This window comes from Cervus canadensis, chromosome 17, assembly GCF_019320065.1.
Source record: "Cervus canadensis isolate Bull #8, Minnesota chromosome 17, ASM1932006v1, whole genome shotgun sequence".
In the NCBI taxonomy this organism is placed as follows: Eukaryota; Metazoa; Chordata; class Mammalia; order Artiodactyla; family Cervidae; genus Cervus; species Cervus canadensis.
This window is the reverse complement of record NC_057402.1, coordinates 45,758,705-45,892,865: the sequence shown is the minus strand read 5'-3', so window position 1 is coordinate 45,892,865 and position 134,161 is coordinate 45,758,705. Positions and strand designations below refer to the sequence as shown.

The 134,161-nt window shown below is 41.4% G+C and overlaps 1 protein-coding gene across 1 annotated transcript; it reads right to left on the bottom strand.

The window, feature by feature from the left end:
* Positions 1 to 23,700: 23,700 nt before the first annotated feature.
* On the bottom strand, positions 23,701 to 124,341 carry IQGAP1 (IQ motif containing GTPase activating protein 1). Its single transcript, XM_043434659.1, has 38 exons — positions 124,183 to 124,341; positions 122,102 to 122,201; positions 88,928 to 89,084; positions 87,111 to 87,188; positions 82,638 to 82,714; positions 77,031 to 77,098; positions 75,848 to 75,961; positions 74,883 to 75,061; positions 73,784 to 73,868; positions 69,430 to 69,593; positions 68,309 to 68,393; positions 67,385 to 67,548; positions 67,019 to 67,179; positions 65,525 to 65,649; positions 62,641 to 62,804; positions 52,923 to 53,013; positions 52,458 to 52,625; positions 51,545 to 51,687; positions 48,619 to 48,789; positions 47,838 to 47,921; positions 47,661 to 47,732; positions 47,495 to 47,564; positions 46,894 to 47,102; positions 45,660 to 45,815; positions 45,260 to 45,423; positions 43,928 to 44,152; positions 41,543 to 41,683; positions 41,367 to 41,451; positions 39,801 to 40,033; positions 38,855 to 38,987; positions 37,753 to 37,855; positions 36,946 to 37,081; positions 36,465 to 36,552; positions 34,223 to 34,435; positions 33,317 to 33,483; positions 31,054 to 31,176; positions 28,368 to 28,476; positions 23,701 to 25,981 (listed from the first exon to the last, which is right to left on the bottom strand). The coding sequence occupies exons 1-38, from the start codon at positions 124,235 to 124,237 to the stop codon at positions 25,868 to 25,870; spliced, it is 4,974 nt and encodes a 1,657-aa protein (XP_043290594.1). The 5' UTR covers positions 124,238 to 124,341; the 3' UTR covers positions 23,701 to 25,867.
* Positions 124,342 to 134,161: the final 9,820 nt, after the last annotated feature.

Sequence of the window (134,161 nt, the reverse complement as noted above, 5' to 3'; positions counted from 1 at the left end):
CAGTTACCAAATCTGGGTCTCAGTTTCTAAAACCACCTCCCGAGTTTGCACGAACTTGAGACACCATCCCCCCCGCCCGGGGGTCCCCCTCTTCGCTCCTCAGCCCCGGCCCCTTTTCGAGGCTCTTTATGAGCATCCGTGGCCTCTTTCGGACTCCAGCTCCAGCCTAGTTTGTCAGCCTCATTGGTTTTCTCCCTCTCCTGCAGCCCCCGAAGTTCTGATGTGTGTAAAGATGTCCTGGACGCCTCTGAGAGTGTGTCTCTGCCTTTCGTAAGCTAGTAACTATCAGGGACACGCAGAAGATTGAAGAAAAGGATGTTAGCGCCACCCACGCCCTCCCCATATCAAGGTTAAATGTATCAAAACAGTTTGTTTCATTTACTTGGTATTTATTAAAGAAATAGAAAATCAGGCAGAACTAAAACCTCACCCTTATTCTTTCTTCCTCCTCCCTAGAGGTGGTCACTGGGCTCAAGCTGGTACGTGTCATTCACATTAATATTTTTACACTTTTATTACATATGACATATGGATCCACCAACTGCATATGAAATACCAAATTTTATTTTTTTAATTTTACAGGAAACTACATCATGCTAAATAAACTTTGGCAGCTTTTTTCATTTACCATTGCTTTTGAAATTCGTTTGTGTTGATTCATTTGTTTTAATTCCTGTGTAGTATTTCACTCTACTTTTCATGTGTCTCATAGATTGTTTTTTTAGAAAATTTAATAAGAATATATCTATTAGCTAGAGGTTAGTTTGTTTCACTCATTATAATTGGATTTATTTCTTCTGTCTTATTTTGTACTGTTTATCATGCTTTTTCTTTATATTTTCTGCTTTCTTGTTACATTGTCTGGTTTCATTTTCAAAGAACAGAATTCATCCTAGGTAAAGTACAGAAGGATTTACTATAGGGTATAAAATGGCTTAAGGACTTGTGTGGAGGGCTGAGGAAGCAGACTCTGGGTTGAAAGGTTCAGAAGTGACCTGGAGACACATGTTGCAGAACCCCGCCAACAAAAGAGCCATTGCTTCTTCTAAAGTCTGGAAGCCACCTACTGAATTGGAGGACTGTCACTACACTGGCCACCTCCTGGACCCTGAAGCCACCATAGAAAAATACAACAGTACTCACCAACAGAAACAGCACATACAAAGGCTCAGCTTCACTTCCACCGTACAAATCAAATAAGAAACAAAATTGGACTGGAAGTGCCAAAACTGCATCCGGAATCCTAGCTGCAATAACATCTAGGAAATGTAGTTATAGCTTTTCAGCTTCTGAAATATAGGAAAGTGCAGTAGGACACTGGAATGGATGTTGAGCTAAATCCTGTTTTCATCCACCAATTCACCAATGCAGGGATCTATCATATCTGGGTTCTGTTGCACTAAATGACTGTTGTTGTTGTTGTTGTTGATTTTATTTTTTTTCTCTCTCTTTTTTTTTAGTGGTTTTTGTCATACATTGACATGAATCAGCCATGGATTTACATGTATTCCCCATCCCGATCCCCCCTCCCACCTCCCTCTCCGCCCGATTCCTCTGGGTCTTCCCAGTGCACCAAGGCCCAAGCACTTGTCTCATGCCTCCAGCCTGGGCTGGTGATCTGTTTCACCCTAGGTAATATACATGTTTCGATGCTGTTCTCTCGAAACATCCCACCCTTGCCTTCTCCCACAGAGTCCAAAATTCTGTTCTGTACATCTGTGTCTCTTTTTCTGTTTTGCATATAGGGTTATCGTTACCATCTTTCTAAATTCCATATATATGCGTTAGTATACTGTATCGGTCTTTATCTTTCTGACTTACTTCACTCTGTATAATGGGCTCGAGTTTCATCCATCTCATTAGAACTGATTCAAATGAATTCTTTTTAATGGCTGAGTAATATTCCATGGTGTATATGTACCACAGCTTCCTTATCCATTCATCTGCTGATGGGCATCTAGGTTGCTTCCATGTCCTGGCTATTATAAACAGTGCTGCGATGAACATTGGGGTGCACGTGTCTCTTTCAGATCTGGTTTCCTCAGTGTGTATGCCCAGAAGTGGGATTGCTGGGTCATATGGCAGTTCTATTTCCAGTTTTTTAAGAAATCTCCACACTGTTCTCCATAGCGGCTGTACTAGTTTGCATTCCCGCCAACAGTGTAAGAGGGTTCCCTTTTCTCCACACCCTCTCCAGCATTTATTGCTTGTAGACTTTTGGATAGCAGCCATCCTGACTGGCGTGTAATGGTACCTCATTGTGGTTTTGATTTGCATTTCTCTGATAATGAGTGATGTTGAGCATCTTTTCATGTGTTTGTTAGCCATCTTTATGTCTTCTTTGGAGAAATGTCTGTTTAGTTCTTTGGCCCATTTTTTGATTGGGTCATTTATTTTTCTGGAATTGAGCTGCAGGAGTTGCTTGTATATTTTTGAGATTAATCCTTTGTCTGTTGCTTCATTTGCTATTATTTTCTCCCAATCTGAGGGCTGTCTTTTCACCTTGCTTATAGTTTCCTTTGTTGTGCAAAAGCTTTTAAGTTTCATTAGGTCCCATTTGTTTATTTTTGCTTTTATTTCCAATATTCTGGGAGGTGGGTCATAGAGGATCCTGCTGTGATTTATGTCAGAGAGTGTTTTGCCTATGTTCTCCTCTAGGAGTTTTATAGTTTCTGTTCTTACATTTAGATCTTTAATCCATTTTGAGTTTATTTTTGTGTATGGTGTTAGAAAGTGTTCTAGTTTCATTCTTTTACAAGTGGTTGACCAGCTTTCCCAGCACCACTTGTTAAAGAGGTTGTCTTTTTTCCATTGTATATCCTTGCCTCCTTTGTCAAAGATAAGGTGTCCATAGGTCGTGGATTTATCTCTGGGCTTTCTATTCTGTTCCATTGATCTATATTTCTGTCTTTGTGCCAGTACCATACTGTCTTGATGACTGTGGCTTTGTAGTAGAGTCTGAAGTCAGGCAGGTTGATTCCTCCAGTTCCATTCTTCTTTCTCAAGATTACTTTGGCTATTTGAGTTTTTTTGTATTTCCATACAAATTGTGAAATTATTTGTTCTAGTTCTGTGAAAAATACCGTTGGTAGCTTGATAGGGATTGCATTGAATCTATAGATTGCTTGGGTAGTATAGCCATTTGACAATATTGATTTCAATCCATGAACACGGTATGTTTCTCCATCTGTTTGTGTCCTCTTTGATTTCTTTCATCAGTGTTTTATAGTTTTCTATGTATAGGTCTTTTGTTTCTTTAAGTAGATATACTCCTAAGTATTTTATTGTTTTTGTTGCAAATGGTGAATGGTATTGTTTCCTTAATTTCTCTTTCTGTTTTCTCATTGTTAGTGTATAGGAATGCAAGGGATTTCTGTGTGTTAATTTTATATCCTGCAACTTTACTATATTTGTTGATTAGCTCTAGTAATTTTCTGGTAGAGTCTTTAGGGTTTTCTGTGTAGAGGATCATGTCATCTGCAAACAGCAAGAGTTTCACTTCTTCTTTTCCTATCTGGATTCCTTTTACTTCTTTTTCTGCTCTGATTGCTGTGGCCAAAACTTCCAAAACTATGTTGAATAGTAGTGATGAGAGTGGGCACCCTTGTTTTGTTCCTGATTTCAGGGGAAATGCTTTCAATTTTTCACCATTGAGGGTAATGCTTGCTGTGGGTTTGTCATATATAGCTTTTATTATGTTGAGGTATGTTCCTTCTATTCCTGCTTTCTGAAGAGTTTTAATCATAAATGGATGTTGAATTTTGTCAAAGGCTTTTTCTGCATCTATTGGGATAATCATATGGTTTTTATCTTTCAATTTGTTAATGTGGTGTATTACATTGATTGATTTGCAGATATTAAAGAATCCTTGCATTCCTGGGATAAAGCCCACTTGGTCATGATGTATGATTTTTTTAATATGTTGTTGGATTCTGTTTGCTAGAATTTTGTTAAGGATTTTTGCATCTATGTTCATCAGTGATATCGGCCTGTAGTTTTCTTTTTTTGTGGCATCTTTGTCTGGTTTTGGAATTAGGGTGATAGTGGCCTCATAGAATGAGTTTGGAAGTTTACCTTCTTCTGCAATTTTCTGGAAGAGTTTGAGTACGATAGGTGTTAGTTCTTCTCTAAATTTTTGGTAGAATTCAGCTGTGAAGCCATCCGGTCCTGGGCTTTTGTTTCCTGGAAGATTTCTGATTACAGTTTCCATTTCCTTGTTTGTGATGGGTCCGTTAAGATCTTCTATTTCTTTCTGGTTCAGTTTTGGAAAGTTATACTTTTCTAAGAATTTGTCCATTTCTTCCAAGTTGTCCATTTTATTGGCATAGAGCTGCTGGTAGTAGTCTCTTATGATCCTTTGTATTTCAGTGTTGTCTGTCGTGATCTCTCCATTTTCATTTCTAATTTTGTTAATTTGGTTCTTCTCCCTTTGTTTCTTAATGAGTCTTGCTAACGGTTTGTCAATTTTGTTTATTTTTTCAAAAAACCAGCTTTTAGCTTTGTTGATTTTTGCTATGGTCTCTTTAGTTTCTTTTGCATTTATTTCTGCCCTAATTTTTAAGATTTCTTTCCTTCTACTAACCCTGGGGTTCTTCATTTCTTCCTTCTCTAGTTGCTTTAGGTGTAGAGTTAGGTTATTTATTTGACTTTTTTCTTGTTTCTTGAGGTAAGCCTGTAATGCTATGAACCTTCCCCTTAACACTGCTTTTACAGTGTCCCATAGATTTTGGGTTGTTGTGCTTTCATTTTCATTCATTTCTATGCATATTTTGATTTCTTTTTTGATTTCTTCTATGATTTGTTGGTTATTCAGAAGCATGTTATTTAGCCTCCATATGTTTGAATTTTTAATAATTTTTTCCTGTAATTGGGATCTAATCTTACTGCACTGTGGTCAGAAAAGATGACTGGAATGATTTCAATTTTTTTGAATTTACCAAGGCTAGATTTATGGCCCAGGATGTGATCTATTCTGGAGAAGGTTCCGTGTGCACTTGAGAAAAAGGTGAAGTTGATTGTTTTGGGTGAAAATGTCCTTATAGATATCAATTAGGTCTAGCTGGGTCCATTGTGTCATTTAAAGTTTGTGTTTCCTTGTTAATTTTCTGTTTAGTTGATCTATCCATAGGTGTGAGTGGGAGTATTAAAGTCTCCCACTATTATTGTGTTACTGTTAATTTCCCCTTTCATACTCGTTAGCATTTGCCTTACATATTGCGGTGCTCCTATGTTGGGTGCATATATATTTATAATTGTTATATCTTCTTCTTGGATTGATCCTTTGATCATTATGTAGTGTCCTTCTTTGTCTCTTTTCACAGCCTTTATTTTAAAGTCTATTTTATCTGATATGAGTATTGCGACTCCTGCTTTCTTTTGGTCTTCGTTTGAGTGAAATATTTTTTTCCAGTCCTTCACTTTTAGTCTGTATGTGTCCCTTGTTTTGAGGTGGGTCTCTTGTATACAGCATATATAAGGGTCTTGTTTTTGTATCCATTCAGCCCGTCTTTGTCTTTTGGTTGGGGCATTCAACCCATTTACATTTAAGGTAATTATTGATAGGTATGGTCCCATTGCCATTTACTTTGTTGTTTTGGGTTCACGTTTATACAACCTTTCTGTGTTTCCTGTCTAGAGAAGATCCTTTAGCATTTGTTGAAGAGCTGGTTTGGTGCATTTGTTGAAGAGCTGGTTTGGTGCTGAATTCTCTCAGCTTTTGCTTGTCTGTAAAGCTTTTGAATTCTCCTTCATATCTGAATGAGATCCTTGCTGGGTACAGTAATCTAGGTTGTAGGTTATTCTCTTTCATTACTTTAAGTATGTCCTGCCATTCCCTGCTGGCCTGAAGGGTTTCTATTGATAGATCAGCTGTTATCCTTATGGGAATCCCTTTGTGTGTTATTTGTTGTTTCTCCCTTGCTGCTTTTAATATTTGTTCTTTGTGTTTGATCTTTGTTAATTTGATTAATATGTGTCTTGGGGTGTTTCGCCTTGGGTTTATCCTGTTTGGGACTGTCTGGGTTTCTTGGACTTGGGTGGCTATTTCCTTCCCCATTTTAGGGAAGTTTTCAGCTATTATCTCCTCGAGTATTTTCTCATGGCCCTTCTTTTTGTCTTCTTCTTCTGGGACTCCTATGATTCGAATGTTTTGGCGTTTCACATTGTCCCAGAGGTCCCTGAGGTTGTCCTTATTTCTTTTGATTCTTTTTTCTTTTTTCCTCTCTGCTTCATTTATTTCCACCATTTTATCTTCTACCTCACTTATCCTATCTTCTGTCTCCATTATTCTACTGTTGGTTCCATCCAGAGTGTTTTTTATCTCATTTATTGCATTATTCATTTTTAATTGACTCTTTTTTATTTCTTCTAGTTCCTTATTAAACATTTCTTGCATCTTCTCAATCCTTGTCTCCAGGCTATTTATCTGTAACTCCATTTTGTTTTCAAGATTTTCGATCATTTTTATTATCATTATTCTAAATTCTTTTTCAGGTAGATTCCCTATCTCCTCCTCTTTTGTTTGACTTGGTGGGCATTTTTCATGTTCCTTTACCTGTTGGGTATTTCACTGCCTTTTCATCTTGTTTAGATTGCTGTGTCTGGAGTGGGCTTTCTGTATTCTGGTGGTCTGTGGTTCCTTTTTAATGTGGAGGTTTCACCCCGTGGGTGGGGTTGGATGATTGGCTTGTCAAGGTTGTTGTTGTTGTTTTAACGTATGTATTTATTCATGGTCTTTGTTGCTGTGTGCGGGCTTCTCATGACACTGGCTTTTCTTGTTGTGGAACTTGGCCTCTAGGCATGGGAGCCCAGTAGTTGCCCCGAGGCCTGTGAAATGTTCCCAGATCAGGGATCTAACCAGTGTTCCCTGAATTGACATGTGAATTCATAACCACTGGATCACCAGGGAAGCCCTGAGTGGCTCTTTTTTATTTCCATTTTGCCCTAATCTAATTTGGAAAATAGTCATTCTACTTCTGTTCTTATTATGGTTAATCCAATCACTTTCCATTTAATTTTTTAATCAAATAAATACATATGAATTTTTTAACAATAGCTTTACAAGGCACACAATTTTCCCAAGTAAGTCCCAGTTCCCACGGTAAATAAGTTTTTCCTGCTGTTTTGTGATTATTTTTTCAGTTTTAGATGTTAACTATTCATTTTCTACTCTGGGGAAGAATGCTTTGGCTCTTTTGTGCCCCCAACACAAATATGATTTTCCCTGCTCCCATTCTTTCAGTGTAGTTATTAACATATGATAATTTTTGGTAAGTCAATATTAAGTGTTTACACAACACACAATAGTTCCATTTTTACACTTTTTTTTTTTTTTTAGTTAAAAACTGCCTTCACTTTTTATTTGCTTAGATTTCTCTCAACTCATTAGAAATCCTTTCCCAAACTCTGATTTATAGTATTTGGATTTTAGCTCTGTCTCTCCCCTCTTCTGGCCCCTCTGGTCTTCTTTCTAAAGTTCCCTGAACTGTGAAAGACATTACTGAACCTACAACTGGTCAGCTTGGGAGGGAACTTCTCTCTCAGATCGCTTTGCCTACCTGCTCCATCCTGGACTCTTGCTTTCCTCACCCGCTATCTGCTGGCTCTCGTCCCATCACCCTGAGAGTTCCCTTCATCTCCCATCTTCTGACCTCATCTCAGGTTGTCCTCCTGCTCCGTGTTCTAACACGGAGGACATTCTCCAATAGTTTCCTGGGAAAAAATACATAAAAGATAAAATCCTTCAGGCTTTGTGTGTATGCAGATGTTTTTATTTTTCCCTCAGAGTTGATTGATATTTGGACTAAGAATAGTCTTCTTCATCAGAACTCCTTCGCATTTGCTTCTTTGGATACATTGCATCACTGTTTTCTCACTTCCAGCGTTGCCATTGGGAAGTCCACTCACATTCTGTCTCCCTTTCCTTTGTAGGTGACCTGCTTTTTGAGAGCTATTATTATTTATTTATTTTCACACACCCCCGCATACTCTGAAGGCTTAGTATTCTGATATTTTATGATAATGTACCTTGGTGGGAGGCTTTATTTTTGTTCACCACATTGGCATTAGACATGTATGTGGAAACTGAGTACTCATATTCTTTAGTTCTGGGAAATTGTCTTATCTTTTCAACAATATTCTTTTTTCTTTCTTTCATGGAGATTCTACTTGGTCAGTTAATGGATCTCCTACATTGCTCTTCTAATTTTCTCATCTTTTCTCTCCTATATTCCTTTTTTTTGTCTTTTGCTGTTGTTATTCTATTTCTTAATAAATTTTTTCAGCTCTTTCAATTTTGTCTTTCCTTTCTGTTGAACTTTTATTTCTGTGATTGTATTTTTAATTTCTAAGTGCTCTTTCCTGATTTCTGAGTGCTTCTTTTTAAAATAGCATCCTATACTCACTTCAAGGGTGTGCTATTAATTAGAGGCTATTTCTGTTTTTCTATTTTCTTTTACTCCTTGTATGGTCTGTCTCTGTTTTGTCTGAGTTCAATTTTTAGTTTGTTCATTTTGGTCTCCATCTAGAGGCTTCCCTCAAGCCTCTGGTAATCCTTGACTCCATAATTAAGACAGAAACACTAAATATGTATAGATACCTTGTTTCTGGAAATTAAAATGATTTAAATTAATATTTTTATATATTCTGTAGCAGAAATTGCTAGCTGTTCTCTCCACATTCATTCTCCTCTTCTTCCTTTATTAAAAGAAATTCTGAACTTTAACTGGGTGCTTCATTGCCCAGCTAAAATCAACTTAAGACTACATTTCCCATTCTCCCTTCTGAATAGATCTGGTCATGTTTCATCCCACAGATGTTAGCAGAAGAAATACAGGCAACTTTGGGATCATGCCCTTAAATGAAAAGGAGAAAGATCTTTTCCCTGTTCTTCTTACTGGCTGAAATATGGATGTGCTAGCTAGATACAGCAGCTGTCATAGACCATTAGATAAAAACTGTGTTGAGAATGACAGAACAATAGTTGCAATGGCCCCTGGGTTCCCAGCCCTGGGGAACCACAATATTAGCTCTAAACTGCTCCTAGGCTATAATGTGTCTGAGAGAGAAGCATCGATTTTGTTTCAAGCCCACCTGTTTTGGCCTTGTTACAGGAATCAAGCCAGGACCTATTACATTTAAATAGAAAAAAACTTGTAAGTATATCAAGATATGGTTAATAACATTTGTCTTTGAGGAGTAGGGACTACTGGGAAAATTATATTCCACTTTACACAATTCTAAATTATATACAGATTTAGAGATAAGTATGTATTACTAGTAAAATCAGGAAAAAATAAGGAAGTACAAAGATCAGTTATTTTTAAAGAACTGACTGTGCACCTGTGAGGTTCCTTGACTAGAGAGCTCACTGGAACAGAGATCCAGAATTTTCAATGCCTGTCCTCCAAGTGACAATATCCCTAGGTTTTTATTGGAATATAATTGCTTTACAATGTTGCGTTGGTTTCTGCTGTACCATGGAGTGACTCTGCCATGTGTATATATATATCCCCTCCCTCTTAGACCTCTCTCCCGCACCCCCACATCTCACCCCCCTAGGTCATCACAGAGCACTGAGCTGAGCTCCTTGCGCCTTATAGCAAGTTCCTACCAGCAGCTGTTTACACAGGTGGTATATATATGTCAATTCTAATCTCCCAGTTCGTCCCACCTTCTGTTTCCCCACCTGTGTCCACATGTGTGTTTTCTACATCTTCATCTCTGTTCCTGCCCTTGAAATAGGGTCATCTGTACCACTGGAGAGACTTTAAAATTTGTTTTTTCTCTTGAGAATGTCAATTTCTCCTGCCTAAAGAATCTTCCAGTTGACTATCCAGAGGTATAAATAAGCTGCTGGCACTCCGAGAGTCACGTGGAGGAAACAAGTGCTAAGAGTCTCACTATTTGATGTGTTGCCTTGCGCTTAATTTCTCTGTTTTCAGACAACACCTCAGTGGAAACTTTGTCTTTGCCTCACCCTAAGTCCAAAACATTTCGGCCTCTGTTTCCCCAGTTAATCTCCTGTCTACAGCCACAGTGGAAAGGCATCATCACCTCACTTTAAGAGGCTGGGAATGGGATCTGGGTGTCTAACTGCACCTTGTACACATTTTTGACCAATATTTGTATTTTTAACTCTATCCCTTCCCTCTTCAGGTGCCTCAGCCCTCTTTCTGAACTTCTTTGATGTAAACCATCTTGCTTCTCATTAGATTTTCCCCTTTCCCCTGCTTCTCAGGCACTTCAGTTTCAGCTTTTTATGTTCTGCTGTGCTGATTACCATTGCTCTACGGGGTGGAAGTCATGGCTAGGCCGGCTACCGGAAAGCCCCTAACTGGACAAAAATTAAAAGTTATATGTTGAAGTGCTGGGAGGGTTAAAAAAATGTTAAAAGTAAAGGCACAGGCAAGGAGAAATTGTATATGTTGGACACGCTAAGAATTTCAGGATGGTGAACCCAGAATCAGGACCTAGGTGACCTAACTTGCAGAATGGCAAAATTATTTTCTTATGTGCTAACATCACCTAAGTTGTTTCCAAGAACTGATATGGCTGCTCTTGCAGGAGTAAATTTAAAACTGGGACTTTTTTTTAAATTATTTTTAAATTTATTTGTGACTGCACTGGGTCTCTGTTGCTGCACGGCCTTTCTCTAGTTGCGGTTGCAAGCGGGGGCTACTCACTAGTTGTGGTGCACAGGTGTCTCCTTGCAGTGGCTTCTCTTGTGGAGCACAGGCTCTTGAGGGAAGGCTTCAGGAGTTGTGGCGCACAGGCTTAGTTGCCCCTAGACATGTGGAATCTTCCCAGACCAGGGATCGAACCTATGTCCCCTGCATTAACAGGCAGATTTTTAACCACTGGACTACCAGGGAGCTTTATTTTGAAGCTCCTCACGGAGCTTTATTTTGAAGCTCCTCAGGTCTGTTGACCATTGCTACCATCACTCGAGCATCCATCTAAGAGGAATAGAAGAGAAACTCTGGGAACCCACACTCACTGAGATGTATCATTTGTCTAAGTCAGGGGTTGGTAAACTTTTTGCTGTAAGGAGTTTTGCAGATCATCTGTTCTTGTCTCCTCATAACTACTCACCTCTGCCAGGGTATCATGAAAGCAGCCATGGACAACACGTAAAGAAATGGACATGATTGTATTCTAATAAAACTTTATTTACAACAGCATTCTTTTGGGGCAGATTTGACCCATTGGCTATAGTTTGTGACCCCTGATCACATAAAACAGACTGCTGAGCACATTCTGGGGCTCAAAGAGCTCAGAAACTCTGAGTTGCTGCTTCCGTATGTCTTGGATGGTGGGGAGAATTTGCATTTTTAACAAATTCTCAGTGATGCTGATGCTGCCTGTTCTCTGGGATCTCGCTTTGAGGACCATTACTTTTAGGTGACAGGGAACAACTGGAAGACTCTGCTATATGTCTTCCAAATGTTCTAGAAAATTTTTCTAAAATCTCTTTAAACGCTGCTTCTTCCTATTTGTTCTTTCCCTGTAGAAGATTAATTAGATGCATATTAAGCATTTCCATTCTATTGTTCATGTCTTTTTACCTCCCTTTTGTGTTTTTCTACTCCTAATTTTTGTGTTACCATCTAGGTAATTTCATCAGCTCTGTCTTCCAGTTTACTAACTTCTCTTTTCAGCCATGTCTAATCTGTCTTTTAACCTATCCACTGAGTTTTTTTCTTCCTTAAGAACTGTTTTCCCATCTACAAACTCCATTAAGTTCTTTTTCAAATACGCCTACTCTTTACTAAGGCTTCCCTGGTGGCTCAGCGGTGAAAAATCTGCCTGCAGTACAGGAGATTCAGGAGACATGGGTTCTATTCCTGGGCTGGGAAGACTCCCTGGAGAAGGAAATGAGAACCCACTCCAGTGTTCTTGCCAGTATAATCCCATAAAGAGCCTGGCAGGACATAGTCTGTGGGGTCACAAAGAGTCAGGCACCACTGAGCACGCACAACTACTCTTCACTGAGTTCTATTCTTTTCTTATCTTTTTATTCCTTCTTTTACGCCTTTAGTTATACTAATTTTATATTCTCTTTCAGCAAGTAGTTCTGTTATTTCAAGTTTGGGGAGCTCTAACCCTGTTTGTTGTGTCTGCAGGCTCTTGTTTATGATGGATTATTTCCTAATGTTTTTAACTATGCTTTCAACTTTAGGAGGGCTCAATTTATACCCCATGGGAACCCTGGGTAGTGGGACTATGACTCAAATGTTGCTGTTGTGTTTTTTTTGTTCCATGAGGTGCATGGGAATCAACTACCAGACATGAAAATTTTATTACATAGAGACCATACATTCAGACCCTAAACTCGTGTATGGGCCAAGTTTTTGGCTTCTCAAGGGGCTTCCCCTCCCCTCCTCCCAAAAGCCAGGCAGAGAGAGTCAAACTTCCTCTGCTTCCACAGTCAGCTTTGCCTGTGGTAGAGTTTACTCTTTCAGGCTGGGATTTTACCCTGCTTACAGACTTGTATATCAACCTGTTACTATTGAATGGTTGCTGGCAGGAGGCACAATATTCCCGGGTCAGAGACAGCAAGCATCATGAGCATCATTTATGTGTCAGTTTACCTTGCTCACCAGGTCCCACAGGGATGATGCAGAAGAGCCCAGATGGGGCTTCCCTGGTGGCTCAGTGGTGAAGAATCACCTGCCAATGCAGGAGACATGGGTTCCATCTCTGGTCCAGGAAGATTCCATCTGCTGTGAAACTATTGACTCTATGCCTTAGAGAAGCCCTATGCTCAGGGCCAATAGATCAAAATCATAGAAGGTGATTTTGATGTTGGTCATTTATGGGTCAAACCTTAAGAAATGCTGCCATTAAGAATGAAATCACAGGGACTTCCCTGGTGATCCAGTGGCTAAGACTCTGTGCTCCCAGTGCAGGGGAGCCTGGGTTGGATCCCTGGTCAGGGAGCTAGATCCCACATGCTGCAACTAAGAGGTCACATGCCTCAACTAAGAGTTTGCATGCAGTAACAAAGGCCTGGCACAGCCAAGTAAATAAATATATATTTTTTAAAAGAATGAAATAGCTTTTAAAAGATTGAAATACATAAATATAAAAAGGATGAACCCAAGAATTAATATGGGCTATAGTTTTCAAATGAAAAGCAATCACTCCTTAGCAAAACTCCCTCCACTCTTCTTTTGCAGAGCCCAGAAAGGCAAGATGCCACTTCCCAGGCTCTCTCACAGATGGGCCTGGCCACATGACCAGTTTGATTATTGAGACTTAAGGGAAAGTCAGACAGGAAGCTGTTTGAAAAACTTTGGTTTTCAGATCAAAGGAACATATTCAACGGCAGCCAGCCCCTATCCCCTTTGTACTTGGAATACAGACGTGATGCCTGGAGCTATGGAAGCCATCTTGCAGTCACAGAAAGAGAAAGCATTTAAAAATTCCAAATTCAGAAAGACAGAAAACAACCTGATCAGGGCTAGCACTGTGAGTAACTAAACCAATACTAGCAAGTGTTTTCTTCTAGACGTCTGTGAAACAAAGGTAGCTCTCTATGTTTAAATCACTGAGAGTCTGTTTTCCATTTTTTGCAGCCAAAATCATTCCTGATGCACTTCGGTAAAGATCTATATTTCTTTTTTTCTTCTTTTTTTCCTTTAACTTTTAATGATTTCATAATTTTAGATTCACATAAAAGTTGCCATTTTGTAAAGAATTCCCATATACTCTTTACCCAGATTCCCAAATATTAAGATTTTATTGCACTTGCATTATTATTTCTTTCTCTGTATATATGTTCATTTTTTCTAAGCCATTTGAGAGTAAGTTGATATGATGTCACTCTATCCGTAAAAACTTCAGTGTTTATTTCATAAAAACAAGAGTAAAAAAAAAAAAAAAAAAACAAGAGTAGTCTCTTATGTAAACATAATTATCAAAATCAGGAAATTAATTTTGATATATTATATAATCTCCAGGTATTATTTAAAAATTTTGAAAATTATCCCAATACATTATTATGGCAAAAGAAAATCTAGGATTGCTCTCAATATTTGATTGACATGTCTCTGTAGTATCCCTTTTTTTATTAAGGCTTTTTTTTTTAACTCTTATTATTCTTTCTTAAAATATGTTTATTTTTATTTATTTATTTGACTGTACCAGGTCTTAGTTTCGGCATGCAAGATCTTCCATCTTCCCTGGGCATGTGGAAACTTTAGTTGCAGTATGTGGGATATAGTTCTCCAACCACTGCATTGGGAATGTAGAGTCTTAGGCACTGGACCACCAGGGAAGTCCTCTTTAGTATCCTTTAATTTGGAACAGTTCAGTTTTTGTCTTTGACTTTGAAAATTTTTGAAGTGTGTCCGACTCTTTGCAACCCATGGACTCTACAGTCCATGGAATTTTCCAGGCCAGAATACTGGAGAGGGGAGCTGTTCCCTTCTCCAGGGGATCTTCCCAACCCAGGGATCGAACCCAGGTCTCCCCCATTGCGGATGTATTCTTTACCAGCTGAGCCACTAGGGAAGCCCTTTGAAGTGACAGGCCAGTTATTTTATGGAATGTCCCTTCATTAGGGTTTGTGTAGTATGCCCTCCTGATTAATTTCAGATTATTCATTTAGGTAAGAGTAGCCCAGGAGCAATGTTGCATTCTCAGTTTATCCATCAGGAGGCACGTGATGTCAACTTGTCCCATTACTGACATTAAGTTTGGATCATTTAGCTAAGATGCTGTCTGCCAGGTTTCTTCACTGTAAAGTTTCTATTTTTTCCATTAATAGTAGAACTCTTGAAGGGAAACAGTCTGAGACTGTATTTTTTTTACTTAGTAAACTTGCAACAAACTAGTTTTAGCACTCATTAATGATTCTTGCCTTTTCCCTATTTATTCTTTTATATTAGAATGGGCTCATGAATCCTTATTTTATTCAATAGGTTATAACCCATTACTATTATTACATTTAAGTTATCCCAGCTTTAACCTTTAATCTGGCTTCTGTGTCCTTCTAATATGTCCCTATCCATTTTTTAGGTTTTTTTTTTTTTTCTTTTTGGACACAACAAGATATCCTGACCATCTTGTACTTTTCCTTTCCAGTCCCAGAACCAGTCACTTCTCCAAGCAGTCCTGATTTTTTTTTCATGGAAAAGGGCGTTTGGGCACTGGTTCTTTGATTTTTGGAAGCTAGTCTTCCTGAGTTGGCTTTTTGTGAGAGGACTTACTCTTTAGCTTCTATTACGTCACCCTTTCAGTTCTGTGCCTTTTCAACCCCTGTTGCTGTTGTTTAGATGCTAAGTCGTCTCCCACTCTTTGTGACCCCATGGACTATAGCCTGCCAGGCTCCTCTGTCCATGGGATTCTCTAGGCAAGAATCCTGGAGTGCATTGCCATTTCCTTCTCCAGGGGATCTTCCTGACCCAGGGATTGAACCTGTGTCTGCTACATTGGCAGACAGGTTCTTTACCACTGAGCCACCAGGGAAGCCCTACCTCCGGATTTTTCTCCACTTTGCAGACTTGGCGCCTCTATACTTATAAGAGCTGGAAATGTGTTTCTCCAAAGGTCAGTGACTCTGAGAAAGTATAGTGAGCTTATCAAGTATACGTTTTTACAGAATCATATCAAATTTAGGGGTAAATGTCAGATTTGCAATTTAAGCCCAAAGTATTTCACAAATAACTTCACCCAACTCAAGTTTTTTAATGGAATCCAAAATTCTTTAGCAAAAGTGACTTACAAATACCCATTTTTTATTTTTTTGTTTCCTAAGTAATGTTTAACAGTTATTGAGAGCTTTAAGCCAGATACTATTGTAGCCTCCTCTTTCTCCAGCATCTCATAGCGTGTGTTTCATGGAACATGAGTCTCATAGATGGCTAAGAGGGGCTCCCTGAAAAGTAGGAGGGGTGAGCTGGTCTCTTGACTGTAGGATTTCTCAAAGCTTTTTATTGTTTTTTAAAATATTTACTTATTTATTTATTTTTGGCTGCATCAGGTCTTATTTGTAGCATGTGAGATCTTTCTTCGTGGCATACAGGCTCATGGTTGCCGTGCATGGGCTTAGTTGTACAGGGGCATGTGAGATCTTAGTTCCCTGACCAGGGATCAAAACTCATCCTCTTCATTGGAAGGTGGATTCTTTTTTTTGATTAAGAAAGTATAACACATTTATAGGAGACTTGGAAAATACAGAACAAAATTACATACATAGTTCCATTATATCTTACAATTACTTTTTTAAGTAGATAAATTAAGATTTTTAGTTGGACTTTCAATATCATGCTCTCAATAATTAATAGAATGGATAGACAAAAAAGTAGAAGGATACAGTAGACTTGAAAAGCACTATGAACCAATTCAACATAATTAAGATTTATACAATTTTCACACAACAGCAGGATACAAATTCTATTCAAGTTCCCATAGACTATAAACAAGGAAACACTTTGTATTTCCTTGTTTATAGTCTATGGGAACTCGAATTTCAGGAAAGCAAAACAAGGTGCAAAAATTTCATGGTCTAAAGGTATTGAGATCATACAGAGTCTGTTCTCTTATCACTGTGGAATTATGTTAGAAATCAATATTAAAAGATATTTGAAAATAATCCACACATATTTGGAAGGTGGATTCTTAACCACTGCACCACTAGGGAAGTCCCTCAGAGGTTTTTAATATGTTTATGTGTGTTGTGACTTCCAAGGAGAACGATGGAATACAACACTTCCCAAATTTCTTTTTTTTCTTAATATATGTACTTTACTGAAATATAGTTGACTCACAATGTTTCAAGTGCACAGCAAGTTGATTCAGTTATACATAAACACATATATCATTTTTGAAATTATTTTCCATTATTGGTTACTACAAGCTATTGACCATAGTTCCCTGTGCTATATATAGTAAACCTTTGTTGCTTGTTGCATATTTTTTTAATTAGAAATTTAGCATTCTATTCATACTAAGTCAAACAAGTAGAATCAAAATGTTGTAAATGTTTTAGTTAGGCAAAAATTAATACATTTTCTAAAATCGTACCTCTCAATCTTAGAATGTCTCTTGTAGAGCATCTGCTGACCCAGCTTCCACTCTTCCAACACCCAGTAAACCAACTCTGCTTCCTAAACATCTCTAGAATTTACCCACCCGTTTTCATCCTAGCAACCACTATCCAGTTCAAGCAGCAAAGTCTCTCACTAACTTGAGACCTTAATTGGTCCACTTGTGTATCAGTCAGGGTCTCGGCAGGAAACAGATGGCTGCTGAAACTGGAGATGGGAAGAAAAGTTAGAAAGAAACAGGGCAAGGTTTACTGATAATGCAGGAGCCCATGGGGCTAGTTACAGCAGGAATCGTTAGCACTCAGGGCCAGAGGGGACCTGGGGAAGGATTGCTTACCGCAATAGGGAGAAGGTAGTTATCTGTAGAGAGGAACCCAAGAGGAACTCTGGCCTTTGGTAGGGAGAGAAGTTAACTCACAGTGACCTGGAAGAATAAGTCTTAACCTCATCTTATTCTGGGCTTCCCTGGTGGCTCAGATGGTAAAGAGTCTGCCTGCATTGCAGGAGACCTGGGTTTGATCCCTGGGTCAGGAAGATCTCCTGGAGAAGGGAATGGCAACCTACTCCAGTATTCTTGCCTGGAGAATTCCACGGACAGAGGAGCCTGGCGGGCTATAGTCCATGGGGTCACAAAGCATCAGTCACGACTGAGCGACTAACACTTTCATTTCACTTTTTTTCACCTTATTTTAGACCTCTGCTCTCCTGGGGTGCCTGTCATTAGCCAAACCCAAGCAGAAGCTGGAGGGAGACAATGATGTAGTCTACGCAGCCAGCTTCCCAGGGCACAGGGGAGAGTAGAAGGTGGAGAGTGGATCTGAGGGACGAACAGGAAGTAGCATAGCCTGGAGTCTTGCCTCCGTATCCCCATCCATCCTCCACATTTCCAAGACCCAGATCTCATCATTTCTTGCTCTTCTTAAAATCCATCCATTGCTCCCTATTACTGTTGGAATAAAATCAGTAGTTTAGCAGCAACTCATGAAAGCCAACGGATAGCATTTTTTCCCAACTCTAGGGACTTCCCTGGAGGTCCAGTAGTTAAGACTCTGTGCGTCTGCTGGACGGGGCGAGGGTTCAATGCCTGGTTGGGGAACTTAAGATTCTGCCTGCCATGTGGTGTGGCCAAACAAGACAAAACAAAACACTCCTACCCCCAACTCTGTTCAATGACCAATGGCATCAAGCTTGAAATCAGCTACAGGGAGGTGTTCACACTACGGAATTGGCAAATGCTACTAACCATTATTTTTTTCTTTTATAGAACTGCGTATGTTAAGACAAAAGCATTTTATTAGAAGAAAAGAATGAGCTCAGAAAATGTTCTTTAAAAACTCTTTTTATTGAAAACAGAGACAATGCCCAACCTAATAGCCATGAGGGCTCCTAGCACCCAGACTATATTCTCCAAGTACCCTTTCCCACTAAAAGTAACCAGGGCTCCTTGGAGAAAGAGCTTATTTGAAGTCTGGGGTGAGTAAAGTAGCAAGATGTGGCTGGAACATCTTAAGCCAGAAAGCAAGGAAGCTATCAAAGTCTACTGGGGTCATGACAAAAGGACGGTCACCACTGAAGGACTTCTACTGGCCCAAGAGAGGAAAATTTGAGCATATAAAAACATAAAAAAATTTTTTTAACATTTAAATTTAAAATTTAACATTAAAATTTTAGACATTTTTTAATATATGTATATCTACAGTGGATTAAAAGACATTGAATATTAATACATTAAAAAAACTAGGAGTCACAGGATTGAAAAAACAAAACCTCACTGGTCACGTTTAGAAGATGTTAGGAGCCCACCAGGCTCCTCTGTCCATGGGATTTCTCAGGCAAGAATACTGAAGTGGGTTGCCGTTTCCTTCTCCAGGGGATCTTTCCCAACCCAGGGATAGAACCTTCATCTCCTGCTTGGCAGGTGGAATCATGGAAGCCACCCAGGAGGATGAAGATGTTAGGGAACAAGCTTTTCCTGAAAGCTGGCAAATAAAGAGAGAGAGACAGCATTCCATCTTTTCCTGTATCAAATAGTCTTCAAGGTAACCAAATAGTTAGAATAGGACATTCTTTTTAGAAAAATTCTGATAAATGAAGAATGGCTGATTATCATCATTTTGCAACCCTCAATGAAGTAAGAAATCAAGTCAGTCGTGTCAGTGGCTGCTGAATCCATGTGGTATGTGATGAAGAGCAGATAGGAAAATTTATAACAAACGAATCAAGCTGGGAATATTTGAACTTTGTGATCAGGATTTACATCACAAAAAGATACAGCCCTGAGATCACCCTTTAGATCAGGATGTAATAAGAAACCCCAGAGTACAGAAATTCTATAGCATCAACACCAAATATTGTGTTGGCCAAAAAGTTCATTTGCATTTTTCTGTAACATCTTGTGAAAAATCCTGATAGAAATTTTTAGCCAACCCAATATGTTGCAAGATTTGAAAAAACAGAAAGAGGTTTCCCTGCTGGCCAGTGGTTAAGAATCTGCCTTGCAATGCAAGGGACACTGGTTCAATCCTTGGTCCAGGAAGATGCCCCAGGGCAACTAAGCCCATGCACAACTCCTGAGCCTACGTGCCCTAGGTCGTGTGCTCTGCAATGAGAAGCCACCACAGTGAGCAGGCTGCACGCCACAACTAGAGCAGCTCCTGCTCTCTGCCTCTGGATAAAGTCCCCACAGAGCAACTAAGAACCAGAGGACTCAAAAATATTAACATTTTTGAAAAAGAGAATTCATAGATTAAGGGATTTAAGAAACCCATCAGCTCAATGTAATGTGGGAATCTTGTTTGGCAGCTGATTCAAATATATGAAATGTTTAAGCCAACTATCATATGTCTGGGGAAATGTAAACACTGACTGCCTATTCAGTATTTCAAATTTATTTTTTAGGTGTGATAATGGCTTGGAGTTTTGTTGTTGTTTTTTTTCTTCCAACGTTAAGAGTGAGATTTCTCACCCTGGGTTCTACCGACATTTTGGACTAGCTCATTTTCTGTCCAGGGGCCTGTTCTCTGCATTGTTAAGACTGCATGAGCAGCAACCCTCGCCTCCACCCACTAGATGCCAGCCTCAATGTCTTAATAAAGACAGCAAAAAGCATCTCCAAATATTGTCAAGTGTTTCATGGAGGGACAGTTGCTCCCTGTTGAGAAACACTGTGGTGGAGACACTTACCCAAGTATTTGTGGTTGAAATGATACTGTAGCTGGGATTTGTAAAAATAACCCAAGGGGATGTGGGTGAAGGTAGAGATGAAAGTGTTGGTAATTGCTTAGGCTAGACAATGGACACATGGGAGTTCATTATACCATTCCTTCTGTTTAGATGTTAGACATTTTTTTCCATAATAAAATTTTGTTAAAAAATTGTCGTACCAAAGGAGTATTAAAATATTTCTACTTTTCCAAAGCATCACTAGCATATTAGGTTTAGTAAGTTATCTCTAAGTCAAAAGAAGAAGGGGGCAGAAGAGGATGAGATGGTTAGATAATATCACTGACTCAATGGACATGAATGTGAGCAAACTCCAGGAGACAGTGAAGGAGAGGAGCCTGGCATGCTGCAGTCCATGGAGTCGCAACGAGTCAGACACGACTTAGCAACTGAACAATGACAGGTCAAAGGTTATCAGTGTAATTCATAGTCATTTAACAAGCCTTAGTAAAGTCCCTCACCTACTTCCCAAGTCTTGACACAGTGTATGATCTAAAGACTGGATAATAAGCTCTTTTCCAAACTAAGTAACTTTTTTTCTTTTTTGCTTTCAGCAAAATTAGAGGAGCTAATTATATTTAATTTTTTAATTATAATTTCATTGAGATTTGGGAGATATAATTAGAGTCCTAAAAAATGGGTGACATCATTATCACAAAACACTTTCCATTCCATCTATTAGTACTTATTATGGACTTCCTGGTGGCTCAGATGGTGAAGTATCTGTCTATAATTCGTGAGACCCGGATTCAATCCCTGGGTTGGGAAGGTCTCCTGGAGAAGGAAATAGCAACCCACTCCAGTATTCTTGCCTGGAAAATCCCATGGAAAGAGGAATCTGGTAGGCTACAGTCCATGGGGTCCCAAAGGGTAGGACACGACTGAGCGACTTTTTTATTATTTATGGCAGCAAAGGTTCTCAGAGCTCACATTTATAAAAGTGAAAATAGGAAGAGAATTGATCAACAGTTCTCTTTCATTATGTCCAGTAGTAATATTTATCCACAAATTTGGGAGGAGTGGTATTCCCAGGTGGCGCTAGTGGTGAAGAACCTGCCTGTCAATGCAGGACAGGAAAGAGACAAGGGTTTGATCCCTGGGTGGGAAAAGATTCCCTGGAGGAGGGCATGGTGACCCACTTGAGTATTCTTGCCTGGAGAATCCCAAGGACAGAGGAGCCTGGTGGGCTACAGTCCATAGGGCCGCAAAGTGTTGGACACAACTGAAGTGACTTAACATGCACGCACATAAGTTTTTTATTATTTAATCTACTCATTTTTTATGTGGCTCATTTTAAAGTCTTTATTGAATTTGTCACAAGATTACTTCTGTTTCACGTTTTGTCTTTTTTGGCTGCTAGGTATGTGGGATGTGAGCTCCCCACCAGAGATTGAAACTGCATCCCCTGCACTAGAAGCCAGTCTTCACCACTGACTGCCAGGGAAGTCCCTAGCCATAAGCTTTTACACCTGCACTTTAAGAACTTTCATTTATTTCATTAAGAGGTGCATTTCAAATATCTCTTACAATTTTTTGTCAAGACAATACATTAGGTGATTTTGATTAAAGATGCACTAACAATAATTATAATGCAAAGTATTTTTCTGGATCGTTAAGAGCCTTATGGTCACAGGCAATAAAATAATTTTTTTCACAAATAACAATGACAGGATGGTCAAAAGTAAGACTTATGCTTTAAAAGATAACATTAGAATAAAATTCTAAGGGAAGTGGAGTAGAAACACGAGTTTAAAGAGGAAAAAAAGATGTCAACTTTCCAATCGACAAAGGGCTTTGTCCATGTGCCTTTAATTTTTATTGGATTAGAGTTGCTTTATAATGCAGTCAGTTTCCACTGTACACAAAGTGAATCAGCCACACGTACACACACACCCCCTCTTTTTTGGACTCCTTCCCGTCTAGGTCTCCACGGAGCACCGAGTAGTTCCCTGCGCTGACAGCAGGTTCTCATTAGTTACCTAATTTACACATAGTAGTGTAGATACACAGTCCCAATCTCCCCATTCATCCTACCCCGCTTCGTGAGCCTTTAAAAACAGGCAGTCCCATTGCTTCCTGCAATTAATAATAATAAAGTAAAGTATTAAAAAATAAAATAGAATTAGGGGTTTCCATTGGGTCCCTTTAAGAGTGAGGTTATTTTTAACTGGAAATTCACAATATGTTGGCAAGTATACACTTTACAGGGCTTCCCTGGTGGTTCAGAGGTTAAAGCATCTGCCTGCAATGCAGGAGACTGGGGTTCGATCCCTGAGTCAGGAAGATCCCCTGGAGAAGGAAATGGCAACCCACTCCAGTATTCTTGCCTGGAGGGTCCCATGGACAGAGGAGCCTGGTAGGCTACAGTCCACGGGGTCGCAAAGAGTTGGACACGACTGAGCAACTTCACTTTCATACACTTTACAACCTTTTTAAAAAATTGTATTTATTTTTGGCTGTGCTGGGTCTTCATTGCTGGGTAGGCTTTTCTCCAGTTGCAGCAAGCGGGGGCGACTCTCTAGGCAGGGGCTTCTCACTGCGGTGCCTTCTCTGGTGGAGCACAAGCTCTGGAGCATAAACTCAGTAGTTGTGGCACACGGGCTTAGATGCCCCACGGCAAGTGGGATCTTCCCAGACCAGCGATTGAACCTTAGTCTCCTGCATTGGCACATGGATTCTTTACTACTGAGCCACCAGGGAATACCCTATATTTGTATTTTTAAGTACGGCTGCCCCCTGGGGTCTTATTTAAAAGGCAGCCATTTCCCTCCCTTTTGCTGCTGTTTACTTTTTCCATGTCCAATGTCCCGTAGTCTTTTCTGGTGATTTGTACATAATGGAGAAGTCCCCTGAGGGACATACTGTGACCTAGAGTGCTACTGTCATAAAACATTTAATGCTACTGTAATTGGAAACTTCCAGCCACTTGCTGATCAGAACTGACATTGAAATGTCCACCAATAATGATTAAAGAAAAACTCGATGATTTTTAAAAAAATATTTGTTTAGGCTATGTTGGGTCTTAGTTGCATTCATGGACCCTTAGTTGTGGCGCGTGGGAGCTGACCAGGGGTCTGAACCGGTGCCCCCTGCATTGGGAGAGCAGAGTCTTAACCACTGGACCACCAGGGAGCTCCCTGGATGGTTTTTTCACTTTAAAAAAGAACTAACTGACATTATGCTGGTTCTCCACCTTGCCACACCCCCAGTTCTTTTTATGCTAAGGCTACTTAAAGCATTTTATATTTAAAAAGGCTAAACTCACAAGTTAAAAAAATCTCTTTGAGATAGCTGATTTGTGTTTGTTCCTTTAAAAAGACTATGAAGGGGTTGTTTTCTGTTGTGGCTTTCAATGATTAAACTTCACTCTAATTAACACGGTTTTGCAGGAACTGCTAACAATGAGACTGAGGAAAATCAACACAAAAACAAATGAATGACCTTTTATTTCACACAGAGATACAGAGGCAATTGTGTGGGGCAATGATCTGACAGGCAGTCCAAATTCTGGGAGGAGGAAATACATGGTCAATGTCATGATGGCTGGTTGAAGAGAAGGTCAAAGAAGGAAAAAAGTTGAGACAGAGACTGCTATGGCTAATAAATTAAAATTAAAAAGAGTTACTAAGTGTCAATGCCATGACTTGAATTTGTCTGGGCATCCTCAATGCTGTGAACACCATAATTATGCATGGTTACCATCAAAATTACCATTTCGAGGTGTAGTTTGTGGCAATCATTGAAACATCATATTTCATTAAAGAGTTGTGAACTTTACTTATTGTCTGTCATGGACGTGGCCTTTGGAGCCCAACATGAATTTGGGTTGGATATTATCTTTTAAGGTAAAACGGTTGACATTTTGGTTGGTCCCAGTTTCTGAGGCGATGCCACATAGAGTGGCATCTTCTTTTAATCTGAGGGAAATATTTACTAAAAAAATTGTCTTGAGAAACACAAGAAATGAGGTCAAGGTGGTGGAGACTCTTTCCCTAACACTCCACACCTCACCTCTTCACCTGTCTGTGGGCTGCCTGGAGTGTGCAGACCCGTATGGCTGCACCCGTGGACCTGACTCAGTAAACAGTCTATCATGAAAAACACACTTCCAGCACTTTACATCTGTAACCGGGATGCGTCACATGATTTGTTATCAATGAAAACAGTTTATTGGCTTTAAATATACATCAGTAAATTTTTAACTGTTAGTTTTATGATAAAAGAACACTGAACCAAAACATCAGAGGAAAGGAGGCTCAGTAGCGTGATTTCAATATATTTTCCTGGATAAAAAGACTGTTTTTAAAAAGTACATGACTTTTAATCTAAGAATGAAAGCTCCATGAGCTCAATGCTTAGCAGTGAATTGTTTGTGACTAAATTTAAAAAACAGAGTTCATAAAATAAAGGCATAGTGTGGGCAGCAAGAAAAAAGACAAAAAAAAGGCGGGGTGGGGAACCAGATTTTAATATCACGTGTAACATCGCTTGGCTGCTTTTGTTTGGTTTTGTTTCAGTCTGTTTAAGGCAGGATAATCTCTCTGCAACCCTGCAGATAAACCCTAGTGTTTTAGCTATTAAAAAGTTTTAAGAGTTCAGATATACAGATAAGCCAATTAAAAAAAAAAAACCCCAAACCCTTTTCTTACAGTATTCTAAAGACTTTGAAGCATTATATAAATCTTTAAAATTCCTATCACCCCCATTTTAAGAAATAAATCTACACTTTCATAAGGCACTCTTAAGATACAAAACAGTTTTGGAAACAGTTACATTCTACGCTAGGGATAACCCATTCCTTTGCCATAGGGATGGAGTGGATCGTTTGCCTGAAACTAGTCAATCTTTGCACCAACAGAAACAAGCAAGTGTTCAGACCATTCTGAATTTACCTAAATAGCTTAATTTTAACAGTGGGACTCTCCCATCCACTGACGAGAACTGCCCAAATTTAATGGTGAAATTTAAAAACAACATCCTTCTCTTTCTAGAAAATGCTTCCTTTGAACACAGAACAGTGACTTCTATTAGCTTCCGCCCATAAGGGAAGACAGAATGGAAGACAACCAAAGCCTCCCCATATCCTTCAATTTTACTGATGGAACAGAAATATAAAGGAACTTCACTTTTAAGTGACAACCAATAACTATGGATAACCTAACATTTTAACTGTGTGTCTTCTAAGTATGCACGTTATTGGGCTAATGGCTTCCACTTCTAAACAGCAAGTATTCAAATCCCACCGTCCCTATCGCTAATAGAAACAAACACCAAAGCTTACAATATAGTAATGCAACCTCTAAGACTGTAACAACATGAGAGATTTCAGGAGAATTCCCACTCTTCCTTAACAGAAGAGAACAAAGGAACAAGATGGGTCAGACTGGGCCTGAAATACAATTTCACTATGAAGAAAGGACGACCAATGTCCCTGTTGAGTGGGAGGAGTTAAACTTGTGGAGTTGGGGGCGATATTAGACTGAGGCAATGGTATGGGCTGGGTCTTTGTTTTGGAGAAATAAAGAAGGACCTCCAGAAAGGCGGCCACTGGGCACTTCTTTCTTTATCCTTCTGAGCTGGAAGCAAATGCTCTGTTACTTCTCGTAGAACTTCTTGTTGAGAAGGAAGATGAGGAGGTTGACGTTGACTTTAGCTCTGTCAAATAATTTCATGACGGCGACTCCTTCATATTGTAGCTGCAGCAGGTCCTGTTCAAAAAAACATTCTGATGGTTAATCAAGTCCGTGGGACAAGAGAAGGAGAGACACGAGTAGGGAGGAATCTGGAAGGGATGTGGCGTGCCTTGTGCGCCAGATGTGAGCTGGAGTGAGACACAAGTGCCCAGCTATGGACCTGCCTGCTGCGGCCCAGTTCGTCTAAGTGATGTATCGCCTGGAGAAGGTGACAGCGTTTCAATCCATGATGAGACATAATAACCACTGAACACAAGATAAGGCCAGTAATGTCATCTCAACACCATCTACTAGAGTCTTCATTTCCTTTTCAAATGACAGATCTTTCCTATCCTGAACACGACGGGGAAGAGAGGACTAAATGTTTTTTACATTTACTATATGTTCCTCAATGTAGAAGCGTGTTATACGATGTCTGTTTAAGTCCTGTCAGAAATCCTACCAGGGGTGATTATTTCAGATTTAAAGATGAGGCTACTGAGGCTGGGGGATGTTAAATGACCCGCCTGACAGGACAGAGCTGGACATGGTGAATCTGGATCTGACAGCTAAGCCCCGTTTCCATACTACCCTCCACTGTCCGAAACAAACTGAGGAAATCAGAGTGGTCCCACACCCAAACTTTAGAAGAGCGGTGGTGAAAAAGCAAGAATCAAAGGGCCTAAAGGCAGGACTTCTCAGTGGTCCAGTGGTTAAAACTTCACCTTCCAAAGCAGGGGGTGTGGGTTCGATCCCTGGGTGGGGTAGGGTGGGGTGGGGGGGGACTAAGAACCCACATGCCACAGGGCCAAAAAAAAAAAAAAAAACATAAAAACAATACTGTAACAAATTCAATAAAGATTGCAAGAAAAAAATCTTTAAAAAAGACAGGGGCTTGAAGGGATTCCAAAAGTTCAACCAATTCATCTTTTGGAAAAATCTTAGCGGCTCCAGGTGTACAAGGACCCTGGTGCATCACCTGAACTGTAACATCTTGCACCTGGCGGTCATTCCATATAATGGCTCTGTGCATGGAGTGATACACTGAGGCAGAATGGGCAGCCTACACAAATTTGGTGAAACTGAGGGAATAAGAGGCTCTTTTTTGTGCAAGGACTTGAGTTAGCTACATGCATCATAAAATCATTTCACATCTGTACAGTTAACATGTTTTGAGGGTCTACTGGTCATTGAGAAGGAGACAGAGAAATACTACCTGTCCTTAAGGAGTCTGCAGTTTGGAAGTCGAGAGGAAAGTAAAGTTGATTCCTGTAGTGAACAGGGGCTGGCTCTATAGGCTACGGAGGTGAAGTAGGAACTGACTGTGGTGTGGCTGGTGGGGCAAGTTTTAGGTGTGGTAACGACATGAAAGTCCTCAATAAATGACAGAGGAAGAAAGTGGGGGAAAACTCCCAATGAAGGGAGAGCGACATGTGTAAGAGCTCGAATTTCCTTTCAGGGAAAGGGCCCTGCCCAGCCTAACGGGGTGCAGCCATCTGAGAAATATAAGCTGGGTACCAACCACAAAGCACTGTGTTCACAGAACTAATGGAAGCTGGACATTACCTAGGAGTCCTCTCAACACCCTTATATTTTTTAATGTAAAAAAAAAAGAGAGAGATGTTTCAAAATAAAAGTTAGGGACAGTTATGTTACAATATGATTCACTGCAGAATTCTTCTTGACTTTAAAAGGGGATTCAGAGGGGAATTCCCTGGTGTTCCAGTAGTTAGGACTTGGTGCTTTATTGCCCAGGGCCTGGGTTCAATTCCTGGTGGGGTAACTAAGATCCCAAAGCCGTGTGGTATGGCCAAAAAAAGTCATATTGCATAACAGCTTCAGACTGGAAACCCAGGCCTGTCATTTACTCTTTTCATTCTGATGTAACTCACGCTGTTTGTCTGCTCTTTGTTCTGTGATCCCTATTTATTAACTTAGATTCAATAAAAAGTTGCTTTCTCTCAAAAAAAAAAAGTTCCCAAAATATAAACAAAGTGAGATTCAGTGTACAAAGATGCAACTTGCACATATCTTGTCAGCAGTATACCTTTAAACCTCCTATATCAAATCAAAATGAGAGGGGGAAAAAAAAAGATTTCAAGCTACTGAAAAAGTTCATGATTTTGTACTGTCGAGATCTGTACCTAAACATTTTATTCACAACCAAGGTGTCAGTTCAATTTAGTGGCAACCCTAAGTGGAAGCTTCAGGTATGCTTGCTGAAGACTTATACGTCTGCAAAAGCTCACTAGCCCAAACAGTCTGCAAAAGCTTGCTAGCCCACACAGACCAAATCTGACACTCAGAACTCAGCTCACTGCCAAGTGTGGGCTGCTTTCCTCACCTGGGTCTGCTTTCTCCCCTGACAAGAACACAACTGTCTCACACCCAGAGCCATCAGTTTTACCTGGTGCAGACCTACCTGATAATGTAACATAAATGTCTCCATCTGAACTCCCATGAACTTGGCCTTTACTTCAAAGTCTCCAACTTCTTCTGTTGGACTGATTTCAAAGATGACATTTTTAAACCTGTTTGAAACAAAACATCACAAGGATTTGATTTTTGTGTTCTCATATAAAAATATTCTGTGAAGTCTGGAAAGGAGATGAGCTCAATGTTCAGCAGTGAAAAGTGTGAGAAAATAAAGGTGCGAAGTACTATCGCAGGTGGGGATGTGTGTGATACTGATGCTGTAATTTCCATCTGCTTTGGGATCTGGAGAGAGTGGCAACCTCTCCTGCGAGAACGTGGCTCCTACTGAGAGGAACCGCTGAGGAAGGACACAGTGACCTATGAAGGGATGACATCAGGACTCCTCCTGGCCTTCCGTGTGGCCACTTCTGAAGCGTGATAGTGGAAGGAGAATGAAGAGGAAATGGGGCCAGGAGGAGGAGGAGAAGACAGATGTCTGAATACAAGCATGTCTGAGGACTGGAAATGATACATAAACAAAGCAGGGGTCAGGACCAAAAGAACCAAGACAGGAGGTGTTCTGGAAGGAGTAGGTGCTATGGATATAAATGGAGTGAGTATTACCAAAGATAAACTGTTATTACTGAAAATATTTAAGGTACCACTCAGTCTCAACATGTTACATGTCCAGGAGTTTATGCATCAGAAAGTGGGAGCAAGCTGTTCTCTAGGTGATCAAAGTGTGTCACCCCAGATTTCCAAAACTCAACTATGAAGCAAACTGATCTATTATAAGCAGAGCTGAGAACCATGGAGGATGCAAAAGAGATCACCGAGAAGCTAGATGAGAGGTTACAGAGTCCACAGTCTAAAACACATGCATTTTACTCAACAGGAGACTCTCACAGGTTTTATAAAGATATTATTTTACGTAATAAATAATTTTATTTTAACTGGATTGGTTTGTCATCTGGTTTCTAAGTCGGCGGTAGCAAATTATTAAATAATGATAGGCACCTGAACAATAACAGGAAATAACGACAAAAAAAGAAGGGAATAAATAATAAATTATAAAAAAGGGTTGAAAAATGCATAAAGTGCTAATCTAAAAAAAAAATAAACCCAAAATACCAAGGTGCTCAAATGAAAAAATAATCAAAGAAAACATAGAGAATAAGCCATGTTTAAATACATACACACACACACCCCCCAAAAACCTCAACTAGAATTCTACAAAATGCAAAATTTAAAAGTGCTACCTTTTTTATCTATTAAGTCAAAAATATAAAAAACTGCTTTGTTATTCAATGACGGTAAAGAATTATTGAGGTAAGAAAGCACTTTGAAACACATTTCAGACATGGTTAGAAAATATTTTGTAATATTAATACACGAGTTAAAAAATCTGTTTCCACTACTATGGAAAATAGTATGACAGTTCCTAAAAAAATTAAAAATAGACTTTTTCACATGACCCAGTAATTTCACTTACAGGTACACAGAAAGCAGGGTCTCAAGAGATATTTGTACTCCCATGTTTACTGCAACATCATTCACAACAGCAAAAAGATGGAAGCAACCCAATGTCCATCAATGGACGAACGGATAAGCAAAATGTGGCTCACATATACAGTGAAAAGCCTAAAAAGGACTCAGGCCTAAAAAGGAAGAAAACCTGTCACAGGTTACAACCTGCATGAACCCTGAGGACATCATGCTAACTGAAGAAAGTCAGACACAAAAAACAAGTATTATATTATTCTGCTGTATGAGGCAACTAGGAGTCAGATTCATAGAATCAGAGAGGAGACTGGCTGGTTTCCCAGGGCTGGGGGAAATGGGAAACGGGAGTTGTTGTTTAATGGGTACAGTTTCAGTTTTGTAAGATGAAAAGGTTCTGGAGATGGGCTGCACAACAATGTGAACGTACCTAACACTACTGAACTGTACACTTAAAAGTAGTTAAGAGGGACCTCCCTGGTGGTCCAGTGGCTAAGACTCCAACTTCCAATGCACAGAGCGTGAATTCGATCCCTGGTTGGGGAACTAAGATCGCACATGCCTCACAGTGTGGCCAAAAAACTAACTACTTAAAAAAAATAGTTAAGATGGTAAATTTTATGTTTTGTGTTTTTCACAATAAAAAAAATTATACACTGATCAGAAATTGCAATTTTAGGCATCTATCATAAAATAAATAATCAAAGGTAGAATCAAAGATTACATTATAAAGGTATTATTACATGTGGAATATTGTAAAAAGTAAAATCAATTTAAAATATTCTACAATATGTAAATGGTTAAATTAAAACTAGTTATTAAAAATTATATGGTCATTCAAACTATGTGAAAAATGCTCACAACATGTAATAAGGAAAAAGCTGGATACATGACTATAAACAGTATCATTCCAATTTAAGTTAAAAAAAAGAGTAGTAAAGTGAGTGAATAATCTTTATGTGAATAGAGGCATATAGGGAAAAGATACAAATACATTCCCTTCTATGAAAGACAAATTAACTCTGGGTATTAGGCCAAATCCTGCATATAACTGATTAATTAATCAATTACAAACACATGTAAAATATAATAATGATTATCCAGATAAGAGAAAGTCAATAAGATAAAGCTATGACAAACACAGAAACAAAAATAATCAATATATAAAATAAAGTTAAACAGTAAATACTCACTGATTCACTTGCAGGTCCTCAATTTCCAAAAGAACTCCTTTTTCATGTAGTCTTGCTGCCGTGTATTTTAGAGAGATCTTTTTGCTTTTCTTCCCTTTCATTTCCCTAGGCTTTTTGGAGACCCTGTAAAGACCACATTATGTCACTTTCTATAAGTTACTATCTACTACGAATCTCTGTTGGTCACTCAAGGATATGAGGTTGGAAAACAAACTTCCCATATGCAAGCATAAGTAACAAACCAATTCTAAAATGGCAAATGAATGCTAGGATTTCTACTTCAGGGAACTATACTGAAGGGAACCCCACAGGAGTCACTCTTAGCCTCCTGGCTGTGCAGAGAAAAAATAAAAATACCTTAGAATGTGTAATTTTTAAAAGAGTTTAAGTCAGCATAGCAACACAGAGAAATGGGAACAAGGTAAAAGAAACATATGTTAGCAGGCCACTGGGATAATCAAGGCACGAAGCGGTAAGAAAAGTAAGCTAGGGAGGAACTGAGATGAATGAGAACTGGATCTGGGACTCTCAAGGGAGGGCTCTCAAGAAATGGGGCAGAAAAGCTGGTAGTTGGATAAAAGGTAATAACCCCTGCAGCTGGCAACTGAAGTACCTACCAAAATCACAACTGCATAAAATTTTAAAGCTGGCAATTATATTTCTAGAAATTTATCTTAAAAAAATATGCCTACATCTGCAAAATGACATATGTACAAGAGGCTCTTTGTTGCAGAATTTTTTATAATAAGTAACGAGACAATGTCAATGTCTATCGATGGAGAACTGACTCAGCAGTTACTTTATCTCTACAACAGCATTAAAAAGGAAATGAGGACCTAGCCCCGTCTGCCTAGAAGGCCTGAAACAATAATGGCTCTGGCAATGAGCACATCTAGTCCCTAGATTTTGGTTTCTAAATACCATCCTTCATTACAAGGAACGAGGGATGTTTGGAGAAATAGCTGATTCCAAGCCTGGGGAGGGGAGAATACAAACTGAACCAGAAACATCTTGTGTCACAGAAAGTCAAGAGGTGCTCAGAGAATGATGGGGACATTTCAAAGGACAAAGGCACCAACTACGTGAGCTCGGTTATGCGAACCTGATTTTCACCCCTTCATGTCGGCCCTGCCTCGCTTTGGGAAGTCTTCAGGGAGGGAGAGAAAAGGCATAGAGAGGGAGAGCAGGCTAGGGAGAGGGGAAGCTGATGGGCTACACACAGTGAATCTATTAATAGCCGAAAGGTATATGGGTGCTTGTGGTTCTGTTCATGGGATTTTTCTGGGGTTTGAAGAATCTCAAAACGAAAAGTTGGGAGTAAATAATAAACAGCCTTCTAGTAAGTAGAACCTGTGCTTAATCACTTCACCTTTCTGGATTTTCAATTTCCCTCCCTGAAAAATGGGCAGATTGATGGTTTGTAGCCAGCACCAAGGAGGCTGCATCAGTTCTTCCTTGGAAGCTGGGGAAAAATCATGGTCTGGGAGCCTGTGCTCAGGAAGTACTGAGGCCAGGGAATTGAACTGCTTATATTAATATTGTTCCTTAAGTGAGTTTTGAGGTGCATCCTGGTTTGGGGGCCACTAAAAGACCCTTTTACAAGGTTCTTTAATTTCCAGGGCCGAGAAGATATTTTGGAACACAGGATGTTTAGAAATAAGCATCCTTGAAACCCTCCACACATTATTTATTTACACCATACCATAACAAATGGAGGGCTTCCCAGGTGGCTCAGTGGTAAAGAATCTGCCTGCCAAAGCAGGAGATATGAGAGACTTGGGTTCAATCCCTGGGTCGGGAAAATCCCCTGGTGAAGGAAATGGCAACCCACTCCAGTATTCTTGCCTGGGAAATCCCATGCAAAGAGGAACCTGGTAGGCTACAGCCCATGGGGTCACAAAAGTCAGACACAACTGAAGTGACTTAGCACGCACGCACACATAACAAATGGAACTAGGAAATTACAAACGATTAGAAGCCAAACAAAGGACTAATGCAATAAACAGATCCAGTGTGTTGTCAGTAAAAATCTCCAATGTCACTCACTTCAGTTGCCTCTACTTCTTTTTCCCCTGACATTGATTCTTTATAAGAATACTCACTTGCGTGCTCGGGCCTGGTGCACTGGGAAGACCCAGAGGAATCGGGTGGAGAGGGAGGTGGGAGGGGGGATCGAGATGGGGAATACGTGTAAATCTATCAATGTATGACAAAACCCACTGAAAATAAATAAATAAAGGAAAAAAAAAAAAAGAATACTCACTTGCCCTTGCTGGCTAAGTTATCCAGGCAGGTCTTGATGTAGCTTTTATAGTAATCCACCTGCTCTCCATAAAAGGTGGCCTTAGAGTTCAGGGCAGCGTAGGTCTGCTGCAGCTTCACCAGCTCAGCCTTCCTCCTCTGTCGGTATCTCCGCTGATTCCGAATATCCTGAGACATAATTATTAAAATCACAAAAATAATGATGTCATGTGCTTCTGGAACCATTAACACTAGAAGCTGGCAGTGTTTAACTCGGCCTTGCTTGTTCTTCATAGGCAGCAGTTTTATGCTCAAAAATTAACAAAGAAATTCAGATCTCATCATTTTCCCCATTTCTATTTTCTAGAGGCAGGGAAAATGGGTTACTTTCACAGACCTCCAACAGTCTCAGAATCAACTGGCAAAGCGTGTTTAAACATCTTAAATATATTGTCAGGAGAGGGAGGAAAAAAATCATTTTAATATAACAAGTGCCAAGCTGCGAGGTGTGTGTGGTGTGCTTTAGTGCAACAGCAGAGGACGCATAAACTCCTTGGCCTGCACCACAGCCCCTTACTTGAGAAGACTCACACAAATCTAGGATGTGATGATCAATCTGAAGCGAATTTCTATTGCACAGTTATCACTGAAAAGAGCCAGAGGAATTCTTTAAGGCCAAAAGACAAACTGAGACACAGGAAACACTAATCAGGATGTTCTTCCTACTAATTTAGGCCATGGAATAAGCCATGGAAGGGCAGGCTAGGACCGCACGCTGGAAGGGTCAGAAGCGATTCCCGGGAGGAGAGGACCTGAATCAGCCCATGAACTAAAGGTGTGTTGTCACTGGAACAGCTCCCGTGTCCCCACAAGCCTCTGAGACGGCTTTCAACATGGCCAGGCCACTGTTGCCCCCTAAATGCCATACCCTGGCGATGTCATTGATCAGTTCCTGGTATCTGTTCTTTGGGTCCACGGTGCCAAGCTCTGTGAGCTTCTTCAAGCCTGACTGGATCTTCTCCTTCTTCTCCTGAAGACTGAGGTTGCTGTCTTCCTTTATGGTTTTGGACTTCTTCATCTTGTCTGGAGTTTTGGCATCACGGATGGCGCGTCTCTGCATGGCCCTCTGATGCTCTGCCTCCTATAGCAAGGAAGAGGATTTCATGAAAGGACCCACCCTCACCCACACCTGAGCCTGTACAGCCCACACACTCCATTCTAGAAACAGAGGGCAACAAGTTTATGCCCCCCGACCCACCCCAACAAACGCATGAAGCAGAGGCTGCCCTCCTTTCATCTGGAAGAGAAACATCTATGAAGCTAGAGGTTGGCGTCTTTTTTTTTCCTAATGTTGACCATTTAAAAAATCTTTACTGAATCTGTCACAATATCACTTTGGTTTTTTGACTGTGAGGCATGCGGGATCTTAGCTCCCTGACCAGGGATTGAACCTGCACCCTCTGTATTGGAAGGCAAGGTCTTAACAACTAGACTGTTAGAGAAGTCCCAAGATGCTGGCTTCTTTCCTGGACTCCAAGGTTTAATCAGGAGATTGAACTCTACTGCATACAAAATCCCTCACTTTTTCCCTATCACATGTGGGACATGGAAACCATTTACTTTTATTTGAAACCTGGCGTGATGAATGTTACAATCACACCAATGCAATGCCAGTGGCGGGTGAATGTTTTTTTTCCCCCACCTCATCACAGCTGGATCACCTTCAGGCCTGCCCTCTGCTTTCAAACGTGCTGCAAACGCCAGTGAAGAGACCCTTCTTATGTCTGGTATCTCTCCTAATCACCAACCAATGTCTGTCTGTTGTGTTCCCATCCAAGAAATGATCCACACCTGCTTTCCCCTTCTTTCAGCACTTTCCTCAACGTCTGGCTATCATCACCAGTTCTCATTACCATTCCTCTCACCCCAAATCCAGTGTCTTGTCGTAGCTATTGCCGTATTCATCTTCCCTGCACATCTTCCTTGCCTTAGCAAGGGCTGGTGCCGCCAAAGGACCCATGGTCCATCCTTTATGACTGTTCTCTCCCAAAACCTCAATGATCACCTCTATGCTGATAGATCCTAGCATATGGCTAAGGTTCTGGGACCCTATTTTGAACTGTTTATACTGGGGATATTTATACTCAGAAAGGTCATAATTTTTCCCAACCTGGAGCAATTCCTTTCCTAATATTCCCTTTCATTCTAATGTCAAAACTACTGCTTATCATGTGATATAAAGAGCATGAACTGGAGTCAGACAGAACCAGATCCAAGTTTGGCTCTGCTACTGTAAGTGAATGACTGTGGGCAAGTTATTTAACCTCAAGGCGGTCTCAGTTTTGTCATCTGTGAAATGGGGAACCTTGGTTCAAGCCCCATACCTTCCTGATGCTTTGCTCCTCACTGGCCCCTTTCTTAATTTCTATTATTTTTGAGTCAAGATCATGGTGAATTTTCAGTGGTTTTCTAATTGTTTCAGTTTATATGTCACATGTATCCAACTGTATCATGAGTTCACATAACTCAGGAGCCATATTCTACTCTTCTCTCCTACCTACCAAGGCATTGAACAGAATTCTAACTATAGGACTTCCTTGGTGGTCCAGTGGTTAAGAATCCACCTGCCAATGCAGAAGACATGAGTTCGATCCCTGGTCTGGGAAGATCCCACGTGCCTCCGGACAACTAGGCCCATGCTCCAGAACCACCGAAGCCCTCATGTCCTACAGCCTGTGCTCTGCAACAAGAGACACCACTGCAATGAGAAGCCCATGCTCACTGCAAACAGAGAAAGCCCTCATACAGCGACGAAGACCCAGCACAGCCAAAAAATAAAATAATAAAATTTTAAAAAATTTTAGAAATACAATATTCAATAGATTGCTGGGCAGACTCACTGACTCCGTCTCAGGTTAAATTAAAGCACACACACAGACTGTATGCCAGTGCCAGTGAGCTCTGTGCCCTAGAAACATCGACCTCTGGATTTAGGGACCAACAGCTTTCTCAGGAAGCCCTGAGTGCTACCATCTGCCAGTCACACCCAGGCCCACCTCCCAGTGACCGCCTCTTACCATCTGTGTCCCCCCTTCTCAGCCCTGTCACACGCCCACCACAGGAGCGTCTATCCATCTAATTATGGTACACAATAAACCCCCAAACTTTACCTGTTCACTGGTGGCTGGTGTTTCTAGGATTTCAGTCAAGGTCTCTCCTGGCTGGAACCGGATGACATCCACAATTAAGCGTTTTGTGCTGAAAGGAGATTCGGGAGGCATCCAAACATTAGCACCTGCCCCACTTCCTCTTGAAGGGACCTCAGCAGGAGCAGAACAAATACCGCCTCCCAGAGTCCCACTGGGCAGCCCCCACACAGGTACGCGAAGCCCCAGGATTACTCATGCAGCTATGACAGAGTGGGTACTAAGGTCAGGATCTCAGAGATGCAAATTTGTTTCAGCATCTCATTAGCAAATAAGGCAGGTAAGTTCTGTGCCAAGTATAGTACGGGAGATGACCAGAACTGTATTGGGCTTAAATGGACAAGGTCATTTTAGGTATGAACAAGTGGACTCATTCAGCAAGACCAAGGGACAGGCGTGATCACTGGGTTAAAGTCACTCCACTCCTCCTCCTTTCAATCCTCACTTCAGTAAGATGGTCCGAGCATCCATTTCTGCATTCTCATCTCCAGGCACATCGAACTTATTGGTCAGTGTGAGAGACACTTCTGTCTTAGCCAGTGCCTCCTTATTTGGGTCATTCAAATTGCCAGCACCTTCTCCTAAAGTTTTGGAAGGGTAGGGAAAAAAAATCAATATAATAAAGAGAAAAGACATTGGAGAGTAGATGATAATTCAAATAAAAGAGAATGCAAGTTTAAGAAGATAGTTGAATCAGCCAATATGTACCTTGTGGCAAGGATACCCTTCAGTGAGAAAAAATATATTATGTCAAATGATTAAGACAAAGGATCCCTAATAAAATAATAAATGTTTGACAAATCATTTCAACACTGTAATATTTCTCTCTCAAAATACCCTGTTCATTTCCTTTATAGGACTTATCATTTCTAGTTATATGATTATATGTATTGTTCTTGCTGTTCAGTTGCTAAGTTGTGTCTGACTCGTTGTGACTCCATGGACTACAGCAGGCCAGGCCTCCCTGTCCCTCAACATCTCCCAGAGTTTGTCTAAGTTCATGTCCAATGAATTGGTGATGCCACCCAACCATCTCATCCTCAGATATGTATTACATCTGAGCATTTATAATATGCACTACATTTGAGTCCATTATCCACTGGACTTTAGTTCCTAACAGATGGGGACTGCACCTCACTTCTTCCCTGATGTGGATTTGGAGCACAAACAGCGTGGAGACAGAGGAGACAATCACAGCACTCCTGCCGTGCTCCCCATCTCCAGCTGCCAGGCAGTTAAGTCAGAGCCTCACCTATCAGGGACTCGATGGTGGGCACCTCGCCGAGGTCGTCCAGCAGCTCATGGATCGGATCGTTGTGCTCTGGGGCAATGGCATCCTGGTGGTCTAACAGGAGCTGCATCCACACATCCAGGGGTCAATTCCATTCACACACTCAACCCACCAGCCCCCAGCCCCACCCACAACACCTAACAGCACAAAAGAGGTTAGATAACAAAACTCCTGTGTTTTCAAGAACTGACGAGCTAATCCTCAACAGACTGACCCAAATAAACAACATGACACATAGAGCAACATGCTGGCCTGTGATGTATGAAGACGAAATACTGGTACTCTCTCAGTACCAGCTATAGAGGATTTAAATGCACCCTACAGAAGAAAGAACATGGGAGCTCACAGACTTCAATACCCAAGTCATCAATGTACTCTACAACCAGTTCAAATGACTCACACTCATGCTTTCGTTTAAAGCTTCAGGTATATAATATCTTTTAATTCAGAGAAAAGTGCATTAGATCAACATTATTATTAATTCAGGGCCATTCGCCAAATCCTACTTGGTGATGTCATCAAAAATGACAATCACTGAAATTTCATTTTACTTTCTCATTTCTTGTTCTATATGCCCCCAAAGGGGAAAAGGAATGAATTATAAAAATCTGAGGTGGGGAAAAAAAGAGCACCCAAAGGAAAGTCACTCGAAGGTAACACAGAGGAAAAAGCTGGTATCTTAGATCATGTTAGAAAAGTAACACAGAGGGCCAGCGTAAAAAGAAGGAGCAGTAAAAACAGTATTTTATCCAGTCACTATATCAGGGGTCACAACAGAAATTCTGAAGCCCACCCACGGGGCTTCTGATTCAGCTGGCCTGAGGTGGGGTTCTAGAAATTTCGTTTTTAATAACCAGCCCAGATGATATTGACGCAGGTGGCCTGGGGATCACTTCAAGAAAGTTAAGAAAAATAAGCAAAGGAAGATAAGAAACAAGGCAGATGTGATGTCAGTAAGATCAAAGGATGGGGAGGTATCTGGCATCCAGAGACAATGGACAGCAGCCAGAGAAGGCAATTAAGACAGAGCAATGGAATTATGTCATTGAAGAAGAATACTTACCGTGTGGGTGTTGATGATCTCGCCAATGGAGATGTAGATCACTGGCTTGGTAAGGGTCACTAAGTCGGAATACTCGTCCACATTAAATTTGTCCTGAAGCTCTGGGACATCACAAGCAGTTTGGAAAAACCGTCTGAAAATAAACACAGCAGTCAGGCCCCCACAAGTGCCATGCGTGTAAGAAGCTGACAAAGGAAGGACACCCCACAAACCCTTGGAGCGGTGAGTTCAAACAGAAGCCAGGCAAGATGGCTGACTTGAGAGAAACCGCAGCATGTCCATTGTGCTTGACAGCCCTGGGACATTGGTGCTCTTTCCACTTTATTTTGGTTCTGCCCACAAGAACCGCTCAACCATAATTTAAGACGGTTCTCAAACACCCATTGTTGTTAGTGGACCCAGCTCTCGAAGACAACGCCCTGAACTCACGACTGAATGACTAACTTATAAATACTGAAAGTGCGCGCCAATTCTTCTCTGATTACAAAGTAACATGTGCATGATGTAGATGTTATGTTTATGTTAAGTACTGTCTATTTCATAGGAACACATTTTACTTCTTAAAAATATTTTTTAAATATTATTTTTCATTTCTATTTTGGCTCTGTTGGGTCTTTGCTGCTGCTCATAGGCTTTCTCTCACTGCGGGGACATGGGCTTAGTTGCTCCACGGCATGTGAAATCTTTCTGGACTAGGGATCCAACCCATGTCCCCTGTGTTGGCAGGCGGATTCTCAATCACTGGACCACCAGGGAAGTCCAGGACACATTTTGATAGCTCGCACATGCTCCTCATCATCATCTGGAGCTCAGAGTGCATCAGGCGTGTATCCTATGATACTGCGGTCCAGGGAATGCTGGGTGTGGTATTTAATCTCGTTTTTACCCTTAAGAGTTAGAAACATGCCCACAGAGTCTTTTAAGCACCTCATCCCTTTCCCCTTACCTGAATTTCTGGTAGGACTGGGAGAGGTATTCATTAATGATGCTCAAGTGAGCGTTATCTCCCAGGAACATCTTATTGGAAGCTGCATGCTGGAGCATCTTGGCAATGGACCCGAGATTGCGGCGTTGGTCTGTGGTGAGCTGGCCTCCTGCCGACAGGTCAATGATGTCAAAGGCATCGGGAGCAACAATGGCTGGATTCATGTATCGGTAGTAAAGCAAGTTGCCAATAATCTGGGAAAAGAGGAAAAAGAAATGGGTGTTAAAAGCCACTCCAACAAGTAAGCCACAAATGACTTTGCTAACAAAACCAGAAAATGTGGCCCTGTGAGGAAAAAAAAACAAACACTCTACACACTCATACACACCTTTTCTCAAGGCCTGAAACTAAAATGACCAAACATCCCTCGACTGGATGCAGAAAAAAAAGAAAATGAGAACAGAATTGAAAATCACTACAATGAAAGAACAGATTCAGAAGGTAAAAATGATAGACATAAAGTCTGTTATTGAGCATTTTAGGACATTCTTTGTCCACATATCACGGCAACAAATAAAGCCATGTCAGCCACATGTACTTTTCATTACCGTGCAGGGGGGCACTCATTCTAAGCAGCTAAAACAAATCCTTGAACACGACCTAGCGTCATCTGTCTAACCCCCACCATTCTCATGCTGCAGATGTCAAAGGCAGACAAGTTAATGCCTCTGAAATCAAAGCCACTCAACACATATCTCTTCTACGGAATTCAAGGACAGTCAAAGCATTTCCCTTAGAGTTTCATTCAGAAAAAAAGAAAATGAATTCACCTGAACAGAAAGTCTAGAATCGAGGCCTCACTGTAGGAAAGCAGAGAGCTAGGAGAGAAGAAAAAAGCGTTCAGATTAAGGAAAAAAAAAAAGAGGGAGCATAGCTGAGTAAGAGAGTTATCAGCAACAGCCTTAGCGGAAACAACTGTGCTTGCTACCATTCACCTGGCCACCAGCAGAGGGAGCAATTCTTCAGCGAAAAGACAGGACTCAAAGAAATGTTAACTCAAGACAGAAAAATCCATCTTCTCTACTTGGTTGATAGCCATGTGCCATTCAAACAACATAGGAACTATACAGGATCTAAGAGAGGTATCATTTACTGTTTACAATCACTTTCAAAACCTCATGCTCAATGGCGAGCTACTGACAAAATCTATGTTAAGGTCCTTACTGCTAAAGGTCTAAGGAAGGGAATAGCTACCCACTCCAGTATTCTGGCCTAGAGAATTCCATGGACTGTATAATTCATGGGGTCGCAAAGAGTTGGACACGACTGAGAGACTTCCACCTTTCCTTTTCACTTTCAAGGTCAGGCTTAGTCCTGCAGAAGGAAATGGCAACCCGCTCCAGTATTCTTGCCTGGAGAATCCCAAGGACAGAGACCAGCAGGCCAGTCCATGGGTTCTCAAAGAGGCAGACACAACCAAGCGACTAAAACAAACAAAACGAAGGTCTAAGGCCAGGTGTGGTCTGGGCACTTTTCCTCCAAGGGCTAGTATCGGGAGGGAAAGAACGTGCCAGCTTTTGGTCTTACCTTCAGCAGCTCATCCTCACCAGCATCGGGGAACTTCTCATGTAAGGAGTCCTTCAGTACTTTGGCAATGAAGCGCATCCCGTAGCTGTGGGGTAGACAAAACTTGGTGAGAAGGACCGGGAGCTGGAGGCCACTGGTGCTGGGCTCTACCAGGGGCCACAGCGGGCGACACTCACGGGATTTTGTCCACGGAGCTGATGATGGCTGCCAGGAACTTGTCAGTCACGGCACGCATGTTCCGGATGGAGTTGTCTAGCCGCGTCCTGACTTCCTCGTGAGACAGGGCCTGCTCTGGGGTCACGTCATAGGGCAGTTTGCTGGGAAAGCAGAAATTACCCCCATGTATGTTAGACCATCACTTCATGGCAAATAGAAGGGGAAAAAGTAGAAGCAGTGACAGATTTTCCTTTCTTGGAGAAAGGTCCATCTAGTCAACGCTACAGTTCTTCCAGTAGTCATGTACGGATGTGAGAGTTGGACCCTAAAGAAGGCTGAGTGCCAAAAAACTGATGCTTTCTAACTGTGGTGTTGGAGCATATACTTGAAGAGTCCCTTGGACAGCAAGGAGATCCAACCAGTCCATCCTAAAGGAAATCAACCCTGAATATTCATTAGAAGGACTGATGCTGAAGCTCCAATACTTCAGCCATCTGATGCAAAGAGCCAACTCATTGGAAAAGACCGTGATGCTGGGAAAGATTGAGGGTAAGAGAAGAAGGGGGCAACAGAGGATGAGATAGTTGGATAGCATCACCGACTCAATGGACATGAGTTTAAGCAAACTCAGGGAGATAGTGGAGGACAGGAAAGCCTGGCATGCTGCAGTCCACGGGGTTGCAAAGAGTCAAACACAACTTAGCAAATGAATGACAACATGTTAGACCAACAGCCTGAGGCCAGGCTGTGTCTTTCATATGCAGAATGACCCAGAGAGACCAGGTAATTTTGTTATGTTCACAGAGCTGGTGAACGGTGGGGCCGGAACTGGGGCTCAGGTTTTCAGCTGTGAATTTGGAGCCTAGATCTATGTGCCAGGCACTGTGATGGGCATTTGGGATCAAAGCGTTAGAGACATGATAGCTTCTCGAGTTCTTCACGGTTTGTACGTGTGGGAGAGACACACACGTAACTATCTGTAAACACATCGTGCAACAATAAGAAGCTGACCAGAAGTCTTACAATGCCACAGAGAAGAGGCTTCTACTCAGATTGGAGGAATCAAGAAGACTTCCACGAGGAAGGAACGTATGAACTCAGAAAAATGGGAGAAAAAAAAGTCTTCTAGGAAAGAAGATCAAACACAAGGAGGGAAGAGGGAGGAGAAATGAGAACATTAAAATAAATAGAGGCCAGGTCATGGAGGGCCCTGTGTGTATTGCTAAGTCTGGACTTTCCCAGAAGCCAGGGAGAGCCATTTAAGGGACAGGAGATCTGAATTTTGAAGATTACCCCTGAGAACCTCACGCGTGATCTAACCCTACTCTACACCAAATGAGAAACCCACTGCAGACTACTCTGCTCACATCTCTAGCCCTCACCCAAGCTGGATAAAATCAGAAACATTTTGGCTCTCTGAGTTGTATTTCCCCAGCATTTTCCATATTCTGGTGACACATTCCTGCTCTGGATGTATTCACATAGATGGTAAACTATGGCCCAGGCACAGAAGTCTCCTGGATTACGGTAATTTAGTTGGCCCAACTTGCAGTGATCCAGGGCAGCTCATCATTGGCCCACAGCATCTCCTGTTCCCTCTCACAGAACACAGAGATCTCACTCAGATCCAGGTGTCTCTTCCCACCTAACCCCATTTCCGCGATGCCCATGTCCTTCCAGTCCCAGACTCTCAGAGCTCCTTTCACCTGCCGGCATTTGGACAGGAAGACTCTGCACTCGGCAGGGCCAATCGCATCCTCCAGCCTCCGCCATGTGATGGTTCACCCGCTCAGAAAGGCTCTCTCCAACCACTCTAAGTTAGCTCCCACTTGTATGCTTCATCACAGCTCCCTACAAAACTACAGAACTCCCCTCAGCTTGCAACTTCGTTTCTATGTACCTGTCTCATCTCTCCAAACTATGAACAGAAGGCAGGGAGTGTGTTGGTTTCAATCATTATTGTATGTCTCATCTGTTATTGTATTTTTTTTTTGTTTGTTTAATATAGACCATTTTTTAAAGTCTTCATTGAATTTGTTTCAATATTGTTTCTGTTCTATGTTTTGTTCTGGCTGAGAAGCAGGTGGGATCTCAGCTCCCGGACAAGAGATTATCCGCACCCCACCCCACTTAGAAAGTGAAGTCTTAACCACTGAATCGCCAGGGAAGTCCCCAATATCATATTACTATATGTGCATTTAACCCACTGTCTGGCACTTAGGAAGTACTCTATAAATATCTGCTAAATAAGTGAAGAAATTACCAACTCAACTGCTTAAAGAAGAGGTTTCTATGGGAAAACTTTTGAACAACTACTAACTTTCAAATCAAAGAAATATTAACCACTTAAAAAGAGAGAGAAAATACTAAAAACATGAAAGAAAAAGGGGTTGTGATGATCATACCTCGCCTCTCCTGTCTGGGACTCCATCTGGTTAACCCAAGACTTGTAAATATCCACGGGGTCAGTTTTGATGTTGAGGGTCTTGTCATCCATGATCTCCTTCACCACTGGAGCCAAGATCTGTCTGAGCGCATTCTGGCCCCGGGCGCCACGGTTGAAACTCACAACCATCTTAATAACTGTCGGATTTCCTGTCACAATCTCTTGAATCTGATCTACTTTCGACCTGTAAAACACAAGAAACAAGTTCAATTCAAACTAGTCACGAATCTACCAACTTTCAGATCCTTCCTACTTAAAGACCCCATCTCCTTAAAAACAGAAGTAGCTGGAAAGAGGTGGGTACATGCTCTTTCTCTAGAAACTTTCCCGACTCTCATCTGAATATGGGACCTGCCTGCAGCTGCAAACTCTTATCATGGAAACATGATCAGGTCTCTTATTAGCTAAAGATGGGAAAGTTTCTTGTTTGGATAAGTTTTTTAAAAATTCTGTCTTAATACAGAATGTTTCTAAAACTACTGGCAAATCTCTTATTCTATCATCTCCCAGAAACAGCAACATTTTATATTAGTGTTTATATTAGTTCATAATTAGCATATTAGTTTACATTATATATATATAATTAGTTTATATTGGTGTGTAGTATATATAGTATGAAAAACTGAAATTGAAACTGTTAATCGCTCAGTCATGTCTAACTCTTGTGATCCCATGGTCTGTAGCCCACCAGGCTCCTCTGTCCATGGGATTTCTCAGGTCAGAATACTGGAGTGGGTTGCTGTTCCTTTCTCCAGAGGATCTTCCCGACCCAGGGATCAAACCCAGGTCTCCCGCAATGCAGGCAGATTCTTTACCATCTGAGCCACCAGGGAAGGCCAATTAATTACATATATATGGCATGTATGTAATTAATTTGTACTTTTAGTATAATTAGCTTGCATTAGTGTATAATATATGTTGCTGTTGTGGTTTAGTCCCTAAGTCATGTCCGACTCTGCGACCCTATCAACTGTAGCCCACCAGGCTCCTCCATCCATGGGATTTCCCAGGCAAGACTACTGGAGCTGATTGCCATTTTCTTCTGCAGGGGATCTTTCTGACCCACGGATGGAACCCACACTCCTGCACTGGCAGGTGAGTTCTTTATTGGTGAGCCACCATCGAAGTCCTATACTATATATTATTGTTATAAAAAATAGATGCTTCTTTAGAGTAAGTATTTCACACATATCACAGTGTGGAAAAAAGGCACAGACAGGCCTGAATCTCTAACTGGCAGCATCTGTGATGGAGGGGAGGGGTTCCTGGCCCTGCAGAAATCTGTCCCTACTTGATCTCCTCCTGCAGGGCTGTCTTGAAGAGCCGCAGGAGCAAGTACTCCTCTCGCTGGTTGGAGGCATAGTTGTAGAGAGTGAAGATCACAGAGTCCATGAACTTGGTGGACTTGTTCTGGGGCATCTGAAAGATCAGCTTCGCCAGGTAGGTGGGGTTGGTCTGAAACATAAATCAAGGGATAAGTGATTTCCATGTAACTTGAAGGCTGGCACAAATATTCAAGACTTTTCAGTTTGAAGGATCAGGATGTACCTGAATCATAAAAGAAAAATAAGACAAGCCCTTTGCTCACCCCTCAGTGGAAATCAGAAAGACTTCCACAGAGATCCATGCATAAGGCTTTCTTGAGAAAAAGTTAACTACATTTTACAGTACTGATTCCAGGAGCCACTCACCTGCAGTAAATAAAACAAGTGCTGATACGCTTCCAATTTCTCTCTCTTCTCCTTGCTCAAAGCCTTCAGACCTCCCTTCTGTTTATTTAGCATCATCATATCAGACAACTGTTCCTTATTTTTTTTGGTAAGTTTTTTACTGTGGGAAACCACATCCTGTAAACAAGCACATGTATACATAAATCAAAACACTTTCAAAGATGCAACTCCAGGCATTATGGAAAGGTTTTTAGCACCTAAAACCTTTCGTGAAGGTCTACTGCACTGGCGGATCCCATTACATACTTTAGAATTACTATCATCTGCTGCTGCTGTTTTAATCACTCAGTCGTGTGGGACTTTGGGACCCCACGGACTGTAGCCCACCCGGCTCCTCTGTCCATGGGATTCTCCAGGAAAGAATACTGGACTGAGTTGACACTCCCTCCTCCAGGGGATCTTCCCGACCCAGGGGTCGAACTTGCATCTCCTGCTTGGCAGGCTGATTCTTTACCACTGAGAAACCTGGGGAGCCCCTGGAATCACTACATTGAATCCCATTTTCAGTATGTCAATCAAATCTATTCCTACTCAAATCTACTTATGAAGAACCTAATCCTAAAAATGTCCATTGATTCAGGAAACCAGCTTCTAGGAGTCTATCTTACAAAGTCTTGTATACAATAAAGCTACATGTACAGTGAAACATTAACTGCAGTATTATTCTGTAATAAAAAAAGTTGAAAATGCCAAATAGTCTGGAAAAAGACGTGACTCAGACTACTTCCTGATCAATTATTACACTGCCATTAAAAATAGTATTTGTGATGATATCATATAAAATGTATCTTATCCTCTATATTAAATAAAAATGTAGGATACAAAATTATTCTTAGAGTGGTGTAATAATGGGATGATTTTTATCTATACTTTTCTATTTTTAAAAAATATTTATTTGGTTGCCCCAGGTCTTAGCTGTGGCAAGCAGACTCTTAGTTGTGTCATGTGGGATCTACTTCCCTGACCAGGGATGGAACCCAGGCCCCCTGCACTGGAAGCATAGTCTTAGCCACTGGATGGCTAAGACTTCTCTACTCAAAACTATGTGATCAAATAATTTCATTTCTTATTTAACATAAAAGAAAACATACAGCATTCACGGAGAAGAAAGCCAGCCCTGCAAGGCATAAAGGTAGGGAGGCAGAGGTATCAAGCAGGACAGTGCCCCAAGGCCCTGGCTGGTACTGGACCATACCTGCAGTGTAATTTTATTTTTCACCAGCAGTCCGATTTTGATATCCATGAGATTGAGGTCATTCTCCAGCTGCTGGTTAGAACGGATAAGGGTAATAACCTCTTCCCGCATCTTCATAAGATCAAGCTCCTCCTGAAAATCCTGGTCACTTTGGTCGAGCAGGTGGACGAATTTCCGGACCACGATCATAGGCGGGTCCTCGGCACTGACTGACAGGGAGAAAGCATGTGTCAGACGAGGAATGGCATTCCCAGAAGAAGTTCTGTGTCTTGGAAAGCATCAGCATTGTCTTATATTTAAAAAAGAAAACAAAGCAGCTCTATTCACACGTAAGATATTCGTTTATTTTTGAGATGTGCAGAGACAACCACCAAGTGCAATCTTCCTGGTCATGCTGTTGCTATGTTGTTAGGCAGAAGGCAGATACAGCAAGCAGCAAGACACCAAGCCATGGGTTAGCAAAGGGGCTTCAGTCACAAGCAGCACCCTGCCCCCCAAGCCTTGCCTGCAGGACAAGAAAAGAGATCCGTGGAGAATACCCAGAACCCGATGGCTCTCAGCCACTGCCTCAACTCTTCTCTGCTGAGCCACAGTTACTCACTGAGAGTCTTGTAGTCATCACGAGCTTTGTTTGCCCGGATAAAAGCCTGGATTTTGATAATGTCATTTATCTAAGGGACACAAAAGAAGAAATTCCTCAGTTCATCTGTCCACTGCAAACACAGCAAAACTGATTCTACCGGTGCTTCTCACCCAGGGGTACTCACATGATCTCGGAAATACTGCAGGCGTTCTCTATAGCGCTTTCTAGCTTGGTGCATCCTTGCCAGGGACTGGATCTGTGGAGAAGGAGAGGGGGTCCCAGAAATGAGAAGAGCCCTTCATCTCCGCACATGTCACGCTCACACGCCATGCTGATGAGAAACCCTGCCTGGGCTACATACCTTTATAACTTCATCTTTGTGGGAGCGCAGGTAAGCCAAGCGGTCTTGGTACGCCTTCTTCTGCTTGTATCCTCTCCACTGAGACTGAAACCCAAATGTTACAGAAGAGGCGTCATTTCCCAAGGGTCAGAGGAAGTTTAAAAACTTTCCCCCAAGAGCAATTTGTGATACACCCTTAAAAAGGATGACATCCACCTGTGATGGGGGAAGGAGAGACGGGACTCTCCTTCACCAGGAGAGCACCTGGCTAACTTCCACCTCCCGGAAGTGAGCACAGCGTTGCACGCTTTTCAAAGGGCATCCACACAGATGCTCTCACTGGCTCCTCACAACCAGTTGGGGAGGAAGGTAAGATAAACACTAGCATCTGCATTTACAGAGGAGGACACAAACTCAGAGAAGGGGCTCGCCACATCCTGACAGTGCTGGAGTCGTAACTCCTAACCCAGAATTCTTTCTGAGCTTCCCTAGCACTGAAGCAAAATCACAATTGCTTCTCTCCATATTCAAATCTCACATAAAGGAATAGTCTTAGGAGACAGTGAGGTGGCGAGAAGAGCCGCCACTGAGCCGGACAACTTACCGCTGAACACCATGAAGCACACGCTGATCACGTGGCAGGAGAGAAGGGGATGGTCAGAAGGCAAAAACCCCACTCAGTCACTCAACCACAGGCCCTGACTGTTTATCACACTCAGACACTCAACTGCAGGTGCTGACTGTTCGTCAGTCCTGCTCTGGAAGCCCCCTTGCTGTCTGCACATAGGCGGCTCTGAAATACCTGAATGCAGGTGATGGCCGGGATCTGTTTCTTTAGGAAATTCATCCTGGATCGGAACTCCTGCCGGACCAAGTACCCCCGGCAGCAAGCCTGCAGCTTGGTGATCAAGCCTTCGTTGGCCAGCCAAAGCTGTTCCCGGTTATACGCAGCCGTTACCCCAGAGATGGAACTCTGAAAACACAGCAGTCACGTGAGAAGACATACACGTACAGAGTTTTAACACAGTGCCATCGCCAGTGCACGCACTAATGCTCACAGCTTGCCAAGGCTACACTAGATTTTTAAAAAATACGGTGTGATTAGCTTTTTTCTTTAGTGTTTTGGCTGTACTAGGTCTTCCTTGCTGCACACAGGCTTTCTCCAGTCGAGGTGCACTGGTTTCTCACTGCAATGGCCTCTCTTGAGTTCTCTAGAGTTCGGGGTTTGGTAGTTGCAGTGCACGGGCTTAGTGACCTCATGGCATGTGGGATCTGCCTGGACCAGGGATCAAAACCATGCCTCCCACATTGGCAGGTGGGTTCTTTACCACTGAGCCACCAGGGAAGCCGCTCTACTAGATCTTTAGCCAAGAAACAGCAATGAAGACTTCAGGTCTATTTTTCAAGGCCAAGCTGCCCTCACATCCCCCAGCAAGGAGTAAAAAACGTGACCTTCTTTGACCTCATGTTATTTCCTTTACTCACTCACCCACCTAACGCTGACCATCCCAGGAACTGTGCTTGCTGATCTGGGGTCATACTGACAAGAAGACAGAGAGACAGGTGCTACCAAGGCCTGGAGCCCCTGGAACGCCACAGAGGAGGGCCCTGTGGGGGAGTGGATAGACCACAGATGGTCTGGAGAAACAGCTTAGCGTGTCTGGACTATTACTACCAGCCCCAGAGAACCAGCAAACTTTCAAAGAGGAATAAAACTATTAGATGCGTTTTTAGAAAAGCAGCATAGTTAGCTGAGTAGCTGGCAGATCAGCGTGAGCAGGTGAATTAGAATCCTGGGGTGTATGATCCAAGTGAGAGCAGCCCTGACCACCCTGGGTGAGGGCAGGAGTGCTGAGAATGGTTACTGAGAACACCTGCAAACCCACCTGATAGCCATGGCCCCTTCTTGTCTTTGATGTCAGAGCTATTTCCGCCCCCCACCCCCCGCCCCAGACAATGTGTACAGTTAAAAGACTACATGAGGACCTCCCTGGCAGTCCAATGGTTAAGATTCTGTGCTTTCACTGCAGGGGGGATGGGTTTGGTCCCTGGTCAGGGAATTAAGATCCCACATGACGCGAGCTGCAGCCAAAAAAAAACCCCAAATAAACAGAAACAAAAAGACTATATGACCTAGGGACAGTCCATGGGATGCAAGCAGAAGCAGCTTGGTAAGATCTTTGGGAAGGAAAGCTCTTTAAGAGAGACAGACAGCTGGTATCAGGCCTGTCTGTTCTCCTCCCCGTCTTCCTACTTCCTGCCTGCCTTCCTTCTGGATGACAAGGTGACCTTGAGAATGGCAGACGGAAGAACGCTGGGACAGACCAGATCGTGGAGCCACCACACCTTCCCTGGATGCTCAACTTCAGAATTACTTTATGTGAAGAAAAAAAAATACACCTTTATGTACTAGTCCAGCCCTGATTTTCCCATCAAACTGTGCTGAGGTGTCCACTGGACTTCTAGACTGAAGATGGAAAGGCAAATCTGGTGGTGAGGAGAAGGACTAAGGCGGCGGGCGGTGAGTCTGAAGGAACAAGATTTAGGTTTGCAAGCACACAGGTGAAAACTGGGGCTACTGGCTTGAATGAGATGACTGAGGAAGACTATACAGAGGAAGAGAAGGGGGCTGATGGAACCCAGATATAACGCAAGTGGAGTCAGAGGAAACAAAAGGAGACAGAGATTAAGAAGGGACACTCGGAAGTAGACCCAGGAGAGAACAGCACTGGAGAAGCCGAAAGAGTCGAGGGTTTAAGGAAGCGGACACACTGAGAGGTCACCTATGACGAGAGCACACCTCCTTGCTGAACTTGGCAATTAAAAGGCCACTGATACAGTCTAAAGCAGGAGTTTTACTAAAATAAGAGCTGGATAGCCATGAGCTAAGATGTGAATGATAATGGAGAATGAATTCATGAAGGACAGACTGACTTAAAGGCATTTAGTAAGAACAGAGTATGAACTTATAGGCAAGACTGAATCAGGAGAGTTCTACAGGATTAAAATTTTTGTCTTTTTTGTTTTCAAAGACAAGGGAGACATGATTATGTATGTAGGTGGTATTAAAAGTATATCCTTGAACCAGCAGCACCAGTATCACCTGGGAGCTGGTCAGAAATGTAGAATTTCAGGCCTCATGTCAGACCCACAGAGTCAGTCTTCACGTCACCAGGATCCCCAGATGACTCACACACACGTTTGTTTTTTTTTCCACATGCACATGTTAAGTTCTGGAGAGCACTGATCTACGTTACACAGAGGAGGTGACACTTGAGATGGGTGTGCCTGGACAGCCAGAATTTTGACAGATGTAGATGGCAGGGGAGGGACATCTCACATTAGCAGGCACTTTGTTTTGTTTATGATTACACCTCTGATGCACAGAAGAATATCTGGTACATGTAGGAGGACAGGAGGTGTTCAGAAAGTGTCAAATGAATGAAGAAATCCTAAAAAGAATGAAGAGCATCAGCAAAGACATAGGGGATGGGAAAGACGTGCTTTGAAAGCTGCGATAAAAAAATGCTAACTTTATGTGAAAGTGCAGGCTATATTCAAATACAGTAAAGTTTGGAGTTTGTGGGATAGTCAGAAAAGAGATTAAGTATGTAAACTGGGAAAGATTAAGAGTAGTTGTATTTACCCTTGTTCTTCCTAAGTAGTATAACCTCTAAACTACAGGTACTGTCTCTCAGCTCCTTCTTTTGTGAAGAAATGTGACCTACCTGGATCTCCTCCCGAGAAAGCTGCATGGAATTCTGCACAAAGTCTGAGGGTTCATCCCATCCTCCTTCCTGGGTCTCCAGATTGTGGTAATAATAATATCCACCTTTCACCCAGTGCTTCACCCACTTGCTGTTGTTATCTCCTGACATAAAATAAAGGAAAGATCCAAGAAACTCAGAGACACACTCCCCACAGCCACATGTCTAATCCTATAGGATCACCCTGATCAGGCTGAACAACCTAAATGAATACCATTCCCAAAGCCTACCCCTTGGGTCTGTGAGAGTAAAGAGGGATCCTAAGTTCCTCTTAAATTATGACTCTGTAACATCTCATTTAGTTCATTCATGTCCACACTATAAAAAGAAAATACCTATGAAGTCCACATGTGGAAACTGACCTTGACTACCTCTGTTCCTTTCAAAGCCTACACTGAAGTAAGACCACGTGTGTCAGAAAACTATTTTCATAAAAGACTTGCAACCATTCAGTCTTTCTAGTTAATTTTCAAAAAAAGGGGCGGGGCATAAAATGGGATAAAATATCTTTATTCCCCCCTTTCTGCAGATGAACTACTTTTAAGTATCTTATAGGCTTAGGTAATCAGAACTATACCCTATGAAAGAAACATTTTCAGAAAATTGACCTTAAGTTAGCCATGACCATGGTAACTTAAGTGGTAACTTAAGTGACCACCTTGAGTTAGCCGTACTCAAGGTGAAGAAAAAGAGTTATTTTTAAACATAGGAATATTATCTCCTTGAGTCTTTACAGTAAGCCCCCTACTGTACTTCTTCAGGGCCTTTCCCTATAGCTTGTCCCCTTCCCCTTCAGTTCCATGGTATTTCTAAGTTTCCGTGGTATTTCTAAGCTCTTACTTTCAGGACACATATTGATTTACCCATAACTCACCTGCTGCCAGTTTTTTCTTCTTGACTTCAGCAAGGTCACTCTGGTAAGTCTCACCACATTCGGGGATGACGCCATACAAGCCGACGTCGGGGGAACGAAGGGCGCTGAGTGTTTTGCTAACTTCGCCTTTCTCCACTGCTTCATTGATGGCAAAGATTCCTAAGGCAACTATCCCAGGAGAGAACTGTTACTGGAATAGTTTAGAAAGCATCTAGATTTGCTTACTAGCACACCGTCCCCCCTGTAACTATCTTTTTTTTTTTAATTTTGGCCACACCACCTGGCAGGTAGCATGGTTCCCCATTCAGGGATAGAGCCTGGGCCTCTGCGGTGAAAGTGCCAAATCGTAACCACTAGGCAATCAGAGAATCCCCAGCCCTATATCTTGGTCAAGCTGAGTACTGAGCTATGGAACACCTTGCCACCCCCCACTTTCCATCAGAACAGAAATAAACTGATACATACACCTTTGTGCTTCTTGGGTGTCTTTGTTGGACTGCCAGATTCCACCTTGAATTTCATCCAACCATAACACAGCTGACTCATCCTGGGTTTCCTACAAACCATTAAGAGCAAAATGATCTTAGAGTCATGAAATCAGGGTATATGCCATGATGGTGGCTTCTGAGACTCAATGAGAGACAGAGGAAGAGGTTTCAAACATACAAGACAAGACATGTGGAATAGTCAACTGGAAGAAGCCAACATAAAAAACTGGTAAAAGGGTTACACGAGAAATACCTCAAATATAAGCGACGGGTATAGGAAGGTGAATTCCAGTCATTCAGGAGGACAGGAGCAGCTAGAAGGAGCAAAAGGTCCACACTGGGAAGAGACCCAGGGACTTAAACACTGGCAAGGACCACAGCATGCATATGAATATGCAATACTTTTTTTAAAAAAGCCTTCTTTGCCAGCAATATTCAGAGGGAGTAAATATTCTCTATGTATTTTGGGGGGCTTCCCTGGTGGCTCAGCGGTAAAGAATATGCCTGCCAATTCAGGAAACACAGGTTCGATCCCTGATCTGGGAAGATCCCCTGGAGAAAGAAATGGCACCCCACTCCAGTATTCTTGCCTGGGAAATACCATGGACAGAGGAGCCTGGCAGGCTACAGTCCATGTGGTCACAAAGAGTCAGACATGACTTACCAACTAAACAACAATAACAATATATTCTCTGTGACCACTATTTTTAAGACTATCAAGACTTTATCGCATGTAAAGCTAGGAGTCACTATGGGGAACTTAAGCTTATCATCGGCTTATATTCTAAAACTTGAAAGTTAAAACAGTTGTTGGAAACTTAGAGACACATCTTCACACAGAAACATAATAAACGGTGATTAGTTTACTCAGTGTGGCCAACAAGAGTTTCTCCAGCCCAGTGAAGTTTGAGTTGAATACTAGGAACAAGGGTGAGACAGAAATGGAGTCTTTTTCTCCTTCTAGGCAAGGCACCTCGGGTTTCAAAGTGACCAGGCTGGGAGAATTGTGTTTGAGACAACCTTGGCAGACCCGGCAAGAGTTAACTACTCCTGAGGCTTGAGCTAATAGCAGTTGGGATAAATAGTAGCTCAAAAATCCTTCAAGACTACTTGATATAAACATAATTTGCCAAGGCACCCAGGAGACAGCTGGGGTCAGTCACTCTGTGTTGTCAGCTGAGGCAGGGTCTTGGCTTTGGGGGAAAATGGAAAATTTCACTGGCTTCAGCACACCCAGCAGCTGAAAAAACTACAAAATCTCAGAGGAGGCTTGGCTTTCCTCCTGTGTTATTGGGAAAAGACACAATATTTCATTCAGCCAAGCCAAGAAGTCACAAATCCCAGCAGTTTACAAAGTGCCTTGGTGACAGGGTGAGGCCAAAAGAAGGCACCTGAAATCCAAAGTAATGATTTCACTCAAATGCAGAGTTTTAGAAAGAAAGACCACTTTAAATTATGTTTAAGTACTGGGCTTACAATCATAGGCACTGTTCCAATGTAAGAAGTTCATAGTCTCGGTAAAGGATAAAAGGACCCCAATAAACAGAACACAAGAACAAGTCACCTAATAGCTTCAGAACTTAGCCGTTTTCTACCAATGGTCAGTTTCTGTTACTCAAAATAGAAAATGGCCACACACAACTCTCAAAAGTCCTATGAATAAATACTGGCAATGCTAAGCAATAGTTTCAATATGAGATAATATACTGAGTCAGTGATAACTTAAACTGAGAAGTCATGAGCTAGACAGCTGAAGCTGTATTCTCTGAGAGAATTGGCGTAAACATCCTTGCACCCTAAAAATGGGTACTTCCACAGAATCAGGTCATTTGGAGGTTTACTTTTAGGCTAATCATACATGAGCTTTCTCTGCACAGAATCTCCTGTAAGCAAAGCCAGGAGATTTGGCTCAGCCTTCCTTGTATCTGGAGAAAGGTGCAGCTTATCAAGAATTCTGACCATCCAGGGGACTTCCCTGCTGGTCCAGGGGCTAAGATTCCATGCTCCCAATGCAGGGAACCCAGGTTCAATCAGTTCCTGGTCAGGGAACTAGATCTTACATGCTGCAACTAAGATGAAAGACAAAGATCGAAGATTCCCTGTGCCACAACAAAGACATGGTGCAGCTGAATATATAAATATTAAGAAAAAAAATTCTGACCATCCAGAGTTCTGTCATCTCTGTCCCATGCAGACTAAAGCAGGAGGATTAAACATTTCATACATTCCTAAGAAACAAGTGACAGAGCTGTGGTGTGAAAGGAAAAAAAAAAAAACCACTGGATCCGTGTCTTAGGTGGGTCAGGGGAAAATGAGATAGAAACATCCTTCCTCTGACTGAAAGAGGCAAGACAGATGACATACACCATCATCCCAGTGTAAGGAAAGAAGAGGACCTCACTGCTCCAATTAGATCAAATCAGATGACAAAATCCAACATCCTCCTGTGAGAGTCTGTTCTAAGGATTAACTCAAACCACTCGACAGAGTTAAAAACCTGAATAAGATATTGTGGAGGATATTAAGATGAAACAGATTTAATGTGAAAATGCCATATAAAATATACCGAAATAACATCCCCTGACATCTCTGAGTACACTTTGAAGCACACTGATTGCATTTTAGAAGAGGTAAAGAGCCAGGGACCAGAAATAAGAATCCAAGGAGTGGGCAGTGACTGGAGGTAAAAGAGGTGGAGAAGCCACAAGATACAGGGAAAGGAAAGGGCAGACAGACAAAAGAAGAGCAGTTACCATCTGTATGTACGTATACAAAAGCTCAGACATTTGCAAAGGGTACTGTGAAAGTGAAAAGCCGCTCAGGTGTGTCCGACTCTGCGACACCATGGACTGCAGCCTGCCAGGCTTCTCTGTCCATGGAATTCTCCAGGCAAAAATACTGGAGTGGGTAGATTCCCTTCTCCAGGGAATCTTTCCAACCCAGGGATTGAACCCAGGTCTCCCACATTGCAGGTGAATTCTTTACTGTCTGAGCCTCCAGGGAGGCCAGAGAATACTGGAGTGGGTAGCCTATCCCTTCTCCAGCAGATCTTCCTGACCCGGATTCTTTACCAGTTGAGCTACCAGGGAAGCCCACAAAGGGCACGTCTCACCCCTAAAACCTCCTTAAAAGTCTCTCTTGTTTTATGTGGCATGGATGCACGTGTCATGATTCCTAAAATATTCATAAATGTGTAGACACATATATGTGTAATATAAATTAATATCTTAGCACTCATCACGTATATTAACCGTGCTATACATACATATAGATATACCTTAAAGCATCATACATACCATATATGCATGAAACACACATACATGAATCTATAAAACATTTATTAACACAAGTGCTGACCATTCGAAGTGAAGCCTTGATGGTTTAGGTATCGATCCTCTAGCTGCTCACAGTAAACGCTCAGGGAGAGAGCTAGAACTGGGGGTGCCACAGTGGGAGGTTTGGGACAGGAACAGTGCACCAAACAAACGTATTCAATATTCTAGCAACTGGTCCAGCTGTGTCAGTGCACACCTGCTGGTTTCTAGCTACATGCATGTACGCATGCCTGTGTACACACAGACTGTGGGGTGGGTGAGGAGAAGCAAGACTTAAACAGTATTCATATTTACAATTATGAGTTCCTTGAGAACCCCTAATGATACTGAGGCAGGGCCCTGTGGGGTTCCTGGGCACAAGGTCTTTCTGTCTCCCATTTCTTTGATTATAGGAAAAAGCTTTCATTCAGCCTCTGGGACCTTCCCTGAGTTTGGTATTCTGCCCACAAGCATGTAGACCCCAGACCAGTTGGACCTGAAGGTTGATGACGCTGACTCTTCCTTACCTCGCTACCCATCCATCAGTCTATAAAACTTCTCACTGTCTTCACCAAGTGGGGACATGTAGCTTTTCAAGGCAGGAGTTTGCTGTGTCCCCCTTTGCCTAGCAAAGTAATAAAGCTATTCTTTTCTACTCCACTCAAAACTCTGTCTTTGAGATTCAATTTGGCACTGCTGTACATAGAAGCTGAGCTTTAGGCATCACTAATACCATGCCTTGGCATTCAAACAATACTAACCCAATGACCAGTAATCTACTTTTAGCAAGTATTCCCAAGGCACTAAATTTAAATGGAGAGAGAAGTGACTTGGTGAAAACAGTGGAGGCAGGACCTCCAAATATCCCTTCTACATAAAAGCAACAAAAACACTGGCAAAAATCATCAGAATCAACTTTTTCAAAAATCCAGAAATTAACCAAAGGCTTCCAGCAGTCAGAGAGAGCCTATTCAAGAACAGTTGACTCTCTGTAAGAAGAGTGAGGTCTGTGGTGCTTTAAATGGCTTTATTCCCTTTTTATGCTCTGCCCACCCCCTCCGCTCCCACCCCATACACACCTTCCTGCTTCAGATCTATCTATTCCCAGAGAACTGTCATTAGTTGACACATTAGGGAGTTCCATGGAAGACCACAGCTAGGTTCTCTTTATTTGACCTGACTCAGAGCGTGCCCAGTGCAAACAGCCTTTCTGGAGTATCTGTCCGAAACAGTAAGAGGTAACTGCTTCACATCAGAGATGTCTGGGGCAGCGGATAAACACTTAGGCAAAAATAGGCTAACCGAAGAGCTTAAAAGGACGGACTTCCCCGACGGTCCATGCTCTCACTGCCAAGGGAGAGTTCAGTTCCTGGAGTTCAACCCTTGGTTGGGGAACTAAGATCCCACAAGCTGCAGAACACAGAAAAAAAAAAAAAAACACACAAAACTTCAAAAGAAAAGCTAGAGAACGAGACGTCCACAGACAGCTTTGAAAAGCTCTGACAAACTCCTGGGATGGGGATCGAGAAGATGACAGCACATGTGTAGGTTCTGCACATGCTCAAAAAAGATCTGATAAGACTGTAAACTCTGACCGCTGGCTGACCCTGAGGCTCTGGGCAAGCATGAAGTGAACGTTAAAGCAAAATTGTGAACTGCCTAGCTGAGTGTGGAAGGCAGGCCCCAACACATACAAAGCCCCTCAGCAAAGGCTGGAAGCTTTGCTGGTTCTAGGCATTCAAGGAAATTTCTAATCATTAGCTGACCACTAGCTAACCAAGCAGAGACTTCAGTGGACACACATGACTAAGAATACAGACTTAAAAGAACTGAAAATCACTAAGAAAACAACAACAGAAATGAACTGGCACAGTAATAAACCCCAAGGAGGGGTGGAATCTGATTTCCAAACCTTCTCTATTATATTATTAAAATGTCTAACTTTCAACCAAAAATTACAAGATATGTAAAAAAAACAAGAAAGCATGGTCCAAAGAGGAAAAAAAAACAAAGCAGACAACATAGTAGACAAAAACGTAAGTCAGCAACCTAAAGTATGTTCAAATAACTAAAGGAAATGAGAATAATGCCTCACCAAATAGAGAATATCACACACACAAACATATCTATTAAAGAAACATTAAATTATGGAGTTGAAAAATACAATAACTGAAATATTCACTAGAGGGATTCAGCAGATTTGAGTAGAGGGAAGATATATGCATAACAGAATTCCCTAAAGGCAAAGTGAAAGAAAAAGAGGCATTTTACTTGAAGAAAATCTGAACAGACCTATACCAAATATAGAGATAAAAATCAATTAAAAAAAAATCAAAACACATCCTACAAAAATAAAACCAAACCAAAAATTCAGGACCATATGACTTCACTGGTGAATTCTACCAAATGTTTAAAGAACTAACATTGATCCTTTACAAACTTGTCTAAAACATAAAAGAGGATGGAACACTACTCAATTCATTCTATCAGGCCTTTATTACTCTGATACCAAAACCAGACACAGAGATAATACAAGAAAAACAGACCAAATTTAAATTAACCTCTTTCGCTTGCTAAATTTGGAACTCAGATGGCTATTTTTAAAACTACTCCCAAGAGGAACTTAAAAGCTGAGCTGAAGCTTAAAAAAAAGACAACTATACCTAAACTATAGTGTACCCGACTGAACCTGGCAGTGTAAGTAAACTTTCCTCTCATTCGCCCTATTCTTATTCCACAGCAAAAGGAAATGCTTTAAACTCTAGTCACATCCTCTAAAAGTTTAACTCCCAGGACCCAAACAAAAGGAGCAGTGAGGCCGTCACATGATGAAAGCAGGTACAACTTATATCCTCAAACTTCTTTCCTTTTTTAGACATGGACCCAGACTCAGTTCATTCTTTCAGAGTCCACTCCTCCTGGACTAATAAGGCGGCGAAAGACAACATGACCACCACTGGCCTGGGCAGAGCCACAGCAGCCAGGCCCCACACTAGAGATTCTGGGTTAGCAGAAACAGAGTTAAAGCTCAGGAATCTGTATTTTAAAAATGACCTTTCAAGGTTTCTAGTGATCAGTCAAGTTTGGGAAGCTCTGATCCAACAAACTGGTATCACAGACAGACCTCCATTTATGGCTTCCTATGACTAAAAAGCCTCTTGATGAAAGTGGAAGAGGAGAGTGAACAAGTTGGCTTAAAGTTTAACATTCAGAAAACTAAGATCATGGCATCTGGTCCCATCACTTCATAGGAAATAGATGGGGAGACAGTGGAAACAGTGTCAGACTTTATTTTTTGGGGCTCCAAAATCACTGTGGATGGTGACTGCAGCCATGAAATTAAAAGACACTTACTCCTTGGAAGGAAAGTTATGACCAACCTAGATAGCATATTAAAAAGCAGAGACATTACTTTGCCAACAAAGGTCTGTCTGGTCAAGGCTATGGTTTTTCCAGTGGTCATGTATAGATGTGAGAGTTGGACTGTGAAGAAAGCTGAGCGCCGAAAAATTGATGCTTTTAAACTGTGGTGTTGGAGAAGACTCTTGAGAGTCTCTTGGACTGCAAGGAGATCCAACCAGTCCATCCTAAAGGAGATCAGTCCTGGGTGTTCATTGGAAGGACTGATGCTGAAGCTGAAACTCCAATACTCTGGCCACCTCATGCGAAGAGTTGACTCATTGGAAAAGACCCTGATGCTGGGACAGATTGAGGGCAGGAGGAGAAGGGGAGGACAGAGGATGAGATGGCTGGATGGCATCACCGACTCGATGGGCATGAGTTTGAGTAAACTCTGGGAGTTGGTGATGGACAGGAAGGCCTGGTGTGCTGCGATTCATGGGGTCGCAAAGAGTTGGACACAACTGAGCGACTGAATTGAACTGATGGCCAACTGTTTCTCACTAGAGTAAGTAAACCAGTTAATGTCTCTGTCTCAATTTCCTGGCTACAAAATTTCCTGGGAGTTGTGATTCAACCCAGAGCACAGGATCAACTGACATGCATAATAATGATCTTCTTAAAAGGAACCTGGTACTTGCTACATGTATACATTTAGGACACATTAATGTCAAGTACTCTCATGACAACAGAATCAAAGGAGATCTATCCACACTATATTATGGGGCTTCCCTGGTGGTCCAGTGGTTGAGAATCTGCCTGCCAATGCAGGGACACCAGTTCAATTCCTGGTCCAGGAAGATCCCACATGCCAAGGGGCACCAAATGCCTATGTGCACAACTATTGAAGCCCACACACCCTAAAGCCCATGCTCCACAAGAAGAGAAGCTACTGCAATAAGAAGACCTCGCACTGCAACTAGAGACTAGCCCCTACTCTCTACAACTAGAGAAAGCCTGTGCACAGAAACAAAGACCAACGCAGCCTAAATACATACATAAATTTAAAAAATAAAATCTAGGCACTGGACTAATACCACAGTTGATTTTTGCCTCTTAAAAAAAAATTTGTATTATCTACAACTCCTGCCCCACAGCCCAAACTTACAGAACCCACAAGGGTGTCAGTGTACAAAACCTCCAATTATACAAAAGCCCTGGTCTGTTTTACTACTTTTGACTTTCCAGAAAGAATCTGACCTCCTGAATAAAGAAATTCTTTTAGCTCTTCTGCCTGCTGCAAGAACCTCATGGTAGGGATCTTCAAGGTTGTGGGCCTCAGCACAACTGTTGAGGAGGTCCTTATCCAACTGTTGTTAGTTAGAAGAATTTAAAAGGAGATGAACCACAATTCAGACAAACAGATGGTCATTACGCTTTAATCACAGAACAAACAACTGAGGGCCTGCCAAACACATGGCGACTTCCTATTCATCAAGAGAACTAAAAAAGGTGTAAATCTCATCCATTTCCTCAACAAACTGGCTGAGAGGCAAGACAAACTTTTTAAAACTGTCTGTGTGACATTTACTTTGGAAAACATATTCATAGCAGCATTATCCCTAACAGTCACAAAGTGGAAACATGATCATCAACTCACGAATAGATAATTAAATGTGGTGCAGCCACACAACGGAATATTGTTCAACAATAAAAAGAAAATACTAATGCATGCTACGGTTTGAATAAACCAAGCTAAGTGAAAGAAGCCGGTCACAAAGGACCACACCTTGTACTGATGATTTCATTTACATGGAACGTCCAGAACTGACGGATCCACACACAGAAAGTAGACTGACGGGTACCAGAGCTGAAGAGACGGGAGGGTAACGACTCGGTACTGGCGGGTACCGATTTTCTTTCTTTTCAAAAAAAAATATTTATTTATTTGGCTTTGCTGGGTCTTAGTTGCAGCACACAGGATCTTTTAGTCATAGCATGTGGAATCTAGTTCTCTGAACAGGGATTGAACCTGGGCCCCCCGCACTGGGAGCTTGGAGTTTCAGTCACTGGATCACAAGGGAAGTCCCCCAGGTTTCTTTTTGGGGTGATGAAAATGCTGCAAAATTGATTTTAGTTATGCTGTAAAATTGATTGCCTATGAAAGACGAAAAACCACTGATCTGTACATTTTAAAGTAGTGAGCTATATGTGAATGTGAACTGTATCTCAATAAAGCCATTATTAAAAAAAAACTTAATGGCATTATTTACTAAAGCTTAACATATGCATTCCCTATGACCCACAAATTCCACTGCTAAATGTATACTTGATGGAAATGCATATGTACATTTACCAAAAGACATGTACTAAAATATTCACAGAAGCACTAATTGCAATAGCAAGTGAGAAACAACCAAAAATTCACTAATAACAGAATATGTAACCACAAAACAAAATAGTATATAACAATAAGAATGAACCAACTACTGCTACATGCAACCACATGGATGAATTTCAATAACATTATGTGGGACAAAAGAAGCCAGACACAAGAGTAAATAATGTATGATCTCATTTAAATAGAGTTCAAAACCAGACAAAAATCAACTGTGGTGTCAGAAATTAGGACGCTGGTTACCAGCATGCTGTAGGGAGTGAATAAGGATATAAGGGGGTTTCTGTTATTGCTTTTTATAATCCAAGCACCAGTTACATAGGTATGCTCACTTGAACATTTATACAACCATATACTTAAATAACTGACACATTTTCCTGGATCTTATGTTTCAACAGAGAATTTATGTAAAGAGACATAAGGTGTGTCTACAACCATAACAACAAACACCAACAAACAAACCAAATGCGTAAAATAGCACTTCTGGAAGGCGGAGTCTATGACTCTCACACCATGTGTATCCCACTGCTCTGAATCTAAGGGTGCCAAGGGAAGAGAGTCACTGAGTGAACGCCCCTCCCTCTGTCTCAGCCCTAGGATGGATGGCATTCTCTGAACAGAAAGAACAATTCAGGGCCACTCACCTGGGCCTTCTCTCTCTTTGCTCGGATCAGTGTGTCCTGATAATGCTGGGCCACGTCTGCGAGGACCCCCTCGAGTTTAGCTGCAGGAATCTGCAAGGCCTGCAGGGTCTTCTGGGCATCACCTTCATCCAGGGCTTCGTTAATCAAACCAATGGCTAAAATCCCTACACAGGGGTGGACAGAAAGTCATTTTTTTAAATTGAGAAACTGTATAAATAAATCAGTCTTTAAACAAGCTAAGTGACCATCAGTCCTCTACCCAAGTGCTATCATGAGTTAAACTACAATTTGCCATCCAAAATGTTAAACAGCATTTAAATTTTTTCCTTTAAATGTAGTGGGCTTTTTTCATCTAAGTAAACTCCCTTATATCTATTTTCCTATTGAAATCTCAAGTCTTTTTGTTTTATTTTTAATTGGTCTAACTGAAGAGTGATGAGGACTGTGACAAAACTAGCTTTACAGGATAGCTTTCGAGTATACTCCAATGTGTGATCAAAGCTATTCTTGACTCACAAAAAGTCTAGGGCTCAAGGGAATCTTTTTTTTTAACTTTTTACTTTGGATTAGGGCATAGCTGATTAACAATGCTGTGACAGTTTTAGGTAAACAGTGAAGAGACTCTGCCATACATATACACGTGTCCATTCTTCCCCAAACTCCCCTCTAATCCAGGCTGCCCTATAACATCGAGCAGAGTTCCCTGTGCTATACAGTAGGTCCTTGTTGGTTATCCATTTTCAATATAGCAGTCTGCACATGTCAATCCCAAACTCAAGCATTCAAGGGAATCTTAAAAATCACCTAGTTCAACATTTTTATAGAAAAAAATACAAGGATGAAGTTTAGGTATCTCTTCAAGATCACACAGCAAACAAGTGGCAGGTGGAAAATCAAAGCTCAGGGCATCCTCCTCCAAAGCAATGCTCTTCCCACTAAATCACTGATAATTTCTCACAGGAAACACTAAATAAAACTAGGAATGTTCACTCCTTGCATATCTCAGCCAGCTGGACTACTCTTTAATTTTTATTTTTTGGTAAACCACATGGCATGTGGGATCTTCATTCCCCAACCAGGGATCGAATCCACACCCCCAACAGTGGAAGTGCACAGTCTTAACCACTGGACCACCAGAGAAGTCCCTGCACTGCTTCCGTAATGACTCCACTGTATAATAAATGCTGGTCTTTGTCTCTGGTTTCTGGAAAGTGAATGTTGCTCAGTTGGGTCTTGACTCCATGCGACCCCCTGGGCTGTGGCCCACCAGGCTCCTCTGTCCATGGGGTTTTTCTGGCAAGAATACTGGAGTGGGAAGCCATTCCCTTCTCTGGGGCATCTTTCTGACCCAGGGACCAAACCCGGGTCTCCTGCACTGCAGGCAGATTCTTTATCATATTTCCCAAGTGATAGGAGTATCTTTGTTGCTCATGGTGGGCCCCTAGTGAGTTTATGCCGAACAGATGATTCCTGTTCGGCCCCTAGAAACTTCTGGGGTAGGGGCTGGTCATGCTGGAAAGACCAACCATGTGATCAGAAGGTTGGGGTTTTGAGTCTTATGATCTCTGAACATCTACTTGGCTATTCCAGACACAAAAAGCAGACTGGAAATTGAATTCAATTACTTGGCAACTACTCTGCCAAGTAATTCAATCAATCAGAAGTAATGAAGCCCCAGTAAAGCCTCTGGATAGCCAAAGCTCAGGTGACCTTCCCAGGCTATGACACACATCGATGGGCTGGAAAGGGCAACATATCCTGAGGACACAGAAGCTTTGAATTTGGGGCCCTTCCATACATCACCCCATTGGTTTCTTTTGACTGGTCCTGATTTGTACTCTTTACATAAAACTCTTTTTGTACTCTTGTACAATAAAATTCAATTTGTACTCTTAAGAATACTTTGGCCTGGAGAAGGCAATGGCAACCCCACTCCAGTACGCTTGCCTGGAGAATCCCATGGACGGAGGAGCCTGGTAGGCTGCAGTCCATGGAGTCGCTAGGAGTCGGACACGACTGTGACTTCACTTTCACTTTTCACTTTCATGCACTGGAGAAGGAAATGGCAACCCATTCCAGTGTTCTTGCCTGGAGAATCCCACGAACAGGGGAGCCTGGTGGGCTGCTGTCTATGGGGTCGAACAGAGTCGGACACGACTGAAGTGACTTAGCAGCAGCAATATTTGATGTAACAAGCTGACTCATTAGAAAAGACCCTGATGCTGGCAAAGACTGAAGTCAGGAGGAAAAGGGGACGACAGAGGACAAGATGGTTGGATGGCATCGCTGACTCAATGGACATGAGTTTGAGCAAACCTCAGGAGATAGTGAAGGACAGGGAAGCCTGGCATGCTGCAATCCATGAGGTTGCAGAGTCGGACACAACTGAGTGACTGAACAACGATAAAACTATAACCACAAGTACAGTGCCTTCCTGAGTTCAGTAAGTCAGTCTAATCAATTACTGAAACTGAGGGGGTGGAGGGGACCCCGGAATATATTTTCAGAAGTGCGGTGACCTGGGAACACCAGATTCAAAGCTGGTGTCTGAAGTGAGAGACCTCTTAGGGAGGACAATTTGTGCAATATGATCTAGCTCCAGGCAGTGTCAGAACCTGTTATAACAGCATTTGAAAGTAACAGATCACATTCAATTCACCTCCTGAAAAACCTTAGTTCTCTTTACATACTTCTCCAATCATAGCAGTGGCCTGGTGTTTTTAAAACAATAGACAACCATAGCTTTTTGAGATAGTTAAATGGACAGGCTTTTTTGTTTTTTTTTAATTTCCAAAAATCCCCTAGGGGCAGTGCTCCCGGGAGGGTGGAATCACACTGTGTGTGACGGTGACATGATCTGGGGGAGCGGAGGCAGACCACTCACTCTCATGTTCCTCCTGCACCACCAGGTTCACATGGTCCACAGAAGCTTGGATGTCATTCCACGTAATGAATTCATTGTTCTCTGCACGGGCCTGAGCTTTCAGCTTCATCAGCTCATCCAGATACCTGCCCCATTCCCCCAACAAAAGAGGGAAGAAGTGCAGCATTAGAAAAGGGACCTGCAGGGTTATTTCTGTGGACAGGAATAAGAAGACATGAGGGCACAGGACCCAAGAGATGGCCGAGGAACCCCAACAGTTTGATGTATTCTAGAGGCCAGCTTTGGGACCCAGGCGTTAACCTGAACAAAGGGTAAAAATACAAAGATATACTAATTCTTAATATCTATATGAAAAATATCTATATTACTTGTTATAAATTTCAGGTAAGACTAACTCTGGAATCAGAGGCAGCAGCTCAAACAATCCCTCTGAGGATCAGAAAACAAGGTCATGCGCCAGCTAATAAACATAGAAGGAATGACAGACCAACAAATTACCATTCAGCAACTCTCACCCAAAGTCTGGATTTACACAAGGATTATCATCGGGGTTAAAAACATTAGGTGAATGGAATGGGAAACTGGACATTGTGATGGTGTAAAAGGTACAAAACAAAAGATTACGTTCTGGAGATAAGGGAGAAAAATATACAATGAAGGGACTAGCAGACTCCCTAATCGAAGGATCAATCTCAGTATCTCTGATGGTGGGGAGAAGCAGGTACTACATGCCTCTTAAAATGAGAAAATATGAAACACAAGTCACCAAAAATACTTCACTGAATCTTGACAAGCCTTTAGACCTGATTTCCAATTTACAGGAATAAAACAAATATTAGGAAGCAACCAAAACTGAAGATGGGACATTTTAGAGGACAATTGGCTCCAACTCTTTAACAAGTCAGCATTATAAAGAAAGGGACAATGCTAGATTAAAAAATATCAAAGTGGGGGTTGTGAGGTGGAAGGAGGTTCAAGAGGAAGGGGACATGTGTATACCTATGACTGATTCATGTTGATGTATACAAAAAACCACCACAATAAAGCAATTATCCTTTAATTAAAAATAAATAAATTTTTAAATAAAATAAATAAAAGATAACAAAGGGACACAGTATAGATTGCATCCTGGTTTGAATAACCAGCTGAAAAGAACAAACAGTTTGGGAACAAGAGAAGAAGTATGAAAACAGACTAGGTTTAGAAAATATTCAAGAAGTAGTATTGACTTGACAAGGTATAAGTGTTATTTTGACTACATGACAAATATCCTCATTGTTTTAAATAAGCATATTTATAATAAATTTAGGAGTGGAATGCTACAGTATCTGTAATTTACTACAAATCCTTCAGCATAATAAAACAAACTGAAATACGGGGTGGAGTGGGGAGGGGAGAGGAACTAAAAGATGATCACAAGGAAGTCACGATTCCTGCAGAGAAAATAAGAGTGCTGGTTCACGGAAGACAGAGGTTAGGGTCAGGGGCACCCACCTCTGGCAGTTTTCCTCTTCAATGTTGGTAAGACCTGTCACTGAACTGCTCAGCTGTTTCCACACTGTGTTCATGTCTCCAGATTCCAGTGCCCTGTTGATTAGGGCCACTGATGACAGCATCTCCACCGCAACAGAGAGCTCAGGGTGGGTGAGGCTATGCTGTACAGAGGGAGAGGTGGGGAGAGAGTAAGGAAGGGCATTCTGGAAGACCCAGGGAGAGCAGACATTTAATAAAACCACATGGAGTCTAACTTTCTGGTTTAAAAAAAAAAAAAAGGTTCTGCCTAACTACACCCAGAAGTGGGTATTTAATTCATGTTCACTCTTGTTTTGCTCACAAACAGCACGGGTTTGGTGAACTCACCTCGGGACTCTGCTGCTGCAGGGTGGCCAGCTCCTTCTGATAAAGCTCGGCAGCAAACGGGTACACCTGCGGCAGCTGGGCTTCGGGGTTCATCAGTTCCAGGACAGTCTTCTCAGCCACACCCTTCTGGATTGCGGCGTTGATCGCTGCCACTGCCGCCAACCCTGGGTGGAGAACACGAGGTCAAAAAGGCCACTGGCTCCCAGAGCCCCAAGCGGGCGCAGACGCCAGTTTTCACAGGAGAAAATCATATTCTGCAGCTAAACTATTAGTCGTGACGTTTGAAGTGGAACTTCCACCTTCAGACAGTGGTCTTCTTAGTCTGAGGATGAACTCAACGGTATGTGAGCTGCATCTCAGTAAATCTGTTTTCTTTCCTCTTCTCCTCACCCCTCCTGCTCCTGCCTGCCACCACTACACTCTACCTAAAACACCCCTCCCCTACATCAAGGAGAGCCTGGTAAAGGTGGTGGTGTTGTCGTCATTCAGACACTAAGCTGTTTCTAACTCTTTGCGACCCTGTGGGCTGAAGCCCACCAGGCTCCTCTGTCCACAGGATTCTTCAGGCAAGAATGCTGGAGTGTGTTGCCATTTCTTTCTCCAGGAGATCTTCCTGACCCAGGGATCAAATCCACATCTCTTACATTGACAGGCAGATTCTTTACCACTGAGCCACCAGGGAAGTCCCAACCAACCACGTATGCACGTGCTTAGAGCCAAAGTGAGCCTGCACGGACTCTGGTTCTACTTTTAAAACTGGAGGACTCCTACTGCCACCAAAGGTACCTGGTAGTTGACTGTGGCTAATAGGCTTGGGGTGGGTTGAGGAGTGACAGAATCTACTCTCAGGCCCCTCCATGACACAACGTCACTCTCCTCCCCTACTCAGTATTTCAGGGGACACACAGTTGAGGGGACTCTTACTTCTCTGATATTGCTGGGCAGCAGTGTTCGCGGCATCCACTCCAGACTGTAGCTCCTCCTTCTGCAGGGGCTCAGCCTGACCACCCTGAGAAAAACAGAGAACATTCAGGTAAAGATGACTCTTGCCTGCATGTTCAGGCCTCACAGTTCTCATATCTCAACAACAGGGACACTGAGCCATAGACCTAAGAGACAGCTTCAGGCTACAAGCAGCTGAAGCAGCAGCCCGAACTAGAGTCAAAAACCCTTGTCAAATCTGGGGGAGAAGGACTTTCCAGATACCAACACACTTAAAAGAATATTTTGTAAAGAGCACTGAAATGTTCCAAGATAAAATCTTTATAGAAGCATTAGCACATTAATGTTGCTTTCTCTGGCCAATAGTGAGAATTTATAAAATGTACACTAGTCCTTATTTAGCAAAAAAAAAAAAAAAGCCCCTTGGATTTGTTCTAAAAAATAGAAACCCATAAAGTACAACCCCACACAGTCTACTCTTACTGCAATATTAAATGCTTTCCCAGTGTTAGCCAGAGGAAACTTGTGAGGTATGGTTTTTTTTTAAAGTGGAAATTCCTGAAGTAAGAATACAAAATTTCAGGTTCTCCCCAATGGCTTTTGTCGTTGTTCAGTCACTGAGTCGTGTCTGACTCTTTTGCAACCCCATGGACTATAGCCCACTAAGCTCCTCTGGTCCATGGGATTTCCCAGACAAGAATATTGGAGTGGGTTGCCATTTCCTTCTCCAGGGGATCTTCCCAACCCAGGGAATGAACCTGCATCTCCTGAATTGGCAGGTAGATACTTGACCACTGAGCCACCTGGGAAGTCCTCTGCCCAGCAGTTTTAAGTTGGGGATTTAGGGGACTTCAAGTGAAGGGATGGTGGGATTCAGAGGGTGGACGAAGCTATTTAAGAGGGGATTTACAACTCTACAAGCAAAAGAGAGCTGAAGATAATCTGCACTTTACCTGAGGATATTAAACAGCTTAATTCACATGCAGGAGAAAGTTATATTAGCAGGCAGGAAAAAAACGGCCCCACTGATATCTTTACACAACAGCATGAGATTGAAATGGATGGATGTCAAACCTTACAGGTGCCACTCAAGATGCTGTTACCTGTCTCTTCTGCTCTCTGTCACTCAGGAGCTGCTTGAGGTACCAGTCACTATTCTGCTGCTGCAGCCCTCGCAGGCCCAGTGCGGGTGACTGCAGCATCTTGAACAAGGCTGGTGCAGATCCCTGCTCCAAAGCCAGGTCTATGTTTGTTAACGCAGCAAGCACTGAGGAGGGAAAAAAAGGCAAACGCTCAAGACAAAACTATGTTAACATCATAGCCGGGAATATTTTTCCTTCCCCAAAACCAGTCTCAGTTCAGACTGGGGAAATATAATTAGATAGCCTTTCCTGTGGAGCATCACAGAAGCATTAGGCTTTGAGGGTGGAAGAGAACCTTAAAGTCTCCAAGTTCAGAGGTTCCCAGGATGTTCAGAATTAACGGATTCCTAGACCACACCCTAAGCCTACTTACAAACTTCTAGATGCAGACAGGTTGGCACCAATAAGGGCAGCAATTTAAGAGGCATCAATAATACATGCCTGCATTCCCGCTAAAATGCCAAGTCTTTATCCAGACTAAACTACTACACAGGAGAAAGTGTCTCCCACTGCAATTTACTACATCTCTGGATGATTCTGTTTAAAAAAAAAATTGTTAAAGCTCACACACTAGAGTTGACACTTGAGTACCTCCAACCCCTCTTCCCTGTGACAGTCTACTCCCAACTTAAGAGCCTTAGTTCCTTCAAATATTTCTTATATAGCATCATTCTGAATCCCTCCATCATCCTGGCATCTCCTGAAGGTACTCTGCCCCTAAGCAGTGCCGAGACATGGAGGCTGGTCGAACCGTGTGGAGCAGAAGGGGCTCTCCACACTGCCTCAACATTCTTTACTTCTAGCCACAGAACCTGATATCACACAAGGTCATTAACACATTATCAACAGTAAAAATGCAGATTTCCCTTCATTTGAAAATGATAATAAAGGTACATTCCTCCTAAGATTCCTCATGAGATTAAATGAAATCATACACGTGAAAGTACTTTGCATATTATAAAATAAATAAGGTATTAAGTTGAAAGTCAAAATAATACACTTTCTGATTTCAGAAATGACAGCCCCTGGAAAATCGTAATTATTATTTTCAGCTTCCCTATTTTTAGAAGAAAAAATAGGGTTCTCCTTCCCTTGCCCCACCCAGGAATGAACATCTAATCTTATCACTGAAGTAGCAAAACAAATCAAAAATAAAATACTAAAAATCAAAATATTGGGGGCATAGCAGTAGTTATCAGTTTAAACTGTTTTCATTTGTAAAAAAAAAAAAAAGAAAGAAAGAAAATTAATGTCAGGTGTTATAAAGAAAACAGTCCAAGAGAAAACAAAGTCTCAAACCAGAACTAATATGTGACACCAAGAGGTAAAAGGACGAAAGGCTAGATTCCTAAGAGACTATTCCCTTCTTCCCAACCTTCTCCCCTGTGGTTTGGCTCACTGATCACCACACCGAGGAGGCGAGCAGCTCTCTGAATCACGGCTGCAGGTCTACGTGGCCGTCAGCCAACCAACCAAGCACTTTCCCACCACAAGGACCTGCATCTGCTGCAAACAAAGCCAGGAACAAAACAAACAGGTTGTCTCCATCCTCAGGGAGCTTCTGCAGTAGTGGGGGACAGAAAATAAAAGCAACACAGGCTGGTAACAACCAGGCTTCCTCTAGGGATGTAACACAAGAGTCTCAGATGATCATCTGCAAAGGCATCTAGTCATTTATGCTTTTACTGGAAATATAAACTTACTATGTACATAAATATGTAAATATTTAAGTGGATATTTATTAATACTTATACTCTAAAGTTTAGAACAGGGGTTCCCAACCTCCAGGATCTAATGCCTGATGATCTGACGTGAAGCTGATGTAATAACAATAGAAATAAAGTGCACAAGGAATATAAAGCGCTTGAATTATCCTGAAGCCATTCCCCACCCCACCCCCATCACCCTGGTCCGTGGAAAAATTACCTTCCATAAAACTGTCCTTGGTGCCAAAAAAGTTGGGGACCACTGGTTTGGAACATTATTCACATACTTTCTCCCACTATGCTTTAATTATCTAATTTTCCTTATCCTACTTAACAAAAAAATAAGAACTTTTTCTCATTTTTAACTCTTTGGCCTGCAGCTTTCTTCTGGGGCAGCATAATGGCTTCACTGCTCGCTCTCAAGCCCTAGGGAAAGAATCTTATCTATAATTACACTAAAATAATTCTTGGGACCTAAAGTCCCTCTGTCTTCCAACTTTCCCTTGTCTCTGACTTTCCCTACTGTTAGGATAAGACTGTCCCTCTATTGAGAATTCTGCCTTATCCTCACCTCCTTACCTACCCTAAGAACCCCAGTGAAGGGTCATGTACAAACCTTGAGGAAAAGTCATCATTCTTTTCTTTATTCTATGACTGTATTTCACACATCTCTGGTTGCCTTGAAATTACTCACTGAATTGTTCTAGCCAAGTTGCCCTGAAATTATGCATTTGCCTACCTTCCTCACTGAAACATATCTGAGGGAATTTTTACTATTTTGCTCCTCTGACCACATAAGAACAATATGCATGGAACACTTTCAAAATACACATATACGTTTCTTTCCTTATGAGTTTATAATTAACTCTAACATAATCCGCCAGGTATAGCAATAAAGGCCCCAAACAACATAGTAGAGAAAAGTCCCTTAGTAAATAAGAGTATTTTATGCAGTGTATGCAGCAGGAAATGTGCTGGACTTTCTTCTACAGAGAGAACTAAGTGCAAGGACATTCTGGTTTATGCTCGCTGACTAAAGCAGTATTCATACAGATACAGCACAACCAATCACCCATACGTGAATGGAACCACAGCTCTATTCAGAAAGCTATTATCCCAAATGAACCAGAACGGAACAGAATACACAGACTCCTGGTCAGGATTTAGAACTCTCTACCATAAGGAGTTGATAAAAATCTGTAAATTCTCACCAGTTATTCAGAGCATTAGTACAAGTGAGAAATTAGGATCTCCAAAGAACAGAGAGGACCCTGATGACTATTACTAGTATTATTTATTATCTTGATCAAAATAAGATCAAGGTCAAGTCTGGTTGAATTAAACAAGGTTTTTTAGTTCTTTCGGTGACTCTAACCATATGCTAGGAATTATGAGGATTTAAAAAGAAGCAGAATTCATAAGTAAACTCAAGTTTAAGTCTATATAGATGTAAAAAACAAAAAACAAGCACTTAAGACAATAGAGAATTAAATACAAAATCACGTGGTTAAGCATACAGATGCTGTAGGAGATGTGAAAGGCAAGTATATTGTGAGCTAGGATACGCACTGAGGTGAGAACTGAGCTGAATCTTGAATGATGGGTATAATTTGGATGAAGTAAGAGATGAGGCATGTGGGCATTACAGTGGGGCAGTTACATGATTAACAACAGTAATGATAATGTTATTGAGTGCTTACTAAATACGAGCCAATTTACATATATTATCTCATCACGCGTATAATGACTCTGTGCCACAGGTGCCCAGTTCCCACAGTGATTAATACAAGGGCAAGAGATCAAACCCCAGGTCTGCACAACTCCAGAGCCACTCTTCATGAGTCATAAAATGAACACAATGAACGTGGGAGATGATTAGGCACATGAGTTTCTACAGAGAGTTGCATGCATCAAACAGTGCATAAACAGCTCCACGAGGCCAGGGAACAGCGTTTTGTCTGGCAAGTAATAAGAAACTGATGCAGGTTCTTTTGCAGAAGAGAGACTAAATTAATTCAAGAAATTAATTTTTCAGAAAAAAAAATTAATTTCTCAAAAGTGTGTAACACATACACAAAAATCAAGATGAACAGGACAGCCTCATTTCTGTTTAAATATATGTTCTGAAGGATAAGTTAAAAATACCAAGCACGGAAAAAAAAAAAAAAAATACCAAGCATGGTTATTCTTAGGAGTCTAATTTTTTATTTGTGGCTCATTTCTGGATAACTTGTAGTGCTCTTTATTTTTTTTTTTTTTTTTGTATTGCTCTTTAAAAGAAAAACAAAACTATTATTACTTTAAAAATAGGACAATAAAATCTCTCTTCAGATTTAAGTGTCTAACACAGGGTGAAAAGAGTGAAACTGCAGCCAAAAACTCCAGTCTGTGAGTTACAACAGAAGAGCAGGGGGGCGGGGGGCGGGGGGCATGCTGCCTGAGGACAATGGTAGTCCAAAGAGAAGACACTTGAACACGAAAGACAGTAAATGTGCAATAGTTCCTAAGCAAACTCACAAATGTCTGATATAAACTTAAACCATGAACAGATCCACAGGCACATTATTCAGTGACATTCCTTTAGGGGCCTGACAGGGGCACATACTTACAGTTGACTTTATTTATATTGCCTTGAATTTCAGCTTGAGTGAGCAGTTCCTCATAAACGTCCCTTTCTCTCTCAGAGCTTTCTGTCTGAAGATGAATAAAAGGTGTAGTTAAATTAGCTGAAGTCTCTAGGAAGACCAAAGAAATACATGTGTGTTCCTCCCCCACCATGACAGAGTCAAGAGCAAGAAAGGGTGTAGCTTAAAATTCTTAATAAAGAACAAAGCTACAGGATTGTGACCAAAAACATAAAAAGGAGATCCAATCATAAATAACAAGCTCAAGGGGTTCTTCCAGAATCAGGCAGAAGGAGACCCTGGTGAACCCTGCCCTGCTCATCTGGGAGCCTGAATCCTTGTCTCAGACTAGATCTCAGAGCCTCTCACAGGTTTGCACACAATTCAAGAAGAAAGTAGATGTCAAAATATAATCTAATACTGAAAGACTACATATTGGTAACTCCATTTCATTTATATAAAATTCCAAAAAAGATAAGCTAAAGTGATAGAAAATAGACCTGGAGTTGCCGGGGTCAGGGGTGGACAGAGGGAGGCAGTAGAGGTTGACTCTGAAAGGGAGATATGAGAACTTTGCAGGTGGTGGTCACATATCTGTATACACTGGTCAAAACTCATCAAACTGTACACTTTACATGGTTGGGTTTTATTATACATCGATTACTATCTCAATAAAACTGATCTTGAAAATGGAGTCATATTAAATAATGAAAGACTGTAAATCAGTTGTGAAAAGTGAAAGTTGCTCAGTTGTGTTTGACTCTTTGTGACCCCCACGGACTATACAGTCCATGGAATTCTCCAGGCCAGAATACGGGAGTGGGTAGCCCTTCCCTTCTCCAGGGAATCTTCCCAACCCAGCAATCAAACCCAGGTCTCCCACATTGCAGGCAGATTCTTTACCAGCTGGGCGACCAGGGAAGCCTGAGAATACTGGAGTGGGTAGCCTATCCCTTCTCCAGCAGATCTTCCCAATGCAGGAATTGAACCGGGGTCTCCTGCATTGCAGGCAGATTCTTTACCAGCTGAGCTACCACGGAAGCCCCTATAAATCAATTTAAAAGAGCAAATGTTCCATTTTTACCCTGTTTTTAGCATTTGCCATTTTGTCCTGTTTGGCCTGGTAAAGTACATCCTGGTAGGTAGAGGCCAAACATTCTTCAAGATTCACAAGCATGGCATTGGGATTTTTCAAAGCTGTGAAGGTGTCAGCTGGAATTCTGTGGTCAATAGCTTCGTTAATGGCAATAACAGCTGCATGTACTGAAAAAAAGAATTCAAAACACAGAACACTGAGGTTATATAAAGTAAAGGATGTACATTACACATTCAAACACAGCAATCCCCCAGCACAGACAGAGGCTGTTTTTCATAGACAGAGGGGTTAGAGGAATCCCCAGATCTTGTGAGCCCTGTCTTTTCCCTAACACACAAAGTCACAGCTCTGCCTATCATCCATGTCTGAAATGCTCAATCTGGAATCTTATGGGGAAAACATTTGTAAGGGACTTTGCAGGGAGCATCTGAGCATTTGTTCTGGTAATGTTCACCCTTAATTATCATGTAAACACCATTAGAAGATAAGAAACTAAAAAAGGCATTGAAACGTAGAATTTGCTTTCTAGTGCTTTTATTTTAATCAAAACTATTTGATTTTTTCTCACTTATTTCCAAATAACAGCATAAACAACTGTATAGCAGTGTTTGAAACTGTATCTACTGACCTAAAGAAAGAAGTAAATGTTAGTCGCTCAGTCATGTCTGACTCTTTGCAACCCCATGGACGGTAGCCCACCAGGCTCTTCTGTCCATGGGGATTCTCCAAGCAAGAATACTGAAGTGGGTTGCCATTCCCTTCTCCAGGGGATCTTCCCGACCCAGGGATCGAACTGGGATCTCCTGCATTGCAAGCAGACTCTGTCTTTACTGTCTGAGCCACTAGACACTTGCTGGCAAAATTCCTCATGTCCAAGACCACCATTATAGTATTAATCATTGAAAGCAGTAGCAACAACTCCACTTGAACCCACGAAATCACTCTCTTCTTACATGCGGCTTCATCCACTGACAGCTCATTAGCCAGAATACCCCCGATCTTGCTAAAGGCAGGCATCTGAATCCCATACTTCTCCAGTTCAATCTTCATGTTGTTGATTTCTTCTTCTACAGGAAAGAATTAAGACCCAAAGGTAAACACCTTTTCAGAACTTAGAAGGAAACAGATTCCTTAAACACAAAATGTACTGGATAAAATGACTTCTAACTCTTAGGATTGTTATAAGGATTTAAATAAGATAATATTAATACATGGAAAGCACTTAACCTAATATCTGGTATATAACATGCATTCAATAGACACACAACTATTATCAGTACTATCACAAGCATCAGAAATAACCATAACATGAGACTGGCTCTATAGAGAATAGTTTTCCCAAACTGCTACTAATGGCATTTCCTCTAATGAACTTATGAATAGAGCAACTTTAAAGGAACCTCAAACAAGAAGTGAATCCAAGTCACTAGCTACTATTAAACAATTTTGTGTCTAAGGCCAGAAGCCAAATGATACAGAAAACAACATGTTAAGGTTTGGCCCTTGCCCCAAGTCTGGGGAACAACTTCTCTGGAAGAAAAAATATCATAGATAATAGCTGTATTACCAATTTTTAAAGCTCCAAAGCCTATAAAATAATCACCAGTTCAAAAAGATTTGAGTCTATTTTACCCTTCACCAATATTCTCCCTGTTCTTTTTCTCCCCAAGCCCCCATCTCTTCAAGGATTTGACTATAGCAAATATACACAGAAACACCCACCCAAATAAACTAAAGTTTTAAAATTAGTAAATTGCCATCTTTGTATCATCTCACCCCTTCCCCCCACCTTCATTTGCCTGCAAATGATGCTCACTGGAAGGGAAAGGGAAAGACTGTCATAAAGTTTTTCTCACTGTATGTGAACATTTAATATTAGATGTTAATATTCTAATTTACATATAAGAAAATGGAGACTTCTCAACCACACCCATGTCATAACTGAGAGAACAGAGCGTGAAATCCCGTTTCGTGTTCCTTCCACCATACCGGGAGAAGCAGGTTCCTTGTGTTTTTTTTTTAATCACTGCTGGCACAGTGTTTTTAAAGCTCCACATCTTTAAGATTGGTACAGTTGACTCTCCAGGCTATTTCCACATAAATCAAGCACTTCCTGCCAGGTCTGGAACTTCTTACCTGTGAAGTCAACCTTTCCATACAGGTCTTGAATCTGAGGAGCCAGGCCTAGTTTGAACAGGTACAAACTAGAAGACAAAATACGCAAAAGAGTCAGGACTCCCAGCTGGATGTTCTGTTGCTCTAAAATCAAAGGGGAAAACCAGCATAAAGAACAGAAGCATTCTGAACACGGAGACTCCCAGGACTCTGCCATATTACACTCAGCAGCTATGATACTTTATCTCAGAGCCTTCTTTTAGTTTTATGTAACAAGGAGGTCCTTAAAAGTCACATAATGTAATGCAAAAAGCACTGGGCTGGGAATCAGGAGACACAAGTTTAAGTCCTAGCTCCAGGACAAATCCAATAAGCAATCAGACGTTAATACAAATGTTAATATAACAAAGGTAAGTGAAGTCTCTTCATTTCTGTTTAACTTCCTGTGATCAGTAAGTTTTTTTAATTTTTTTGTGATCAGTAAGTTTTAAGTAAAAAGACATTTTAGAAAAGTCTCATGAAAATGACTCAGATAGCAAATCTTACTTAAGCTGAATTCATATTACTGACGGAAAAGTTTAATTCAGGTATTTTAAGAGTTTTACATAAAGTATATATCATAAATCTTTATTCTTTAAATAAAAATCTCCTAGACTCTAAGCCCCATGAAGTCAGGGTCAATAAAAGTCTTATTTACCAGTGCCTACCCAGAGCCTGACATATATTAATAAATAATAATTAATATTTCACAGATGGATGTATGTCTATAAACATGAATCAGATTAACCACAGACTAAGGCTCTACCAGCTCAGAATAAATTAGAAGAGATCAGAAAACCACTCCACAGGGATTAACATGAGCAAGACATTGACAGCCTAGTAATAAAAGAGGAAATAAAAAATATTGAAGAAACAAACCACAGAAACTCAACAGAGTAGCCTATAGCATTTGCAGATAATCTCTACATCTCAATGCTATCTACATACAAATATGTATCATGTACACTGCATTCACAAAACTGATCACCATCCAAACTGTATAAGATAAACCCAAATGCATAATCTTTAAAAAATCAAGTATTCTGAAAACACATTAGTATATGCACATCCACAGTAACCAATCATTTTCTCAGGTAAGTACAAATACAAATCATATGTCTACAATTATGGGCTTTTCTTTAGAATAAAATGCTCAAGATGGAAATAAAGTTCCTCTCTCCAAAGATTTTACATTATTCAATACAGTTTCCAAAGCCAAAGAGCTAATGACTTTCTGGACAAGTAATATGCTTCTTCATATACTTTTCCTGCACAGGATGTTCCATCTGCATTCTAAAATAGTAAAAATATTTTTCTCCAGAAGCTTCTTTCTCTTTTATTTCTACTGTAGAGCAAGAAAGTGGTTGCCACACTTCAACAAAAGCTTGAGCATGTTATTTTCACAGCCCCAACAAGAGTGAGTTCCTAAGGTCTTCAATGATAATCAAAGGCGTCACAATGCTATCACCAGTTGCTGTAAAAAGCAGAGAAGGGAAGCCGAAAGCAGATGGGCATTATCTTGCCTTTATCTCATTTTAATTATTAGGAATATTTTAAGGACATGATGGAGCTATAAATGGAATCCTAATGGCCACTTGGGTCCTCTTATCCAGCCTCGAAAGCACTTAACCTCACAGCTAAAACTTAAAATTCCTAATAATAAACATCACTTTCAGTTTTTGTTCCTGGCCTCCTGTGCTTGCTTTCACAAATAAGCTATCAGCTACCTATCACAATCAGCCTGTAATTGAGTTCAGATTTCTTTTCATTTTTTTTCCTATTTAAGTTATACTCTACAGCAATGAGGAGAAGAAGCTGTGTCAGCCCATCTGGATGCTGATTATCATCAATGACTGTGAAAGTGAAGTTGCTCAACTGTGTCCACTCTTTGCGACCCCTATGGACTGTAGCCCACCAGGCTCCTCCATCCATGGCATTTTCTAGGCAAGAGTACTGGAGTGGTTTGCCATTTCCTTCTCCAGGGGATCTTCCCAACCCAGGGATCAAACCCGGGTCTCCCACATTGCAGGTAGACGCTTTACCGTCTGAGCCACCAGGGAATACAAATCAATGATTGTAGAGTAACCTATGAAAGAAGTCATTATGCTAATCTCAAAGATCACTAACAAATGCTCTTAAACACAGCAGCTGATGAGGAAACACAACCTAGTACAGATCCACATCCCTTACCTAAATTCCCTGGGCCAAATATTAATTTAGGATTTCTCAGAAAAGTTGTAGAGTGTATGCAGCAAAATAAAACACCCCCAACAAGTCTTGGGGAAGCACCGCTAACCAAATACATTACCTTTTCTGCAGAGAAACATCTGAATAATCACATTAAGTAGATATACATTCTAAGTAATCTCAATTAATACTGATCAGATCTTGCCAACAAATGAGTTTGAACTGAACCAAAACTCAGAGTTTTTAGCATTTTTTTTTTTTAATTTAAGATAAACAATTATGGGCCAATTTAACCCCAAACTGAATTCTTAAAAAGATAAAGCATGCGGGTGGGGAATGGAAAGGAAGTATACAAATACACCTGGAATAATGGAGGAGTAGGGTCTCATCTGAGAGTGGAGTGTAAACTACAAGTGTAACTTAGTCTGACTGAAGTACAGTAACTATCTCAGGAATAATGCCAGTCAAGACTTGGGGGGGAAAAATACAGATGGCAGGAAGGGGGGAAAACAAGGAGATAATGCTTCTTTATCACTGTTGATCCAAAAGGGAAACAGTGCCTCACCCAAAACAGGTAGGTGAAGTGAGGGAGCTGCCTTGAACACTGTCCTGTGAGGGTAAACAAGAGCCTCAAGCACTTAGAAACACTTCCTACATATTATCAAGAGTGGCCAACCCACCCCTCAGGAAAAACACTGTAAGGGAGGAAAGAAATTGTAAATCACCAACCAGGACACACTGCTGTGTATATACTTTCTAAGCACGAACTGCCTATTGAAGAGAAATGGAGAACAATAGCAGGCTTCCTCCCTTTCTCATTCTGATTCCATCATGAGAAAGGCACAGTTAGTTCTTCAGTCTCTCTTCAGGGGATGTGACAGCCTGCGACCCAGGTTACATGGCAGAGAGCAGTAGCTACAGAACTAGCAGAGAGGAACTCTGCCAGCTTAGCTTCTCTGCCTGCCAACTTCAGATATCCACGGTGGGTACCGCCTTCACAAGACTATCAACATTGACAGACCTCATGGAACACTGAGCCAACCACAACACTTAGAATCAATCTGATTTTAGCTCAGACATATACATCTGAAATGGCTACATTCTGAAAACTCTCTGATTTGTCACCTATTCCTAAACAATGTTTTTAAATTCTCATTTTACCATTGTTAGTCCAACATTATGCTATGTACCTTTGAGAGAAAAAAAAAGTAAGGCATGATTTCTGTCCCTAAGATGCTAATAAATATAATAGGGAGAAAAGATATGAAAGAAGGAATATATAACTAAACACACACACAAAACAAAAAAATCCAGAGGCTTAGAAAAAGGTAAAAAGCTGTCATTATTGGAGAAACTTCACCAAGAAAATGAGAACTGAACTGAAACTTGACTGGATAAGTAGAGACAAACATGAAGAGCCCTTCCATAAAGACAAACTGCCATTTCCTTTTTCACTGACAGGTACAAATTATCCCCTTGGGCTGAAGAAAGGAAGGGAGATTTGTTATAATGTATAATTTGGACACACACGTTTATTGTGGTTATATACTAGGTATCTAAATACTAACAACACAAGGATAAAGAACAAAGGAAATACTTTTGCCCCTAAGGAGTCCACAAGATAGCCAAGCACAAACAGTAACCAGAGGACAATGTAACAAGTAAGATAAGTGGAGTGAGAGCTTTGTTACAAAATGCTAGAGGAGCACAAAGATGGTAAGTAGCTAACTCTGCTTCAGAAGGAAAAAGTAAGAGAAGATACTTATGGCAGCATTCTGAGGTGGCACCCGGGGAAGAGTACAGGTTAAACCAGGGAGAAAAGGGCATTTCAGGCAGAGGAAACAGCAGAACCAAACGCATGAGATACTAGAGGACAGATACACAGGAGGGAATGGCTAGAGGTGACACTACAATGGAATCATCAAAGCATTTTATGGAGTGTCTGGTAAGATGAAGGCTGTTTTGGAAAGACAGCTCTGAGTGCAGCGTAACAGATGGACCAGAAGGTAGAGAGTCGAGGGAGGGAAACTCTGAGGGGGTTAATGTGTCTATCAGTCCACACAAGAGGTCTACCAGCCCTCAGTTACATTCTCTTTTACGGATTTCACGCTGATTTCAGTGATACCCAGGGTCTGGCACACATTAGGTGCATATACAGGATGTGATATAAAAAGAACAGCGCAAGCGGAATGTTCCTTCTTATACTCACCCACTTGTATCACCTTCTGGTTTAGTCCTATGGCCAACCAGTAAATCTGAGCCATGCTGAAATACTAGGCTACTAGCACCTACCCTACTCCCTTCCCATCCCACCCTCCCTCCAGACATACAACCTCCTCCCTCCAATTTAGTACTGTGTTCCTTCTAAGGGCTGAGGACCTGAAATTAAGTCATCTTCCAAATTTACTATGAAACTGAGAAAAAAATTATACCTTGTTTCAGTTCTTATTTATCATATTTGCATTGTCATAAAAATTATTTAAGGAATAAATGTCTTATCAAGGTCCTAGATAACTAATTATCAATCAATCATTTGATAATTGCTGGTACTATGTTACCAATCAGTATCAAGACATAAGAGTATTATGTTCAGAAAGACTCACAAACTTAGAGAACAAACTTAAGGTTGCTGGGGTGGAAAGACAGGGGGAAGGTATAGTTAGGGAGTTTGGGATGGACGTGTACACACTGCTATATTTAAAATGGGTAACCAACAAAGACCTACTGTATATACAGCACAGAGAACTCTGCTCAATGTTATGTGGTGGGCTGGATGGGAGGGAGGTTTGAGGGAGAATGGATACGTGTATACATATGGCTGAGACCCTTCGATATTCACCTAAAACTGTCACAACATTGTTAACTGGCTATACTCCAATACTGAATAAAGAGTATAAAAAAAAGACACAGTATATTTTGTAATTCAGTTTATCAGGTTGAAACAAAATGGTAAACAGTTAAGTTTTCAAATATATATAGTTTTTTATAATTTTAAGAGATTTTAATTTAAAAGAGGGGCTATATCTCAAGTGAAATGCATAGTTCAGAGAGATATGGCTGACATAATAATGTTACATTAATTTCAGATGTACAGCATGAGATGATCACCACAGTAAGTCTAGTTAACTTCCATCACCACACATAATTACGAATTTTTTTCTTGTAATGAGAACTTTTAAGATCTACTCTCTTAGCCACTTTCAAATACATAATACAGTATTATTAACTATAGTCACGATGATGTACCTTACATTCCCAGGACCTGTTTATTTTACAACAGGGAGTTTGTACCTTTTGACCACCTTCATTCATTTCACCCACTCCCAAATCCCCACCTCTGGCAACTACCAATCTGTGCTCTATATCTATATACTGCTTATTCTACCAAGAAAATCTGATTACCTCAGTGCATGAATACAGTAGATACATCTTGGCATGTTCTTTCGATCATAGATATCTGTAGTTTCTGGATAAAAAATCTAAGGAGAAAGAAAAGAAGTAGAGTCAGGTATGCATCCACTGGGTTTCAGTTAATCATTCACCAGTCATGAGTAAAACAAGTAAAACTTTGGACAATTAAAAAAAGATCATCAGTGTTCCACAAATAACTTCATTAGGGTGAACAGACAATTCATCATAAGCAATGTAAGGAATCAACCTTACTAATGTAGGAATCAACCCTGAATATTCATTGGAAGGAATTCATTGGAAGCTGAAGCTCTAATGCTTTGGCCTCCTGACGCTAAGAGCTGACTCACTGGAAAAGACCCTGATGCTGAGAAAGACTGAAGGCAAAAGGAGAAGGGGGTGGCAGCAGAGGATGAGGTGGTTAGATAGCATCACTGACTCAGTGGACATGAATCTGAGCAAACTCCAGGAGACAGTGAAAGACAGGGAAGCCTGGCGTGCTGCAGTCCATGGGGTTGCAGAGTCGGACACGACTGAGCACCACCACCACTCCCACAATACGTATGGCTCCCAATAAGAAAGAACTGTGCACCAAAAGAGAGATGGGATGTACCAGAATCATCTCTTTTAATAATTTTTAAAATTTTATATGCTCATTTCCTAAGACTAAAATGTCTTCCCCTGAACAGTGAAAATCAAGGTCAAAATCAGTCATCCTTCCCCCCAAATATTACAGAATCCATTTTAGAAAGTAATAGAAAAACAAGGTTGGTTAGGTAGGACAGAGACAGATTATGAGGACTTTTGACAGTCAGACCAGTTTGAACTTGATACGCAGGCCTCAGAGAAGTCCTAGCTTCAAAGCCAAAGCTAAAAACGGAGCCTCAGGAAGATCTGACTGCAGACAAGACACAGAACACAGTGAACAGTGGAGACTGAAGCTGGAGAAACCAGGCCGGGAGGTTGCTTCAACAGATAAAGCAGACGCTGCGAATGACTGAGGAAGGCTGGGGAAAGGGCTCTGCTCGGGAGTCCATGGGAACGCCAAGGCTCTGAGCCTGGGTGACTGGGAAAGTGACGACACGGTACCACTTACACAGAGGAGAAGGTCACCAGGGAGAAAAGGCAGGTTTAGTTTTAGATACGAGACATTCCAAGCAACAGAAAGCTATCCACAGAGAAATGTCTAGTAGCCAATTGAAGACACTGTTTATCATAAAGCAAAGAGTCTTCAAAACAACTGAAACCATGAGAATGGGAGAATGTAGCTAAAAACAGAACTGCATCTTAAGGAATGCCTACTAGGATATAGAAGGTAGGAAAGCTGAAGAAAACAGAGGACTATTAGGCAGATTAAAAACAATTTTAAAAAGCAAAAACAATAACATGTTTCATAGAGAAGATGGCCAACAGCACCAATTATAATGAAGAGTCAAATGGATAAAAACTGAAAAACTATCACATTAAGTCTCTATAATTAGTCTTTATGTACCACATAAAGAGATTAGGAAAGACATCCCAATAAAACTATACATGTGTTGATATATGGCAGAAACCAACACAATACTGTAAATCAATCATCATCCAACTAAAAATAAATAAGTTTTAAAAAATACTATATAGGTATTGTCAGTTATTGATCACACATTATATTATGGGCAAAAACACATTTTTTTAGGCTAAGCATCTTTAGTCTACATTACTCAAAAATCTTCTGGACTTAAATCCTACAGAGCAAGGCTAATAGCCATGCGCTCAGTCACTTCAGTCGTGTCTGACTCTTTGCGACCCCATGGACTGTGGCCCACTGGCGTGGGTCGCCATTCCCTTCTCCAACTGTTCTGACAGCCTTTGGGGAATTCTGTTTGTGGTTCAGGACAAGGCACTACTGTGAGCAAACAAAAATGGTAATAAAATTAAATTATTAAAAAGGCATTTTTGTAGTAAAAATACTATTAGCAAGAGCAATTATTAACGAAGCTCTTAGTATCATTCATAAAGGTTAAACTGCCATTGCCCACTGGGCGTCCTATACAAAAGACAGGAACAGGAAGTTACAGGTGCACAGAAAGGCCTAGTGGCTGTAAGAACGTGAAGTATTGCATTTCCTGACATGTGTGGGACTTAATTCTTGAACGTACCAGTGCAGGGAAGAGAGCTTCAGCACTCTGCTTGGAACAAAAGAGGACACAAGCTAGCCTTCAGCCAAGACGCAGCTTTGAGTTAAACTCAATTCAACAGGTATGTGTGCGACAGTGAGCAGAGCACTCCTCGAAATGCCAAATGCTCATTTCCCAGTGGCTTCAGCCACCTTCTGATACTCTACATTTCTTTTGAATCTTTCTTTGGTTACAAAAATTTAGACTCCACAGGAAAGTATAGAGAATGAAAACCACCCCTTAACTCCATCACACAGAAATGAAAACTATTTCTGTCTGTGAATTTTTCCCAAGAACACTCTATTTTTAGACAAAAATCACAGCCTCATCTAAGCCAGAACACAAACTTGTATAATCTAAGCCTGATTTTATTTTTCACTTAACACATCACAGTTAGGTATACAGATTGACATCATCCTTTTTTAACGGCAGCAGTAGTATTTGACGGGCTGTAACATGGTTAATACCCAGAGTGAAGGAACATGTGGTTTGCTATCAATTTTTTACATCATAAGCAATGCTGAAAAGCCTTACATATACCTTTTTTTCCCTGCTTGTCTAATTTTTTTCTTTCTTTCTTTTTTTTTAGCTGGTAGGGTGTGAGTGGGGATAAATTCCTAGAAGAATAATTCTTAAGTCAAAGGATGGTGGGGGTGGGGGGAATAAAAGCTGTCCTTGCCTCTAACAGTGATACTACATCATGGCCTCTCTGGCTATTCAAGACAGGACTGGGTAGCTAGTTGTATGATCACCACCCAGGACAGTGATTCTCTTGCTTTCTGTACATCGTCTGCTCAACAAGTCCGTGCTTCACCTATATCCTAGTCATATGACTGACATTCCCTTTTAACTGTACACCCTGATCAGCAAATGCTAGTGACTATTCTAATCTTTAGATCAGAACAGCTCCACGATGCTAGTTTATCGAAGGGAAGACTTCTGCCCGAGCGACCAAGAGGGACATGACCCCCTGCTGCTTGCCCTGGGCCAAAGTAAGTGGGAAACAACCCCCCAGCTCCACCACCAACAGCAAAGACTGCTGCCATATTCTGCCTGCTCTCTGCAGCCCACGGCACGTTGTCACTCCAGAGCCTTGCTCCAGACATGAAAGATCCCCTATCCAATAAACCAGGGATGTCTCTGTTGCTGTCTCTGGGCTCTTCCTTCAGTCTCAAAGCTGGGCAACTGCAAGGCTTGCCAGCCTGGGAGGTGCAGCCCAACATTTGAGATGGCAATTTCACCAAGAGCAGCACCAAGCAAATGCATGAGCAAAAGTGCTCAAAGATGCTCCTCCCGTATCAGAGGTACCACCACGGGCGTTCCTGGTGGCACAGCCAAGAACCTGCCTGCCGATGCACTGGACTCTGGCTTGATCTCTGGCCCGGGAAGATTCTGCCTATCACGGAGCACCTAAGCCCGTGTGCCACAACTACCGAGCCCATGCTCTAGAGCCCGGGAGCTCCAACTTCTGAGCCCCCGTGCCACAACTACTGAAGCCCTCACGCCTAGAGCCTGCACTCTGCAACGAAAGGAAGCTCGAGGGCAGCAACAAAGACTCCGTGCAGCCAAAAAAAAAGCTACAGCATCATTCCAAACTCAAGATGTAAAAAGTAAATATGTGTCACTTTTCTGTCATCAATTATACCTCAGTAAAGCTGTCATAAACACAAACTACAGCCATCGCCAAGACCAGATACAAGAAGTAAACATCATTATATGGCCTACACAATCTGAAATATAAAATAAACCCTTCATACTCCGCACAGATTTAATTATTCAAAAGCTGGAAAATGATGTTTCTAAAATATTTCCTTATGTCAGACCTGGATGTAGCAATTCTGTGAACAAATAAAGTCCACTGAATTGTGTACTTTAAAATGGTGAATTTCATGGCACGTGATTTTTTTTTCCTGGCTACACCTCAAGGCTTGAAGGATCTTAGTTCCCCAAAAAGGGATTGAACCTGAATGTCCTGATTCCTAACCACTGGACCACCAAGGAATTCCCTCATGGTATGAGAATTTTAACGTTTATAATTTGGTGTAGTAAAAGTAAAGGACATCATAGGGAATTTCTCTAGGGTAAGGTGAGGCAGGGATGAGAAATATAAAAGAAAAAGAACAAAGCCAATTCCTAAAACAAACTGGAGAGATCTTTTAGCATTTAAAATAGAAAAAAAAAATTACACACACACACACACACACACACACATATATAAAACACCAATTGAGGATAACTTTATATGTTGAATGAGAACTGTTATGCCAAAACAGCCAGAACTAAGCCAGAACTGTATCACATTAATTACCTTAGGCAATCCAATCTCGCCCATGGCATTCAACCACTGAATCACGTTATCAGTATGTCTGAAGTGAAGGCCAGTTGCCTAGAACAAATAAAAGACCATTAGGCACTGTTTGGCAATACTGAAGCAAATACTAAACAAAAACTCTCCTTGTAAAAGCTTCTCTGTGAGACTTCGCATGGTCCCCTTAAACTTAAGGTCTATCTCCAGCATATGTTCACATTCTAATCCCTAGAAGCCAAACTCACACCTCAGCTCTTCTCAGTGAAGAACCATCTGGTGAGTCTTCTGAGTACAGTGTGCTCAACAGAACATGGTCTTGGGAATTCAATTATTCTGGATTCTGTTCCTGATGCAGCCATCTCTTGGTGACACTGGGCAAATCTCTTCACCCTTTTGAGTCTGAGTTTCCCCATCTTTCATGGAGAAGGACATGGCAACCCACTCCAGTATTCTTGCCTGGGAAATCCCATGGACAGAGTAGCCTGGCGGGCTATACAGTCCACAGGGTCATAAAGAGCTGGCCATGAATTTAGTGACTGACACTGTTACCCATCTTTAACATCTACTTTATGTCTGTCAGAAAGATTAACTGAGAAAATGTACATAAAACACTCAATGTGGTGTCTGGCTAGTAGAAGATACTCCCAAAGTGAGGTTTTCTCATACTTCACATACAAACTTCCCCCTCTGAACCTCTGCACCTGTTGTTTTTTTAGGAAGGCTTACTCTCAAGGCAGGTAGAAGAGTAGGCTAATTGCTTTTACTGCTGCTGCAGTCTCCAGGCCTCTCACGTCTATCTGTTCTGCACACATTTTGTAGACTCTTGACAGAACAACTCAGGAAGTATCTTCAGAATAACTACTTAGTTAACACTCCACATATAAATCTTTGCTTTTTAAAAAATTTTTAAATGAGGTTAGCATATTCTTTATTTATTTTTTGATTGCACTGTGCCGTGTGTGGGATCTTAGCTCCCCAACCAGGGATTGAACCCACACCCCCTTCAGTGGAAGCACAGAGTCTTAACTCTTGGACCAGCAGAGAAGTCCCAAGTCTTTGCTTTTTGATGAGGGAAAGTTTCTACTTGGGATGTTAATTTTGGCTTAAGATCTATATTTTCCTTCGAATTTAAACATAAAACAAAAATCTCTCTTGATTCTGTCTTCATTCTTAACCCTGAGCTCTGACCCAGTTCTGACAGTTGACCCTTCATACATTTGCTCTTGGTTTTGCAATCTTCCACTATCTTCTACACTTACCCTTTTCTAGATAAGAGCTCTTAGGAAAGCGCCCCACAGAAATTCTGTAGGCAATGGAATTTGGTCCTTATCAACATCCCAACTTACTTAAGGTCATCCTCTTTTTGAGGACTGCAAGAATCAAACACTCATCTCAATTTCCTGAAATCAGATCACTTTCCTACTTATCTTAAACTTTAATATCACGAGGTGATTTTCTTCCCTCCAAAGTTGCTAATGCTTTCAATTTGTCAACAAATCTCAGAGTTTGGTTAAAATTAAAGTAGTAATTTCCCTAGTTATTTCCTCTGCCTTCTAAGAAATAAAAACCTCATTAAGGACCATGAAAATCTCTCTATACAAATTACTCATTAGAATTGCACCAGGAATATGGTCAGCTCAGGTTCTTTTACTACTATATCTTGACTTTGCACTGAACTTTCTCCACTCTGCCAGGCATTTTATTTTGTTGGAACAAAGACATTTCCACATATTTCTCAGTAACTCTTTCATGGGATAAAGGATGCTAAACTCTCTCTGATTTATGGAAACTGAAGCACCAAACAGGGAAGGACCCACCTTGTATCTGGTCTGCTCTCGGTCATAGATCTTCTTCAGGGACACCACTTTAGGGGAGAAGAAGTTTCCCAGTTTGGCGAGGTAGACCCCATTCCTAAGCCCCTCTTCCAGTTCCGTGGTGGGAGGCAGATCTTCCCCAAGGCATGCTTCCATCCACCTGCACAGAAGGAGAGAGGCCTTGAGAAAAAAAGAGGGAAGGTCTGAACACTCTCCTTGGAGATCTCAAGCTCAATTTCCACTCTCCTTGGACAAGTTTATATCGAACATAGGCAACACTCTTTGAAGATTCAATTTCAGGGGCTTCCCTGGTGGCTAAGTGGTTAAAGAATCCACCTGCCAATGCAGGAGACACGGGTTTGATCCCTGATCTGGGAAGATTCCACATGACTCTGAGTGACTGAGCCTGTGCCCCACAACTACTGAGCCTGAGCTCTAGAGCCCAGGAGCTGCAATTACTGAAAACCGAGCACCCTAGAGCCCATGTTCTGCAACAAGAGAAGTCACTGCAATGAGAGAAACCCATGCAGCAATTAGAGAGTAGCTCCCCACTTGCTGCAACTAAGAAAAGCCCGTGCAGCAGTGAAGACCCAACACAGACAAAAATTAATTAATTAATTAAATTATTTTTAAAAAAGATTAAGTTTCACACACGTCCTTGTCCTGGCCCAGTCACATCTCAGGAGCCAGGAACTGAGGGAAATTCCTGAGTATAAATGCCGCCCTCTTTGCCCTTTTTTCCTCTCCTGCAACAAGATGCCAGCTGGCTTCCAGGTCCTCACTGCCCACGAAGCTCAGCCCAGACCCTCTCCCTCACTCCTTCAGTTGCTCCTGAAGAATTCCTAAGAAAAATCTTTTGTAACTGAAGCCACCATCTCTCAGCTGCTCAGAAACTTAAATTTGTAGATGAAGTTCTCTTCTGGTTTGAGAATTCAGCATCGACAGTGAATTTCTAGGTTCAGATTTTAAAGTTGTTTGGGGGTTACCAAAACAGTCAATCATCTCACCTAAAATACTTTAGGAAACTCCAATGGAACCAGTACAAATGAATTAAGTATTTTTTTAAGAGAGGAGAAGAAGTTAGAAAGGAAAAGAAAACTATACTGTCCACCTCAGATTCCTCTTATAAGATTTCAAGGAAGCCCAAGATAAAACCCTAGTGGATCAGATGGTAAAGAATCTGCCTGCAATGCAGGAGACCTGGGTTCAATCCCTAGGTCAGAAAGATCTCCTGGAGAAGGGAATGGCAACCCACTCTAGTATTCTTGTCTGGCAAATTCCATGGACAGAGGAGTCTGGTGGGCTACAATCCGTGGGCTCGCAGATCCACTTGACAGAGCAACATTTTCACTTTCAAGATAAAACAAAGCAAAATTTACTTCACACATTTTCTACCAATAGAAATGTAGGTAACTGCGATTCAGGGCGATGATTTTAAACTTTTCTTTTTTAGTCACAGAATCCTTGGAATATGCAAGGAAAGCTATAGACCTCCCCTCAAAAATGTACACATACTTAAGTTTATAATTTCAAGAGATTTCATTGACTCCATATTGAAAACCTTTAATTTAAAATTATGCTACTCAAACTTTACAAGGCTATTGTTATCCCCATGTTCTTCACCACACCAGGGGAGCAGGTAGGGTGGAAAGAGGACCACTATATGATGCCTGGTCTATTTCACTAGTGCCAAATATTTGAAAAGCCCAAATGAAAAACACAAAAGAACAAAGATGGTGGGGTGGGAAGAGTACCAATATATGATGCCTGGTCTATTTCACTAGTGCTAAATACTTGAAAAGCCAAGTGAAAAACACAAAAGAACAAAGATACAGCAGACTGAAGTACAAATTAGATTTACTGACAAATGAGACAACATAAAAATTAAGCGTTTATAATGTCAATGGATACATAAAGCTTAAATTAAAAGATAAATAATATTTCTTGTATTCCATCTTTTCAAACTTAGATTACCCCTCAGAATCTTTAAAAAAATAATAAGGGAAAGCAACAATGGCCCTGCTTTTCTCAAGTTCTATAGAATAGTTATTCATCCTCTTTCAAGACTATTCTGTTTCTAACTCAGACAGCACACTGTCTGACATTAAGTCGGTACTCAAATAAATATTAGTTGGACAGATGAATGGGCAAGAGACTTTTCTGATTACTTCCTATATCCAATGGTATTGTATTTTCTCCTCTGGCTTTTCTTTTACATAGTAGAATTGAAATGTCAGGAGGGGAAAAAGAAGAAACAGATGAATTTTCCAAGAGAGTCGCCACAGTAACTAGATACCAATTTTGTAACAACTATAAAATCCAAACCATGCTTCTCCAAAAGCCTAAAGACCAGGAGGGCAATGTAGGGAAGAACATAGGTCCATGGTATGAAAAAGAGCTGTAGTCATCATAAATAATCGTCCCTCCAATGTTTTACTGCTAAAAAGGATCCAGCAAACAGCTCCTGGCAACCCCTGCTCTCAGGGGGCAGTCTAACTTGTGTTCTCATTTAACAGGGACAAACCTGGAATAACTCGAAGCCAAACACAGCCCTTTACCACATAAGGGTGTAAAGAAAAAGTAACATTTTCCTCTCAAAATGGAGAAGACTGTGCACAAACAGCACACTAGTTCTCTTGCCTTGCATCAGAGCCAGCAGCCAGGGCTCTGCAGGCTCTCCTCTCGGAGACTAGATTACAATCACATTAAAAGGGGGGACCACAGCCACACCCCCCACAGCCCTTCTCTGCCTCCTCTCGTCTGACCGCTCTAAAACAGTCCCAACTAATGACAAGACTCGCAAGCTTCCTGGTGGAGCTGAATGCCCTGCATGCCACACAACTGTCAGGCCAGAAGAAAAGTCACCTGTGACCTGGTCACAAAAGATAAAGCAGAGAGCAGGAGCTAGAAGAAACAGGCGAAGCATACAAGTGTCTCTAAACATGCCCCTATCTGCACGCCAGTTCCCTGCGTGGCTCATTCCTCATTCTAAACTCTGCTCCACAGCAAAAGTATCCTCTGGTTTGTTTATAAACATAAAGTTAGTTAAATGAGGACCAAATTATTTTGGAAAATTAAGAATATTAAGTGATGTGCTATATTACTATCATTTTTAATCACAGCAGCAGTTTGAGTTCTACTATAATTCTGAGGAGATACAACAAACCCACCTGTCCTCTCCAGCCCATCTGAGATTCCCCCTCTGCCACTAATTCAAAGAACCACAAAATGCAAGAGCAAGGAGCTGTTAGGACAAATCCCTTTGGGTTCTTCCTCCCAGTATAACACACATCCATTATAGAAAACTACAAGACCTTTCTCATTATTTTATGAATATTTTCCATGTCTCTGAACACCCTGAGTCACATTAAAATTCTACTAAGTGCTTAATCAGTCACCTATGTTGGATATTTATAACATTTCTAAATGTTTTCAACTGTTAAATAATTCTCCAAGGAACATCTTTGTACACAATATTCTTCTGTATTTATAATTAATTGCTTCGGAAAGATCTTAGAAGTTTAACTCTGAAACAAAAGACGTTATTGACCAAAAGCTCACCCCAAGGTTGTACCAATCTGCACAACCCTCTAGTTTTACAAATAAGAATTAAGGTCTACCCAAGGTTACCTGCTAGTGACAAAGGTGGGATAAGAGGACCCTGATTCCTAGTTTAGAATCCTTCTCACTAAACCATTATTGCTCTTATCACATCACCCCAGAAGCCTAACAGGGCTAAGCTCCACAGAGCTGTCTAAACAGGACAGAGCTGCAACTCTCCCATGCAGGAGAAAGACTGGTATCTCTGCACGTTTTGTCCACTTAATAGGGTTTTAAATATTTCAGCTTAACTGTAAGTCCACCAGCATTTTTCAGCTCAGACACAAAACTTCCTTATAAAACATTTAACTGTATTTAACTGTATAAGTTCACTTTAGAATAAATCTATGCATTGATACCAATCTTATGCCAGACACAAAAAAATCAACTCAAAATGGATTAAAGACTTGAACACTGTAAATCTGCAACTGTAAAACCCCTTTAAGAAAACATAGAAGGTAAGCTCCTTGGTATCAGTGTAGGAAACAATTTTTTTGGAGTGTTTGACACCAAAAGCAAAGACATCAAAAGCAAAAATGAACAAGGAGGACTACGTAAAACTAAAAAGCTTCTGCTGCACAACAAAGAAAACCATCAACAAAATGAAAATGCAATGCAAATCATATATCTGATAAGGGGTTAATATCCAAAATATTTGAAGAACTCGACAACTCAACAGCAAAAAAAAAAAAAATCTAATTTTTAAATAGAGGAACTGAATAGTTTTCCAAAGGCATACAAATGGCAAATAGGTAAGTGAAAAGATGCTCTGCATCATTAAATCATCAGGGAAATGCAAATCAAAATCACAATGAGATATCACCTCATACCTGTTAGAATGGCTACCATCAAAAAGACAAGAGAAAACAAGTGTTGGTGAGGATCTGAAGACACCCTTGTGCACTGCTGGTGGTGTAGACAAAGAGTGTCAGTCATCGCCACTGCAGTAAACAAAGAATGTTGAGGCCATCAAGCCACTGGCCACCACGGCCGCACCCTAAGGGGAATCCAGGATGGAGGAGAACGGGTTGCCTCCCACCAAGCCAGCGGCCTCTACATCCACCCTCAATGGTGTACTCTGAGGGGATTCAAGACAGAGGAAAAAAAGGATACTGGCTCTAGATAGGCTGCATATCAAACAAATAATTTTGGACTTCCCTGGCGGTCCAGTGGATAAGACTTTGTGATTCCAATGCAGGGAACCACAGGTTCGATTTCTGGTTGGGGAACTAAGATCCAACACGGTGCACAGTGTACCACCAAAAAAAAAAAAAAGGAATAATTTCAATAACCTCAGACTCCTGCATCTTCCCATATGTAGAAAAGCACTAAATTTGTTAACTTGAGATGTCTGGGTGGTGGTGGTGGTGTCGATAGCAGTAATCTTATGATGTTCCGACTACCTAAGCATTTTGGGTTTTTTCCCCAAAAAACTCTCATTTTTTTTCCTGGCTCCTCCCTTACCTCTTTGAAACAGTCCTTCCGAGCTATCTGAGAGGCTGTCTCTCGGGTTTAAGTCAGCCGAATAAAACATAATTCTCAACTTTCAGATTGCACTTTTTTTCCCCAGCCAACAGTGGGAATATAAATTGGTACAGCCACTGTGGAGGCAATATGGACGTTCCTCAAAAAATTAAGAAGAGAACTGCCTTTCATCCAGCAGTCCCACTGCCGGGTGTACTCCCTGGGTATTAACAGGGTGGTTACAGGACCTAAATCTTGGACTCGGGTAAGACCCTAAATCCGAGGATGCTCAACTCCTGTATATAAAATGTCGTAGTATTTGCATACAACCTAAGCACACCCTCCCCATATACTTTAAATCATCTGTAGACTACTTATAATACCTGATACATTGTAAATGCTATGTAAATTATTGTAAATACAATGTAAATGCTATGTAAATAATTGCCACCAAGCAGCAAATTCAAGTTTTGCTTTTTGGAACTTTTCAGAATTATTTTTTCCCTGGATATTTTCAATCCACAGTTGACTGAATCCATAGATGCTGAACCTGCGGATACAGAGGGATGACTGTATGTCCAAAGGAAATGAAGACAGGATATCGAAAATATATTTGCACTCTCACAATCATCACAACACTATTCACAACAGCCAAGATGTGGAAACAAGCCAAGGACCCACGAATGCATGAACAGATAAAGAGGTTATGATATATGGACTGTTGCTCCTTTCAGTTGCTTGTGTCCGACTCTTTGTGACCCCATGGACTGCAGCACACCAGGCTTCCCTGTCCTTCACCATCTCCCAAAGTTTGCTCAAGTTCATGTCCATTGAGTTGGTGATGCCATCCAACCGTCTCATCCTCTGTCGTCCCCTTCTCCTCCTGCCTTCAATCTTTCCCAGCATCAGGTATGCACATACATACAAAGAAATATTATTCAGCCATGAAAATGAAGGAAATCCTGCCACTTGTGACAACATGGATGGACCTTGAGGGCAGTATGTGAAGTAAAATAAACCAAAAGGAAAAAAAAAATACCATATGGTATCAATCACACGTGGAATCTAATAAAATAAATAAATAAAGTCACACTTTAAGTGCTTGCCAGGAGGTAGGGCCTGGAGAAAATAGGGAGAGACTGGTAAAAGGATGCAAACTTACACCTGTAAGATGAATAGGGTCTGAGGATCTAACATAAAACACAGTGAGTATACTTGATAACACTGTATTGTATAACTGAAAGAAAGCAGAAATTTAAATGTTCTCACCAAAAAAGAAAGAAAAAGATAAACATGTGAGGTGATGGATATGTTAACTAGATGGAGGAAATCCTTTCACAATGTATACATACATCACATCACCACAACACACTTGCTTTCAAAGTCCTACAATTTTATATGCTACTTATACCTAAATAAAGCTGAAATCTAAAAAAAATAAAATAAAATAAATTTGGGACTTCCTTGGCAGTCCAGCAGTTAAGACTACACGCTTTCAATGCAAGAGGCACAGGGTGGATTCCTGCTGGGAAACTATGATCCCACAAGCCTTGCAGTGAGGCCAAAAAAACAAAAACTAACTGAATGAATAAATAAATAAAATCTATGCACAAAAGAAAAGTCATTGGCCAACACAATTCTCATGTTACCAACTCTCATGTTGAAAACTATCTTACTATTCATAGAATTTCACGGTTGGAAGGCTCATTAAAACCCTTCCGGTCTGCCCTAACTCCTCCACTCCCCTCTCACCTCCCACTCCCTCCCTCACTTTAGCGCCTGAATACTCCCAAAACATCTTGGTCAAATCATGCTGTAAACTGACTCTGGTGGCTCAGTGGTAAAGAATCCACCTGCAAGTTAGGAGGCACAAGAGAGGCGGGTTCAATCCCTGGGTTGGGAAGATCTCCTGGATTAGAAAATCCTACTCCAGTATTCTTCCCTGGGGAATCCCATGGACAAAGAAGCTTTGCGGGATACAGTCCACAGGGTCTCAAAGAGTCAGACAGGACTGAGTGAGCTCAAGTATATAAGCATCCAGGCTGACCCCTGATCACTGATGCTGACGTGGAATCACACATTCAAGTTATTCACCCATTTCATCTCAGGATTCTAGTAGCCAAAAAGCTTTTTATTAAGCCAGCATCAGCTCTCCATGAGCACCCTAAGCTGCCTTATGGAGCAAGACAACATATGGAATTAAAATATAATGTGTCCAGACATGGCCAGGGACTTTTAAAGACCTGGATTTATATCTTGTCTCTGTTACTCATCAAGACCAAAGTCACTTACCCAATTTCTTCATTTGTTAAAAGGGAAAAACAATACTTTCCAGATAGGTCTATTGTTGAGGCTTAAATAAGATTATATGTGAAATGCAGGGCTTAAGCACAGGGCATGGCCGGGTATTCTAAAAACATGTGTGCTTTTCCTCCTTTCCTCTCATATGATGAGCCACATGCTGACACTTCTGTCAGTAAGATGATTCCAGTTCCTTCAAGTGTGCCTCAAGAAGGGAACAGCACCCACCTCACAGAACGACTGTGAGGGTTAAAAGAGACAACCACACCCAGGGTTAAGAACAGTGCCTGGCATAAAGTTAGCACTCAGAGCGTCAGCTGGTGCTACCAGGAGTCTGAGAGGTGACTCCCTGCCCCTCGAACCTTCCTCATTCATCTCTGAACACTTACGTTCCAGGTGTGGTCTGACTGGCCTAAAATGGAACTGGAACATCACTTCTTCATTCTGAACAGACCAAAACCACAGACAAAGCCTTGATTAAATTACTGTATAACACTTTTCTAATCAACAGAGTTTCTTAGGATGTTTTCCCCTGAATACACAGCTGCTAAACCTGATCTCTGCAGCTCTGTATATTAGATTCTTATTTGCACTCATCTCTAGTACATTTCTTCCTGCTTGATTCAGCCCATTGTCCCAAATGTCAACATATTTGCAGATCCTAATTCTGTGGCCCAAAATATTACCTTCTCTCCCAGCTTCACATTATCCATAAATATTAGTGGATTTTGAAGAATGGTGAGGAGTCAACCAAAGGGCCACAGCAGAAAAGGCCTCCAGGCAGAATAAACACCACGTACAAAGGGAGGACTGAGAAAACACAGCGGTTATGGACCAGCTCAGCACTGACACTGCTGGAAGGGAAAGCAGGAGGTAATGGGGAAAAAAAAAAGAGCAGGTTGGATGGTGCAAGGCCTGTTTATCAGCTAAGAAACCTCTCCATCCCTCACAAGGGACACTGAAGGATTTTAAGTCGGAAGCGACCTGATCAGATCTGTGTTTTAGAAAATCGCTTTGGCAACTATATAGGCTTTTTAAATTTTTCTTCAAGTACAAATGTTTTAACAAATAAGTCACTTAAAAAAAAGAAGTTCTGAGAATATTATACCAACTGGGGACACCAGCACAGTCTTATCTGTGATGAGGTGTCTCCGCCAGGGCCACAGACAGACCTCAGTGACAAAACTCTTAACATTAAGGAAATGGAGAACAGAGTTAGTCCTTCCTCCCACAAAAAGGGGTATAAACTTTGAACATTTTCTCCTCAAGTTTAACCCTAAAACAGCTTTAACAAATCTAACTCAAATGAAAATTACTAAAACAAAAAAATTAAGTTACATCTTACCTGAAACACAACTATTAAACAGGAAAAGTAATTTTTAAATGGTTCGTTTTCTAGAAATAATGCTAAAAAAAAATCTCTTAACACCATGTTTTAATTTTGGCAGACATTAAGCTAACTACTTCACATGGGTTATCTCAGTTGAACCTTGCAAAACCCCTTAAGGTAAATAGTATTATTAGTCTTATTTTACTGATTAAAAAAACAAAACAAAACAAAACATGGGCTCCTCAAAGTAAAGTAACCTGTCCAAGATAACTTGTCTTGTAAGTGGCTGAGCTCACAATTAAACCCAAGTTGGTATGATTCTAAAGCTCAAACTCAACTGCTGCAATATATTGCCTCCTTTGAAAATAATAATAGTTATCATCTACTTAATACCCACCAATGAAAGCTCAAGTTCTGATGCTTCTTAAAGCATCCTAAACCACAGGGCATGGCCTTCATTAACAACCCTTATTCTAGCAAGTACCAAAAAAGAGACCTATTAAACACTGAAGTTGACATCCTTAGTGTGAAAAATACGTGCTTATATAAAAGCCCATCTTTACTATAATGGCATAATAATTCTTATAAATAGTCCTGATATAATTTCATATTTAGCCTATTTTGATAAAACTTTGATTTATACATATTTTTAAAATGTACCCTGACAGTTACGTACCCATTTAGGAAACATTACAGTGGCATAAAAAAGTGCTGAATACCTGGAGATCACCCCTCTGAGAAAAGAGATGCTTAAACTACCAGCTACAATAGGAGATGATATTTGAACTAGGCTTTGTAAGATAAATTGTATGTAGAGAGATGAAAACGGGAAAAACAGACACCGAAGATAAAGGAGACAGCACAAAAAAAGAGCAAAAAGGACTGAAAACAAATGGCATATTTAAGGAATGACAAATCCGTGTGGTAAAGGAATACAAGGAGATGTATCTGGAACATTAGAGTTTTAATCTGCAGGCAATGGAAACCACAAAACTTTTTGAGCAGAAGTGTAGCTTGGTCAGATCTGACATTTAGCGTGGTAACTAGGACAACAGCACAGAAGACAGAGTCAACAGAGAAATATTAGGCAACTATTTCAAGAATCCAGGTGATAAGGTCTTCAATTAGGGCAATAGCAGAAACAGAAAGAAAAATGATGAGTAATTTCAGAGAGAGAATTGACCCCATTTAAGGATCTGTTATATGGCTGAGAGTAGGGGTTAGAAGGACACTGAGGAAGATGAAGGTTTAACAGACAAATTGGGAGGAAAAAAAAAAGTTAGCTCCTGACCTTACATTAAATATCAAGTGGATTAGAGATTTAAAAACATTAAAAAACTAATGTTAAAATTTTTTAATGTTTTTAATATTAAAAATTTAAAACATTTAAAAAATAAACAAATGAATAATCGTATAACCTTGAAATGAGAAAGGCCTTTCCAAACAAGACTGTGGACACAGAAATCATTTTTTAAAAGGGGGAAATGAACTGGCTACATCAGTTAAACTTCTACAAGGCAATTAAAAAAAAATTAAAATTTGAAAGAAGACAGAGGAGAAATCTGCAACCCATAACAAGGAGCCAATAATCTCCCATAATCTTTATTTTTATTTTTTGGCCACATGCCATGCAGGATCTTAGTTCCTTGAGGAGAGACTGAACCTGAGTCCCACCCTCCACCGTGGAAGCATGGGGTCCTAAACATCGGACCATCCGGGAAGGCCCCTCTCACATAATTTTTAGATGCACATGTACACACACACATATAAATGCTTTAAATAAATAAAATGACAAATATCTCCCTAGGAAAATACTCTACAAACACAAACAGGCAACTCAGAAAAGAATACAAATAACCAGCAATTATGGGGAAAAAAATCTTAATCTTATTACTGATCAAAGGAATTCAAATTAAAGTAACAATAACACCATTTTCAGCTATCAGACTGGAAAAGATAAAAAAGAAGAATAGTAACTTATTATTGCCCAGTATGTAGGGAAACTTCACATTCTCACACTGTCCCACTGGCAACGTGTACCATCTATAGCAAACTTGCAAAAACTTCCGTAAAAGGAACAAGGTTGTTTTATTTTTAAGAGATGATTTGGTGTCTCGTGGAATGGATGGCTAAATAAAAGACAAAGCCATTAAACAAGGCTGGGGACCCCAGGGGAAGCAGCCCAGAATGAAAAGCTCATATCTGAAACATGTTCAACTGAAGAGGTCCATGAGACACCCAGGCAGAGATGTGTTGGAAGTCCAAGTCTGAAAAATTCAAGAGAAAGACCAGGTTGGAAACCCAGATTTGAAAAGTGGCGTCCCGGGAGTGGATGAGCTCCCTAGAGAAAGACTGTAGCAAAAAATTTTCAAGTTCCAGGACTGTGCCTTGGAAAACGCTGACACTTAAGAGGCAAATATTACAGAGAAAGAACACTTACTATGGTAAAATGAGAACTATGAGAGAATCACATGATGGCAATCAAGGAAGAAAACATTTTAGGAAACTGGGAGAGGTCACCAACTTCAAATGCTGCACTGAGATGGGTGGCAAGAAGAAAAAGACCTGGCAAATAAGAAAGAAGGTCATCTGGGACCCCAACAGGGGACGTCTCAGTGGAGCGGTGAGACAGGATCAGATTACTATTACCAGAAACGTCACTAGAGGTGGAGAACCAGAGACAGCAAGGGTAGAGTTCTTTCTCAAGAAATCTAAAAAGGGAAGACGAGAAACCAGGAGAATAAAGGGTTAGGACTTCCGTGGTGGTCCAGTGGTTAAGAATCAACCTGTCAATGCAGGGGACACGGGTGCGATCCCTGGTCCGGGAAGATCGCACATGCCGTGGAGCAGCTAAGCCCGTGTGCCACAACTACTGAGACCTGCTAGAGCCCCAGAGCCCGCGCTCCACCAGAGAAGCCTGCGCACTGCAACAAAGAGCAGCCCCCAAGCGTGGCAACGGAGACCCAGCACAGCCGGAAATAGAGAAAGGAGAGAAAAAGACACAGCTGGGGTCGCAAAGAGTCGGACAGGACTGAGTGACTGAACCGACTGAGCCTGCAGTGGTGGCACAGCCAGGGAAGGCATGTGTTTCCCTCTCTCTTTTTTAAATAATTGAAGAAGAGGCACTTATTTGTACCTCACAAGGAAAGAGGGACTAAAGACACAAGAAACAGAGATTAAGGAAGAAGATTCTGAAGAACACAGGGGGCAGTTATCTATGGAAAGGAACATACCCGCTTCCTTGAGAAAAGAGGGAAGGAAATAATGAGCAAGAATGACATACCTAACTATACCTCTCTGAGCTTCAGCTTCCTGTCTGTAAAGCAGGATTAGGAATAGCACCTATTCTCATAAGACTGCTGTGAGGATTAACTGAGATAACGCAAACAAGCGCTGCTGCTGCTGTTAAGTCGCTTCAGTCGTGTCCGACTGTGTGACCCCATGGACTGCAGCCCACCAGGCTCCTCTGTCCGTGGGATTTTCCAGGCAAGAGTACTGGAGTGGGGTGCCATTGCCTTCTCCAATACAAGTGCTAGTAGGCTCTAAATTTTGGTAGCTACGTGTTTGTGCATGTGTAGGGGACACCCAAATCCCAGAAATAAACCTGCTTCTAGAGTCTGACACCTGGTAACTTGTGGGCTCCCTGATAACTTTTGCCAAAGGGAGCATCTACGTGGCCCTACCCATCCCACCACTCGGCAAGATAAAGAAATGACTATTTGGAGGACTCTAGTGTGGTAAGCCTTGAAACAAGCCCAGACCAAGAGCATATGGAGAGAAGAATCAAGGTGAGAATCTGAATTAGGGGTCTGTGAAGAGGAAACCAGTTGAACAAGTTCCACCCAGCACATGACTTCAGCGGTTTCCCAGCTCTGTGCAATACAGAAGCGGAACATACCAATGCCGGAACTGACTACTCCAAACCACTGAGATTCGGTTCCTCCAGGAGCGGCTGGGCGGGTACACACCCAGCTTGCAGAGCAAACGCCCCCCCAAATGTCAGCATGACTCACCGAAGAAAAACCTCCCGAGTAGGTCGTCTTTCCTCATAAATAGGATAAGTACTGAGCCACTAACACATATGAGCACCATCTCAGCCCTGGAAACAGCCTCATATTTTCAACACTGTGTGGCAAAAACCCAGTCCTGAGAAAAAGGAGTGTAGATTATTCAAAAAGACATTCCTCACCATATGAAGAGGGAAGGGAATTAGGGCTGGGTTCCCAGAGAAAATGGCATTTATGTGTTAATGTGCGTGTGTGTGTGTCTGTGTGTCTTGATGGGGGGAACATGTCAAGCCAAAGGAAGAAACTGTAGAGAATCTTTGAAGGATTTGAAACAGGGAAGGAAGTGATTAGGTGTGATTTACAAGATCACTCCAAACACAATGGATTAGGAAGAGGGGCTATTAATGGGTGCAGAACTACTGAACAAAGGCAGGTGGTCACCCAGGCAAGACGTGACAAGGGCTACTTTCCCAAGCCATACACACAAAAGGAGAAATCTTGATAGTATCTGTTTTAAAAGAAACTTCTGAACATGAATTAAACCAATCTGAACAGCTATAGGGATAAGTGAGAAGTAGAAGGGAATTTTTTTTCTTCATCTTAAGTAACTTAGTTTAACCTCTGTGTTCCTTGGTACCTAATATAAACCCATCCCTGAACTAATCATTTCATTCTGCTGAACTGGACATGAGGTATGCTGGATTCACTTGCCAAAATTAAATGTCTGAATTTCAAAAGGGTCCCTCGTCTTAACTAGGGTGGTAGAAACTAGACTATGGTGATGGTTGCACTACTTGGTAAATTTACTAAAAATCACTGAGTTATACACTGAAAATGAGAGAATTTTATGGTATTTAAACTACACTTCAGTGAAAAGTTCCTGGGCAAACAGGATTAACTCACTTTCAGACCAAATCTTCAGAAGCTCAGCCTGGTGAAACATTACCTTGTTCAACCTATCCACCCATCCACCTCGACTTTACCATGTATCATAAAGCATGAAAGTCCTTTTAACCCTAAATGAAAAAAAAAACAAAACTTCAAAATAAGCTAAAGCCTCAGCCTTGGCACTGCTGATTGTGATCAGCTCTTGAGAAAAAAAAAAAAATCAGGTGAGAGTCCTCTACTAGGTGGAAGACAGGCACATATTTCTTTGCAAAAAAACCAATTCTCTGAGTCATTGCGACTGCAGCAGCTGCTAGAGCCCAGGGGAACAAGGAGAGCCTGCAGAGCAAGAATGCACCAAAAAAGTTAATGATCAGATCTAGTCGTTAGTGAGAATAATCAAGAGGCGGGGTTAACTGTGATAATCATGAAAGACATAGCCCTTGGTCTCTAAAGTGAAAAAAAAAGTCACTCAGTCATGTCTGACTTTCTGTGACTCTATGGACTGTAGTCCACCAGGCTCCTCTGTCCATGGGATTCTCCAGGCAAGAATACTAGAGTGGGTAGCCATTTCCTTCTCCAGGGGATCTTCCTGACACAGGGATCAAATCCAGGGTTCCTGCACTGCAGGCAGATTCTTCACCATCTGAGCCACTAAGGAAGCCCCTAAGGCTCACAGTAAATCAGATAAGAGACAAATATAAAGCACTATACTGTGAAAACTACAATAAAGACACTTGGGGGGCAGGAACTAAGGAGACACAAGAGTATGTGTGTGCTCAGTCACATCCAATTTTTTATGACCCCATAGACTGCAGCCTGCCAGGCTCTTCTGTCGATGGGATTTTTCAGGCAAGAATACTGGAACACGTTGTCATGCCCTACCCCTGGGGATCTTCCCGACCCAGGGGTCGAATCTGCATCTCCTGCATTGACAGGTGGATTCTTTACCACTGAGTCACTTGGGAAGTCCACAGAGACAAGAGAGGAGCACCTAACTCAGACCTGGAGTGAGGGTGAGTGTCCAGGCAAGCTTCTTGGAGGAGGCACCACCTAAATTTATTTTCTTAGACAGGCAATGTATATTTACACAGGTCAAAATTTTAAAGCATAAAAAGATACCCAGTTAAAAGGAAGAAAATCTCATGAAGTGAAAAGGCAGAGTGTCACATGCTGCAGAGATTAAGTAAAATAAATCATGAAAATTTTCCAGTGGACACAGCAATTCGGTCATTGGTGACTTGAGAAAGAGAAATCACAGTGGGGGGGCGGGGTGGGGGAAGGAGGGCACACAATCATACCCCCCTGAGTTAAGACACACCAAAAAAATGGGCATAGGGAATAAAGACAAGCTTTCCTTGAAGGAGAAAAGAAGAGGCAATAATCCTAGACAGGGTCTCGGATTGAGGGAGTCTGTCTAAAATGGGTGAGGATATTTATGTGCTAAAGAAAAAGAATGGGCGAAAGAAAAAAAAAAAAAAGGTCAAGTTATGAGCTCAAGTTAAGAAAAGAACACTGGATAAGAACGCTAGGAGACAAGAAGGGACAGGATCCAGACCACAGAGAGAAGATTGAATCTTAAGAAGAAAAACAGTTCTCCCATTGCTACAGGGAAGGAAGTCAAGATGGCATGATAAAGGAGATGGGGTAAATTTTTTAGGGCCAGCAAAAATGAGGGAGTTTGTAGAGAAAGCAGAGTTCATCAAGTTGTGACATGGGAAGCCAGGGATGGAGATGCGTACTAAGAATAAAGGTTGATAAAATTGATCAGCCCCGTCAATCTCTGACAATTCAAGTGGTACTTTCAAAAGGCACCTCTGTCCATGAACTCTCCTACCATCTACCACTGGAAATAATCTCTTCTTCCTCCAAACTTCCTCTAGACTTTCTTACTCTGTATCTCTTTACCTCTTAACATTATTTAAGAAGGTAAGGGTAGAATCCTTTTCTGATTTCTATTTGAAGCATGGTGCTCAGTAAATAACTGCTGAATGACACAAACTGTTCTTTCTGTCTTGCTTGAGGACCACAGTCCTGGTCTCAATGATTAATACAATCAAATAATGAAAGAAACAAGAAACAACCCTAAACTCTCATCATCATCAACAATGAAATTCTCTTAACCACCAGAGCCCCCCTATTCCACACAACTTTTCACCAATTCAATGGAACAATATTCTGAGCATCTACTTTGTGAAAAGCACTGTGGCAGGAGATGCTGCTGGACACCAAGAAGTGGAAAAAGACTCACCCCTAAAGGAGCACAAGAGAATAAGATGAACACACACAGTTTTGCTGTCCATTTCCTCCCATACTACTTCAGACTACATTGCAAAACTCAGCCATAAAAGAACCTCTTCCTTAGCTAAACCTTCACACATTAACTTTTTGCATCATTTCCAGGGCAACCTAGATTGCCCTGTGACATCAGTTAGATCTTCCATCCTTTGATGTTGAGTAATTTTTTAATAACTCTTCTCTTGTAGCTCGGTCGGTCAAGAATCTGCCTGCAATACAGGAGACCCAGGTTCAATTCCTGGGTCTAGAAGATTCCCTGGAGAAGGAAATGGCAGCTCATTTCAGTGTGCTTGCCTGAAAAATCCCATGGACAGAGGAGCCTGGTGGGCTACAGTCCACGGGGTCGCAAACAGTCTGACACAACTGAAGCGACGAAGCATGCAACATAACCATCCCAACTTTTTTAGCCAGGTCAAAAAATAAAATAAAATGAGCAATGGAATATTATCAAGTCATTCAAATTAAAAGCACCTTTTAATAATAGGAAATGGAAATAAAAACTATTTTAAGTAACTTGAGAAAGCCCTTAGGTTAGAACATAATCTTCCATTAACCGTTATACAGTCTGTACGTAAAAATCTGCGACATGCGTTTTCTCAAAGCAAGTTTTGGGAAATCTCTTCTTGTTACAAAGTTCTTCCTCATATTAAGCAGATTTCTATTGACAAGTTCTGTTCCTCTGGTACTGAACATGATAAATTGAAACCCTCTTTCATTTTTCAGGGATTTTTAAATAATGGCAGGCAAAACATACAGGTGAATAAATTCCTATACTGGAGGAGAGGTTGATCTTTTGCGATTCTATGATTCTGTGTTCCCTCTAAATTTTGTTTCCATATTAATGACCTCAGTCCTTTCAGTTACTCCCCAAGCACTGTAATCTCCATACTGTGCTGTGCTGTCACTCAGTCGTGTCCGACTCTTTGGGACCCCATGGACTGTACCCCAGCGGGCTCCTCTGTCCGTGGGATTCTCCAGTCAAGAATACTGGAGTGGGTTGCCATGCCCTCCTCCAGGGGATCTTCCCGACCTAGACCTTTCTTAATGCTGGACATGCTCACTCAACATGCTCTAGTCCCAGAGCGATAACCAAGTCTCAACTAGCAGACGGACACTCACTGACTGGGCGTGGTTCCCCAGGGAAGGATCCTGATGTTCAGCAGTGTCTGCTGTGGGTACCTATCGAGGCCCCTCCTGAAGTACGGCCTCCAGAACAGAACCCGGCCTCAGGCAGCCTCTGACCCTTACAGAGGCTGGCAGAACCACCTCTTCCTTTGCTGTGTAGGTCACATTTCTACAGTGAGTTAACAAACATCTCATATGTATACCTGTGGCTGATTCATGTTGATGTATGGCAGAAACCAATACAATATTGTAAAGCAATTATCCTCCAATTAAAGAAAGAAAGAAAGTCAGCAGCTGCATTAGCTCCTAACATAAAAAAAAAAATCTCAGGTCTGATTCATTTTGTTTTTCTTTCCACTAATCCTCTCCCTACTAATGCTACTTCTCTATCCTGTGTTACAGACACTCCATTTTTTGAACCCCAGCACAGGACGTCACAGTTACCATTATTAAATTTCATCATTACATTCAAGGTATTCTGAAAGCAAAATCTGTCATGTATTAACCATGTGCAGCATATTAACCATTCCAGCAACTGAAGTTTGATCAATATACCACTAATGCATTCACAAGTCCAAACACAAATGTTTTACATGTAACATGCCCTAACAAGTTATCTTTGAATTAAAAATCTAGCTGTTCCTTTTTTTGAGCTACAATGTATATTAGATAGATTCACCATTTTTTAACCATTTTACATAATGGAGTTCAGTGGTTTTTAGTATATTCACAATGTTGTGCAACCACCATGACTATCTAATTCCAGAAAATTTCCACCACCCAGAAGGAACCTTACACCCATGAGGCAGTCACTCCCCATCGAGCAGCTCTTCTGGAATGATTTATTCAACTGGCTACAAATCTTAATCACATTACAGTCTAGTCCACATGTATCCAATCTGCAGAAGCATCACAAGACAAACTCTCAAATGCCTTACTGAAATCTAGACATTACTCTGCTTCTCTGATTCACCAATCTGAGGACCCTGTCCAAAAGGCAATGATGTCATGGTGACAAGGCCTTTCACAGGAAGTCCTGGTTGACTCCTAAGGATCCCTTCATTTCTTACCATAAGCCATGTATACATGCTTAGTCTCTCAGTCGTGGCTGATTCTTTGCAATGCCATAGACTGTAGCCTGCCAAGCACCTCTGTTCATGGGATTTCCCAGGCAAGAATACTAGAGTGAAGAGTCATTCCCTTCTCCAGGGGATTTTCCGGACGCAGGGATCGAACACGAGTCTCCTGCACTGCAGTCAGATTCTTTACCGTCTGAGCCACCAGGGAAGCCCTCTATAATATATGACAGAACATATGCTATGGACTTTTGCCAGAGACTAGTTCACTAGACTAGAATTTGTGATATCCTCTCCTTTTTAATAACTAGTACATTTGCAGTTCCCCATTTTCAAAAACCACACTCCTGTTCTTCACAATGTCTTAAAGACCGATGGTGACAGTTCAGTAATTGTGCCTACCCAGTTCATACCATAATGTCTTTAGTTTAAGCTCTATAAACCAAGAACATGAGAACTCAATGAAGAAAGTAAAGAAACTACAGATAAAACATAAAACAGTTAAAAAGTGACCATCAACAGGTCTTGAATTCTTAATTGAAATAGTCCCTTGAATCCATTATTCTGAGAGAGAACACTGTTTCCCAAACAAGTACACCCTGGAACACTAGTCCTAAGAAAGACAATCTGTGAGGAAAGAATCTGATAGTAAACTAGGTTGGAGGAATATTGCCTACATGATCCTTGCCCTTGGAGATTCAGAATTTACAGCCCATGATAGTCTAACAGTCCACTAGTTACATAATCTGTTTAACTTGGTTTAATACAGTATTTCTGAAACATATCTGACCACTAAACCCTTTCCTCCTTAATGTCACATTAATAGAATACACCTCAAAATAGTGATACAGAGGTTAGCTACACAGTTTTCCAAAGTTCCTCAAAACTGTACTCTCCTTTAACACAAAGAATAAATTGTGAGTTTTACAAGTTGATTCATACCTTCACAGTATACATACATGTCAAAGTTGTCCATCCAAAATCTGTTTTCTCAAGACCAACTTCATTACACTATTAACCTTTCTAACATAACACAACTTGCTTGAAAACTCTCTGGGAACTTCTAGCTAAATTTTCTAAGAGGACATTTAAGCCATATGTTGCAAAATTCTCAAAAGTTGAAATGCTTTATTCTGAAAAAAAAAAAAAAGAAAAGCTAAATCTCAACTCACAGACTAAAGAGTTTGGCAAATTCCAGAGCACTTTTCATGGGAGAGTCATTCTTGGTACTCACTATCTAAGACTGGGGTCCTCAGCCCTGGGACCACAGACTGGTACTGGTCTGTAGCCCGTTAGGAGATGAGCAGCTGGCAAGCGAGTGAAGCTTCATCTGTATTTACAGCCACTCCCCATTGCTGTATCACCATCTAAGTTCCATCTCCTATCAGATTAGCATCAGCAGTAGACTCTCATCAGAGTGCCAACGCTACTGTGCCTGAATCAGCCCAAACCACCCCCCTCTAACCCCCATCCGTGGGACCGATCCAGGGGCCAGTTCCAAAAAGGCTGGGGATGGCTGATTTAAGATACTATCCAAATACCATCTAGAGAAAAAGAGTTTTACCTCACTCTTTACACCAAAATAAATTCCGAACGGACCAAAGGGTCAAATGTTAAAATTCTTTACATCCTAAAAATACTTGAAGAAAGCCTGGGGGAATATTTTTGTATAGAGAAGGACCAAAGAGTCCCTTTAAAAATGATACAAAGTCATAAAGCTAAAAAACAAAAGCTTAGTAAAACCAAATACGTTTTTAAAATTCTAAATTATTTTAAACACCTTAAAATTGAAAGTTAAAAGACAGTATCCAAAGAGGGTCAACCTCTTCAATATAAAAAGAGCTCTCACATCAATAAGAGCAATAATAACACACTAGAAAAATGAGCAGGACTTCCCTGGTGGTCCAGTGGGTGAGAATCTGTCTGCCAATACAGGGGGCATGGGTTCAATCCATGGCCCAGGAAGATTCCACAAGCCTCGGAGCAACTAAGTCCGTGCGCCCTGCCTGTAGGGCCCTCGAGCCACAACTACCGAGGCCCAAGTGTCTGGAGCCTGTGCTCCGCAACAAAAGAAGTCACCGAAGTGATAGAGAGTAGCCCCTGCTCTCCACAACTAGAGAATACCTGCATGCAGCAGTGAAGACCCAGTACAGCCAAAAATAAACAAATAAAAATATCAAGCGTTTAAAAAAGAAGAAGAAAAACAGGCAAAGAATTCTGCCAAAACAGTTCACAGAAAAGGAAACAGAAAGGCTTTTAAACACATGTAAAGATGCTCAGCTTCACTCAGAGTTAGGCAATCTGAAAAAGAAACTGCAATTACAACACCATGTTCAACTATGAAAACAAACAAACAAACAAAAAAAGTACTCTATGTTAGTTAAATCATAGGGAAAGCAGTCCTCTCATATATCACTGATGTACATATAGTCTGGTACAACCTCCAGAGAGAGCAGACTGACAATATTTGTCTGTAGAGTCAAAACTATGGTTTTTCCAGTAGTCATTTACAGATGTGATAGTTGGACCATAAAGAAGGCTGAGCACCAAAGAATTAATGCTTTCAAACTGTGGTGTTGGAGAACTCTTGAGAGTCCCTTGGACAGCAAGGAGATCAAACCAGTCAAACCTAAAGGAAATCAACCCTGAATATTCATTGAAAGGACTGATGCTGAAGCTGAAGCTCCAATACTCTGGCCACCTGAGTCCAAGAGCTGACTCACTGAAAAAGAGCCTGATGTTGGAAAAGATTGAAGGCAGGAGGAGAAGGGGATGACAGAGGATAAGATGGTTGGATGGCATCACTGACTCAATGGACATGAGTTCGGGAAAACTCTGGGAGATGGTGAAAGACAGGGAAGCCTGGCATGCTGCAGTCCATGGGGTCACAGAGTCGGACAGGATTGAGCAACTGAACAACAAAATGTGGCTATTCCCACTGACTCAGAAACTCTACCGTAGTACAATGTAACCAATGCAGTACTTCAACTAATGTACTGGGGCTTCCCTGGTAGCTAAGTGGTAAAGAATCCACCTGCCAAGGAGACTCAAGTTCAATCCCTGGGTCAGGAAGATCCCCTGGATGAGGAAATGGCAACCCACTGCAGTATTCTTGCCTGGGAAATTCCATGGACAGAGGAGCCTGGCGGGCTACAGTCCATGGGGTCACAAAAGAGTCGGACACGGCTTAATGACTAAAATAAAAAACAAGCCAATTTGGTTTAGATCATAGATTTGAGCCTAGATAGTCAAACTCCACCAGCACCTTGCAGGTGTGTAGCTTCCTATCTTAAGCAACTGTTAATGAAGGAGAGAGGAAATTAAATAGCATGGGATAGCACTGGGCTGGGGGAGGCGGGGTTATCTGCCTGTACATGATCATTGTCTTTAAAGATAAAGAATCACTTGGAAGAGATCAAAAGTGGATATGTGCATCCTCATCGTGTCAGACTCTGCGACACCATGCACTATAGCCCTCCAGGCTCCTCTGTCCATGGAATTCTGCAGGCATTAATACTGGAGTGGACTGCCATTTCTTCCTCCAGGGGAATATTCCCAACCGAGGGATCAAACCCGCATCTCCTGCACTGCAGGCGGATTCTTTACCGCTGAGCCATCAGTAAAGCCCAGGTGATAGGAGACCAGATTATCTTTGTAAATCAGTTAGGCAATGAGAGTAGCTTGAATATGGGAGGTGGCAGTGAGGATGGGGTGAGCTGACAGAAATAGATGGGGTGTGGGTGTGGGTGTGTGTGCACTCATGTCTGCACACGTACGTATTAAAACAACAATAAAAAACTGCATCAATTAGACCTGAAAGGTGACAGGAAAAAAAAAAATGTAATTTCTAGGTTTGCCTAACTGCATGTCTAGTAGAGCTGGCAAGTGAGGTTGAGAAAGAAGATAAACTGGAAGAGGGATGATTATAAATTCATCTTTGTAAGTTCTTGGGTTTGGATTTTTTTCTTTTTAATATCCATGGAGAGGTGTGGGTCCACAATCCCTTATTCCAATATTTAAAATTCAAGGTTCCTTGAAAATCAAATGATTTGTTCTCATAAATCTGTAGCAACTTGTTTAGCAATAAAGTGATCTCAAACAAAACCAAAAAAAAAGAAATTCCACTTCTAGAAACACATCCTACAACACTTGTAAGTGCAAGATGGCAGCCATACAAAGTAGCTAACTACACCACTACCGATGAGAGTAAAAGCTGGGAGGGATACGTCCACTGATAGGTTAAATCCATGCACTGGAAAACCATGCAACTGTGAAGGGGAAAAAGAAACAAATGAAGCACTATAATGTATTCAGCCATAATATATTACAAGATGCAAAGAAGAAAGTATAGTGTTATCACTTCTACACAAGGAAACAAAAGTGATTTTGCATATACGGAGAAGATCTGGGTGCCTGGGAAACAAGACTAGGCAGGCAGACTTTTTTTTTCTTTACTGAATATCCTAGCAGAGCTTCTGAATTAAGTATCATGTCCCTATACTACCTGTTTTTTAAGTGATTAATAGTAAAAGTGTAATTATAAAAAGTTAAAGACCAAATTTGCCAACACCTTTGTGGGTATTCTTGAGTTTTTAAAGGAAAACCCCCAAAGTCAAGCCACTGTCTAGCACAAGCTCGTCAAACTAGCAATGACTAAGCAGCACTGTCCAAAGAAACAACATAGTGATAAGTCTTCGGGGCAGGAAAACATCATGCTTTGGTAGTCATGGAAGTGATAAGTAACTTTTGTCTCCTTTCAGCTGTTTTAAACTTTATCTGAGATGCATGTTATTTGTAATAAAATGATCTGCTACACCAGAAGATTTTTTCAATTCAAATTTTTTTTTTTTTGACTGCTCTACTCGGCTTACCAGATCCTAGCTGTCCCACCAGGGATTAGACCCTCGCTCTCGGCAGTGAAAGCATAAAGTCCCAACCACTGGACCACCAGGGAATTCCCTTACATTTTATATTTATATCATTTTTCTATTTTTAATGATCATAGGTTTTTTTCCCTTTCAGGTTTTCTAAATGTGCCCCATTCCCTCTTTTTATACTTCAGTTTCTCTGCTTCAATTTTTAGGAACACTAACTAAGCCATTTCAAGGAAACAGTTTTTTATGTTGCTGATTAATGATCCCTAGCAAAAGGCTGATGCTTTCTACCTTACGGATAAACACCTATCACAACAATAGTATTTCCTTCCATTGCAAAAGCCTCACAATTTTTCTTAAATCCAGAGTCCTCTGAGTCCCCAGACTTCTAGCCCGACAGAAGCCAAGCCCTGGGCTGGCAGCCGCCTCTCTGATGCTCCTTCTGCTTCTCGTTAGGATTTCCAGTGAGTCAACAGGAAGGTATTCGGAGTAAGGAAGAAATAGAGGCCTGGAGACAGGCCTTTCCTCCACCCACAACACCAAAAAATACAATTCTTGCCAAACTGTCCAAGGCAATTTCCAATGCCACTCCTGTCTGCATGAGGTCACTATTGAAAAAATAAGCAACTGGGAAGGAGGAAAGCTTTTCTGAGCTGAACTGAGAAGAGGTGCTGGGTTAGGAAGAAGAAAACTAACCAGGCCCTCTCTCTAGTCTCCCCAGAGCTGCTATATGCAACCATGGGACCTCTACTGCGTCCACTTCCAATCCCGGGAGGCCATCTTAGTGAGCAGGAGTTAGGTCAAAAAAGTTAAACAGACACAAGTTTATCACAGACCAGTTATGTCTCTTGTTGTTGCTGTTTAGTCACTCAGTGGTGTCTGACTCTTCGCAACCCCATGGACTGTAGCCCACCAGGCTCCTCTGTCCATGGGATTCTCCAGGCAAGAATACTGGAGTGGGTTGCCATTTCCTCCTCCAGGGCATTTTTCTCACTCATGGATCAAACCTGAGTCTCCTGAATTGGCAGGCAGATTCTTTACCACCGAGCCTCCAGGGAAGTCCCAAGTTATGTTTCTAGACCCCTGTAAAAAATCACTTAACTTAATGTTTACTGCATTCCTTATAAGCATGCAGGCACAAATTTTTCCTCAATCAAGAGTCAGCAGTTACTCATGTATGCCTATCATGATCTTTAGCTTTGTAAGAAAAAGCATACTAGGCAGAGTCCGACAATTTGTTAGACGCAAAAATACATGAGACAAATACAGAGACCACCTATATGAAGCAGGTAAAAGAGACTGCAATGAGAAGCTAGAAACAGCTCATGTTCCCTCACCCACCTGACACCAGGAAGCTGTTTAATGTCTGGGAACTAGCTGACTGAATTGTGGACTTAAACGTTGCCCCTTCAGTAGAGGCTGACAGCGGTAGTGATAGTGTCACACAGAAGTGGGCTTGAGTTCCACAGATAGTTACGTGACCTTGAAATATGTGATACCAACTTATTTTTGTCCCTCTTTAAAATAAAAACAATGCCTATCTCACTGTAATGTTGTATGCAAGGAGATCAAACCAATCAATCCTAAAGGAAATCAACCCTGAACATTCATTGAAAGGACTGATGCTGAAGCTCCAATACTTTGGCCACCTGATGCGAAGAGTCAACACACTGGAAAAGACCCTGATGCTGGGGAAGACTGAAGGCAAAAGGAAAAGAGGGTGGCAGAAGATGAGATGGTTAGATGGCATCACTGACTCCATGGACATGAATTTGAGCAAACTCTGGGAGACAGTGAAAGACACGGGAGCCTGGCATGCTGTGGCCCATGGGGTTAGAGAGAGTTGGAGATGACTTAGCATCTGAACACACAACATACCATCATTCTGCTTAATTACTGGCAACTACTGTTGCTGGCATTAGATTTTGAAGCACAAATGGTTCGGCAGTGAGAGACTGGACCAGGGAAAAGCAAAGGCTTTGGAGTCTCACCAAGCCTGGAATCTGGATCTATCACTTAAAGAGATGGTGAGTCAAGCTCTCTGCACTTTGTTTTCTTTTCTGTTAAATGTAGATAAGAATAAGCACCTCACGTGACTTCAAGCACAGCTAACTAGACAACACATATGAAGGGCTTAGCACAGTACCCAGTATATGATGAGTGCTGAATAAATGGTACTGATGATGATGATGATGAAGAGGGAGAGGGGGGAAGACACTGGCAAACAGAAAATATTGTATATCATGCTGTCCATGCAAACCGCAGGGTTGGTTTTTGGTTTGGGCGGTGGGGGTTGTTTTGCTACCTCTTAGCTGGTGTAAAGGTATCTGAAGTATTAAAGTTTCTACAATAAAACACTGAAAAAAGTTAATTCTTCCTATCACACAATTAAAAGAAAAAAATTTTAAACATTCAGATTTAAGCAAGTAGATTTTCCCTTCAACATAAACCCTTTAACCAGATTTTTTCATTTATATATTTATGATTTTTTGGTTCACACACAGTCAAAGTACGGGGATCAATGAGATTATGAGGTCTTTCAGAAGAAAAATCAAATGGCAGCGTCTTTTTTCGATCAGGTAGGCAACGGAACTTCTGCATTCATGTGGCACTTCACTCAGCTTGCTCAGATACGGTCTCTAGGCAACCAAGTCCCAACTTAAACAAACAACCCCAGTCGCATGAATCACTTCCGGATGGTCTCACTTTGCCTACCAGCCCTTTCTTACACAAATACTTCCTGTGAAAGGGTTTACTTAGCAGCCCCAGATGGAAACAGCCATGCAACCATCAAATACCTCACAGTTTAAAAATATTCGAAACAGATCCTTCTACCATCAGGTATCCCCAAATTGCTAAACTGTGAAACAGAAGGAATCATGCAGAAATTAAGAGACAAAGTATCATGCAAAGCCAGAAAATCACATTCCTAAAACATGCCAACTTAGGCCTTCAAGTATATTTTTACTGTTTCTTAAATTGGGAACATCAAGACATATGAACAATTGCTGCTTTGACATCTAAGGCCAGAGAAATATGTCAGATGAGGTCAAACTAACTGCCCAAGACTTAGCCCAACCAAACTTTCCTAACCTTGACTGGCGAACAAACCGGTTAACACCAATTTCCTGTGGTCTTAACCACTCCAATACTTACTGAAAATATGGGGAACTGGCAAAGTAACCAACTCTTGGCTACAAACTCCTTTTTTCCACCTGCAAAGGATCCTAAATCACACTATTTAGTGATACATACAGGATCCTTTTCAGGTAGAAAGAAGGAGTTTGTAGCCAAATCAGAGACCTTTTGATCTATTAACAATAGTAGAGAGGGAAAAGGAGTTAGTAGGCCAAAATGAACACTGCAACAGGACAAAGCAACCACCATTAACAGACTCAAAGAGGAAAAATCAAGATGGCAGAAAACCAAGTTAATGAAACAGAAGATTTAAACAAACAAGATCAGCCATAAGACACTGAGATATCTAACCTACCAACAGGCACCCCCAAGAAAGACTACTAAATTAGAACCAATTATTAAAGGTATAACAATTTCCAAGAGCAAAAATAAACAAAAAAGATATGAAGATATAAGTTGAGAAGTGTCTCCGCATTCAAGGCAAAATTACTAAGCCAGTATCAACTGTAATATGTAACATGAGGACACTTTATAAGAAGTAAGAACCTTACAAGTTCCAAATTGTGAAATAGTATTTTTAAAATGTTACTTGTCTTGGAGCTAAAAATCAAGCTAGCTTCAAATGTTGTTTCTAAATAACAAATACAAAAAATGAAGTCATACATTTCTCTAAGAAAAATGAAATACAGTTCACCATAACAGAATAATAAGCCTAGAAAATAACTATATGTAATTCAATATATGACATAGTAGATATCAATTGCTAATACATAGTATAAAGATTATTTTTAAATATCAGAATGATTTAGAAACATGAAATTTAAAGACTTAGATGCCTAAAAAATTAAATCACTAAATCATAGAAAAGCTAACAGAAAACTTCAAATTTTAGCAAAGCCTTACAGAAATTAAACTAGATAGCAGAAATTGCAAAAAGATTAACACTTAAACTACATAAAATTTAAAACTTCCATACAGTGAAAGAATAAAATGGGAAATCAAGAGAAAATATAGCAATACGACAACCTGATACCCATAAGAAAGCTTCCAAAAATCAACAATATAACTCTAGAAAACAAATGCCATTGATAATTTGCAAAATAAAACAAACAATAAACAAATATATGGGAAAACGTTTAATCTTTTCAGAAATCAAGGCAATATAACTTTGGAATAAACCTAAATAAACTACAGACATCATGTACCCAATGAAAATAGTAATTAAGACAGCAATTACAAATTCTAAATTTCTTTACTGTCTGAGCCACCAGGGAAGCCCAAAATTTGTGATTACCACTATCTAAAAATTATATACTTGGACACTTTTCCCTTTTTCTTTCTTCTTTTTTCAATCAAGAGAGAACCTGGGCCCTCCGCAGTAAAAGTGCAGAGTCTTAAACACTGGACCACCAGGGAATTCACAGTTTTTCCTTTTTCTTAATCCATTCCTTTTTCATTATAAAATTCATGATCATTGTAAAAAGCATTTTGTTGCTGCTGCTGCTAAGTCACTTCTGTCGTGTCCAACTCTGTGCCTTAGAAGGCAGCCTACCAGGCTCCCCCATCCCTAGGATTCTCCAGGCAAGAACACTGGAGTGGGTTGCCACTGCCTTCAAAAAGCATTTTAGGTATATGGAAAAGCATTATGTAAAAAGGAAAAGTCTTCTCACACCCTCCAATACCTAGAAGTATCCTCTTGTTCTTTCAGACAACAGCTTAAGAATGAAGAGAAAAAACTAGAGCTACCAACCTTGAGAATCTTGAAAGTACCCAGAAAATTCCCTGGAAAAGTTTATGAATGCCTCAGCGTCTTCATATTAAATCTGCTTTTCCCCAAGGACCAGGATAAAGAATACGTCTATTGAGTTCCTACTGTACTTCACACTGTGCCAGGCACGTAACACTCACTCAACCCCCTAAAGTGCACAGCATTCTGCAAAGTGCAAACTTGGGCTCTGCCCCCCAAGGTTAAGAAACTTGCAAGACCAGAATCAGACTCACACCTGCCAAAACTGAAAGTCCTCATTCTTCACACTTCGAGTATTTCAACAGTCAAGATTTTCAAAGATGCTTTATTCAGGCTTTTAAAATGTGTTTTACTTAATTATAAGTATTATGAGACTATGGTCATATGACATGACTCTTCTTAGTAATCACAACAGCTAATAACTAGTAGACTGCCTAATTTATACCAGATTACTGTCCACATTTCTCAAATTGTAAATTTACTAAATGGCTCAGCTACACTGTAGGCAAGGTTTATGTGGCCTAGCCGGGAACATATCTGCTGATTTGTAACATTGTAATAATATGAAAAAGCACTCTTAGTTTGAATCAGTTTTATCACTTTTAAACAGCAACACACTTCTTACCATGGAGTCTGTCCAAGGCAGTTGCACTAGGTCAGTTTCAGAAAAAATGAGACTTTCATCTATGTCACCATTTTAAGAACAAATCCCGCCCCATACTTCTCCTTGATAATCATAAACACATGAACGCATCCAGCTTGTACTTCGAAAGTACCACTACAAAGCTACATTTATTGTGGCCTCTTAGTCACACTGGGCCTCATCAAACAATTAAATTTGTTTTCTCATCTGTGAAAGGAGAGCTTGGGTCAATCTAAAAATTACCCTCCCCAATCTCTAAGTGATATTCCTCCCTAAGGGAATTCTCCAAGCTGGTGGGCAAGCTTCTAGTTAAACGCCTTTAATTTCTCTTTTCATGATAGCAGTGTACCAGCCTAGATACATCCAGATGTAACTGGAATTCTGATCCCACTTACAGGAAAGGCGATCTGGAAAATATTCAATGCCAGCAACAAAGACATACATACATACAAAAGAGAATTTGTTCTCAAGGACTGATTTCTTTGCAAGATACTTTTTCAACGCCCCTAAATTACAGAAGGTAAAGTGCTTCTATTTAGTGTTACACTCTTGTTAACATCACATGGTTTTTGACAGTCTCCAACCAGCCACAGCCTTCACTTTCCCCACTTTGGGGGAGCGGGGGAGGAGTTGCTCTGCTCCCTGACTTAAGCAAGAGGAAGGAGACCCATGACGGGCTCAGAAGGGTGTATGGGCAAGCCTCTGAAAGAAGGAATCCTAAACTGTCAAACTTGGGGAAATGCTGGAATTAGCCTTCTTCCTGCGACCTTAAACCTAACTGGATCTCCTCCCATTTTTAGTCCTACTCATTCCTTCTCCTCCCCTGCAGAATATTACATTCCCTTCTCAGTTCTTTTCACCTGAACCTTCTGATCTTTCTATTACTGAACACTTACCACATCTCATATATTTAAACCTCACCTCCTTCAAACTGAGTGAAAAATGCTCTTTATCTCTACTGTACAACTGCTGCTAAGCCAAAACAAATGTAAAGCCCAATCAGAACAGGCAATAGGATAAAAATGAGCCCATATTTAAGCATAAATACAGAATGTACTGGGAAGACCCAGAGGAATCGGGTGGAGAGGGAGATGGGAGGGGGGATCGGGATGGGGAATAAGTGTAAATCTATGGCTGATTCATATCAATGTATGACAAAACCCACTGAAATGTTGTGAAGTAATTAGCCTCCAACTAATAAAAAAATTAAAAAAAAAAAAAAAAATACAGAATGTAAGAAGTCTCACTTAATAAAAAGCCCTTGGTCTGCTCTGTAGCCCTCAGCATAAAACTCGATGACACTGCATTAGAACACTAACTTAATTTCCGTATTGAAACTAGAGGAAAGCAGAATCTCTGTAGTTTCTATTTCCCAACCATGCCCAGAGTGTACACTTGTAGAGGATCACTCCTAAACTTTCCCACTTAACCTTTCAGGTTAAGCTCACAACACGCTCTCACTTATTCTCCACACATACTCTCACCTACACTCCCTGTTTACATGCTCTCTCCCTCCACACGCTCTCCTCTCTTCCCACAGCAGCGCTGCGGCGGGTACAGGAGAAAGCAGAGTGCCCTGGGACACACAACACAACGGGGCCACTGTGCTATAAGGTGGGGCTACTAGAGGGAGGGGCAGCAGCATTATAAATAGAACTAAAGAGGGGAACCTTTTCTCCCCTGGATCTCTCTGATCTTTCTTCCTGGCCTCGGAGTGGGCGTAAATTCCAGACCTTGGGACTCCTCCAAACTGGGAGGGGCAGAGGTTATGAAGGAAACAGGATGGGGCCAATCCAAAGAGGCAAAAAGGACTTGTGCCAGAGGTGCCTGGGCAGCACACAAGGAACATACAGCCCAGCTCACCAGGGCAGGAGACGCTGCCGCTGCTAATAACTGAAGCTGCAGCTAATAAGGAAGAGCGTGTGATCTGCCTGTGGCACACCTCGGACACTCTAGGGGTGGCAGCAGCCTCAATGGGTGGCCAGCAGGTATCCCAGTCTCCTTTTTTCAGCACAACATCCCCAGGCTTCTTGTCCTAGCCCTCTTTCGGTGTAAAGTCTAAAGAGGTGCTTCAGAAGTTGATAATCTAATCAAAGCTTTAAACAACAAAAACTACTGCATCCAGATCTTCTGTAACTGCCTCCATAAAATAAACCAGGCACATTTCCTCAATGTGGGGCCAAAGCGCAGAGTGTACAAGGACAAAAAGCCACTATTATGCTCTCCCCTATAGCCAAAAGCATGAAAAATCAAGACTGTCTCAAACGTCTCACCGCCTTCATCACTCCCTAAGTATGCAGAAGCACCCAACTGAAAAACGTCCCAGGAGATCATGGCTCCTGGATGGATTTTAAAGGAAATGGGAGCCTTTTTTATTCAAGAAAAAAAAAAAAACACCACCACCTGCCAGAAAAGAACATGCTCTGGAGTAGAGGGAAATGAAATGCCTTCCTAGTGCAGCACTTGAAGAAGAAAATGTGATAAAGAACACCATCCTAGTCAGGCTATCGTAATCTAGTGTAAGGGAGAGTTCTAAAATGTGATTTTCAATCTCATTTCTCTACTAGGGGGGACCATGAGAACCATTTTGCTGTTGTTGTTTAGTCACTAGGTCGTGTCTGACTCTGCGATCACAGGGACTGTAGCCCGCCAGTCTCCTCTGTCCATGAGATTCTCCAGGCAAGAATACTCGAGTGGGTTGCTATTTCCTTCTCCAGAGGGATCTTCCCGAGCCAGGGATTGAAACTACGTCTCCTGCATTGGCAGTTGGATTCTTTACCACTGAGTCACTAGGAAAGCCCAATCAGAACCATCAGGAGTTTTTAAAATATATAGTTATCTGGACCTTCTAGCCCAGATCTAATAAACCAGAATCTCTGCGGTAAAGTTCAAACAGCCACATTTCTTAAGCTCCCCTGACAATTCTGACATACACAGCTGGTTAAAAACCACTGTTTAAAATGACAGAAACTATTCTTCAATCAAGAAAACTGCACATGGCCATGGACATTCAGACCTCAGTTTCCTTACTGAAATGAGATGGCTGAACTAGATAAGCTGAACTGGGGACTTCCCTGGGCAGTTCAAGGGTTAGGACTCCAAGCTTTCACTGCCAAGGGTGCAATTTTGATCCCTCATCGGGGAACCAAGACCACACAAGCCACAAGCATGGCCAAATTAAAAAATAATAATAGTGGAACTGGATTAGTGGTCGCAAGGGAATGTTAACTAAAATACCCTCTTTTAAAAAGGGAATTTTACTGTGCAAATCCAATATTAAAAGCAGAAACATTTTAGACAGGGGAAGGAAGATAGGTTGGGGCCCCCTCTCTCATCCACAGGTCACCTCAACAAAGACACCAAGTCTTCACAGGGCAAAAGGTGGTCTTTCACATCAGCTACAGCTTTCAAATTCTTTACCTTCCACAACTAGATCTAAGTCCGTAATTTGAGTAACAGAGGACTTAATGTTTTTGTTCCTTACAAACTCTGCATGAGAAACATTCCCCTTCCTAATAACATATTCACCTCCTTCCATTTAGCCTTCCACTTAGAAAAACAAGTGTTATTACCATTCTCTCCACCTAAATCATCATTAATCCCCTCTCAGCTCCCCCAGTCTCAGGCAAGGGCTTTAAGCTCAGAAAAGAAGCCCAGATTCAAGAAGATGCATCAAATGCATATTAGAGGTAACCCCAGGAATAGAAAGAAGGAGAATGGGATCAGGGAGGAACACAAAGGGGACTCCAACTGTGCCTTTTTAGAGCAAGGGGGCATATCTGAAGGACTGACATTTGCTAGTTTTGGAATACATGATGTTTGCTGTATTGTTCTCTGGACTTTCCTGTAGTGTTTTAAAATTTTCAAAATTAAAAAGGCAAAACAAAAAAAAAAAAAAAAAGGCAAAACAAGACAAAAAAACTCTTGTTTATTAGCATCCTTTGAAAAATCCTGGATTTTCATTAGACTTTAACCACAAAACCTCTCATTTTCCCTTGCTGGCCTTTTCCACCAAAGCTCACTTATAGGATACATGATCTGTAATTACATCTATCTACCCCGCAATCTTGCAAAAAAAAAAAAAAAAACAAGCACCAGAACAAAAGAAATGAACTACTGATAGTAAATCGACACTCTAAAACCACAAGGTCTTGGAGCATCTGAAAATGGAAAACATCAGTTGCACATTAACTTCACAAAGAAAGCAGATGACACTGCCTTTGGTAAACAGTCTTTGAATATTGCCAAATGGATGGAGATACACCCAGAGCACTACCAAGGGGAAAACGGACCCAATTCACACATAAAGCAAAATCAGTAAATATCCAGTGAAATATTAAAGCCTCAAACTTGAAACCTTAAAAATGCTTTCCTCCCATATAGCTGGTAGTGCCCAAAACATGCACCATAAGCATAAAACTGAACAACACAAACCTGGAAATTCTTCAGTATACATAAGTGCCCACTGGACACGACTGAAGAGAATGAACAAAGTGTCCCTCAGACGGTTTCATGATAAACTACAAATCAAGACTACTTGCTCCTATGAAAAAAATATCCTAGCTATACTTATTCCTTCAAACGACCTGCCTCCCACAGTCACACCTACAACATACTCAATGAGATCTTTATCTTTGTCCCCACAGTATCAGCTCCTTTCTCCCAATCTTCTCTCCAGCCAAGCTTTACCTCTTTGCTTCTTCCAAATGACAAAGGTATTCGTAGGCCACATTCTGACGTCTCCTCTCATCCATCTCCTCTGCAGTAAGTCTCTCATTATCCAGGACAGCTAAAACATAAAAGAAAGAATGTAAGCGCAAGACTCTGTAACCCTTCCTGAGCGATGAAAGAATGCCACAGCATCAAATTCCTGCTGGTCACCTGGAGAGTTAGGGTAACGTGTGGATAGCCAGGTGTAATATAATGACTTTCCTCAGATAGGAACCATTTTTCAATTGTTATATATTCATCTTAGTATTACTTAAAAGTACAATATTATGTACTTTTAAGTACAATAACATATTGTACAGTTGTTACAGTTGTTCAGTTGCTAACTTGTGTCCGACTCTTTCAACCTCAGGGACTACAGCCCGCTAGCCTCCTCTGTCCATGGGATTCTTCAGGCAATAATACTGAAGTCAGTTGCTATTTCCTTCTCCAGGGGATCTTCCTGACCCAGGGACTGAACCCACGTCTCCTACAGTGGCAACCTGGGACACCCCCAATATTATGAACATGTACTATATGTACTATATGACTTGAGATTTTGGTCCAAATTTGTGCTGATCTATCCGCCAGACTCTCAATCCAGAGCACTTCATGCTTTTTCACTTTTTTATTAATCACTAAAGCCAGCAATCATTGAGACCTAAGTGGCAGTAATTGTACTGTGCATTTTACATGCATTCTCCCATGGGAAGCCCCACAACAATCCTGTGATTATCAAATGATTTACAAATGAGGAAACTGAGGCTGAGTGATATTTGCCCCAAGGCTAATAAATGATGGGGGCCTATATTCAAACCCAGGGATCTGTATCAAAAGCCCCTAAGATTAACTTCAAAGCAACCTGCTTCCTTTATAGGCATCCAGGATACAGAAAAAATGCCTAAGTGCTGGGGCTGGCATTCAATGCCTTTCCCAATTTAGCCGCAACTACTTTTGGTAACTCTTCCCCCCACCACATCCACTGTGTACTCCACACAACTCAGGAGCCAACACACACAGCGCTCTTCTCTTCCCTAACTTAGTTCACGCTCTTCCGCTTCACCTTCATGTCTTGCCCCACCCTGCCCTGTCACAATGCCCAGCATCCTGCAAGGCTGTGTTCGAATGTCCCATCTGTGCTCCTACTGCCTTCCCCAAACCCCTCCTCTTCATCCACATTACCTTTTAAGCCTGGTTGGTTCACATGACATATTTATCTCTATCCCTCCTTATTAACATTAGATAGTTACACCTGTCTGCCTCCCTGATTAAAACGTTCTTTGAAAGCAGGGTCTGGTCTTACTCAGCTTTAACGTCACAAATTTGACATAACACTTCGCACAAAACTGTCGAGTGAAATTAGCCAAAAACACTATTCTCAGAATATCAAATAAAATCGGAAACCTCAAGACTCCAAAAGGCCCTCCTTTGGCCAGCGGTAACTATTCCACCTGCAGTTCAGTGATGTCCCAGGGCAGGGACAGAAAATGAGATTCGGAAAATGAGGAAGTCAGAGGTAATGTTTCTTTTTTTCTTTTTTGTGTCTTCACTTTTGAAATCCTGTCGAGGGAACTAAGCCCGAGAAAGCTGAAGTGACTTGCCCAGGGCCGCACCTCTCAGCTAGCCTGGGGCCGGGCAGGTCTGGACCCTGGATGTACCCGCAGGCAGCGCTCGGGCAGCGCCTTCCCGCGAAGCCAGAGCAGAGCCCGCGTCTCGGGGCTCCGGTTCCCGGGACACGCCCTGCACCGTCCTCCTGCCACCTCACCCTAGGCCGTCTCCCCAATCTCGGTCGAGCTGGGCGGCGAGAGGCGCTGGGTGGGGCCCTCCGGCCGCAGCGCCCGGGACCAGGCGTGGGGGCGGCCGGGGTCCTCCCCGCCGCCTCGGACACCGAGGGGGCGCGGGATGGGGGCCTCGCCACCCGCCACCCCGTCGCACCGGCTCTTCCGGGTCCGCACGGCCCACAGCCGCCCTGCCCCACCCGCCCGGTCAGCCCCCCGGGAAAACGGCGCCGGGGAGACGGAGAGCCCTCCCCGGGACCCCCGCACCGCGAAGCCCACACTCACAGCCATAGTGCGGCCGAGCCACGCCCAGTCCGTCAACCTCGTCCGCGGAGGACATGGCGGCCGAGCCCGGGTCTCTGCTCAGGAAGCGGCGAGACCTTGGAGGCGCGGGCGGCGGCGGCGGCAGCTACTGCACAGTGAGCGGGCTGCCCTGGTCCCCGAGGCTCCGCCCCGCGCCGCCGGCCCCACCCGCGGGCCCCGCCCCAGCGTCCCCGCCCCAGCGTCCCCGCCCTGCCGCGCCGACAGGAGAGGGCGGAAGGAGGCGGGGCCTGAGCCTCCCGGCTCCGCCTCTGGCCCCCTCCCTGCACCCACAACGCCCTCTGGAGGCGGAAGGAAGAAGGCGGAGCCTGCCCGCCAGCCCTACTCGCTGGCAGCTCCTCTCGACAGAGAAGACCCGCCTGGGCCTTGGATCTTTGCCCTCGCCGGCCGCCGCCCTATCCGCGCCACTTATCAAAATGCCGCCAGTGTCTGTAGCCTGACACAAAAAACGTGGGCATCTTCCGTTCCCCTTCCCGCCTAACCAAATTCTTCTGCACCAAAAGGCTCAAGGAAGGCCTCATTTGAAGTGGCCCAGTGTGTTCCTGTGGACACATGCAGGACCCAAACTGCCCCAAGGGGCCGCACACACTGGCAGTCGAGACTTCTCCCAGATTTCGTCAGGTCTTCCAGATTCGCCAGCTGTCGCTGGAGTTGAACTGCTTAACCTCTCTAATATCTGAGAAGTGGATGCTAAAGCCGGAGTGTTGTGTTTGTCCAGATTTCCTTTCCCCTAGATTCATTGCCACTGTTTTTTGCAAGTTCTTCCTTTTAGGGGACTCTTTACCTTTTTAGGAGTGCCTCCTCTCCTTGCAGCTTGTGGCCAGCCCTTAAAATATTGGTATGCAACGGAATTCTGTCCTCAGCTCTTTTCAGTTTTTTCTTTGCCCATATTTTTTCTGAATAACTTTATGCACGTTCACCTTAAATTGCTGAGGAGTCGTAAACATGTATCTCAGACCAGACTTCCTAGAAGCCCCAGTTCAGTATTTTCAGCTGTGTAGTGGACATTTTAACGTATGAATCCGGCAGACACTTAGGGTCGAACCCTGACCCTGCTCCTGTTATAATCCCTATTGTGTATGCCCAGTCGCTCAGGCTTGTCCCACTCTTTGTGACCCTATGGACTGTAGCCTACCAGGCTCCCCTGTCCATGGAATTCTCCAGGCAAAAATACTGGAGTGGGTTTTCATTTCCTCCTCCATGGGATCTTCCCCACCCAGGATCCTAGGAGGCATCTCCTACATTGGCAGGATTAGGCACTGTTAATTGACAAAAAGTCTGATATAACTATAAGATTAAGATTATCTGGATTTATGAAATATAATTTAAAAATTCAGTCCCAAGGACTCAACCTCTCTTTTTTGAAGACTTATTGAAAATATTAACTATTTGGGTGCCTGATTTAAAAGATAAATCTAGTATAAAGGCTAGTCCACAGATAGTCTGGCTCCTGCTTGAAATCTGGCCAGCAGCTCTGGGCACTATCACAAGCTCTGATAGCCGTTGTGACCTTCCATTAAGAGAACTCATGCTCTGAACACAGGTATGCTTTAGTTTAAACATTAAGATTTAATTATGACATCTGAGGACGCAATCCACAAAATAAAATCGCAATAGTTTTTTCTTCTCTTACAACGATCCAGTATATAACTCCTCCATATTAAACTACTTTTCCAGACAGATAGGAATTATATTTGCAAACACAGAATGAAATTGCTCAGGATGTTTAAAACTCATATTTGAAAAGAGTTCACAATATGACATCTAAGTTTCACAGAAGATCCTGGTGATCACCAGGAGATCTACTAAAGCCCAGTTTTTCCAACCCTAGCAGATCCGAACTTCAGGGAATAACTGCTATAAGTAGTGCTCAGTTCACAGTCGGGACACACCAGACTCCTTGTCTCATGTCTTATGTGCAGTTGGTATTATTTCTGAAGTGTCTTGCTTTTGTCTCTGTCTCCACTGTGATTACATCATCTCTGTTCTCCACTCTGCCAGCCAAGTCCCTGCAGTGACTTGCCTATTCTTTCTAAACTGCAAATGCGGTCGTATTCTTCCTTATTATGGTCTTTTCCTAATACTTTCTTCAGGATATAGTCCAAGTTCCTTAGCATGCCAAATAAGCCACTTCACAACCTGACTCCAGGCTTTTTGCTCTAGCAACTTTCATTTTACCCATTCTTCTTTTAAAATATTAAAGTGAGATACTTGATAAACTGTAAGTACAGAATATCTCCATTTAAAAAAAAAAATGGCCAAAGGTTTAATTTGTTACAAATTCAGAAATTAGTTCTTTTTTTTTTTCATTTATTTTTATTAGTTGGAGGCTAATTAATTTAGAATATTGTAGTGGTGTTTGCCATACATTGACATGAATCAGCCATGGATTTACATGTGTTCCCCATCCCGATCCTCCCTCCCCAGAAATTAGTTCTTTCTCAAACTTTTCAAAACAAAATCACTTTTTTAAAAGATGTTTTTGATGTGGACCATTTTTAAAGTCTTTATTGAATTTGTTACAATATTGCTTCTGTTTTATGTTTTGCTTTTTTTTTTGGCCTGGAGGCATACAGAATCTTAGCTCCCCCATCAGGGATGGAACCCCCACCCTCTGCATTGGAAGGAGAAGTTTCAATCACTGGACTACCAGGGAAGTTTTGAACCATACAGTTCCAACAGGTATTAAGTATTTAAGCTCATATCCCACTGAGTTTCAAATATCTAAAATAGCTTTTATCTAATTGTCACAAATTGTCATTCTTCTTAAGTAAATAAATGAAATGTACTGAGGCTTTACTGGACTTTGTATGCTATATTTATTTTCTCATCTGAACCTTATAATAATCCTAACAAAGAAATATTATCTCAACAATTTAAAGATGAGAAAATGGAGAACTAAGTAATTCAACTGAAGCCACACAGCAACAGGCAGAACTGGAACTCAAGTTTAGGTCTGTTTAATGACAGAATGGCTGATTCATATCAATGTATGACAAAACCCCCCCCCAAAAAAAAAAAAAAAAAGAATAAACATGCAACCAGGTTAAAAAAAAAAATAAAAATGACAGAATCCACATGCCTGTTCAATGAAAACAATTTCAGGGAAATGTACATTATGGTCATAACTGACATCAACATTTTCTTTTTTTTTATTTTTAATTGGAGGATAGTTGCTTTACAGTGTTGTGTTGGTTTCTGCCATATAACAACATGAACCAGCCCTAAGTACACATATGTCCCCTCCCTCTTGAACCTCCGTCCCACCCCTTATCCCATCGCACCCCTCTAAGTTGTCACATGGCACCAGGTTGAGCTCCTGTGTTATACAACTTCCCACTAGCTATCTATTTACACATGGTTATATGTTTCAATGCCACCCTCTCAGTTCGTCCCACCATCTTCTTCCTCTGCTGTGTCCACAAGTCTGCCTGCATCTCTTCCTGCCCTGCAAATAGATTCATCAGTACCTAATTGATCCTGTTGGCAAGAGGGTGAAAAAGCAACCTTTCTCATGCACTGCTGATTGGGCTGTATATTGATACAATCTTTCTGAAGTCCAACTTTGTGGTTACACAGCCATCCTTCAAATAAGGAATTTCACTTCTTGGAATATATTGTAGCAAAGTTATTTTTTAACGTGAAAAAATTTGATGATGAAGATGCTTATTGGAAAAGTCTTAAATGCCCATCACTAGGTTGTTTCTGTTTGCTTGGTTTATACTTAGTAATGGCAGCTCCACACAATGGGATGCTATACAGCCATAAGTAATGATTTATGGTTCCGGTCAGACTTGAAGAAATAGACACCCATTGTTTTTTGTTTGTTTGTTTCTTGTTTTTGGCCTTGCCTCATGTCATGTGGGCTTTTAGTACCCACCCCCGCAAGGGATCGAACCCATGCCCCTTGCCATGGAAGCACTGAGTCCTAACCAGTGGACCACCAGGGAACTCAAAAAACCCACTTTGTTATCTTTAGAGGAAAGAAGACTGAAAGGGAAGTATTTATAATAAACATATATAGACTAGAACACTGGAGCAAGAAAAAAATAAGACTAACAGAAGCCTGATGGCATGGCTCTGTCCGTCTGGGCATCTTGGTTTTTGCTACAGGCCTGTTCTAACCTCCTCTCTCTCTGACAACCAGCTTCCTCCATTCTAATTTTTTCTGCTCCCTCACAACTCTAACCTCTATTTGATGCAAGGCCATGGCGTCCTTACATTATCAGCTCCACTGAGGATGTCGGTTGCCCAATTCCATGATCCAGGGACATCTGATTGGCCCAGCTCATCTTTTCACCCCATGAGCATGTCTCTGACCACCTAGAGGTGGGCTGTCCTTGGGTCAGACGCCAAGCCTTTAGTTCAATCAGCTGGGGTCATGAGATCAAGTCAATTAAGAGTAGAAAACTATGAGTTGACATTATTTCCTTTAATGGGTAGGCAAGTAGTGATCAATATTTTTAATATGATGGTTAAGTAAAAATAACATTATGAACTAATAAACATACCACTTTTGCTTTAAAAGTATAGGTAGATAGATCATATCTACATATGAATTTTTAAAAAAAGGCCTGAAGCAATATAATAACAGTGGTTTCTCTAAATGGGGATTTACAACAGATTTGTGAGGGATTTATTTGCCTCTGTGTACTTACCAAGAGTTCTACAACAAGCTACTCATAATATTATTTTTTCAGTAAGTATATATATGAATAAAGTTAGTAAATATGAAAAGAATAGGTAAACAATAATTAAATGACCCCAAAAATGAGCTAATGGGCTGTTTTGGAGACAGAATTGGTTCATGACCTCAAGGAATTTACAGACTCTTGGGAGTGGAGCAATATTAACAGAATAGGTTCAGATAAACACCATAATAGAGATTTCTCTTGGCTTCGGATAGCTTTTAGCCTCTTATCTGCCTGAGAAACTCCTGCTCAACTTCCCAGACTCAACTCAAATGTCACCTCTTCCCCAAGCAAAATTAATCACTTCCTCGTTTATTTCCCATAGCACTTAGAAACTGCATGTCTTCAAAAAAAGAAGTCCCAATTTTTTTCACATTTTAATACTTCTGAAATCAGACAGCCTTACAATCAGTATTAAAAGAAACTAGCCAGCTGCCAGGTAAAGAAGTTGATGGGAAAGTACCATAATTGTTATTGCAGATGTGTTAATTTAGCTAATTTCTCAGAAAAGGAGAGAGAACTTTCAGAGCTGGAACTGATGACAGATTCATGCTTGATGATGACTAAAGTGAAAGTAAAAGTCGCTCAGTCATGTCTGACTCTTTGTAACCTGTCCTGTCTGACAGGAGTCCTGTCAGACTCCTCTGTCCATGGAATTCACCAGGCAAGAATACTGGAGTAGATAACCATTCCCTTCTCCAGGGGATCTTCCAACCCAGGTCTCCTGCATTGCAGGCAGACTCTTTACCATCTGAGCCACAGTTGTTGACTTAGGAATGGCTAAGTGGATCCAAATAGAGTTAGACTTTTCACAAAAAGTTTGACTCCAACTTTGATTTAGAGAAGAGCTAGTAAGTAATCCTGGTGATTAAGTGAAAAGTGAAGTCACTCAATCATGTCCAACTCTTTGCAACCCCATGGACTGTAGCCTACCAGGCTCCTCCATCCGTGGGATTTTCCAGGCAAGGGTACTAGAGTGGGTTGCCATTTCCTTCTCCAGGGGATCTTCCCAACCCAGGAATCAAACCCAGGTCTCCTGCACTGTGGGCAGATGCTGTACTGTCTGAGCCACTAGGGAAGCCTAAATACCAGTGATAAATATACTCTATTGTCAATTAATTTTTTTAAATCATATACGTTTGATAAGATATTCTCAATGTCCCAAAAAGCTGTTGGAAGATAATTAAAAATGTCTTCAGTTCCAGTGAATGAGGTACAAGGCCCTAGATATTGAAAAACTAATTCCTCTTCTTTAAAAATATAAGTTGAGAACTAAATATTAGTTCCATGGATAGCCTTTGCTACCAGAAATTTTATTCCTGCAAAAATCTCTTAAATGAAATGGATGGTCTTCGAGATATTCCAAACTGTGATAGAAATAATGCATTGAATTTGAGTAGGTCCCTTCTTCAGTCATCATTCACAGATGACTTCAGACAAACTTCATGATTCAAAAGAACCAATTCAAATCGAATGTGTGAACTTTTTCCCAAATGTTCTGTATGTATAGGCATAATGATTGTATGTATGTATGTATAGGCATAAAAGAGGTTTTGTTTTATTTTTTATTTAAGTTTAATTTAAATTTATTTCTATTTTATTTTATATTGAGTATATTATTTTAAATTATACTTCTATCATTTGACACTATATCTTATATAATATGCTGTGATGAAGGAAATCTGACTTTATCTTCTTTTTAATGTTTAATCAAAATAATTTTTAAGTTGTAAAAAATGTCTTCAAGTCTTGATTCCCCACTACAGATTGGGAACACAGAAAGTCGAGAAGGAGCTCAGAAAAGGGTGAGGGAAACAGGAAAACTTTTTCTTCTCTTTCCCTGCAGCAGTTGCAGGTTAAACAGCTGCATGGATGCCTTTGAAGGTATTTTCTCAAGATGCAGATGTGAGTTTGCGACGTAATATCCCCAGAGAAGACGCAGAGCAGGAGGAAGAAGAGGAGGAAATGGCAGCTCATCAGGGGGCTTCCCTGATGACTCAGATGGTGAAGAATCTGCCTGCAATGTGGGAGACCTGGGTCCGATCCCTTGGTGGGGAAGATTTCCCTGGAGAAGGAAATGGCAACTCACTCCAGTATTCTTGCCTGAAAAATCCCATGGACAGAGAAGCCTGGCATGCTACAGTCCAGGGAGGGCTGCTGACATTCCAGGATGTGACCATAGATTTCACTCAAGAGGAGTGGGAATGCCTGGACCTCGGTCAGCGGGAATTGTACAGGGACGTGATGTTAGAGAACTACGGGAATCTGGCCTGGTTGGATGAACAGGTCTTGCGGTCTCTAAGCCGGACCTGGCCCCATTTCTGGAGCAAATGAAGGATCCCTGGGATGTAAGGAGAATGGAGACAGCCATACACCCAGCTGTGTCTTCTCACGACACCCAGGGTTTGAGGACCCAAAAGCCAGGCTTAGAAGATTTACTCCCAACGGCAAAGCTAGGAATATATGAAAGATTTCACCTTAGAAATTTACATTTAACCAAGGACTGGGAATCTATGAGGGCATATAAAGAGCGGAGAGCATGTTATGATGGACACAACCAAGTTGGTACAGTTTCCCATAAAGTAAACATTACCGCCAAAAGAAATCAAGGATGTGAATCAAATAAGGAAAAACCAATTTCAGATGATGAATTTCAGTCATCAACATTTGAAGTTAAGTGTATATTTGTCAGCAAAGATCCACATCATCTCTTGAAACATGCATGTTCTCTGAAGGGAAATGTGGAAAATCTGGAAAGTCATCTAGTCTCTACTGCAAATACTCATTCAAACCTATACTCTGAGCATAGCTGTCTATTAAATATACATTCAAACATGTCTGAAAACCAGAAACTTAAACATGAGGGGAAAAATTCCCAATACAATCAATTTGAGGGATCCTTTAACAACGGTTACCTGTTCTTCAACCAGGAACTATTGTCTCCTTGTTCCAAAGATAACCCTATATGCAAAACAGAAAAAGAGACACAGAAGTACAGAACAGACTTTTGAACTCTGTGGGAGAAGGTGAGGGTGGGATGTTGCGAAAGAACAGCATGTATATTATCTATGGTGAAACAGATCACCAGCCCAGGTGGGATGCATGAGACAAGTGCTCGGGCCTGGTGCACTGGGAAGACCCAGGGGAATCGGGTGGAGAGGGAGGTGGGAGCGGGGATCGGGATGGGGAATACGTGTAACTCTATGGCTGATTCATATCAATGTATGACAAAACCCACTGAAATGTTGTGAAGTAATTAGCCTCCAACTAATAAAAAAAAATTAAAATATAGTTTCACCAATCCTCTATTAAAAAAAAAAAAAGTCTTCAGTTCCAAGAAGTGTGTACTTTTACATGGCTCTATTATAGCACTTAACTCATAGATCACAATAAGTTATTTACCTGTCGATCTTCCCAGACAGATCATTAACTTCTCAAAGACAGAAATTTGGGTAAATAAACTCAGTGTGAATTGTCAACAAATGCAGCATACTTACAGTTGGAATTTTAAGATTTGCTTTTTACATAGTTCATATAGAAAATTTCCAGAAGGATGGATTCCTTAAGTTAGATAGCAACATTTTTTACTGCTTCGGTTCCTTTTCTTGTATGAATACATATAGAGCTTGGATACAGATTGCTTCTTTTACAAGAGACTGGAAAATCTGAGGCTATAGCTTTTCAATACTCTTAAAGGTCAAAGGTTAAGGAATTTGACAGATAGCTTTTCAGGGGGCCGTAGCTATGCTCTGGTAAGCAGAATTCTAAGGTCAATGCCCAAGATTCTGCCCTTGGTTACCCATTCACACACTAATCTAGGGACTGTTTTGAAGGGCTCTTGCTGACGTAATGAAGGGTTACTAATCAGTTGATCTTAAGGTAGGGAGATTATCCAGGTAATCACATGAGCCCTTTAAAAATAATGTTTCTTTAGCTGGTAGCAGAAGTCAAAGAGATTCAAAGCACAGAAAGAATCTGATGGGCCATTGCCAGTTTTAAAGATGGTTGGGGCGACATGGGAAGGACCTGAAAAAAGCCTTGAGGCACTGAGAGTGACCTCAGACTAACAGTCAGCAAAGGAAACAGGGACTTCAAATCTATAAACCCAAGAATTTTGAATCTGTAAACGACTTAAATGAGCTTGGGAATAGATTCTTCCCCAGACGCTCAAAGTAAGTGCCCAGGCCAGTAAACATTCTTACTTTGGTCTTATAAGTCTTGAGCAAAAAATCCAGTCAAGCTTGCTCAGAATTCAGTAGAAAACTAATACATATGACCTAGGACACTTGCGTGTACGGCGAGGGGAATAAAGTGGTTCACAAGTTGTATTGCCAAATATACTGATGATAAAATTTTGCATTAAAAGGACTACGAGCTAGTTGGGCACCCTGTTCCTCTCTTACAAGATCATCTCCATAATGAGTCTTTTGAGCAGCTATGCTAAGTCGCTTCAGTCACGTCCGACTCTGTGCAACCCCATAGACGGCAGCCCACCAGGCTCCCCTATCCCTGGGATTCTCCAGGCAAGAACACAACAAGAAGGGTTGCCATTTCCTTCTCCCAATGCATGAAAGTGAAAAGTGAAAGTGAAGTCGCTCAGTCGTGTTTGACTCCCAGCGACCCCGTGGACTGCAGCCCACCAGGCTCCTCCGTCCATGGGATTTTCCAGGCAAGAGTGCTGGAGTGGGGTGCCATTGCCTTCTCCTTGAGCAGCTATAACCAATAATAAAAGTGAGTATTCCATTTGATCTATGCAGTCTCTGAACTCATTTCTCTGTCTTCCTATAAACTGAACAACTTGGGTAAGTAACCTAAGACTAGAGTAGAACAAAGGGGTCAACACAGCAAATTACAGAATACCATGAAGTGGGTCTCTATCAAAAGTCAGTTTTCATCTTCATTAAACCTTAAGTTTAAGATTTAAGTTAAGGACTTCCCTGATGGTTCAGTGGCTGAGACAGTACTCCCTATGCAGGGGGTCTGGGTTCAGTCCTTGGTCAGGGAACTAGATCCCATATGCTGCAACTAAAGATGCTGCATGCCACAATCACAACCCCGTGCAGCCAAATAAATGAATAAATATTTTTTTAAACCATAAGTGTTATCTATCACTATTTAACTCTCCTTTACTTCTTCATTGGAAGAAAACCTAGTTTGCCTTGCACTTCAAGTATTTAGATATTCCAGACCTTGTGTCTGGGCATATCTCCTGTCAGGTATTTTGACTTTTGACACATCTTCAACCTCACAGC

Excerpts from the sequence above, each read along its gene's own strand:
- IQGAP1 (XM_043434659.1), bottom strand. The coding sequence starts at position 124,237 with ATGTCCTCCGCGGACGAGGTTGACGGACTGGGCGTGGCTCGGCCGCAC. Across the intron at positions 47,922-48,618 it reads CGGCCATCACCTGCATTCAG|TCTCAGTGGAGAGGATACAA; the intron begins GTATTTCAGAGC and ends TTTGGGTTTCAG. Across the intron at positions 47,733-47,837 it reads ACAAAGATGAAGTTATAAAG|ATCCAGTCCCTGGCAAGGAT; the intron begins GTATGTAGCCCA and ends CCTTCTCCACAG.